The sequence below is a fragment of the Cuculus canorus genome, chromosome 7 (assembly GCF_017976375.1).
Source record: "Cuculus canorus isolate bCucCan1 chromosome 7, bCucCan1.pri, whole genome shotgun sequence".
In the NCBI taxonomy this organism is placed as follows: domain Eukaryota; kingdom Metazoa; phylum Chordata; class Aves; order Cuculiformes; family Cuculidae; genus Cuculus; species Cuculus canorus.
The window spans coordinates 29,690,246-29,834,424 of record NC_071407.1 but is presented as its reverse complement, the minus strand read 5'-3'; the positions used below and the strand labels follow the sequence as shown (position 1 = coordinate 29,834,424).

General features: G+C 39.9%; 1 protein-coding gene across 8 annotated transcripts; it reads left to right on the top strand.

Moving 5' to 3' along the window:
- The first annotated feature begins 52,072 nt into the window (after window positions 1-52,072).
- Window positions 52,073-120,207, top strand: CCSER2 (coiled-coil serine rich protein 2). 8 transcript variants are annotated; one of them, XM_054071413.1, is made up of 13 exons: window positions 52,073-52,152; window positions 53,291-53,340; window positions 65,408-66,884; window positions 67,637-67,836; window positions 85,986-86,076; window positions 89,251-89,413; window positions 90,105-90,300; window positions 95,018-95,101; window positions 96,857-96,943; window positions 98,605-98,703; window positions 106,488-106,572; window positions 111,293-111,332; window positions 115,000-115,203. In XM_054071413.1, the coding sequence occupies exons 3-13, from the start codon at window positions 65,447-65,449 to the stop codon at window positions 115,061-115,063; spliced, it is 2,547 nt and encodes an 848-aa protein (XP_053927388.1). In that variant the 5' UTR covers window positions 52,073-52,152; window positions 53,291-53,340; window positions 65,408-65,446; the 3' UTR covers window positions 115,064-115,203. The 8 variants fall into 8 exon arrangements, with proteins under 8 accessions (XP_053927388.1, XP_053927386.1, XP_053927387.1 ...); XM_054071411.1 differs by having other exon boundaries at window positions 67,634-67,836; XM_054071412.1 differs by lacking the exon at window positions 111,293-111,332 and having other exon boundaries at window positions 115,000-115,245.
- Window positions 120,208-144,179: the final 23,972 nt, after the last annotated feature.

Here is a 144,179-nt window from a genome sequence, read left to right as displayed (position 1 = left end):
ATGCAAACTCCTGGCTGTCATTTCTATGCCTGTAAAAAAAGCAGCAGAGCACATACTGGGATGGAGCCCGGCTTCATGATTTATCTCATTTTGAAAGCACACACAAGGCTGTCCTACAAGGTGAAATATGCCTAATAATACACAACCATCTTGCCAAAGACAGCAAGACATCTTTAAACCAACAGCAGAGTGCTTGTGCTGCTGCCCACCTGTGTATGACAGTGTTCAGGCGCCAAGGGCTGGGCAGAAAAAAGGCAGGGGAGATGATGCCAGTGATATTATGGTAAAAACAGTGTGATGCTCTCTTAGTGCTCGGCATCGCCTGTTCCACGTCAGGGAATTGCCACATCATGGCCTCGCTCCGCAAACCTGCCTGTTGCCAGCATGAACTTAAAATCATAGTAGGGTTGTGCGCAGCCAGAAGAGATCCAGGTGGGATGACCATGCTTGGAAGCAGGAGGTGAGACATGATTAGCAGAACAGCACACACAGGAGATGTTAATCCCATGTAATAAGCATTACAGCACAGCTGGGCCCCTGCTCCTGCCCGGCACAGAAAAGGTTGATGGCCAAGTCCACAGCAGACTGGTCAGAACCACTCTCACACCTGCACAGGGACAGAGGTGGAAGGCTCCATTGCTCTGTGTTCCATGCTGGAAAAGGGGACATTTTTTTTCCTTTTAGTCTGTTAAACTTACTATCACACATGCCCCCAACACGTCACATGCATCCAGGTTAAACACTTGGGAAGAACTAGTCTGATGCAAGACAACTGCTGCTGCAAGCAGTGCTCCCTCCCTCCCTTATTACACAGGACCAGCAAGGATTGGTTTGGGGGGGGGTTGTGCAGAAAACAAACTTGAGAACAGCTGCTGATTGCCTCTGCCAGCCTCACGGTGGATGAAGGCTCCAAAAGCCTCTGTCACCAGGAAGGTATCCCACCATGTCCCTCCTGGCACTTCCCAGGATTAGGAAGAAACTAGCTAAAACTGAAGCTAGAAACACATCACATAGAAGGCCAGGGGATTTTCAGGGCTTGCCTGGCTCACAGCATAGGATCAGGGTTCCCAGGTTAAAGAGGAAAACCTCTGTCTTTTCAACTCCTGCATGCCGGATGGATGTCGGCACCGCGAGGCTCTAGCCAACAGCCCCGCTCTGTCACTCATGCTGAAAGCAGGAGAAAATCTGTGTATATACCCCAGTGCCAGTAGTCCATTGGCTCATCCTTGAGGAGCAGCAGAGCAAGGATGGGAATATTGCTCTGGGGAGATCTGGGGGACTTTGTTACTCAGAGCAGTGTCTGTCTCCTGCAAAAATAGCAGGCGCCCTCCCGTTCTCTGCAAGCATCACACACACACAAAAATCGAAAAGCCCACAAGTTTTGGAGCAGATACAAGTCAGACTGTGCAGGGCTGGGAAAGATTGTCTATGAGTGACAGTTTTCAGAAGAAAGCTAAAAGGAAAGCCCTTCTTGCTGTCACTAAAAGCTCAGGCTGTTACCATCAGGTGCCAAACATTTCAATTCATGAGTGAGGTGCTTTGGCACCAGCATCCTCCCAAGCTCCTGCTTGGTCCTCCTCAGTGAGGAATAAAGCTGCCTCTTTACATCCCTGGAGGCTTGGCTGCTGCTCCAACAGCCACTTTATAAAAGAGCATATGCCTACAAAAAAGCATAGACTTAGAGCAGTGTGATAGAGGTGGACCTAACAGCACCAAAAAGTATCACTTTGCAAGCAGAAGTTCTGCTCTGAATTACACATGACATATTTCTGTCCCTCTGGAGATGCCACTGGGTTTTGTTACCTGAAATTTAAAATTAAATTGTGGAGGTATTTCAAGTGAAAAGGGAATGAAGACTCATGTTTTTGCAGGTGATACAGAAAAGCAGGTTGTGAAACTCTGAGATTTGCTGCTTTCTAAAAGGAAATGAAGGTATTAACAAGTTCTAAAAGACTCACTCGTGCTCTCTCAAACAAATAAGGACTAAAGCCTACGACAAAAAAAAAATAAACAAATAGGTTTGAATTTAACGCAGCATTAATAAAGCTTTAGAAAGATTAGGTTAGGCTTGAAAAAAAAGATTTAATTTGATTTAGCAGCTTGCTTGGGTTTTCCTTTGAACCGCGCCGAGGTGGTAAGAGATCTCTGCAGTGCCAACAAGCTGGTCCAGTGGCCACAGGCAGGGTGAGAGCTGGTGGCTCAGGAAAAGCAGCCGGTGAAGAGGCACGATGTGGCTGCAGGTGGGATGGGCACTGCCTAGTACAGAGCAGAGGGAGCTCTGCTCCCATGTGCTTCGGGTTGTGTGAATAACTGCGATGAACATACATTAACCTGAAATCAAAAGCAGTTCTCAGTCTTGAAGGATGTTGCACTTGGTTGTTGTTCAAGTGCAACTGTTACAGCCTCATTTGCGTTTACTTAATTAAAACAGCCTCAGAGTGCTGTCGCTCTGCTTCTCCACAGCCACTACACTCTGCTGGGGATAAAACCTTACCCATTTCCATGGCCTCATGTTACAACCAAGAGAAGCCCTCATCCTCACTGCCACAATGTCATTGCATCTTGCATAAACACTGAAAATGAAAGCCTAACATTTATTATATACGTTCCAACAAAGAGTAAGGGGCCGCCCGATTCAAGGTCCCATAAAGACAGACAGATTGTAAGCTCTTCAAACTGAGGGCAATCCAAACAAATCAAGAGAGACAGTCTCGGGCACATAGAGCAGGACAGGAGTAGAGGAAGGAAGAGAGTGCATCCTGCAAACACATTCAGCATCCCGTCCCCCTAACTTCATAGTGTCATCAAATCAAACCCAATGATGCAACAGGAAAAAAAAAAAATCAAAATAGTTTTACTAAAGGAGAAAGACATAAACAATAAAACAGAAAATAACATTCAAGCCGAGTGTAAAAAACCCTATGCTGTGAAATCATGGTTACAAGGGACTCAATAATGACCCATTTCTCTTGCTGAGGAGGGACTTCTCAGATGTGCTCCCAAGAGTAAAGGATGAAACACACTATAGCGGGGTTTCTAGGACAAGTATATTAAGGAAATCACTCAGCTTTCCATTTCTGCAGGAGTATTATGAACATGGATTTCTGCTGATACAGGCTATGACCTATACCAGTCTAAGCTGTCAAATCAAAGCAATCCTACTGCTATGCCCCCACTGCCGTGGCTGCTCTGGTGTTACAAAGGAACTTGTTGCACAGCTGGATCTGGCAAAAGGAGCTCCTGGTGTCTGGAAACCACTGACGTGAAGGAGGCAAGCGAGTCAAAAGCCTGGGGCTTAATTCAACACCTGGTGCTTTTCAAATGACCCCTCTCAAAACACTGAAAGCAAAGTCCATTTTTCAAATCCTGCCAAATTCAGTTGCCTTCCTTGGGCACATAAGCACAGAAGTAGTGACGAGATGAGTCTCATCCGCTGTCCCCATCAACTGTACACGAAGCGTCTACAGACACTGTAGAAATGATCTCTGGCTGCTCAATATTTTTTTAGTGCTTCACCTGCTTTGAATGGCAAGCACTTTGATAAATGAACTGAGAAGTTCCCCGGCTCCTCTCCTGCACAGGTAAGTAGCTCAGTATGAACTACCAATATTACATAGAGATTTTTCACCTTCACTGAGCAGCTAAGGGATTGACCAGGAGTAGGAGTCTGTGTCAAACCTGCTGCTAAAATAACAGCCTTAATCCCACCGAAGCGCTTGGATTAGGCATTTATAAGGATAACCAGCACATCCCTATCTCTGTTCTACCAGTGCTCCTCCGTCACAATGAGGAGTGTGAGGGTTATGCGGGTGGGCATCTTGTCGGAGCTCATTCCCCCAGTCCTTCTGGTTGTGCTGTCTACTAATTTTCTCTTCAGGGATTTATTATATAGTGCTTTGAAGCTTGAGGCAGGATCTAGGACTAAGAGGGCCAGATATCTTCCTTGTTGAAGTCAGTTGGAGTAGTATTCTCCAACCTCTCTCTGGATTCTGCTAATCCTGTTTGCATAGAGGAGACAGTTCTCATTTTGCAGCTGATACACAGTACTGGTATGTCCTCTACTTCTATACTATCTTCTATGTTAAAATAGCTCCGCATGGTTTCCCTGGGCTCTTTGTGTTACCCAGCTGTCCTCAGCAGCAGGGATACTGCATTTCTCACGCTTTCTGAGAGTGTGTGAGGTCCATCATGTGTGTGAGGTCCATCATATATGTGAGGTGCAACTGAGCATTTCCAGTATTAGAGGAAAATGAGTGACCTGCACAGTGGCACTTACTGAAAAAAACGCTTGAGGAGCCCAGTGTTACGAAGAAACCCAGGACAAATTTCTTAAATTGAGGCAACAGTTACAGTTCTTATCTGAAAGAGAGGTACAAGTGCTTTGTTTGAGGGGCGTGGGCATGTTCATGACAATCCATCTGCATAGGGGTTGGCAAGAGACAGTTGCCAACTCCCGCACCTTGGTGATAATACGGATTCTCTGTGGGTGTCCGAACTCCCTCAGTGCTTATATGCTGTTTGAGACCCTCGGGTGGAAGGGCAATATTGGAAATGATGCCCCCAGTGCGTTAGGAAGTACAATGCAAGAGGCAGACTGTGAGGAGAGGTGGTGGGAGGACTTACCCAGCGTTCAACGAGCAGCTCAGGAATCAAGACTCCCACCTTTGGTTCCATGGCTGATGCAAATCAGTACTCATTGAAAGCTCAGCTTTCCATTCTTTCAAGTGATCAGGCTGTGTTAAATTTAACATCACTATGTTAAGATTAGCAGGTGACAGCTAGTTTAATATACTCAAAGTCAGCAAAGCATCAATCTTTCTGCACACCAAAGCCTTATTATTTCACTAGCAAGACAGTCAGAAAATGAATGGTCCAGACCTGCAAGGGCTTAGAGAAACTAAAGGGTAAAAGGTTTGATTACCATCTGGAATCTGAAGCTTATGTCAGTCTACTACTGGTCAAAGTTGGGGGGGTCACAGTCCTGCTCAGAGTCCTGTTCCTGGATGGTCAACAAGCATTGATGGGTTCCCAACTTACATCTCCTCTCCTTTGAGGTTTCACATACCATTCCTGTTCTTTACATTTCCACTTCCAGGGAAGACAACACTATGATGCAGCTGCCAAAACCAGCGTAACGGCTGCCCGGGCCCTCCAGTAGCTCATACCTGCTTTCCAGACGCCAGCTGCCAACACGTGTTTGATTAACCAGAGAGTTCTACAGGGACACAGAACTGATGAACAATGTGACAATTAGCTTCTACAGACTTTTTATAAGAAAGACACATATAACCAAACCCAAACAAGGATCACAGCAAAACTTTAAAAAACTTCACACAAATCAGCACATACACTTTATCCCCTCTCCATCTTCACAACTCCCAGGAACTTTTGGAGCCCAGCTGGTGCTCAAAGCAAACCAGGATCCTTTTTCCTCTACACTGGCATAGTCCTACCTCCTTGCTTTGGCACCCTTTTCAAACAGATAGTGAGGAAAAGATATATATATATATATATATATATATATTTATATATATATATATATAAAGAAAAAATATATATATATATATATATTTCCTAATCTGGCCTTCCAGCCTGCTCCAGGGAGATCTCTCTCACAGGTGAGGAAAGATCTCATTATCATCCACTGCTTCCTTAATCCACAACACACTTAGGGAAAGAGATTTGTGCTGGAGGCTTTCTGAGCAAAAGCAGTCAATTTGATCATCAAAGTTGAATAATGTTATATTCTCAGCAGGAGTCTTGCCTTTTGGTTGAGTAGCTATATAGCATCCAAGGGACAAGACAACAACACATGCAGGTTCACAGTGATGCTGGTTGCTCACAAAGCAATATTACAACACGTCATTACATAAATGACAGTAGTAACTGGTCTGTCAAAATCCCATAGCAAATGAGACAAACAGGTCAAATCAGCAGCAGATACCTGTTTCCCAGTTCTTGGTCAGCACTGAGGCAAAGCTGTGCTTGGGAAGTTACCTGTCACCATAGCTTGAGGCGTCATAGGCGGATGTGTTCTTTTGGCTTTCACTGGTAATAGAACAGTCTGACAAACACCGCTCTGCTGTCAGTTTGACTGGGACCAGGAGAAATGCCACCTCTGCCCAGGGGCAAGTCCAACACCAACATCACCAATCCCTGTGCTTTCACCAGCCATTTACACAAGCTTGTAATGAAACAAAAACCCTAAAAACCCTAAACCCAACTTTAGCTAGCATCAAACATCAGATTTACTCTCAGATCTTACAGATCTGTGAAGCAATTTCTTCAGACATAAATGCACACTTTCTCCAAGTAGGTGTTTGAGCTTCACATTAAGGGAGTATGAGGTGTCCAGTTAACTTCACAGTGGTACCATATGTTGGAGGAGTAAATTCTACCTTCTCTGAAGGCTTATTTAAAACAAAAACTACCTGACCTCTTGCTGCTCGGGTTAGAAAGTTAGAGCCACAGCACTGGAGTGACATAGTTCTGTTTAATGAACTTTCCTATCAGTTTTGAATAAAACCATTTTACTTAAGAAGGCTCCATCTATGGCTAAAATCTGCTATTCCTTATTAGTACTACAGGCGATCAATGATCTCTCTCCCAGCTACGAGATAGCAGCTACAGCAGCCTGTCACTGTTGAAAACGCGTAAGGAATGACAAACTGGCACAAGAATTTGTTGGAACAATCCCCATAGTGGAAATAAATCTTCTAAACAGAAAACCTTTAGCAGTCCTATTTCCTCTCATGCAGAAAAAAAATGCCAAGGAGGAAAATAACTATGGTAAAAGTATTTTTTTTTGTTGTTGGTTTTCTTTAATTGCTTATAGTGGAAGACTCTCAGAATAGGTGGATGTTTATTCTCTTACTGACTTGTCTTGAGGATTTTCAGATTTTTCCTTCCTAACACCTTCTCCAGTGAAGCCAGAAGAAATAAATATGCAAGTCAGACAAATCCACGTGAGGGAAATGACCCACTATTCTCTCTGGTGCCAAAGGAATACTGAGAGCTCTGGTGCTGGCAGAGCCACCCAGCACGTCTCTTGTACCACAGGGCCTCAGGAGAGCTGGGGATGATTAACTCCAAACCCTGCAGTGACCTGCGAGTGCAGCAGAAGCAGCAGCTTTCCTGGCCTTGAGCTCCCTCTCAGAGCTCAGTGAGCATCCTTTCCCTAATAAGCCTAGAAAAGGTGTTTTCTTCTCATTGGACAGTGTCTAAGGAAAAGGCAAGGAGCTGCAAGTTAACTTCTCGTATAAAGGACATAAGAGGAAAGACATACCTGCTGCGATTTCCACTGGCACACAGCCTACTGCAGGATTTAATCCTAATCCACCTGAATCTGGTCGTAGGTGTCAAGAGATGCTGATGTGATTGAGATTACAGTCCCCTCTTCCATGAAGACAAATGAAGCTTCCAGGAAGCTCTTAGTAATTCAGCTGACCTGCTTTATATCCATCTTCATTTACCAGACTTGCCCTGGGAAGCTGAACCTGCAAAGCTCTCAAAACAAGGAGGTGGTTGAGCTCCTAATGTGCACTGTCTGGAGGCTAAAGCAGCTGCAAAGCAAGCTTCCTCCCCCAGGCCTCTGCTGTCTCTGCCTCGCAAGCCAGCGGAGTGCAGGATTTGCTCCCTTTGTTGGTAACGCAGCAGGATTACCCCCAGGACTGCACAAACCATTGATCTGCCTTCAGGGTCTTTTGCTCTCCCAGGGGATTCATAGGCACGTCTGGTCATTCAGGAAATCCAATCTGTGTTCAGAAGGACTCAGAGGCTTCAGATAAAATTAAGGAAAAATTACCATCAGATTTTATGGGAAAGTGTAGAAATTTAGCTTTGAGAAAAAGCCCAGAAAGTTATTTCATCTGAAACTAAAAATAAGAGCAGCAAAAGAGCCTGCAAGCTTGGCAAGGCAACTGTATACCCCTCTGCTATGGTACACCTGAAGTATGAAGATCAGCAGCCGCTCCCAGTACAAAGCTGCAAGGAGCATCCTTTAGTTGTTCTAGATGTAAGTACAAAACAAAGGTCTTTGTCGAGGGTCTGTGAAAAAGTCACCTTAGAGCACTGGCCTGAACTGGCAGACCTTAGACATGTGCTACACACCCAAGCAGGCTGCTGGGCAGGGCAAAAGACACGGACCAACCGCTAGTTTATCATAGAAAGAGGAGTAGAAGAAATGTGGCTCTGAAGAAGGAGCTGCCAGGTCTCCAGGGCTGAGCCATTGTCTCCACCAGACTCTTGGATGCCATTCTCAGTTCAGCAACATCTGAGCATTGCAGTCGGGTTTCCTAATAACACTGAGATTTTTCACCTCTCTGAGCCTCTCTGTCCCTCATGAATAGCAATCAGTCCCTCCTTCCCCAATTTTGTTTGAAGGTGGTAAGCGCAAGAGACAGCGCTCTCCGGTTCCTCCAGCAGGAATGGTTGGACTCAATGATCCGGTGGGTCCTTTCCAACCTGGTGATTCTATGATTCTATAAGAACCAGCCAAGTAGACATAACCATCTGCAGGTTCACCTGCAAATAAAAATTCCACAACCATATACTTCTATGTCTAGAAGATCTCTCTCCCACAGTAATTATAAGCAGGGAATGGTGGATGACAAGATGCTGCAGTCAATTTGATCCGAATATTGATCTCTTTAGATGCTCTCTTCAACTATAATCAAAGATATTATGTCTAAAGAAAAAGAACTAAAGAACAGAATATGAAGTGTACTGATCTGATACTAGCTACCTTAAGCACGGTCTGAAGCATCTTTCCACTTAATCATTCCAATTCAGTTTTCACTTGCTTACCTTCTTTTGCCACTAAATGAAACAGCAAAAACTTCACTTTAAATTTTATCTCAGAACAGGTTAGAGCTAGTGAAAAGTCTCTGAGCAGTCAGGAGATGCTAGACAAGAACTCAAAACCTGCGTAGTCACGAATGTGCCAAAATTCAAGATGCTCACACTTCTTTCTGCCAACATACACCATTCCATAATCAAACAGAAGACTTGGAGAATCCCACAGTGTCAATCCTAGCTAGTCTCAGAAATACTTGGTGATGCTTTCCTTCCTAAGCATATGTGATAGTTCTAACTTATTGAGACTTTCCATATGGCACGTTTCTGTTCTTCTAGCTGTAACCAATCGTGGGCGTCAAAGTCAATTTGGAAAAAAGGAAAAAGGCAATTCTAGGTTTCTCACAACAACAAAACCAAAGAAATGTAATGGAAACCACAAAATCTGTTCATAGGTATTTTTAACAGAATATTATCTGAATTAAAAACAAAAACCAACTACCCTCTGTTCTTATGAGTAAGCAGTTACAGTAAATTAAAGTACCTGCAGATACGCACTGGCTAGAGGACACAATCACATCCCTGTTCCACCTCTAGTCATAGAATGGCTTGGGTTGGAAAAGACCTTAAAGATCTTCAAGTTCCACACCTCCTGCCAAGGGCAGGGACACCTTCCACTGGATCAGGTTGCTCAAAGCCTCATCTAATTTGGCCCTCAACACCTCCAGGGATGGGGCAGCCACAACTTCTCTGGGCAACCTGTGCCTGTGCCTCACCACACTGTAAAGAGTTTCTTCCTAACATCTAATGTAAATCTCTTCTCTTTTGGCTTAAAACCATTCCTCCTCATCCTGTCCCTGCACTCCCTGATAAAGAGCCCCTCCCCAGCTTTCCTGTAGCCCCTTTAAGTACCGGAAGGCTGCTATGAGATCTCCTCTGAGCCGCCTTCTCTTCTCCAGGCTGAAGAACTCCAACTCTCTCAGCCTGTCCTCCTACGGGAGTTACTCCAGCCCTCTGATCATCTTTGTGGCCTCCTCTGGATTCATTCCAACAGACCCATGTTGCAGGATCAGATAAGATCTTATTGTCCCATTAACTGCTTTGCCAGAGATGTATATTTTGCAGGTTTCTGTGTAGAATAAAAATAAAAAACAGTAGTTACCATCTTGTCAATTCTGATTTCAACATACATACAGCTACACCACCTGACCCACAGGTGCCTGCGGAGAGCCGCCAGTAACACCAATAACACACTGTTCAACAGATCGCAACACTTGAAGACAAAAACGCATCAAGTTAAGGCTAATCAAAATAACGTGAAATAGTTAAAACAGACCACTAGATAGTCAAAAGGCGGAAAGACTTGATAGAAGGGTGGCTATTTTAACATCTCTTTTTTCTCCAAAGTAATTTGGCTAAATTTAGTACAGGTAAGGACAGGCTAATGAACAACCTTTTGCCTACACAAAACAATACATACTGAAATTTTAGTCTTCTGAAAAGTTTAAATATATCAGATTTCAAGTGATTGCTTTGCTCTTCTGGGTATAAACCAAAGAAGTGTTTACTGACACCTCAAACCAATAAATTCTTAAGATGAGGTTATCTTAAAATGTGTATTTTTTCATTTGCAGATCAGGGATAAAGTCCAATAATACAAAATTAGTGGCACAATTTCACATATTTTGGGCGACATGAGCATACAAGCATTATTTAAATAAAAATAAGTGCATCTAAACATGACATTCTCTAAATATACCATACTTTATTTGTCCCAAATGGCAATTTTCTGATAAGAGCAGCAATTCAGATTAAAATAATCATTGACACATTTCACCCAGAGGTAATAAGCCCATGGGACTCCCCAAACAATCTCCTCCTACCCCATCCCCTATTTATTACATAAAATAACTCATCTAAAAGCGTGAATCTAATATTCAGATGCAAATAAAATGCAAGAAGCAGTTTCTGATGTTTGTAATTTGCAGACTCCAAAGTCCAATCATGATGGAGTTTACTACTTCTGTCAGTCATTTACTCCTGTATGTGCACTACATATTTACGCTAAAATAAAAAAATGGGACAATAAATGAGGCTAGTGTGGCATAAAGTCATTGTAAGCTCAATGAAACCAGAATAATTACAGGTATGACATTAATTTAGATGATTTACCAGTCATCTCACCCCACAAACTTCACAGAAAAAAGGCAACCACCATTTTAAGTGATACATACATTCTGCTAATAAAAAAAAAGTTGAAACAAACCCCTTCTCTGTTAAAAGAGCATGCCGATAGAAGAAGACAGACCACATCTGTTCCAGTTGGGCTTCTTGGAATTATCAGAACTTCTTTACTTGCAAAGGATAATTCTGTTTACCACAGAAAGCTGTTTTCAAGGCAACTGATACAGTTTTCCCTTTAAAAAATTAAAATTCATGGTATTATACTGCAAGAGATAAGTTATGATTTGAGAACATTAGTTGTAGGCTATGCTTAGTTCCCACATCCTAATTTATTGTCTTGAAGAAAATACAGCAACAAAAGCTACAAGACCTCTAAAAATTTCATTTTGCCTAAATTTACCAGTACATTCATGAACCTCATCAGTATTATTACAACTTGATTATCCTAATGATTCTATTACAAAACTTAGAAACGCATCACAAGGTGAACAAATCACCTAGTGCAGGTCCTCCACATTTTGTGTGCATGGTAATCCCGTGCAGTTCATTTCTGCTAGGTTAAATTCTCCAAATCTCTCTGTAACAATTATGAAAAAAACAGTGCCATGTGGATTCTCTCTCACCCTCATCAAATCTGAGAAGTTTGAGCATTCCTGGAATCACCATCAGGATGTGCTGAAGGTCATAAATCCCTTATCTGTGAGTATTCACTGTCAGATGACTCCGTAGGTTCAAGCAAATTTTCACTATCACTGTCTTCTGATACGTCGACATGGTCACCAACGACTTTTTTGGGAAGATAGCATGGATGCTCCATTACCAGAATATTTCACTCCTGCATTTGTGGAAACATAACTGGAAGAACCTACTGCTTGAGGTCAAGGCATAAAAACACTGCTTTCTAGGAGACCGTGACTAACAGTACTTTCTTAATTGGTTGCACTGAAACAGGATATGGAGGGGGAGGATCAGAGACATCCAAATCGCCAAGTGTGCAGCCTTCCACAGCAAATCCAGTGTAGGACATCCGTGGAACAACCATAAGTTTCAAGTTATCTGTTGGCATTTGCCTGCTTAATATTACTTGCTGTGTTCCTACAAAAACAAAGAACATTGCTGTACTTAATGCTTAATCTGCAATATACTTTGTGTTACGTTATCTAGCTTAACACACCGCACCCACCCAGACCTTAGCTCCTCTCTCTTCTTTCCTTCTAGGTGTTATTATTGAATGTTCATTCCTGGCACTGCTTTTCAACCTCCAGCACTAAACCTTTTTCTCTCAGTCCCCTCTATTCACCTTTGGCAATTTTTTTATGGTTTGAATCGATCACTACAGAAGACGCTATCCCATCATGTCCAACCTTGCTTATTACTACACCCTACACTTTGAGCTTGACAAATAATACCTCCCTAAGTATAGCAGTACATCCATGAAACTCATCAGTACCAGCACAACTTGATTATCTAAATGATCCTATTTCAAAAACACAACGTGTCAGAAAGCAAACAAACTAAGTGCAGGTGTATACATTTTTACATGCAGTTATCCCATATAGTTAATTCCCTCTGGTTTAAGTGCCCTAAAAAGACAGCTACAGGAAGTTTCTGTAACCTGTTGCTCTTTTCACCTCATTTTCTCTCTATTTCTCTGTTTCTTCTCACACCAAAAGGCAGCTATGCTAGCACTCATTGTGCCTACTCCTCTCCACCTATGTCTTATTCAACTGAAACCTTGACTTAATTTTGATCATACAGTATCAGCTTCTACTGTTGATATTACAACTTAAAATCACATCTCTACTTTCTCTTACAATCCTCCTTGTACAAAGGGACAATGTCACGAACCCAGAAAAGAAGTTGTCTTCTGTCTTCTTCCCTCAAATTATTATCTTAAGAACTTTCCCTCCTGAAGTCTGTAATAAGCTTGGTGGGCTGCTGAGACCACTGCTTATCATGTTCACCTTCTGCTACCTAAAACATCTGTACTCTTGTGGTATCTCCAGAAGGACCTCCGGGTAATGGTTGACAGCCAACTGACCATGAGCCAGCAGTGTGCCCAGGTGGCCAAGAAGGCCAATGGCATCTTGGCTTGTGTCAGAAACGGTGTGACCAGCAGGTCCAGGGAGGTGATTCTCCCTCTGTACTCGGCACTGGTGAGACTGCACCTCGAATCCTGTGTTCAGTTCTGGGCCCCTCACCACAAGAAGGATGTTGAGACTCTGGAGGGTGTCCAGAGAAGAGCAACAAAAGCTGGTGAAGGGGCTGGAGAACAAGTCTTATGAGGAGCGGCTGAGAGAGCTGGGGGTGTTTAGCCTGGAGAAGAGGAGGCTGAGGGGAGACCTTATTGCTCTCTACAACTGCCTGAAAGGAGGTTGTGGAGAGGAGGGAGCTGGGCTCTTCTCCCAAGTGACAGAGGAGAGGACAAGGGGGAATGGCCTGAAGCTCCGTCAGGGGAGGTTCAGACTGGATATCAGAAAAAAGTTCTTCACAGAAAGAATCATCGGGCACTGGCAGAGGCTGCCCAGGGAGGTGGTTGAGTCACCTTCCCTGGAGGTGTTTAAGGAACGGGTGGATGAAGTGCTGAGGGACATGGTGGTTTAAGGGAGTGTTAGGAATGGTTGGACTCTATGATCCGGTGGGTCCTTTCCAACCTGGTGATTCTATGATCTCATATTTAGATTGCTAACGGGATAGCTGAGCAAGAATCATCTTTTGAACCTGTGTTTCTAGATCCCTCACAGTCGAGCTCTAGTGTAACACTGATATGTTCCTCACCATCCCTGGAGAAGCTGAATACAATCACCAAAATCTGTTCCCTATGAAAAGCTACACATAATGGGTAAAACCACCACCTCTATGTTTTGACTTCTATTTAAGTAAATATACAGTTAGACAGTTGCTATAAATAAACACATCCACTAAGGACAGGGCCTCTTTCCAATGCACGAGGTTTTAACAATCGAAGCAAGAACAACAGCCACAGATATGTCTTGCCTTTACGAATTTCACAGCATCTCCATGTTTCATGACAGATAGGCAGTAATGTAAGTACTGTCTGGATTGAAAAAATAGCCGAAGAACCGGTTAAAGAGCAACTACAGCAGTAAAGAGTCACACCGGCGAGATGCGTCACAATGAATCTCCAACAGCTCTGCGCCAGAACTATACTTGCATTAACATCCTAAATGATGGAATTCAATCAGCACAGGCTTATTAAGATTACAGATGGTACAATGCTAGTAATAGCTGCAAGTGTAAGGGTATCGTAACAGGAATTTGAAAGTTATCTTAAATGAAAAGATCTGGAAAATAAGTTAAAACGAGATATGCACAGGAATAACAAACTGCACAAACTGCAAAATGAGGAACGGTTACATCCTCCTGCAGAAAAGAAACACAGCTTTACTGTTGATTTATGTAAATATAAATACCCACATTCATTAAATGTGCTCAGCTGCTGAGAAACAGGTAAGTATTATTTCAGTATGTACTGTAATGGTTAAGTGGAATAACTGGTACAACTGGAATACCTCGTCTAGTTTTGAAGACCCCAGTTTATGAAATAGGGAAGAACCAGAGAAATTCTACAAAAGAAAAGGACTATTTAGAGATCTAGATATCGTGACCTAAGAGAAAAAGATGGCAATAACAGGGATTGCTAAAGAAGACTGAGGAAACTATTTCAGTCTTAAAACATAGATAAGAGGCTGCTGTGGAGAGGTAAGCAGAAGGCAGCTGAAATTTGAGCAGACATGATGAAAAACTTCATTGCAGGAAGGTTTGTTAAGCACCAGGAGAGACTTCAGTTTTCAACTCATTTGTAACTGCTTTGGCTATTAACCTTCAAACAGCTGTCAGAATTGATACCGGTACACATAAAGCTGCCTCGCAGCTGGGTGACACACAAAGTGCTGTCAGTTCTACTTTCTGTAACACTATACTTTTGGAAAAAGCAGAAGTCAAGGCTGAAGTGTTCCTTTAATCAAGTCAATTAGATATCTGTTTAGTAATAAAAAGAATATATTCCCCTCAAGTGGCTACATAACAGCACTCCGTTTTCAGCCCACAATATGAGGGCTGTGGTGGGAGAATTCCTGGCATCTGGCGCTCCCTACTACCTTAGAACATGCTACTACTTGTATGAAAACATTGCAGTGGTCTGGCAAGTAAAGTTGCACCTGATTTTCATCCTGTAGTGTTAAAGACATAACCTGTTAACCAAAAACTTGTAAGAACGAAAAGTTTTCACACAACACGACTGCAGGGATTCAAATCAAATGCTCCCTTGACTTCCAGCCCAAAAAAAAAAGATCAACTGGAACATTTAACTCACTAAATTCTCCTAAGAAAATTCCCGCAATATTGAGAAAGCGAGAGAACAGAAGGCCAGCTTCAGTATTTAGCTACTCACATCTAAAAAATATTACAGAGAAACAAGCTGCATGTTTTCTTATTGCAGCCCTCTCCCATGATTAACTGCTCTGGCATAAATTTTCAGTCCAGCATTTGCATCTCACTGGTAGTATCTAGCGGCTAGCACCAACTCCTCTTCCTCCTCCTCCCCTATCTTTTGCCATATGGGCTGGGATCAGCTCCAGTCACACTAAATACCCATCTCTAATTCTCTCTAGATCGCATAGTAGCAGTTCCCCGGCTGTTTCATCTACAGCCAAGCAGGAACCACACCAGTGGCTCATGCTTCTTCCATCGATCAAATGGTCAGCAGCTGATGGTGGCTCTTTACCTTATCTTTGAGGCTTAGAGAAGGAAGAACCATAGAGAAATGGGCTGACAGAACAAGCTTTGCTCAAAAACGCTCATGTGATAAATGGTATCTCGCTGCCTGGGGAAAACAAAAATATGCAGTCACAGCAGCACAGGTGCCTACTGCACAGTTTAGGGAATCAAACCATCCAAACGACCCTTTAGTCTCAGACAGAGCTTCAGATAACAAGATAGACAAATAAGAAAAAAACTTGTTGCAAAAATGACAATATTTCATTATTTTCTTATCATTTCAAAACATGGAAAAAATGAGGTAGCGTTTGCTGAACTATGTAATTTGCTCATGAATTATTATCTTCTAATACTCCTCCCCATTTGCCTGTTCTCTGCTCTTACTCTCTACCTTCAGTCTTTCCTTGCACTCAGAGATTACATTATCAGCAATGTCTCCTTGGAAATGTCCAGGCTCTTCACAAAACCTATCTACTGCTAAGCAAAAGTCTCCTAAAGCCACATTCAATTGTTAGGAAGGAGACACTGTGGCATCCAGCCAAGTAACCTCACTCAATAGTTTTCACTGCTTCAGCAAATTATGGAGCAGCACAAAAAAAAGATGACCATACACCTATTATCAGCTTTCCCTACCAGTCCTAAACACATCCTATGAGAATTTGTACTCTTAACACAGAATGCAAACTGACTAATAAAAATACGGATTTTTAATGGGACTTATTTGCAGCAACTAATCAACTCAATAGTAATAGAGGTCTTCAAAACACAGCAGATGTAGAGGTGCTGTACTCAGAACTTCACTAGAGAGAGAAGACTGTTACACTTGTATTGCCTCAAATAAGACAGAAATAACTAATTCAGCATCCTCCAAAACTGATTCCCCCACCACACTGTGAGGACAATATTTCAGTAGCTTCACGCATGTAAAGCTAATACAATTTGTAATACATATTTCAAGACAGATGAATTCCATCAATATTCTGCATTTAAATAGTTTCTTTCACTTTCCAGCAGGCACTCCTGAAGACAGGAATGACTTCAAAATGGACTTTCAGGAACACGTAGTTCAACATTGAAAAGTGGTAGGTATTTCAATGCTAATCACATTCACCACTAAGTCAGGAAATTATGAAAAATTAGGATTCGGTAACTATGAAGTGGGAGAGGAGGATAAAATATGGATGGTCTCCTTTTCTAGAGAAAGACAAATTACCTGTGTGGCAAAATTGCATTTTTTTTCTCCTCTTTGCCCATCTTACAGAGTGGTTGGTTTCTCTCTGTGATCTCCTTGCTCTTGCATCTTCCATTTCCTATCTTTTTGTACTGTCCACCTCATTTCTGGTGATTGTCATCAGATTAGTATAAATATAAATATCTTTTCTGCAGGAGGATGCAACTGTTCCTCATTTTGCAGTTTGAGCAGTTCATTATTCCTGTGCACGTCTTGCTTAACTTATCAGTGAGAATGACATATCAGGAATACAACTCAAAATAATTCCACAAAGCCTTTTGTCTTTACAAAATCTGCTTCTGAAAGAAAAAAATAAAAGACAACTTACTTCTTGTTCCTTTTCATTTTCGTTTTGGTGTGATTTGCCTTTTTAACTTGTTTACATCAGCTTGAAAAGATACAACCAGTTCACTTTTTTCTACATATATACATACTGCCTAGGAGAAAAAGACAAGTTAGATTAAGATTTTGCTAAAATACAGTAAAGACTTCCATGACGACATTAATAAAGTTACTACCTGACACGAAGCCATTAAAACCACACAACTAAGAGCAGAATTTAACTGTATCAGAGCATAATATTCAACCTAAAGATCCTTTTGTTTCCAGTTCTCAACTGCTGCATGACAGAAAAATTATTTCCAAATAATTCATCATTGTAGGAACATTTGTAAAAAGATCCAAAGTCAGTTCTTCCAGTTGGTGAAAAAGATTTGACCTTTTTTTTTTTTGTTTCCTTTTTTCCTTAAAATGTTAAACACACTGTTGTCACCACAATAATGATGCTACAGCAGCATGATTTGAAAATGTAGTATAAAGTACATACATCTGTACTAGACCAAATTCAAATTGGGGCATGAAACAGTTGACTCAAGAGACAACCATCCCCAGCTGATCTCCTAACTGACACCTCTATCCAATAACAAGACCCAGGGATTTTTCAGCAAGATTTCCCTATACAGGTTAGGAAATGAAGGTGACATTTTCAGAGAAGGATCTAAGTTTTAAAATGATTCTGGATAATATTAATTTCTTTTTAAATCTAAACATGTGAAGGTTGATATTGTTTACTTCTTCAGACATTAAGTACTGGTCATTATCATCAAACATGATCAGTTTTGAAGACTACACAACTCTGAAAGCACTGCAGAGTCTTAAATAGCACTTAAATGTCAGTAGCCAGTTACTGGCTTCTTCTCCAAAAGGTTCCTATTAGAGATCTTGCCGACAGAGTTGAAAGCATTAACTATGCTTGCAGTTCTGTATCCAATATTTATACTTTTACAAAGTATAAGCTCTCCCCTCCCACTAATTGGTGAATAATGCAAATACACATCTCAGCTGCTTTACCAGAAAACCTATTTCCAATCCTGTAACATTCTCAGTGAAACGGTCACTTTAAAGATAGAAGTTTCTCAAGTTATCTAACACCTAGGTTACTTTTAAGCTTTGTAGACAACGTACAGCAGCATGATGTACATGGTGAAAACCAACAGAATCGTCCTTTTAACAGGTAGGAAGACAATTCCCTGATAACGTTACATTTACCCTTTTCCAGACACTAAATCAAACAAAGCAGGAGCACCAAAGGCTACATGCACTCCTGACAAAAACAGCATTGCAGAATAATACCATTAACTAGTGGGATAGACCTCTGAAAATGAATTTTCCTGCCTCCTGACACCAGCATGAAGGCTGTCTGCCTACTCAACGCGAGTTATCCATCCTACAAGGCAGGTTAGGGAGTAGCAGCTCCCGCAGCAAAATAGTTCTCCTGTGCAAGCAAAGTCAGGGAATGGTCAGAGTGATTACTGCCTTGCTCTCCACTATACGTGATAAGCAGCAAAGCAAAGCTGGAGCAGAGACACAACTCTCTCCAGGGCAGGTGCGAGGGGAAAGCCTGGCAATAAGCTGTGAGTACAGCGCAATCAGCAGAAGTGTGCACTCCCGAGGCAGCACGGCCACGCCACCCTTCTCATAGGACAAGCTGCCAATTGACAAGCTTCCATTTGGCAGATTGGACACAGAAGGTGCTTTCAAATACTTTGCCACATTTGGAGCAGAACTCACTCATGCTCTGCAGAAAACATTCAAAACTTTTAACTAACAGATGGAGCTCTAACATCTCCGCATTGGCTCCTCGGGAGGATTCTATCCATTTATTTGTAAGGTGGAGTGAAAACTGGTTCCTAAACTACATCGTACAGGTAATACCTGAACAGGACTGTGTGATTTATACCGCTATCCTTGGAAATGCTGTCTTGAGACCAACTGCTAACTGTTGACCGCAAGAGATGTGCACTTCGCCAAGTGTGACGCAAGCGGAAATACACTGATAGTCTTGACATACAGAAACTTTTGAACACTCTTATTCCTTAATTATTTAATGGTTACTACATGTGTCAAAAAGCTGCGCAATGTTTTAAGATAAGTATCTTGAAAACACTGAACAAATGCCTCAGTTCTGCAGGAAGCAGTATTTTAGATGTATGCTACAAAATCATTGTGTTGCCCCTCTTCCCCTTCTGTCCCCCAAACAAGAAGGAAGCGTTCAGTCTCTGGGCACTTCGTACACCCATGCTGTCTGCCTCTCAGATGTAAACCATGGAATAAAATTGAAAACAGCAACTTAAACATGCATTTTGTTGTAAATACTATCCAGACTTTTTAAAGAGGAAAACATAGGGTAACAGTTAAAGAGGTTTCTATGCAATTCTTACAAGGACAACCATCACCAGAAATGAGGTGGACCATACAAAAATACAGAAAATGTAAGATGTGAAACCAACCACTCTATTAAACGGGCCAAAGAGGAGAAAAAATGCAATTTCACAACACAGGAAATTTGCCTCTCTCTAGAAAAGAAGCTCTCAAGAAAACATGGGAAGAAAGACCAGGTAGGCCTCACTCATTAACAAAACTCAGAAATAACTGTGCTCTCATTGATCATAGTGTTTTGCTTTGAGGGCGCTTCCTCTCCCCCACCCAAAGCACAGGAAGCCTCACAATAGCTCACTTCCACCACCAGCAAGGTCACGACCTGTGCCAAGACTGCCCATTAAGGAGAAAACTCCACCTCCTCAAGACCACCACACACACACAGTCCTACAGCAAAGTCGCTTCTTAAGCAGAAACATCGACAAAAGCACAAAGCAGCAGTTTGTGTATTCTAACAGTATTTGCCTCTATCTCCTTGCAAACAAAGTTCCATGTCACCGGCTGCAGACAATAGCACAGTTACATAAGGTTGCTATTCAGCCTAGGCAAGGGCCACACTAACTCACCTCGGTAAGCAAAATTGCTAGCATGTCTTGTCTCTGAAAGCGTATCGCCAGATGTACGAGTGTGTACCCAACATCAAAAGCAGAAGGGCGATTCAGCAGGCGGACTTCATCTGCAGTAAGCTGGCGGGCAATATCTCCTCCTGATGACTTGTAAGCTTCAACAGTAGCTACATCACCTTCTACAACTTCTGTACTGTGCTTCATATCAAGACCATTCACGCTGAATGCATTCTTTAGCTACAGTTATCAGAATACAGCATCAACAATGTGTGGCGATGTTATCTTTAACAGTATGACTTCCAATATAAGACTTCCTAAGTTTAGAAATGCCTTCAGTTATACAGATCCCACTTCACACAGATGCTTCATACGAGAACTGTGTAATACTAAGTCAAGGAAACAGAAAAGTCATTTTAAAGCTGCCATTAATATGAAAACAACTAAGAACAGAAGAGTAAGAGCACAGATCACAGTAAAAAGAAAACCCTCTCCCATTTTCTGTAGCTAAATCTTACCAAATCCTGAGTCAGCAGTTGAGCAGGGGCAGAGGCCATGGAAACTGTGCTCCTGCTTCCTACTGAGACAAAGAACATGCCACAGGAGGGCACAAGGAAAGTGAGTCATTCCTGTGATCATTAATTAATTAGTGCCCTGCTACTACTCCACGCAGAAAATCCTCATGCTTTCATAAACAACTTCTTCGCAGCTCCACAACGTTCCCCTGATAGCACTGCATCTTAGTCCCTCTATACTCTCCAGCTCACCATAAAGACTATTCATCCTGCAGAAGCATCTGCCTTCCTGCTTCACCAGTTATTAACACGATGTTAGTGAAAAGGAATAGTTTTTTCTCTGACTTAATCCCAGAAGCATCACCCGTCACAGAAGTATCCTCTTCAGAAAAGGTCTGTTTGGATTTCGTTTGCTCAAGAAAGCTTGCAGCTAACTGCTGGCCTGCACACGCGCCCGCTGTATGTGTGCTTCATTCATTAACAAGAAGAATATTTTCTTCATATTCTAAGTTAAACTTTCTTTTGCACAGGTTCAGCTGGTGAAGGACATTTCATCCTAGCACTGTTGTCTTGATCTACCGTTCACTAAATGCAATACCATCCATCACACGTGAAGCAGAAGCTGTGAACACACTAGCCAGGGCTGTCAGCTAAATGAACAGTGATTAGCAAAGGCAAGTCACAAAGAAAGCTACGTACCTGATTGCTGTTGGCATGGAAGGCATGGTCACATCACTTTTCCCTCTCCCTGGGTAGAGGTCAGGATCCTGCAGGTGCTCAGATACTTCTGTCAGCTTCTCTCTGCTACTAGAACTAAGGCAACATGTTGTTACAGCAAACCACTCCAAGTAACTGTGCTTTAACCATCCCACCATCACCAGTGAGATCCCAACACCTGGTGAATTCTAAGGTATATCACACTGGTCTGACCTTACCATGGCCCCAGGATAGCTCCTCTAGTTTTCTCTGGTACTTTGAGGCTGTAGAAGGGAAGGGGAATGACTGAGTTTTTGAAACTGAGGCTTTTCTTGAGGAGGAAGACCTACTATAGTTTATTCATTTATTTATGAATAATAATAATGATATTATTTATATACATTATATATGAATAAATAGTTTATTATTTATTTTTATGCTGCAGCCTTTGAAAGGTCACACTTGCATTTTCTGACCTCAAGCTCATCACCATATGATATTTTAGTGATTAAGCTAATGGAAGAAATTTTAGCTGCCATTCTTTCTTAGTTTATGATTGCCTGATGACCTCCTGATGGACAAGCACTTCACCTTTGAGGGGCCTTGAGGTGCCAGTTAAGGCTTGTCAGGGATCTAACAACCTTCTGAGGAACCACATTGGCCTGTGCACATTCTGCTGGGCCACCACCTTCATCGGGGCTTTCACTTCAGAAGAGGGACAAACATCAGCTCATGAATATAATCATTAGGTTGGAAAAGATCTTAGAGATCATCAGCTCCAACTGTACCTGTCTAATACTAAATCAGGTCCCCATCTACCCACCATTTAAGCACCTCCAGGGATGGTGACTCAACCACCTCCCTGGGCAGCCTCTGAAAACACTTTCTGTGAAGAAATTTTTCCTAATGTCCAATCTAAACTTTCCCTGATTCAGCTTGAGGCCATTCCCTCTTGTCCTATCACCCGTCACTTGGGAGAAGAGACCAACACCCACCTCTCTAGAACCTCCTTTTAGGCAACTGTAGAGAGCAATAAGGTGTCCCCTCAGCCTCCTCTTCTCAAGGCTAAACAACCCCAGTTCCCGCAGCTGATCCTCATAAGACTTGTTCTCCAGCCCCTTCACCAGTTTTGTTGCCCTTCTCTGGGCATGGTCCATGACCTCAACGTCTTTTTTATAGCAAGAAGCCCCAAACTGAACACAGTACTCAAGGTGTGGTCTCACCAGTGCAGAGTACGGGGGTACAACCACTCCCCTGGTCCTGCTGCCCACACCAGTCTATATACATACATACACACATGGAGGAATGCTAAAGTGAAACCACACGAGGCCCTACTAGACAGCAATAAACAAAGAGGGTGCCACAAAAGCCAGACTGAAGCCTTACCATTTTGCCAGTGAAAAGCAGTTCAAGTTTGTTCTCTCTCTCTGACCATGTCATCTTACTTGTTACTCCTCATTATGTGACAGAAGACTAAATAATGCCAGGCTTTGAAAAAGCAGGGCTGTTCCGTGACACCTTTGCCAGATTTTCTGCAGCAGGGACGTTCTCCAGATGGGGTTTTTGATCTGTGGGGAAAGAAAGTCTTTCACTACATGTACTATGTCTGGAAGTTTTAATAATACCTCAGGATGTCATTCCAATGTTAACAATGTCATCTGTCAAGTTACTGAAGACAATCAGAGTTTAAATATGAAAACAAAACAAATAAACTCCCTTTACGTGATGAATGATGCAGTTAATGACATGACTACTCAATTGGCACAGAAGACAGGCCCAAAACTAGGATCGCACCAAGCCTTCACCCAAAGAGAAACAATCAAGGAGCAGGAAGCAACGTACCAAACCAGGGGTCTGATCGTGTACATCATCATTGCTGAAAGCTGCAAAGCGTATAGAATAGATGGACATCAAAGGAATGGTGAGATGGTGGGTCATCTGCTTGGACCGCTACAGTCCTTTAGACAACAAACATTGGCTGCCCGTTATACCAAACCCCAATACTGGTGTCAGATAAACCATTTTCCCCTTCCCTCTCCTCCTCTGCCTGGTTTCTAGAAACAGACCCTGGGACAGCCTTTGGTACACTTTCCTGTCTTGTAATTCACAGCCTTTGGACAGAATGCCCTACAATCAATGTAGTCTTTTATTCTACTGCTGACTAGCAAAGCTAAGGAAGTTTTACTATCATTGACATTTGCAGGCTCAAAACTATTAAAAAATCAAGTTTTGAAGGTTTTCTTTGTACCCATAGGTGCTAGGAAAGTATTTTTTAAAAAGAAGTAAAAGACAAAGCTTTTCAAGACAGCAACTGATTTGCCCTTCCATCCCTCGCCACGCACAGCACCGAAGAGCTCTTACCCTTATCAGGGCCGGATGCTGAAGCTGACTCCAGGGCATTGCAAAGCGCAGTCTTTCTCCCTTGGAAGGGCTACAAACAAGAGCTGATGACACAAGCATTCTCTTCCACAGAGCAAACTGGTTTTCAAAGCAGGAAGAGAGCTCTGTGGAATATTGTTACCAGGCAAAAAGTAGGAAGAAGAGCAGCATAAAGCCCTTACTCCATTCCAGGAGACCACCCTGAGGCTGACCAGGCTATAAACAAGCCAAGCACTATGACCACATCAAAAACAATCCATGCAGTTTATCAGTGGAGCACTGACAGCAGGAGTCGTTCCTGTGCCGACAGGTGATGTGACACTCAACAGAACAGGATTAAAGCCAGGAACAAAGTTATAAACCCTTAAACTGTAACAAAACCTTTTTGCAAAGGTGTTTTCAGGTTTTCGTGATGCGTCGCACAGCTGCAAGGCAAAGCCCACGGGTCTGTGTTAGAAAACACACCCTAAGGAGATCACCTGAAATTTGCTTTTGTCAGTCCAACCAACTCTAAAGCAGTGGATTCTTAATCCACACACCTAAACCATCTGTCCAGGCAGGACCACACACAGTTCAACTCAGATGGTATGATCCATAAATAAAAAAATGTTCAAGGGTAAATTAAGGCAGTATTTAGGAGGTATCACTGCTGGTTACAGTTGCTGGCTCTCCCTCCTGAAGAGGGCTGCACCAAGAAACCTTCAGTCCCACAACACAGAACAGCGATAGTTAAGGGGAAGAATGACATTAGAGAAGCGTCAGCTCCATGACTGTGAAGATATCAGGGCAGGACCCAAAGAGGGCAAATAGAAGAATCTGAACCCAAACACTGTAACCAAGCTCAAGACACAGCTGGAATCAGATGGTTTCCCTTGTTCACAACAGGGCTTCCGTCACACCATCTGCTTTTAAGTGAAACGTGCCACCCGCATTCTCCCCTCACTCTCCCCAGTCAGTCACCCAGTCGGAGCACTGGGCACCGCATTTCACAACCACCTGTGTCCACTGCTACGCTGCTGCCATTTCCAGCTTCTACCTGTGTCAAGTCCTTAGTCTTTCCTAGTGCCAGCAGCTCACCACCAATGGACCCTCACTGTGCTCTAGAGGGTCCATTTTAGTCAGACGAACTCACAGCATCGCTTTTCAAACCTCTATGTGTCCTCTGAGTCCTATGTAGCATAGGGTTCGCTGGAAAGCAGCTGTTAACCAAAAGGCAGCTCACGTCCCCACCCACTGACTCAGCCAGGGACTGAGCTCCCACCGCTTAGGAAAGTTATGGTCCTTTCCCACTCCGATACACCCTCTGCAGTGCCTCTGCCATTGGAACAGGCTTGGCTAAGTACAGCCCGAAGCCTGCTGTCTGCTCCAGTCACGCATTTTAAACCACCCCATTGTGATTATGAACCACCTTTCCCACAGCCTTTTCTTTAAAGACAGGAGGCACCACTCTTTCTCTCCACCGTGGCACTCTTCCACGAGAAATGAGGTGCGGAAGTGTGTCCTCATTAAGAGGGACGTTACCTAATTGCAGCCACTATGCACGTTTACACCATGGTAACAGGCACACTGTAATCCTATGTAACAGAAGAATTACTTTCCATTACCTTCTGTGTCGACGTGAGTGTTTGCAGAGTTTAGCAGCGAGCCAGCCGGGAAACCTCATCCCATTTCTGCAGGATCAGCTTCCAACTGGTTTGTAAAGGGATGCTCACACACCAATGCTGCAAGAAATCAGGATGATCTGGCCCTCTCACCTCCCAAAACAGCACAAATTTCTCCAAGAGAAGTGAATGCCTAGCTAAAACCTTAATTCTCTTTTTAGTCTTGCTCCCCTCACCGACCTAAATGTGCCACACGGCCTCAGCCCCGCGGGGTTTCCCTACAGAGCAGCACAGCCGGTGCTCCACAAAGAGAAACAGACCGTGGGGTTTCTCTGCACATCGGGTTTCTTCGGAGTAACCACACTTGGGTGCGTTACAGAAGAGTGCTTTGGCCTTAGTTTTGTTACTTAGCTTTGGAAAAGTATTCAGCTAAATTGGAACAAGCATTCCAAAATAAGACATCTCCAAGAGATATTTTGGAATAGCTTCACACCTCGCTCCAACCCAAACCAACTTCAAAATACTGACACGATTCCATTGCAGGTGTACTCAGCATCTTTATCTCGACGTAGGTGTCCATTTCTTGCCAAAAAACCGAGGACAGACAAGACTGGAGAGGAGCAGCTCCAACAAGACCTCCAATACAGTAGGCAATACAGTAACAGCACCCAATGACTGAGACAAAGGACCCTTCCAGCCATCCGGACCCTTGTGTCGCAGAGAGGAAGCAGAGTTCCACTGCAAGAAGTTAGAGGTCAGAAGAAGAGAGAGTACAGAAGCTTAGGTTTAGAGGAGCAGCAAGCAACGGTCAGAAAGAACGCGCAGAGAAGATCTGCTCTTTATTGCCACCTTGCAATGTAATTAGATAAGATAATTCACCTGGAGACAACTGCTTATCACAATGCACCACAGGTGCTTCACAAACTGCAGACGTTACTTACTCGAAACCCTAACAGGATTAGAAAGCAGAAAAAAATAGTGCCAGATACACAAAAAGGTTATTCTTAGTTAGACCAGCAGATAAATCTGAAGCCATTTGATCCATATGCCTCCAAACCCAAGATGCACAATCAGGAATAGGAGAAACTTCCCCAAGGCTGAGGATGCTGCACGGTGATTTGCTGCAGGACTTCCAGTGCCTTCTGCTGGGCATCGAACGCTGACTGCCGTGCAAACATGGGACACTGTGCGAAGCAGGCGAGTTGTTTGATTTGGCCTGGCAGCTTCTTGATTCTCCCACAATCCAAAGCTTCCCATCCCATTCAGAGGGACGATAATCCTGACAAAGTTTCCAGATGCTTTTCACGGCCTACAAAAGGCTGGAAATTGCCTCTTTATAGGGACAGTCCTGTCACCACAGCCTTGTAGGTCAGCACTCGGCTCACGGAGCAGTGTGACAGGTCACAATGTGGGGCGCAGCTTCTGCATCCGCTATGTGGGGCTGTCCTGTGGTTCCCTTGAAGAAGAGGAGTGAGCGGGACCACAGAGGTGCTCTTCAGGACAGAGGTGGAGAAAGGAGTGCTGGGGCAGAAAGAGAAAAAAGAAAGGCAGGAAGAAGGAGAAAGAATGAAAGTGAGGTGTTGGGAGCCCTGCAGGGAGATGGAGGATGAAAAAACCTCATCCGGGAGCAGCACAAAGGGTCACAGAGAGTAAGAGATGAACTTAGAGAGGAAGAGATGAAGGGAAGGGGGATGGAGACAGCGAGGTGCAGAATGCAAAAACACAATGACAGTGAGCAAGACAAAGGAACAGAGGGGGAGAGAGGGAGGAAGGGAGGAAGAGAGGAAGGGAGGAAGGGAGGAAGGAAGGAAGGAAGGAAGGAAGGAAGGAAGGAAGGAAGGAAGGAAGGAAGGAAGGAAGGAAGGAAGGAAGGAAGGAAGGAAGGAAGGAAGGAAGGAAGGGGCACAGAGCAACATGTACAGGTGCAGAAAGGAAAAGCCCACAAGGGAAGAGGCCAGAGAAATTGTAGGGGAAAAGAGGGGTCTGCAGATTAGGACAAAGTGATGGAGAAGGAAAAAACAGCGATGAGTGCACACAGAGGATGATAAAAAAAGCAGGAGAGGGAGCAGGTGAAAAGAATAGAAGAGGAGAGAGACAGGGAGGCAAAACCTATCCCAGCAGTGTGGGAAAGAGAGGGGCCCAGGGTGGGCCTGGTTTGCACAAGAGGGGCAACAGGGATGGACAAGAGAGGCGACGGGTCCCTGACAGCCCAGGACTCACCACAGCTCTCGCTCTCATCGCAGCTCTCGCTCTTGGTGCTGCCAGGAGAATTTTCCAGTTCAGATGCTTCTTTCTCCTTCGGTCTTCCCTTCTGCCTGTGAATCTCCGGGCGCTTGGCTGTCCTCTACCTAAGAGAATATGAAATGCCTCAGAGCTCTTAGGAGACGAGGCTTCCGAGACACGTAGCCCTGCTCCCTCACGCCCTGCGTGGCCGTACCACGCTGTCCGTGACGCAAACAGCCCCTGCGCTGCACGCTGGTGCCCTGGGCTGCTGCCCCGCACCGCGTCCTCACAATCGCTTTATCTTCTAATTTATACACGCACGAGTTGGGTTTGTATTTAAAACCCCCATATATCTCTTTGCAGTGTTTTTTTTTTTCTATTTTAAACCCTTATATAATAAAATAGCGGTTTTTGAACTCCTTTTATGTGGACAAATATTAATGTTATATATTAAAATATATGTATTTATTTATATTTCTGTTCTTGTATATAAATATCTATATTTTATATAGTTTTATAATATAATAAGATATAATATAGTTTTAAATATAATTATATATAATTATATGATGATATAATTGTATAATTATAATTATTATTCATAAATTATCACATGTTATAGAACTATAATAATACACCACTTATATAACTTAAACACACATTTATCTCTATATAATTATATATTAAAATACGTATATATAGATATACTATACTATATATGTATACATATATATATAAGGATATATAGATAGTATGTAGCATATCTATATTATATTACATATGTAGAGATAATAGATATGTTATACACACAATATATTTTTTATATGTATATTATATTCTTATATAGCTATTATATATACCATACAGATAATATACCTTATGTGTGTATTATATTCTCATATAGAGGTATTTATATTTATCTCTATACATTGACCTACAGATATTCAAGTATAGATATATTATGTATATTTTCCTATACTTTATATTATATATATATGCTCTATAATATATTACATAATGTACAATGTATAGTATATAATATATGTTATATATTACGTATAATATATTATAGAATCATAGGATCACCAGGTTGGAAAAGACCTCTTGGATCATTGAGTTCAACCATTCCTATCTATCTGCCACTAAACCATAATATGTAATATATATGGAATATAGAATATAGAAGGATATAGAATACAGAATATAGAATATAGAATATACAAGAATAGAGAATATAGAATAATACAGAATATAGAAGAATATAGAATATAGAATGTAGATATAGAATATAGACTGTAATATGTAATATAGAGAGAACATACATTTTATCTTTATATATTTATCTATCTATATTTACTTTTATCTACATATAAATGAGATTTCTCTCTCTCTCAGTGCCTCACACCCACATTTACAGCTCCCCACATTTTTCACCCTCCCATAAACTCTCGGGCAGTTCGGGGTTGGGACCTCCCCCGTTTTGGGGTTCTCCCGCATCTCCCGCGGTGCCCCAAAGGCTGTCACCACCCCAGTCGCCCCCTCCTTTTCTCTTTTTCCAACGCCAAAACCGCACAAAACGAGGGTAACGCGTACTTGCCTCCCCGAATTCCGCGTCCCGCCGCGGTGCACTGTCCTCCCGCAGACGGGGGGTCGGCAGAGGGCACCCCGCACCCCGCGTTCCCCCCCGACCGGCGATGCTGGGGGCGCTGCCCGCCTCGGTGGAGGCGGGGCCGGGATGCAGTACCGCACTCTGACCGCGTGGCGGCAGCACCGGGGGAGGCGCAGGGCTGCCGTGGCCCTGCCGGGTTGCAGTACCGCGCTCCGGCCACTGGGTGGCAGCAGCACCGGGCTGGAGGGGGAGCATCCGCGGTGGAGTTCACACAGTCACGGGTTTGGAGGGGACCCACAGGGGTCATTGATTCCAGGTCCTCTCCCTGCATAGGACAACCCCAGCGTTCACACCGTGTCTCTGACGGCCTTGTCCAAAAGCTTCTTTGATACTGTCAGGCTTGGCGCTGTGACTGCTGCCCTGGGGAGCTGCTCCAGTGCTCCAACACCCTCCGGATGAAGAAACTCCTCCTGATGTCCAACCTAACCCTCCCCTGAAAGATCTTCCTGCCATTCCGTCGGGATTTGCCTACATCCCTCTCTACTTTGTCCGAAGAAAACACATTTTCAGTGCAAACTGGGAGGGGGGGATTGCACACGGGGACTGTCTCACATGGTGTAGGTGGAAAGCATTGGGGGAGAGACAGCCAGACGAGGGATGTGTGGGGAGATGTCCCACACCATCTGCGACAATCCACAGTGGATAGCTCCCTTGGAATGGCCCGCAAGACATAACCCACTCTGGAGAACTGACCCACTCCGGATAATCCACACCAGATAACACCCAGCGATGCCCCTCAAATCACCAGACTCCTCCACGCCGACTCTTGAACACTTTGACTCTTCAACAGTGGTTGAACTGCATCATTTTTGGAGAACAAGTCTTACGAGGAGCGGCTGAGAGAGCTGGGGTTGTTTAGCCTGGAGAAGAGGAGGCTGAGGGGAGACCTTATTGCTCCCTACAACTGCCTGAAAGGAGGTTGTGGAGAGGAGGGAGCTGGGCTCTTCTCCCAAGTGACAGGGGACAGGACAAGAGGGAATGGCCTCAGGCTGTGCCAGGGGAGGGTCAGGCTGGATATCAGGAAAAAATTCTTCACAGAAAGAGTCATCGGGCACTGGCAGAGGCTGCCCAGGGAGGTGGTGGAGTCACCTTCCCTGGAGGTGTTTAAGGAACGGGTGGATGAAGTGCTTAGGGACATGGTTTAAGGGAGTGTTAGGAATGGTTGGACTCGATGATCCAGTGGGTCCTTTCCAACCTGGTGATTCTATGATTTTTACTTCATAATTTCATATCTTCTTGCTTTCAGCACAGCTTTGGATTTCTGGGTATCATGTTTGCATTGCAATTGTGTGGTGGTGGCTTATGCAAATTATAAGCATTGTACTGCAAATGAAATTAAAAGTTCTAGTTATCTCTCCCCTAAATTAATTTAAAGAGAGGTAAATGTTACCCATGTCCCAGCCATGTTGGAATGGAAAACAAAACCTCAAATAAGGAAGACTTTGTCATAAAGTCTAAACGTGGAAAAGAATTTCTCAGGCAATGCATCATAAGACTTATCAGAATATTAAATATTACTAATAGTCTTAGTAATAGTATATTACTAATTAGACTTTATATGTTGGCAAAATAATGTATTTGTATTTGTTAAATATGAATTAATAATTTTTGCTTTTTTGTAGTTCATGAAACCTAATAGAACTACAAACAAGTAAAAATACAATCAGTGCTCCGCTAAAGAAGTGACAAGCCACAAAATGCAAACTGAGCAATATTTGCTTATTCTATGCAAGAGAAACCTCCCACTGGTATAGGACTTGCGTGGTGTTGATTTCAAAAATAGACCAATAACTTTGGAATAATCTTTCCATAGTAAAGCAGCTTTCTTTATTTGCTAGACATTAGCAAAAAGTCTTATGACAACCACAGTTTTAATAATATATAACAATGCAGAATGGATCGAACTTGAAAGTACATTTTAACAATATTTTTGAAAGACAGAGGCTTCCCTTTCCTTGTTTGGTTTTTTTTTTCTTATTTAATTCTATACTGTGCAACAATTTACTGCAAAAGGATTAGCTTAAAGGGTTATTTTAGATTCCTTACTACTTAGTTTAGTTCTTTCAATGTAGGCATTGCTGATGCTTACCTCTTTTTCTAGAGAGGTCTCTCTTCCTCAGCCAATTGCATACCTTTGGACCCTGCCCAGCCCAGGCAGCTGTACAGAAACTCTTTCAAGAATCTACAAACAGTTGCTGAATTTGGATCTGGATCTCTTCCAGCAAGGAGAAAATATTAAACGGAACTGGTTCTGTTCACTACAGCTGTAGGATGCCCAAGAGAAGGAATGTTTCATTCAGCCACGGTTTGGAAAAAAAGGTTAGAAATAAATCATAAAATCATAGTATCATAGAATAGTTTGGGTTGGAAGGGACCTTAAAGCCCAACAAGTTCCAACCCTCTCTGCCATGGGCAGGGACATCCCACTGGCTCAGGCTGCCCAATGCCCCATCCAACGTGGCCTTGAACACCTCCAGGGATGGGGCAGCCACAGCTTCCCTGGGCAACCTGGGACAGGGCCTCACCACTCTGAGTGAAGAAATTCCTCCTTATGTCTATTCAAAGTAATACAACTTTATGTTTGTTTACTGTTTAAATTCCATTGGCTTATAATGCCACAGAGGACTGAAAATTTGATGGGACAGTAGAAGGTTTCCCTTTGACTTCTTTACTTCACTCCCTCACCTCTAACTTCCAACATGTTTCGTGTTTTAATGGAATAAAATTAACAAGTCATTTCCTGCGATGGGCTTCAAACGCTAAAATAAAAATATCACCGTTCTGTATCATTTTGCCTTGTCTGCAAAGCAACTCAGACGACGCAGTGTTGGTATATGTCTAATATTTAGTAGCAAGACAGGAGCCAGGATTTTGTTAAAGGTTTTACATCGTATTTTACTTTTTATTCAATGACACTTCAGTATTACTAACAGGGCCTAAACATTAGGGAATTAATGAATCAACCACAAAACCTCTGTGAAATGGAACACGAGACCCACTTTAATGCTAAATGCTTCCATTGGTGGGTGAGCGGTGTGGTCGTCCTCAGTCTGAGGCTCCTTTAGTGCAAAACACTTTCACGTTCCAGTTGCTTCTGTTATTGCTATGGGAGTAACAGGCACTTCTGCAAGAAAAACCTGGTGTCTAAAACTGATCGTTCAGGAATGTGGAATGCTTTTGAAGATTTGGCTCTGTGGCTCACACAAGTTCCTACAACATTTTTACAGCAGAAACAAGATACAAAATTCCGGACCCCCAATTCTGTAGCTTTAATTCCAATGCACCACAGAAGTGTGGGCCGCTAATTTTAATATGAAAAGATTTTTTTTTTCAGACTGCGAAGAAATGCAACTAAACAGCAGTATTTTGTGTACTGCTTGACCATATCTTGTTAATGGCATTGACGTGACACGTTTTATCCAGGAAAGAAATCACCCCATTGTGTAACTGGTGCTGTGAACTAAGCAGTGCGGTGAGTTTAATTCTGAATTCTTCTGTCTCTGCTCTGAGCTGAAGAATCAACTGTTAGCCTTATTTTTAGCCTTTCTTGAACTCCTTGGATTAGGGGCTTGACAGGAGCCTGTGGCCTTTCTGTTCTGCTCTCAGGAGCATTAAAGTCACACGTGAACGGGAACCACAGATTAATTAATGAGGGTAATCATTAGTGTACTCTTTTCTGCTAGTCCTCCTTAAAGGCTATTGTGAGAGCACAGTAGCATTGATTTACAAAGTTTACAATCCTTTTTCACAGAGCCTCTTGTTGTGGTTGCTTTTTGATCATAAATTCTATCCTGGTATCTCGGGTGGATTTGAACACATTGGGAATAGCTTTATTGGCAGTTCGACATGTGCTCATGCAATTTCTACATATTAAAATTGGAAGAGAGGGCAGGAGCAAGGAAGAGAGAAAATTTCTGTTGTTGTAAAACCACAAGAGTGATTTAATAGCTCGTTGGATGCAGAGAACAATGGAAGAGCTCTGCATTGGAGGTTTTCTGAACAGATTAAAGGTTTCCGTGGGGGCAGGAAAATTTACAAATAGAATTGAATATCAGAAACTCTGTGGAAGATGAATTCACTTAGAGGGAATATCTGTTAAATTACAAGGAATTAATCAAATGGGTCTCCAACAGCAGATGTCACTGAAGCCTTAAAATTTAAGAGAGGATTTCAGAAGGCAGGAGTACTGAACCAAGTGAGCTTTGGCATTACTTTAACCTTGAACATACTTAGAATGCACATCACTTGTATTGCTCTGAGAGTGCCATCTCTAGAAGATGCAACAAATTAATATTCTTTATTGCACTCGTTATTGTTGTTACTGTTATATTTGACTCCAGCTTCACTAATTTAGGCCTATGTTTATTTTTTTTCCTTAAAATTGCCGTTCATATTGATGGTTCGGCTATATCAGCAGTAATAAGTGTAGAAGGTATTAGGATGAAGATTATTTCTATTAGCCTTCAATCTTCAGCCCCTGATTAGGCTTAGCCTATTCTATACAACCCTCTGAAAAGAATCTGTTGTAGTAGCCTTTTAAATATCTTCACTTACTTACTAGTAGCGGTGTTTTCCTATTCAGATATCCAAGTGAGAAATGATGCTTAAAATGCCTCCAGCTCTCAGAGAGACGGAGGACCAGGGAGAAGTTCTGTTTGTCTGCGGGCCTTGGGGCATCCGTATTGATGTCTGTCTCAGCTGCGAGTCTGTCTGGGTCTGCTCTCTCGCTCAATGTGGGTCAGCCAGCGGCTGTGACTTTGTCAGCTACGGTAGGCTCAAACGCTTGTGGTTTGCAGTCTTGTGATTATATCACTGGGGCTGCCCCAGTGACCTCAATCACTCCAGGACCTATTTCTTCCCTTATTAAGACAGGGCCGAGGGAAAGGGTGTTGGCAGAGAACCCAGAGAAAGAACGTCCTTAATAAAGATATTAGAGATTAGCGTCCATATTGCGGTAGAGTGATATTAAGCCGCTAAGTTGTCCCACTTTTCAGGTCTTTTTAATGAAGCTGCTTAAAACGGAAGGAAGCTTACTAGCTGTATTTGCATCAGCCCTGATCGGTACAGTCCGAGACAAGGGAGGCATGCGCAAGCACTCAAACTGATTTTTCTATGCCACGTTTTAACCTTGCCTTATGTTCAGTGTATTTCTTTCATCCTGTATTAACATAATACAAATGCAATCCAGTTTTCTAATGAGAAATTGATGCAAGCTCTCTGGCTGCTCTAAAATAAAGTGAGTGGACAGTCACAATAAATTAGTGTCAGTATGGATAAGCCCCAAAAATCCACGCAGATGCAGTTATAAAACATCTATACCTGGTTATGTATCTTACAGGCTTGCATTTTTAACCACCTTTTGATCAGAGTGTCAGACACATAGTTATTCAGATGAAACTTTCATGGAGTAAGATTACGCGAATGAATCTACAGCTTTTCACTTCATACCCAGTTGAGATGATTTGCGCAAGAGAAATTAGATGATGGTACCAATGGCACAAACTTTCCTGTTAAAATGTGTAATGTGAAAAAGGGTAATTTTTTTCCATTGGATTCATCTACTTGCATTAAGCTGCTGAAAAGAAATCAGTAATGCTTCTGCATAGTTTCCTAATCCAAAATGTCTGAAAGCATCATTAGTCATAATAGTAATGCATTCCTAACATCTAAAAATAATCTGGAGCAAGGTCAGATAAATAACTTAAAGTCCTAACCTTAAAGTGTAAGAACTGCAATCTGTCCAATGAGATAGCAATTATAGTCTGAACTGAGAGGTAAATATGCTGGATTAAGGTAGAGTGGAGAGGAAAGAGTGAAAACCAAGGGTGTTATACACCTCTCCTTCTCCCACGTGAGCCAGGTTGGATGTGGCACAACATCTCCCATGTCCTGTGACGTTTTTGCCATCGTGTGGTTGAGCAGATCTCCTCTCTCCCTCTTCTCATCATCTCACACAGCAGGGATGGCTCTGCCTTTGCTGATAATCACAGACACATCACTTGCCTGCCCAGTGCAACATAGGGAAGGCTGAGCTACGCTTGATTAACACAGATGAATAATGAATACTGTGCGGCAGATGTTCGGGCTCAATCCCTGTACACTTTGTAAATCATTGAAAGAGTTAGCAATTCTCCTACTTCATAAAAAAAAAATCACAAAAAGATATCTTCGTAATTCACCTCAGAAATTTCAGAGCTGCTGTGCTTTGAGAGAGAAAATCTCACTGCATTGAGCTGACAAGATTTCCTGGCACATACAGTGGCATTTTTTCATACCGTTGGCTCGGGCTAAATGATTCCAAATAATGAAATCTGTAACTAAGGTTGCCTATTGCTTATGAACAGCCACAGGTTGAGAAGACTTCTCCTAATTCTTACCTGTGCTCTCCAGAGACCACTGAGAACACTCCTGGATTGACTCCATATAAACAAACAAGAAAAAAAAAATAGATTTATGCTGTACTATTAAGTCACAGGTCCCATAAGACAGCGTTGCAGAGTCTCACCATCTCAGTTGGTAGCTGCTGGCTTATTTGCTTCAACTCTAACCTGCTCCAAAGGAATGAGTACTCTCAGGCACAGAAATAAATGGGGTGGTATACAGATGCTGACAAACTACTTAAATACATCTGTGAAGTAAAATACAACTTATGTAAAGAAGTCAGAGTCAATAAAGAGGCAGTAGGTCATAGCTACAGTAGAATTACTGAGGGGAATAAAGACACAACACAGGCTATACTGTAGTCATTGTATAGAACAGCAGTAAAAAAAAAGTCTTGATACTATTTGAGCAAGTAAGTAAAGATTGGAGCACAATGTATATACCCAGAGAAAGGCATGTGCAATTGTATGTTTGGAGTTTCCTGAATAATGAATGCTCAGCCTTTTAAACCAGACAATTTCTCAAAACCATTTTCATGTGCAATGTAGATTAACTGGTGACAACGACAGCAGCTACTGAGGGAGGAGCATCCAAATCTATCCTTTTTCCTTGCAGCCGTTACTGTGCATCTGTTTCAGGCCAAAGGCAATTTCAATAAATTGTTGATGTGTTCCAAATCAACAAAACAGAATAGAGTATAAAATAAAACACATACATTGAAATACGCATTGATTACTGACAAAGTACATTTCAGAACCGATCTGAGTGGTGTTATGTCCAGCTGCGACAGCTGTGCCATAAAGAAGGATTGTACCAAACTGCTAATTGGCCAAGAAGGCCCTGTTGCACAGCCAAAAGGGGTTTTTATGTGTGTTTTGAGACTCACCACAGTTCCCAGCACTGCCAAACACTTCTCCAAAGCAGGGATGCCTCGCCTGTCCTAAATTTAATCTAGTGGAAAAAATCTTTTAGATTATTGCTGTGTCCTTTACTGACCCTCAGCTCTTACCAGTAGGTCTTAGCGCCAATATCTTAATTTTTCATTTTATGCTGCTAGCTTTAACAATGTGTTCTTTGGCAGTCAGCCATGTCTACAGAACTCCACTATTAAAATGTCTGCTCTCTACTGCAGCTGCCCATTTACTTTATGAACTGACCAGTCAGTAGAACGTAATTTAAGAGAATCGGAGTAAGTCATGGTTGAGGGCACAAAGTATCAGCCGATTTGCTGTATGCAGGTCTGTCCTTCAGAGATTTTTGAACCTAACTTGTCATACTATGTGTTTATTTCTGAATTAGTGCATAATGTGAAAAGAATGACTTGACATGCTGCACATAGTGGATGAAGAAAACCAAGACAGCTCTTGTGGACATACTCTCGGTACCAGGAGCACTCAGGAGTGACACAGTTGTTGAAGTGAACACACAGCATAATACTTTTACTACTTAAATGTTATTACGGGTCTAGAGGGCAGGATAATTTGAATTTGTAATGGCATTAGCTTTAACATTTAAATAGAGCAAAGATGATCAATTCTTAAGAGACAGTCTCATACTAGATATTCTCTTGTAATTGTTGAGGTCTTATCCGGCCAAACCAAACTGTAAGCTGGATTTTTAAGTGAGAGACAGTTCATAAAGTGTCCTATTTGCCTATAACAATGGGTTTTGAGGGAGAGGTGGTGGAGAGAGTGGCTTACTGAATTAATGAAAACAAAAACATCTAGTGGTACAATCCAAGGACTGGGTTGACATCACGTCTAATAAACAAGGGAGGAATGGAACCAGAAATTAATGGATCATAATTGATGCACTGGCAATTAGAACTAACTAGCAGGCAGGGTAGTGGGGGCATGACTCTGTTCTTTATGGTTATTGAAGTCATTAAAAAGTGTGGGAAGTGGCTGTAGAGAAAGGCTGGGAGGATGGAAGGAATTTTACTGTTATCCTTGCCATCCCTAGTATCTGTGGGATTTAGAGAAGCCCACTTTCTCCTCGACTGTCCTGAAAAAACGCATCACTACTAGGCCTGATCCAGAGATAAGGAATATCGGCATTGCGGTCTCATCTCCACCAAACAAAACCTGGGAAGACGTTTTTTTCCTTCTCTACCTTATTTTTCTTCTCTCGTGGTTTTTTTTTGTTGTTGTTTTTTCTTAAAAATCAGCATTAGGAAGACATGACTTACTCTTTCTCAATATTTCCACAATTGACTATAAAGCAGTTAAAAGCAACGACTGAAGTAGCTCCATGATGGTGTATATCTGCCAGGTTTCTGAGTAGCCAATGGGACTGACTGCTTGAATTCATTCATCTAAGAACAACCTAGCAAGGCATATTTATAAATATATATGGTATTTATATTTATATATAAAAAAATTGCACCAGGGGAATGAATGATAAAAATGAGCATAAAACCAAAAACATGGATCTAGCTTATATTCTTAAAGTTAAGTACAAACAAGAAAGCACCAGACCTGTAGTAATGTGAATTTTTTTCTCCTCAGTAAGAAAAAGAGCACCTTGGTAGACAGAAGATCTCCAGTATATTCCTTCCTTCTCATTCTTCCCCCTAGTTTCTTTGTAAGCTGACTAATACAGAATTTACTATGCTAAGCAAAATATAGTCTCCTGCTGTTGACTGCATTTTGATATGGAAATGTATTCTGACTTGTATGTATTATTTTAGAGAACTCAGTGTTGCAGAGCAAATGTAAAACCCATTCTCAGCAATCTGTTTTTATTCTTTGTTTATTATATGCATCGATGAACTTTTAATGTTAGCTTCATTCCCTCCAGGCAATGATTGAAGACCATCTTATACAGACCCTTAAACATATTATTAGCTTTAGAATGACCAAATTTCATAAGAAATTACATGCTTTACAAAGACAGAGGTAATAGATAATAGGATCTTTATCTCAAAGGAGTAGTAAAGGGAATATAGTGAGATTCAATTTGCAGTCACCAACTGGGTCACAACTCACTGAAGACGATGTATTATTTCTGACAGACAGTATGGTCTGCCGGCTATTAAAAAAGCAACAGAGCAAGCTTTAGTCCCAGTCTAGTCCTCACTGATCAAACTTGCTGTGAAAACTGGTATTCTCAGTGGTTATCAGTATTTCTGTCTTGTGAACAGAACTTCTTTATAGAAGAAAGCCAAATATTAAGTTAGTAGTTTTGGCAGAAAGATGTGGATCTTGAAATGCCTTTTCCCCTAAAGAGTATTTCTTAGGTTAGTTTTGGCAGTGCAATAGATTCCTTAAAGCTGTTTCTAAGTTGTGTATAAATACAGAATTTCAGTTTTCAGGTTTCTTCATCTGGTACCTTTATCATCATAGCTTTCTAAATTTGTAAGAGGCCCAAATCATCCTCTGCTGAATTATTAATCATGGAAAGATCTCAAATGATCCATTGATATAGCAATAGATCTGCAGGCTTGTTTCTTTTCCAAATTACCTTTTATTGTTAGAGTTGATGTTTGCCATTAGGCGTGGACCCCTTTAGTAAATCTTGGTGCGCGAAAGCTGGTATCAACATACTATTGGGCAACAACTTGGTGAAGAAAGAAGGCAGCTGAGTGATTTTTTTTTTTTATCTTTAACAGTACTAAGAGATTTGGTGCATGTTTATTTATGTTTATTTAAATAAAGACCTATTGAGAATGCAGGAATAATGATAATGTATTCCAATATGCCCTTAACCAAACCCCTAATGTTTAAAATTTATTTATGGGACCACATTAATTTAAGCAATAATCCTGCAGGTTCATTGAGCTTAAGCCAAAAGCTTATGAAGATGGTAAACATTTTCATGTTCATCATGGACCTACAGAAAATACGTGTGCAGAACAAATTCATTGAAATTATATTTGAAATAAAATACTACTAAGGTGATATTGAATCTACAATGTGTACCTGGAGGAGCAGGACAGAACTAAAAGTCACAGGACTGTAGATCCTTGCTTAAGGTTTTTTTAAAAAGCCGGTAACCTTGGGTACTAAAGAACTAAAATTGCAAGGCAAGCTTTTCTGCATTTAAAATGACAACGGGCACCTATTGATTCTGTGACAAACAAACTGAATGAGATTCACATATAGATATAAACAGCGATTTAGAAAACTGATCTAAGGACCGTTATGTTTCTATCTGATGCATACATTTAAATTAATTCACTGATTATGCAAACTATATACTTAGCTAAGAACTTAAAATTGGCCTCAGGTGTAATATTTTACAGATGGGAATTGTGTCTCCCCAGGGATACCCTTGTGTATCTATCCCTCTCAGAGATTCCTCCCTGTATAAGCATCAGGAATTAAAGGCAGCATGAAGCGAGTGCAAAGCAGGGGGAAAATGGCAGGCCTGGGGGTTTTTACTTCTCTCTTGGATATATCATGAGACCAAATCTTCTCTTACTAACAGAGTTGCCTTCTCCTTCTGATCTGGAAAACCTATTTCTGTGTCCTTTTGTATCATTCTGTTTCCCCTTCTTTCTCTTCTCTTATTCCCCTCTGTTTTCTCCCATCCTTGGACCACTTCAGGTCATATGCATCAAGAGAAATAATGCTTAATGTGCTTATCTGCAGCTGCTTCTTTGCTTTCCACAAGGGAAAGACTTCCAGAACGCTGGGGCTATAAGAGAAGCAAAACTCCAGGGAAAACTAAGGCTTGTTTCTCTTAGCTAGAGCCTGCAATACTGTTCACCATTCAGATGCATCAGCAGCACATGCTACTGTTTTCTTAGTACTGAAATATGTCACTTTAAATGCACACTATCTCACTGCCTCTGCCAGGATTAAGGGTACAGTTATTTATTCAGGGGATTATTCCTGTAAAGAATTCTATCCTAAAGAAAATTAACATAAAAACTTCTTTCCCATCTAATTTTTCTCTTGCAAAGTATTTTGGAATTAGTAAGAGCATTTCAATTGCTAAATTTGCACATTAATGAGGATTGTCATCTTTGGACATCTTCATAGGATTAATAAGGTATCACTTTTATAATTAAACAGCCTCCAAACACCTTTTATCTCTGGATACTACAGTGTGTCTTGAGCTAATTATGGTTAGAAATTCTGACTCCAAAAGGAGAACTTTTTTCCCTTTAAGTGCTTTCTAATGTACCTGAAGAAAATACTATTCCATGCAAAAATGTGTGACATTGTTTGCCACATACAACAATGCATGTCAGTGCATGCATTGGAAAAGCCATAGTTCAGGTAGTGCCATTCTCAGTTTACTTAAAGTGAATTATTCAGATGAACATTCCTCTTTCACCAAGATCCTCCTTTACCCACACAAAACCCATATTCAAACTCAGCAGCTGTCATTATATTACTGATTGAATTCTCTCACATATTTGTCCTCACTTTTTCTTGCAGCTTAGAGAGTCATGTGGCCACAGTATCGTTCTGTTCTTGATAAAGGATTGCAATGGATTAGGAAAACGCACCATAAAAAAAAAAAAAACACCAATAGCCATCTAAAAAATACACATTTTAAAATTATATTAAAGGATGGAAGAAAGCCAGGCATTCCCTAAATGCTTCTCCACCTATCTGTACATTCTTTATAGGTTTGTCATCTTCTAAGTGCTTATCTAATACAGTTATGTCCATCATTGCAGTTTGAGTTAGTTCTGCTTTTTAACTGTATTCTCAGTAAAGAGATACCCTTCAGCTTGTTTGTGCCATCCTCTTTTTTTGCACCTGTGAATCTGTTTTTAACCACTGACCACTAATATTTCTTCATTTACTTGCAGCTGTAACTGTTAAAGCTTTTTTACACTCAGTGTGTTGGATTTTACGTTCTCTCTCTATACCAGCTTGGTATTAGACAGAGTTTCATCCAGGATATTGCATGGTTCAGTCCTAAACACACTGATCTGACAGTGAGGAATAGTGGATTCCAGCTTTGTCTTTGCCACTAGCTTCCCAGTTTGATCCTAGGTACCTTTGTGTACCTCAGTTTGTTTAAAATTAATTAAAAGTAGCCTTAAAACATTAATGTTTGGAGGATACATTAATGTTTGGAAAGCACTGGAAGTTCCCTGATTTCAAAGGATCTAGAGCGCAAAGTATTTTTCACAGCTATCTTTAAAGTGAGACTGAAAGGGCAGAAGTTTTATCCACTTATAATTTTGCATGCAATTTTTTTGTCTGCTAGCATTTACTATTTCACAATATAGATTGAAGACATATTTTTAGCCATTAAAATGCCAGTGATGCTATTTAGAATTGTCCTTGAGCCTTGTGACAACCATTTAAAACACATCCATCATTATTTATTGCATGCATTTCTAAAATAGTTCAATCTCTTTCAAACTCGCTGCTATCTCCAGTTAGTAATTATTAACTCAGAGAAAAACATCATGAACATCTCCTGGTTTAAAAGTACAGAATCTTGGTAAATGCCTTACTAGATAGAGCAGTGATTGAATCTCTGGTGCCAGTACTTCAGGAAACTGTCAGAATCTCTCGGGATAATGTCTTCAGAAGTCCATGAATCAGAGGCAGGTGCCAGTTTATAAGAATACAATTTCTATTTTGTCTTTGTGAGAATTCAGCTTTCTTACTTGACAGGAAAGCAAATACTTAACGCTCAATATAACGGGACTCTGACTTTGAAAACAGTTTCCAGCAAAACTCAGCATTGAGGAAGGACCTTGGAAACAGTGACAGCTTATCCTCCAGCTGGTGCTGAGATGAGCTAACCGACCCCACTCAGAGGAGCAATCACTACTGACCTGTACAAATTAGATCTCTGACAGCCCGGAGATGCTAGTTAGGAATCATCTAATTATCCACTTACATTCTCTAGATGATTTCCAATGCCTAGAACAACTTTGTTTATATACATACCATAACCACAAGTTTATCAGGGTATATGTAAATGTTACATTTTATATAAATATGGTTTTATTTATACATATATACATGTATAAGCATAGCTTTTCCCAAGTAACTAGAGCTAATGAAAGAAAAGGGGGGAAGGAGTAAGTAGAAAAAAAAAAAAAGTCCTTATATGACAAAGAACATTTCCTCATGTAATACTTTATGATTTTTCCAAGTGACTGTGATTTTGACCATGCAGTGTTACATGGTGTTGTTCTTCTGGAGCCCCGAAATATTCCATTAATTATTGAGCTATACTGGTTAGAATGGTCATGTACACAATTTTGGATAACGACAACTCTTTTCTCAGTGCACATGTTATTGCCACGTGCACAAAAACAGGAAAAGCAATTGCATCTTTTAATCTTCATCTTTGAGCTCTTTTTCACTGTCATTTAATATTGAAAATGTAATCTAATCCCCAAAAAATAGAATTTCAGCTTTCATTTTTTTTATCTTCTGCTGCTTTCACATGTTCAGACAAGAGAGATTAGGGTGAAATATATACATAGAATAAAACTGGTTTTGAAGTCCTGAACAATACTTTGAATGTGCTGTTTGCTACTGGAGTAGTTTACTTGTATTTGTCTTTAAGACTCTAAGTTAATTGAAACTTGGGATATGAAAAATTTAATATGATTGAAGTAGTGCTGATGGAAACAATATCACTTTATTTGAGTTAATTATCTCTGCAGACTGCTTCAGCTAAGAATCAAGACTTAGAAAATGTACAACTCCTCTTAAAAGCATCCTCTCTGGGATGAGAGAGATGAGAATGAATTAACATTTAATCTGAGCAAGTGGGAAGCATTCCCTGTACCGGCTTCTGGTAAGCTGGAATCCTGCACAATATACAGCTGCTCTGTAAACTGCTCAGCCAAGGACTGCTCTGGGGTGCACAGCCAGCACTGTCATGAGATGGGGCTAGAGAGAAACCAAGCTCAGGCAGGTGTAATAGGGTTTGCATCTATCCGGTGAAAGTCCAAGCTGTTCTTTCACTTCTCCAGGAGCATTTGTAGCCTCCTCATTTCAGGCTGCTGTGGCCAAAATCTCTGTGAAGTTCAGCTATAACATAGAATGTCTTTGGTCTTTTTATTTTATTTTATTTTGTTTTGTTTTGGTTTGGTTTGTATTGTTTTGTTTTGTTTTGTTTTTTTCCGGTGACCTCTGTTATCTACCCGCACTGCTAAGCAGATTAACTAAATAGATCAGAGGACATATTTTAATCATTAAAGCCTCCTTATAGTATGCATAAGGATCTCATTTAATACTTGCACTTACTGTATATTTTTCATGTGATTTCCTAGTCAATGGGAATTTTCCCTAAGAAAGGAAGGTGAGGTTAATCTATAATTCTGTCTGTCTTATGTTTCTTATATAGTCTCTCACCATATTACAGAATGTCTGTGATTGGTAAAAATAGTATTGAAAGAAAGAAAATTATTAGCTCATAAGGTTTTTTACAGTCCTTAAACCTTCTAAAGCAAGACAACAAGAGCTACAATCAAACAGATGAGGAGGCAATGCAGGAATTTCATTTTAAAAGAATTTTGATGGAACATCGTATAATCAAACCATTGCTAGGACAGGTAAAATTATTTGCAGTCCTAGCAGAGTGGGTAGCACTGAGTTTGCCTAGAATTGAACCAGCGTGCCTCCGCTGTCTTGTCAGTCCAAGACAGAGACCCATCAGGGGGGATATGAGTGGGCAGCTGCACTCTATCTATTGCTTTTACTGGAACGCTAACAGCATGCTCCGGTCACCACGCAGGTGTCACATAATTTCTAAATATTTTTTGAACAAGGCTCAAAGAGATCATGTTTAGTTCTTTGCTTCTGGCTTTTGGGTGATTCTGTCCATCTTCGCTGTGGATGATGGATAATATGAATGCTGTATTTTAAGCAGTCAAATGAAAAAAACCACATAAATGCGATGCTCTTATTGTACATATTCTTTTCCTATATGTTTTCTTCCCTTTTACATTTTATTTCTTCATATGTATAGCTCTGTTGCTACATTATCCACTGCAATGTGTGCTGATCATGAGTAGATTACTACTTCTGCAGATCTCGGGATATTGTAAAATGGAGGACACTAACTGTACAAACAAAATAGATTCCATTTCATTGTTGTTAAACATTTTAGGAGTTTTAGTACTTGAAATGTCATTAAATAACAAAATTAGCAAAAATACAAATTATCCACATCCATCAGTTTAAGATTAGCATTAATTTAAAACACAATCCTTTGTAACAACGTTTACATGAAGATGAGCCATTTGACACTATTATGGTTTGGGCTAAAGCAGAGCATATTCTCTGACTTTTCAGCTAAGCCTCACTCAAGCCTTCAGCTCCTCAAGCTCACCAACACAGTTTTTCAGCCAGTGGCTGCCTCTAGAAGTGGTAAGCATGATAGTTCTCACCAACGTCATAGGCCACTGGAGCACAGAGAAGCCACTGCTCACACCTCTTCCTATGGAAATCAAGACCATCTGGGAGTTGGTGGTTGCACCTGCAGCGAGGAGCAGACAGGACAGGTGACCCAAACCTGACCAGTGAAGTAGTAATCCATGCCATATATGTCATGCTCAGAATAAAAGCTGATGGACCACGAGGGTCAACCCCTCTTCTTTGATGGACAATGCTCAGGGAGGACCTTGTCTCCCTGTCTGCTCCTGGACCCATCCATGCGTTCCTGAGAATGGTTCCTGGATCCAGTTCCTGACTCCGGTTCCCGCCTGCTGCCGAGTTCGGTGCAGGACTTTCCCAGCACTGACGTATTGTCACCAGGGAGTTTAAATTGGTTTTGTATACTTGTATATATATTCTGTTATTTTCTTATTAGTATTATTATCTTCCTTTTATTATTTTTATTTCACTGAAGCTGGTTTAGTGTTAGTTTCCAACCCACAAGCCTCTTTCTCTCATTTCCTTTTTTCTTTCCCATGGCAGGGATGGGGACTAAAAGCTGCCCGGTTTGGCTACTGACATGGTCAGGGTGGGGCCCCTAAACTGGGAAAGATGCTAAATATATTCTAATGTTTTTACTGAATTCTACTAATATCATTGAATTCCACTCAATTTTTTTGTGCTCTGTTAAACTTGGAGACCTTTGTAAGAAACATAAGGTTTTTTTTCCCCCATAGCTGGAGGGGATGTTAATTTCACAAATAAGATTAAAAAAAAATCCAAACACACTGGATAAATTTCCATAAGTGTCCCTAGTAGAAGGCTATTTTTTTATTTCTGAGATTATCAATTTTTCAGTTAAAAAAGACAGTAAAAGTGTTTATCTGGCCTGATTTAGAATATTTTTTAATTATGCAAAAGGAAATTATTTCCATACCTGTAAATCAAGCTGAAATGAAGAGATTCTCTTTATATTTCAGAATCCTCAGAAATCCCACTGCCTTAATAGAAATGTTTATATTTGTTTGGGCATTCAGCCTATGTGAACACAAATTAAGTTGCAATAAAAAAATAAAGAAGAAACAGTGTTGGGCTTAAATGACATATAGTATACACTAATTGGTTTTAACAGTTAGAATCTGAGGAGCACGCATTTAAAAAGAAATGAAATAAAGCCTATTTGGATTTTAGAAATGTGCAGTATGATTTTAACCACTGTCTAGAAATGTTTCTGTGTGTTTGTTAAGGTGATGGTAGGAATATGGTCACCGAAGATGTGCAAAAAAAAATTGGCTGTATTTTACAAAGCAGCTTTAACTAGACTGCTTAAGTAGTTTAACTAGTCTGTTTAAATAATTTAGGATGAAGTAGGTCTAAATTATTTAGACTAACACAGTGTTTGGAAGCATGAGGCGCAGCCAGTCCTTAAAAGAAAGGGCAACAGCAGCAGCAAGGTGTAAAGAAAGGTTGCCTGAGGTAGGTTTTAATGGCAGATTTTGCTGAACTGCCCAGGCTGCTTCCACCACAGCGCTGCCAGAGTGAAAAAAGGATAATGTCAAGCTCTTATCTTCACCTGCCTGAGTTTACCTTGCATTTTGTACAGCTGCCTTGAGATAGAGGGACAGAGACGGAAGCTTTCCACCCACTTGTTCATTTACTTGAGAAATACTAGAAATGAGAGTATCATAGAATTATAGAATGGTTTGGGTTGGAAGGGACCTTAAAGATCATCCAGTTCCAAGTGGGCAGGGGCACTTTCCACTAGGTCAGGTCACTCAAAGCCTCATCCAACCTGGTCTTGAACAACTCCAGGGATAGGGCATCGCTGGCTTCTTTGGGCAGCATGTGCCAGTGCCTCAGCACACTCACAGGAAAACATTTCTTCCTAATATCTAATACAAATCTCCCCTCTTTCAGCTTAAAATCATTACCCCTCATCCTATCACTACACTCCCCAGCTTTCTTGTAGGCCCTCTTTAAGTACTGGAAGGCTGCTATAAGATCTCCCTGGAGCCTTCTCTTCTCTAGGCTGAACAACCACAGCTGCCTCAGCCTGTCCTCATGTGAGAGGTGCTCCAGCCATCTGATCATCTTCCTGGCCTTCTCCGGACTTGCTCCAACAGATCCATGTCCTTCCTGTGTTGAAGACTCCAGAACTGAACGCAGTACTCCAGGTGAGGTCTCACAAGAGCAGAGTAGAGGGGCAGAATCACATCTCTCAATCTGCCAGTTACACTTCTGATGCAGCCCGGGCTATGGTTGGATTTCTGGGCTGCACGTGCAGTTTCGATTTTAGACCTGTGTAACTTCACTGTTTTTAACAGCATGAATAGATAACGTAATGCATTCTGAGTACTTCTGAACGCCAGCAGTGCAAGCCACAGAGTAACATATTGTGGAGTTTTAAAAACAGACATCTTGGACTGATATTTAAGTATTCTTTAAGTACTATTCAGAAGAAGTGTTTGACTTAAACCAGATCAAAAATACCTTTTTTTGAATGGAGAAGGGTAAAAGGGATCAGTTCATTGTTCCCTCATCAAACTCCTAAATACAAAAACAGTGTCTTTGCACATCCCAGGTAGATGTCTGTGCCAATTAAATAATGAAGCAGCTGCCAACTGATATGAATAGTCCTTCATTTAAATAGTATTCCCTTCAAATATTATCTAAATATTATTTAGAAAGAGGTCAACATCATTAATACTTGAAAAGACATCAAATGCTCAAGTATTTAATTTAGATTCTGTTTTCAAGTGATTAAGAAAAATACAGGACTTAGTCTCAAAAGTGACTTGGTTAACATATTATTTCAGGAGAATGAACTTAAGCTCATCTCTGTGTTTTCCCACATGTACACAAAAGAAGACGCAGTGATGGTGTACCGTCACAATGACCTCAGCTTCCATCAAGCAGAATATCCTATTAATTATTTTATTCTTATACAATAATTTATTGCAGAATGGTACAAAGCTTATTTACCTGTGGACAACATGCATGGAAGTGATAAATATACACACATGAGCACAGTCATGTAAGTATTTTTGTATGCGAAGTTACCCCATTATTTTCATTTTCTCTTATCTCAGCAAACAAGTTCAGCAACTTGTAATACTAATATTAGTATGCATTTTTAAGGTAGTACAAAAAAATGAAGTTACTTGTATAGTTTAAAAAGTATTGATACAAGAAATTGAAAATTAAATAGGTGATTCCAAAGACAGTGACTCTCAAGTGTCCAATTAAAACCTGGAAAATACAAAGGATATATTCATCAATGAAAGAGCTGTTTGTAGAGACACTATCAAGGAAACGGATGACAGTTCATTTTTTGATACCTGTCAACAAATAAATTTTACAGAAAAAAATGGTGGCACCTTGCTGCTTAGCCCTTTTGAACTAGAAATGATGCAAATAGATGAAATATGGTTCATGTATCAGATATAAAATCAGAGTATAAGCAGAAAGTAATTGAATATATAAAAAAAGAAATTTCACGCACAAGGTATAAATGCAATTATTGTGAACAGATTAGTTAGCAGCAGTCACAGCATATGAGCTACCTAGAAAGGATCTTTCTTTTGTGGACATCATGGCACAGATAAGAGAGATTGTCCTTGCTTTGAGGATGTCTTTAACTCAAGCAGATAAACTTTATTGTAATGCAGGAGAGGGGGAATATGAAGGTCAGATTGTGTAAAGTATGTAGAACTTGGTTACACAGACAAATTTGAACAAACCTTCTTTCATTTTCCACTAGAGTTAGGGAAAGAGATGCACTTCCAGTTTGCAGAAATACATAGAAGGAAACCAATCCAGTGTTAGAAGAATGAACCGGGTTTCCCTTCAAGCCAGTTTATGATATGGATACTGGAAAATATTGTCATTTGTGGATTATTCCCAATAATCATAGTGTATGGCCGGTTGTTTACACCTATCTCATTATCATTAGCTATCAGCAAGGCAGCTGAAACTAAAGAAGCCAGCAAGGCTGTGCCTGGGTACTCTCAAAATGTGATATTTATCAGTGCCTGCAGAAAGGCAGCTGGAAATGTAAGACTCTCCCAGTGAGTCTGCAATATAATTTCTTTTACTTTTGGGAAGGAGATTGGGAAGAAAATTCATTGAAGGAAATTTCAGTGGAAACGGTGATGTTGTTATGATGAACAAAGTAGGGAAACATCAAGTCTATACTAATGTAGTTGATGTTGACACCAACGCCCAGAAGCTGAGAATGACTGGAAGAAAGGATGACTGTGGTTGAAGCAATGACTCAGGAAATCTGAGGTCATTTCCTGGCTTTGGTATCTCTTCAGCTTTGCGCAGAAGATTTAATGTCTCTCTGCTTTCAGCTTGCCTTTTCTTTTTGTCCTTCCTGTACCACAGGGGAGTAATTATGCTTCAAATTGTTCTAAGAATAAACACATTAATGTAGTCGGTAGATTTAAGTTTAGGCAGAAGGACATACAAAAGCTTCGGTTGTTGTTCCTTATATTTTAAAAAAGGCCTTTCTACTATCTATAGAGTGAATGTACTGCAGTCTTCATGCCCGCATCTACAAAGGCAAGGAGGCACTGGCAATGCCTGGGCTGACATCTATAAGCAGGTCTTACATCCTGGCAGCGCGCCCAGCTTCTCATGAAGAGCCTGCGGCAAATGATGCTTATCAATTGCAGGGCGTTTTTTATCTGACCTGAACATAGCCTGAAGCTCCTGAACAGTTTTGTTCCTCGGCGAGGCCTGGGGAAGCAGGCAGGTGAAATTTAGAAACAGTGGCAGTCAAAACTTTTGAGTAGAATAAAACTTTGAAAATCTGAAGAGGAAGCACAGCAATACAGATGCTGAGAGGCTAAGACAGGTGAAGATCCCAAACCATGGGAGTTGCAGAAACCCAAGTCCCAAACAAGTGTGCAGCTGGCTAGGAAAAGCATTTGGGTACAGATACTGACTCAGGGATGTGATCCTGTACCACCTTAAGGAACTACAGACAAATGACTTCCTGCACCTTGGTGTTCTGTCAGTGCCTTCTGACCACTGGCACAGGCAGAAAATTCATAGAATCAAAGAGTCGTGGAATAGTTTGGGTTGGAAGGAATCTTAAAACCCATCCAGTTCCAACTCCCCTGCTGTAGGCAGGGGCACCTTCCACTGGATCATGTTGCAACCTACTAACACCTGAAGGGGCTACAAGAAAGCTGGAGAGGGATTGTTTGCAGAGGCTTGTAGGGATAGGACGAGGGGCAATGGGTATAAACTGGAGAGGGGCAGATTTAGACTAGACATAAGGAGGAATTTCTTCAGCATGAGAGTGGTGAGGCAGTGGCACAGGTTGCCCAGGGAAGTTGTGGCTACCCCATCCCCGGAGGTGTTCAAGGCCAGGTTGGATGGGCCTTGGGCAGCCTGATCTACTGGGATGTCCCTGCCCATGGCAGGGGGTTGGAACTTCCAACTCAAGCTATGATTCTACGTTGCTCAAAGACCCATCCAACCTGGACTTGAACACCTCCAGGGATGGGGCATCCATGACTTCTCTGGGCACCCTGTGCCAGTGCCTTGCCACAAAAAAACATTTCTTCTTAATATCTAATCTTTAACTCAATTTAACTCAATTGAGGAAAATTTAACTCAAAAGTCCTTTGCAAGCACCAGCACAGAGAATGCCTGGTCTCCTGTTGATTTGCATCTCATTGTAGGCTGCACAAGTCCTTCCAGGCTTTTCACACAGCTCGGACACATGAGGATGCTTTTTCTTGTGCGCAGCATCCAGCAGCCTCTGTCCCAGAGCAAATACACTCACAGGCGTATCCCTATGAGACTTTTAACAACTAAATTGCCATTTGCATCTGCCAATGGGCTCAATAATTATCAGGGTAGTGATACAAGAAGTAGTTAATATTACAAAAAGAGGAATATTTTGATTTAAGCTAAAGCAGAGTTAAGTTTCATCTAAGTAATTGTGGTTTTTGAAAGTTACAGAATGTCCCTCTGGTAGCACGCTTTCTTTCTGGTAACACGTTTTCTTTTAGACAGTGTTTTTCCAGACCGTGATCATTCTTTGAAGATAGTAATGTTTTGTGTGCAGTACAATCTGTGCTGAGCACGTGTCGTCTTCTGTGATCACCTCCGTTTGGAGTCTGTCTCTATCTCAAAGGCAAGGTCAAGCAGAGAGCTGGAGCCAGCACCAAATCAGCACGAGTTTGGACGATTGTAAAGTTCATAATAACATTAAAATTAGACCTTGGTAGGTAGTAGAATATTCATGAGATTTCTGGGAAAATGTATGGGGAACATATGAAGTTCAACAAGGCCAAGTGCGAGTTCCTACACTTGGGTTGGGGTAATCCCCGGTTTCCATACAGGACTGGGGATGATGTGCTTCAGAACAGCCCTGCAGAGAAGGACTTGGCGGGTGCTGGTCCATGAGAAGCTTGATACGAGCCGGCAATGTGTGCTCACAGCCCAGAAGGCCAAATGTGTGCTGGGCTGCATCAAAGGCAGCGTGGCCAGAAGGGCGAGGGAGGGGATTCTGCATCTCTATTCCTCTCTTGCGAGACCTCATCTGGAATACTGTGTCCAGTTCTGGAATCCTCAATGTAAGAAGGATATGGAGCTGTTGGAACAGGTCCAGAGGAGGGCTACAAAGAGGATCGGAGAGCTGGAGCACCTTCCCTACGAGCACAGGCTGAGAGAGTTGGGCTTGTTCAGCCTGGAGAAGGCTCAGAAGAGACATTTTAGTGAGCTTCCAGTAACTGAAGAAGCAACAGGAAAGCTGGAGAGTGGCTGTTTATAAAGGCTTGTGGTTATAGGACGAGAGGGAATGGCTGTTCACTGGAGAAGGGCAGCTTTAGACTGGATATAAGGAAGAATTTCTTCACGATGAGAGTGGCGAGGCCCTGTCCCAGGCTGCCCAGGGAAGCTGCGACTGCCCCATCCCCGAAGGTGCTCAAGGCCAGGCTGGATGGCCCGTGGGCAGCCTGGCCCAGCGGGACGACACTACCCGTGGCGGGGGTTGCAGCTCACCGGCTTTAAGGCGGGTGCCGGGGCGGCGGCCGCGCTGACGTCAGGGCGCGGCGCGGGGCATGCGCGGGGCTGGCCGGGGCGCGGCGCGGCGCTGCCCGGCGAGGGTCGAACCCGACCCCGGCCCGGCGGTGAGTACGCGGGGCCCCGGCCCGGGGGGCGGCCCTGGCCACGGGGAAGGGGGCTCCGGCATCACCGGCTGAGCGGGAGGGGCTGGGGGCTGGCAGGGCCCTTGCGGCGGGGCTCGAGGGCGCCGGTGGTTGCGGTGCCCGGTGGGGCCCGAGGCGGGAGGGGCCCGGTGACCCCGGTTACTGCGGTGCACAGTGGTTGACCGGTGCCTCCGGTGGTTGCGGTGCTCGAGGCCGCTGGTGCTCGCCGTGCCTGGTGCCTCCGGTGGGCGCGGTGCCCGAGGCTTCAGTGCCAGGTGCCTGCGGTGCCCGAGGCTGGCTGTGCCCGGCGGCTGCGGTGCTTCTGCTGCCCGCAGTGCTCGGTGCCTGCGAGGCCCGTTGGGGCTGGCGCTGCCCGGTGACCCCAGTGACTCTGGCCGTGCCCGGTGACCCCGGCGGGCAGGGCCCCTGGGGCGGGGCTGGTGCTGCCTAGTGCCCCCGGTGCCCGGTGATGGCGTTACCCAAGGCTGGCAGTGCCCCGGTACCCGGTGACCACGGTGCACGGGGGCCGCTGATGCCCAGTGCCTGCGATGCTCGGTGTCCTCGGTGATTGTGGTGCTCGGAGTCTGGTGCCCTTAGCGCCCCAAACCCGTGGTGCCTGGGGCAGTGGTGCCCGGTGACTGCAGCGCCCAAGGCTGGCGGTGCCCCTGGTGCCCGGTGACCCCCGTGATTTTGGTGCTTGGGGCGTGGTGCCCTTGGCGCCACAAAGCTGCGGTGCCAGGGGCCAGCGATGCCCAGTGACTGCAGACCCGAGGCTGGTTGGTGCCCAGGGGGTATGGGCAGCACAGCAGGCCTGGGGCTGCATCCCTCCATCCCCTGCCAGCCGGTCATGTATCTTCCCGTTCTCTGTTTGTTGGGATGCATCAGCGGGATGTTGGAAAACAGCTGCTGGAGGCCCTAGTGGCAAAAAATCTCTCTGTAGCTCTAAAGAAGAGAAGTGGCAGAAGTACCAAATATGTTCAAAGACAACAGTTAACAAAAATATAATGATGGGATATTTAATGTAGCTGTTCAGATTTTTTTTATAACAACAAGGGAATGCTATGCATGTGATGATGATTTCACTTTAATGACACTGAGACATTGCTTTCGTCACCCACAGCCCGCTGTAACGTTGTGTTCTGTCCTGTGTACTTTGACACGCAGTGAAAGGTAGGCAACTTCAGTCTTTCGTTTTGGGCTGGAGCAAGTCAAGCTGTTTATCTTCAGTTAAAGGAATGAAATTAGGTGGGAGCTTTTTGCTGTAGCAGCACATTAGAGTCCAGGACAGACAACAAATTAAGGTAAGTATGGTACCACTTACCACTTCTTTATACCACTCCCATCTGGTACGTGGTATAAAGAAGTTTACCACCTTTCAAGGGAGTTGGTTTCGCATGTAGGATTGGTGCTTTGTACTTGTAGCAGATCTGTTCCTGGTGTTTGTGGGCTCTGAGCCTTGGTTTGATGCAGGATACGAGATTTTGTTAAGGTATTAAAAGTGAAATGAAGTTGGATCTAAGGTCTCGTTTTGTTATGTTCTTATCACTGAGAACCACTTTTAATTATTCTCTGAAAATTTAAAAGTATTTCTTTGTAGTAGTCAAAAAAATGGATCTTCATCGTGTTAGTGTGAGGCAGTAAATATTTACATTTTTGGTGATGCTTGATGAAATCTGGCAGATATTTCCATGTGGATATAATGATCGCATAACTCTCAGCTCTCTGAGCCCGTTTTAAATTTCATGCCTCCAAGCTGAAGAGGTGAGTAGAACATTAGTAATAACCAGCTACTTAAATGTTAACCAAGGAGCTACATGAATATACGTCTTGCAGTTGAGACAACATTTTTAAGTTGAAGTTTAATAATTGCTTACAGTTTGTACTTTTCAGTATAGAAATCTCAATATTTGGGTTCCAAAAACTGCTGAGTATTGTCTACTGATGGTAAAGCTGTTCAGAGTAGAAATGTTTCAAGTTTAGAAAATTTCTGTGTATGGTATTTTTAAGAGCTTGTGTTTTTCAAATGAAGTAATAATATATATGAATACAGAAAAAACAAATGTGATGATCTCAATACTATGATCTCATTTAATATATTGTTATACTAATATGTAATCCTGTTTAATGGAACTGTTCGTGTAAAAGCTCACTGGAGTAAAACCTATTAGTTTTGGACCTGATCATCCTCTAAGAGGGATTGGTTATTTGGAATAAACCAGTTACAAAGAAGTGTTGGCACCAGCTAACTAGATACAAAGCAGTCAGACCTCAGTCTTCAGCTGAACGCTATTTGACTAAAATTGTTAGAAAGTGCAGATCTCTGAAAATGGGGGAGTATAAATGGTAGCCAGTTGCAGCAATAATTTGATGTCCTCTTTTAGCCACAGTTTGGAAGTGTAAACAGCAGCACCATCACCTTAATTAGAAGCTTTCCAGCAGGGTTAAATTCCTTGCCAAAAGGGATGCTAAGAAGATCAAAATACTAATGGTACTTTCAATAATTAGGTTTAAAATCCTGTATTGTTTCAATTGGAGCAATAAAAAAAAGCTTATGTAAATCTCTGGATACCTGAACACATGTATGTTAAAATAAAATTCCCACGGCATTAAAATAATTGTTCCAAAGATGAAGTTTAACTAGCCAGTGTAGTTCATATTTCTTCATACTTCTGGGATGCATACTCCATCTCACTCTTAAACTTTTATCAGATAGATGCGTTTTGGAAGACATTCCTAGAATATTGTTTACTGCATGACCAAAAGCAGCTTGATTTGCAGAGAGCTGGACTTCTCGTTAGCTGTTCTCTTTCTGTTTTAAAGGGAGGATTCAGATGGAGCAGTTCTGATGATAATACCCCATAGTAAGTGAAGGAAGAAAGTCTCCTTAGGGTGGAGGATGCTTATCCCTGCTTGCATGGGGAACTGGTGTCACGTGTTTTCAGTGAAATGCTTTTTTTACTGCAGGTCATAGGGATTTTCATGAGCACTTAGTCTGTGATGAGTTGAGGTAGTTTTCTGCAGAGTGCATTTTAATGGCTTTGATTGAAGCAGAATTATGGTTAATGTTGGCCAGGTTCTTGCTGCAAGGAGTCTTGGCTTCTTAGTCAGAGGGAAATAGCTGATACTTTCATGTGGTGCATGAACAAATGATAGATCTAGAATAACCCTTAAATTGCAAACAATTTCTGAATGTATTTGCTGATGCAAAAGAACTCCTGTGCTTTTAGCCTAATTAGCCCAGATGGCTTGTGACACAGACAGCACAAGCTGAGCAATGTGCCATGGGAGAACTGAATGCCCTGGGTTCTTGACTCAGTATTATGAGCTGGAGGTTCAGGAGTCTCTTCTAGATAGATACAGAGATTCTCACTACAATGTGAATTTGTATGGTACTTCACCTTGAAATCATATTAAAGATAGGTTTTATTTAAATGCTTTTTTTCTGGTCTTATAAATTATTACATAATCTTTATTGATCAGCATTTTTGATGATTTGGGGGAAACCGTGTCTTTTAACTAACCTTCATCTAGTAAGGCACACTTGGAAATGCGGTAAGGCCAAAGCTGCTGCTGTCAGTATCAGGAGACTTGAGGAAAGGAGCACGATTTTTCATCCTGCACAGTATTGTCCATCTGTAAATGGAATTAAAAAAAATAAAATCCTAATCCCTTTCTGTATAAATATTTCAGTCATTAAATATTTATAAAAATGACACTTTACCATGACTAAATTTGAGCTTTTGATCAAACAAAATAAGTTATATGTCTGAGCTTTCCTTAAAATTGTGTGAAATGGGAGTATAGATAGCTGTCTCTGTAATTCTGCATGCTAATGTGGGAGAAACTAGTCCTGTGGGCAAACTGTCCCTAGTAAATGAAGTTACAGCTTGGTTACTTTGAGAATCCTTTTTTTTTAATTGCAAATATATGAGGCTATAACAAGTGCCTGTCTCTGCTGTTGTGGAAAACTGACCTTGGTAGGTACATTCAGATATAACTGTTTATGTTAGTGTTAGGAAATCATTAAGTAAATATAAAACACTTGAAATTGCTTAGAGAAGGCTCCCAGTCCCTGGTTAAAAACACATGGATATTTGTTGTGTTGTGGCAAACTTGCAAAGTTGTTTGCTACTGGGGTATTTTTAGAGCGTTTTGCTACTGATTTATGTCCGTCAAATCACAGACAGAAGCTGTTAGTATCCAGCACCAGTGAAATTTGTCTTCCATGAGAGAAGTTTCTAAGATTTTGTCATTCCTCTAATTTTTTTTTTTTTGCAGTTCCAGCAGTGGCTGCCTGAACAATAGCATTTTTTAAGACCTGTAGCAATAGTTTGTCATGTGTTTGTCTCAAGGTTGTGGTCTTCTTAAAACAATCTAAACTATGTTGCAATAGCAGTGGGAATATGTGGAAAAGAAATTCCCGGAACTGTTTTTTTCTTTCTTCCACCTCATTCTGTCTAGTCTTGCTCAGTTATCACCTGTGAAGGTCTTCTGTGTTACTGAAGATGCCTCTGTACCAGCAAGTCTGTGAATTACATGCAGTCTCCTTCAATTATCTTTGCTTGTCATTCAGTTTAACCTATAACCAGCATTCTTATTTAGGCAGCAGTAGAAGGAATGAGCGTGTGTGGCTGGAGAGAAAGAAAAGATCTTATGTCTTGGTAGTAAGCACAGCCTCATTGCAGATTTAAAATAATGGCAATTCTTAAGATGTCTCCATAGATAAACTGTTCAGCAGTGGTTCAGATAGGTAGTTTTATTTCTGCCTTCAGTCATTGTAGAGTCAATGCAAAAATATATTGACAGTATCTTTAAATTGGAAGGAGGAGGATTTAGATTAGACATTAGGAGGAACTTCTTCAGCATGAGAGTGGTGAGGCAGTGGCACAGGTTGCCCAGGGAAGGTGTGGCTACCCCATCCCCAGAGGTGTTCAAGGCCAGGTTGGATGGGGCCTTGGGCAGCCTGTTCTTGAGGGAGGTGCCCCTGCCCATGGCAGGGCGGTAGGGACTAGATGATGTTTAAGGTCCCTTCCGACCCACACCATTCAATGTTTCTGTGATCTATTAGTACCCTGCGAGAGTAGCTCAAGACAGCTCAGTGTTCTTATGTGGAAAAGGTGAATTAAATGCATAAACAAACCAGAGGAGTAGGATGGTCAAGGTGGCAGTCTAAAAAGGGATTTTTCCATTTAAAATCAGTTGTAGTCAGTTTCTTTTGGCTGCCTGCCTGCCTGTTCTTATTGGCATGCTCCAGGTAGCATGCATTACTATGTAAGTAGCAGAAAACAGTAGCTGGAATCTGACCCTTCAGTTTGTTACTGAATTAATGGTGAAGTAAGTCTTTCCTAGTAGAGGTGGAAATGATGTGTTTGAATCATTTGGTGATGGTGAGTGGTCCCGAGGGAAGAGGAAGGCTCTGTTTTTAAGTGACGTATTTGCCAGACTATAGTAGGTGATCCCTGCTTGTTTGCAGAATGACATTGGTTTTATGCCTGAACTCAGAGACAGATTAATCTGTTTTGGAAGAAGAAATTTAGGAAGGTTGAAATTCCAACATGAAATGATGTTACTGAAGGAATAATACAATCAGCAAAACCAGGAGTGTCTTTCTGCTGTCAGTTGCTTTAGTGCTGACATCATGACAACATTTTTGAAAGGAAGAATTGAGATCCACCATTTCACTTCTAGAAGGTGTGAATGCTGGACTGCTGTGGATGTTAGGGATTATTCAGTCAGTCTTAATTACAGCACAAAATGTGATTTGCCTTTATGATATAAACAGTGATGTCAACTTCAAAACTTTTCTGAAAGGCAGCTATCTACATCAAATGGGTAAAATTAGTCTGTTGAATATGAACGTCAGTGCACGCATACAGGTACACAATTCTGGATTATCTTCCAGGACAGAAATCTTGCCAAATACAAGCAAATGCTAAGAGAGCATAGGAAAGTAATTTAGATAAAGATGTGCTTTATAATTGCAGTACGTGTGTGTGTGTGTGTGTGTGTGTGTGTGAGAATAATGCGTAAGTAATAGGAAAGTTTAGTTCTTTCTCTGTAGCCTTACAACTTTGTCTTTAGGTTGCAGAGCATTAGATCTGTAAGGCAGACAGATAGGTTATGTCTCTTAGTTTGGTTTTTCGCTTTCTATTTATTCTCTCAAATTTGGTAATAATTTTAACTAAACATCATCGGAGAATTGAGGCAAATAAAAGGGCCCTGTATCTCTTCACCAACAAAGATTTTGAGAACAATACATCTTTGCAGTTTGAGCTGTTAAGCTATCCTTCTGAAGCAGCTCAGTCTACATGACTTGCCTAAGTCGCGTCTGTTGAATTGATTCTGTTCACAGAAGGCTGTTCTTTCTGTAACATAACAAATGAAGTAATCCACATAATTTAATTCCTTCTAGCAGAAGTGTTTCTGCATCAGAGCTAGATATATCAGTCATGATTATGTCAATTGTTTCTGCTTCTCATTTATTACAGTGTATCTCATCTGCGTCTTAAAACACTTTGAAAGCCATTCTTGGCATCTGCACACTTTACGTAGTGGTTTTGTCAGCTGTGCCTGGTGTCCTCTGAATTTCTAGTTAAAGCCTTGCTATGTTCTGGACCTGGTGTTTTGAAGAGTTGATTGTGCAGCAAGCTCGTGGTGTTTATATCTGCAGGTACAGAGTCGGCATTGCTAGTTCAGATTTAACAAGGCGTGCCTCTGCTGTGTTTGGATGAGTGGCTGGAAGAGTGCACAAATGCAGACTTAAGGAAAACCCAACGTCTGTCAGCATCTGAACTGCCTTTAATTCTTAGCAAAGGCATTTTCCAGAATTTTGGCAAAGTCGTAATAGACCTATGTTTAATCTCTGCTGTGGCAAGAAGAGTAGATCTTTTGAATAAGGAAATGGATGACTTCTTCCAAGAGATGAGTGGCAGCTTCAGAGAGGAGTTGTGCTTTTGTAGTGCTTTATTTCATTTTCTAGCTGACCTCCGTCCCTGAGAACGGTTAGACTGTCAGCACTAATGCAGAAAAGAGTAAGTGTCATTGAATTTTGCATGTCATTTATGAATGACCTATAATAACCTGTATTAACATTTAAAAGTAATGTGAAAGTGCGCTATTTCAAGTGCATTTCTTCATTTTAGTAGGCCCTTATATTCTGTTTTGTTGGGAGTAATTTATACCTACCCCTAAATAGCTTCTTCCATTGTCTTTTCTTTGTCCTGAAGCTGCTCCCTTGCTGCATCTGGACCTTGACTGCCTTCTGCCTTATTAGTCATATAAGAATTCAAAAAATCAGGGCAATTTTACCTATAGGAAGTGTTAGCAAAGATCTTACTTGTACTTAAAATTTGTGTGCCATTTTTTTCGATAAAATATTAAGGATTTTGTGATAAATCAGATCCTATTTTATTTCAACCTCTTGGTAAGATTTGATGTAAAAATGTGGGCTTTGAAATGGATAGTCGCTATTTTACTAATACGCAGAGCACAAGTGGGCAAATTATTAAAAAACATACATTTCTGGGCAAATAGCATTTAGCCCTTTTTCTAATTCCTTGAGGTGCCTCATGCTCAGTGTAAATAGCATTAATGGCAGAGTGAATTGAGAGTGTGACCCTAGGGGATGTGAATGGAGTTTTTGATTCTGGCTCTCTTCTACAAAATGGAGCTACATTTCCCTATTTCTTTTTGTCCAGTAAGTACTTGTGTCTTCTAGCCTTACAAAGCACTAAGAAATCATATTCCTATGAGTAACAACAATCCTTTTAAAGATTGCAAACAATGTCCTATCTCTCTGCTGCATTAACTGAAGATACTGTTCAACGTTAGAAATCCAAAAGGTCCAATCTCTTCATGATATCTTTCTTGTTCTCTCCTCCCTTTATCTCTATTCATTATGCTGCTCGGCTTATATTCCTTGACCTAATGCATACTGACTGACAGTAAATAAAATTCAGCACAACGGTAGCTTGGAGTACTGGTATGCTTGGTGTTTGATAGATCAGTCTTTGCAAGTGGGTAGAATATTGGCATAGGAGAGTAAGGGAAGAGGACTACGAAAGGGCTTGGCTTTGAGGTCTCTGAGATCTCTGAATGGAGTTGCACAACTTTGAACATGGAAGAAAAAATTGGTTTCCGAGAAACGGAAAAAAAAAACATTAAATGGCTTGGAATTTCTTGCCCTATTTGTGACTGTAGTACCTTCAAAAGGCAAATGGTCACGGATGCTAGTATTGTTAGTATTCACTATGCAGTTTGGATGTAGAAAAGTGAGAGACGCTAAAATACATGGGTGCCTTAAGGAAGCATTGGGAATTGATTCAGAAACAGATGTTTCAGACATACTGAATACAGGAGAAGGAAGGAAGGCTTGGAAGGCTATCAGCTCTTTACTGCAGAGGTGATAAATCTTGCTGGATCTTGGAGCTGAGAGAAGGTCGCTTTTTTGACTGAACTGGAGACAGTCTGTGCAGGATAAATAGCACAAAAGAATATATGACAGCTGTAAATGCTCAGAAGTTCAGTCTTGGAGCCACCAGAATTTCTGGTTGTATTCTGATTCAATTTTATTCATACAATATGCATAACTTCCTCAGAATTCTTCAGCTTTAAATCCTCAGGGCTCGTCCTGCTCAGAGCAGGTATTTGCTAGCTAGGTCTCCTGCCAGTTTCTTTCATTCTGCTAAGCTCCCACGGTCTTCTTAAAACTGATAATTGACTTACAGCCGTGCTACCCATCTTGCAGTGTTCCTAAGTACTTGCTAAAGCAGTCTTTTGCTACATCTGTTGGAGAGACCTCCCTGATTTTTCCCTCATGTCATTCAGTACCTCCCTGCATTGGTGGAAATAAGATATTTTCACATAACTCCTCTAATGCATTTTAATTACACTTTTAAGAAAAATAGTTCTTAAGGTACGCTTAAGCCTCACCATGGATTATTGCTGAAAAGATCTGCATTCTGTGTCCTGAATAGAAAAATAAATAAATATAAGTAGTAGTGTTAAAACCCAGAGGTTTACAGAGACTGTTTTTATGAGCCATGCACAGTGGACAGAGTTCAGAAAAGTGTACTTAAGTTCACAAAGGCCGGGTAGTATATCTAGATTCAGCAGATGACAATTAGAAGTAAATTACAGGGGGATTTTGGATTGTCAAATTCATATTTTTTTTTTCTGTGTGTGTGGACGGTGTCTTCGTTCTTATGAAAACCAGTGGGAAGTTAGAAGCAGTTATCTCGAAGCTTTTTCATAGCATCTTGAAGAGCTGGTTATGTCTCAGATTCCAGCAGGACTCTCCCGTTAAAAGAGTAGTGTGGAAAACTGGATGCTATCGTTACTTAAGGTAGTAGATTGTGCCTCCCTCAAGCCATCCACTCATTGCCTGCCACTTGCTCTTCAGTTGCCAAGGTTAGGCTTCACTTGGTGTCTGCATTGTTTGGGCAGCAGTTAGCAGTTCTTTTTTCTTTCCTAGCATAATGCTGTGGCTGAGAAAGCTTTTCACTAGAGGAAATAATTTAGGTTACTATTGGAGGAATGTTCTCACCTTCCTGTCCATGCTGTTTGTGTGTTAGAATTGTGATTTTGTTTTGTAGGAAAAAGGATGAAGGTCTCTAGAAATTCTAGCGCTGTAGAGTTTGCAAGATAAATGTGCGTGAATATTTGTAAACTGCTGCTTCAGATCACCTGTCACTAAGCCAACAAGTAGAATTAAATAGTATCTTAATTCTTAGGCCTTCTGTGGAAGGCAAATAATAGAAATATAAGGTCTGGCTTGGAAAACAGTCATTAAATGTCATTGGCTTCAGTAACATCCAGCACACAATGACAGAATTACAAATGATTCATTTGTTCACAGAGCTTCATAGCAGTTGTTCTATCAGTCTGCTCAAACCAAATACCAAGACGCTTGACTGATTAGTAATTGGCGTTTTCCGATATGTGGACACTGATGGACATATTTCTGGGTCGGTAAGGAAGCTTGAGTACTGCTGTGGCCGCCATCTTCTTACAGACCTGTGGGAAAGTACTATTTTTCTTACCCAGGAGCAAGAATGAGGTGTTGACGATCTTGCTTTTCCAGCACCATCCTGTCACACAAACTTATGTTTGTCTCTGCTTCAAGAAAAAAAATATTCACACTGGGAAGGAAGTTACTCCAAGGAAAGCATTTTAAGTTAGCTATTCAGTGTTTCTGTTTAGGTGGTTTAGGAATGAAACATACTTCAGAAACTGTTGGCATAGCAATAGTTCAGCAGAACTGCTCTGTCTGTCACCAGTCTGTCAGGTATGTTTCATCCAGCAGCTGTGTATTCCATGCTGCTATGACAATAGGAGGGAATTTGGTCCCACTCATAGTAATCTGTTTGGAACTTCTGAGTGCTGTTTGCAATCCCTATGATCCATGGCATCGGAGAGCTATGTTTTAAGGTGCCCTAACATTGAAATGTATGAACTTTAAGCTGTTTTCTGCTGTGGTAATCATTCCACAAGACTTAGGAGTCTCAGCTAGACACCCAAACTTTGCTGAAAAGCTATTATAGATGAAACTGCCTTCCTAATGTTAAAAAAGACTGTGAAAGAAGTTAAAGTGAGTGTTGTTTGCTAGTTGAAAGTAACATTGGAGGATCTTGAGGTGTAAATAATCCTATACAGAAAGCACAAAGGAGAGTAAGAATAAATATCCTTTTTGCTTATCACCAGGTTCTCAAATATCCTTGAAGAGAAGGATGTAGCAGCTTTTCAGTTAATTCAGATTATACTCGGAGGGGGTCTGTAAGTTTTAATTCCTTTTCCCTGGATCATTGTGTAAGACTAGGCTCTTTATAATTAGTTTAATTCTGATTAGGCTTGTGTGCGCTAGGTAGTGTATTTCCCAAGGGAAAGCATATAAGGCTTGTTTGCCCAAATGTCGGTTTTAAAAAGTCCATGGATTGCTGAAGTCTAAAAATACTTTGAATTTCTTTATGATGCAACAGAATATAACTTGAATTGTATAGAACCTGAGTTTTCTGGGATGCAGAAGTCATACTATGACTTGCAGGGACTGTGGTTCTTGATAAGGGTAGCGTAATTTCTGGTAGTAAATATATGTCAATACTGAGGATGTTAAAGAGAGCTTAAAAAAAAAAATCCCATTTTTGGGGAAAAGTAACATCTGCCAGACATGATATGGTTATGTTTAGGGATTATTTGATGGCATTGTATTTCAACAAAACAAATGCAACCTAAAATTGAAAAATTGACACAATAGTTACAGTTATGTAGCTAATAAAACACAGACAGGTATTGCTTGTCATTTGGTTTAATTATCTGATGCGTTTTAAGCAATCAGTACAGTTTTCTTGAAGATGATGTTTTGTCTTTCTGTAGTTAAGGATAAATGAGCAAGCACCTTTCCTGGAGGACTGAAAGGTCGTCTTTTCGAGTTTAATTTGTGGCACTTGGTGGAGGATTAAAGTAATCTAATTAGACAGCCTCATTTAATTTTTTTACTCACCCAAGATGTAGTAGACAGATGTGAAAAGGGAATTATCCGTAAAGTAGGATAGTTAAATTAGCAGCTTTCTAATTTAACTTTTTTTAATTTGGGAAACTTCTCTACAAGACCTGAGCCTTTTTGTTAGAGCTGGGATATCTTTTGACAGATCTGCAGTATGATGATTGTTGTAAATGAATTCATCGTGGTGTTAAAGACCATTTGTTGTGCATGGAGTTAGTTTAGGATAAAAGGTGAACTTCATTGACTTTACTGTATGTGATGAAGTAAATATCTTTGACATTTTATATTAAAGCATAATTATTTTTTCATTTGCAAGGTTTACAGGTATGCTGTAGGCAAGTTTCTTTCTTATGGTTGTAGGTACGCAAGTGAGATGCTGTGAATGCTTTTTTTAGTAGCTGATGTTGGACATAGTGTTTTTGAGTCAAGTCTGACATTAAATACCTAAATCCACATACAGGCATGTATTATACATAAAGAGTTAAATGGTTTGCTGTTGCTGGGGGTTGAGGGGAAATACTTGTGTGCTTCTTCGTAGCATAGGTGAGGGTTATGTCTTTGGTGTGCAAGAATTCACTTAGTATTTGAAAAGTCCGGGTATGTGTGTTTCTAAATGGAAGTGTGCTCTACCAGTTGTAGGATGTGGATTCTGATATTTTTCACTACTAGTTAGAAGCCCCCAAAAGCCATGCCTCCAGTATATTTCTCTTTGTATCTTTTTTAAGTAGATATGCGTCCGGAAGTTCAGCTTTGGGGCATCCTCTTCATTTACGAAATCCTAAGAGTACCTCATTTTGCATGGATTTAATACCACTTTGATTTTTATCTTAAGTGTTTCTCAGTGAGGTCTTCCAGGCTGGGAAATGACTCGCTTGAAGGTAATGCTTGCTGTGGTTTTGCAAGGTATTTTCTGTACCTTGAATAATTTGTAATGTTACTCACCGTGTGTGGTTCTTATCATAATTGCCATGGTTTAAAAACTTCCATAGGGTTGTATGTTCGTGTAGCACTGCAGTAAATCTTATGGATTCAGTTACAAAAAATGACATTATGCAGCTGTGGCCCTGAACCTCAAATCTTCTACGTGAATAAGATGATGACCAAAATAGACCACAGTTTACCTACAAATAGGAAAAAATGGATAGGAATGATCATCTTGCATTGGAGATGTCAGTAAGACTGGAAAAAAAATGCTCTGGTGAAGGTGGTTGATGAGGGAGTATTTTGTATTTCATAATCTAGATATTGTTGGAGCTGAAAAAGATATTTTTCATAGAATTAGCATTCAATCGGATATTATGTTATAGTTTTTGGAGTTCTACATTGCTTGCTACAGGTTTGTGTTATGTGCTATTTTTTTGATTTTTCAGCTATAGAATCTTAAGTATGTAATTTAGTAAGTGTAGCATGGTGGAAAAATTCTGTTTGCTCAAAACAGGCAAATAGAAAAACCTCCTAGCCATTTTAAAGCTTATTTTATAGATTTCAAAAGGAAGAAAAGAAGCAATTTATCTAGACAGAGGAAGCTTGGGAAGGGAGGCGTAATCTGTATGACACGTTACTGCCAAATAGTGCTGGTGACAGATATTTCTCTGGTGTTCACAAAATTTGTATGAGTTACTGTATATCATCATGGCACAAGAATGTAGTGAACATACAGATGCACATCTGTATAAAGCAGTGCTGTTTAATGTGTAGTAGATTCAAGTCTAATACATTTTCTTTTCTTTTCCCTAGATTCAAGCACCATTTAAGGACCAATGTACCCAATAGCTCATGGAAGAAAAAAATCACATCAGGACATCCTTGGTTTCCAGGCTGCCAAAATATGGAACGAAAACTGTAGGAAATGTATTGCAGCCTATGCCAAATGGGACGGCTGTTAGTTTAGGAGGGAACAATGGTGGCAGAAATTTTGGCAAGCACAATGGCACCGTTCGCATGTCTTCCTTTTCTTTCAACTGGAAAAAATCAAATAAATATCCACTTCATGATCAAAATGGGAGTGACATCAACCCTAAACATAACTGTAATGAAAAATTAATTGATTCTGAGAAGTATTCTCAGTCTCAAGGAGCATTGGATAATGACGTGCTCAGGGTGGGTTTGAACAGTACTGCTTTGGTTGCGTCAAAAGCAGCAAAGCAAGCCAGTATGTTTGTATCTTCTACTGAGGAATTAAACCCAAAGTCTTCACCTGGACTCACTAGTTCAGCAAAATTCACCAAAGGTACTCTGTCGGGAAGGACCTCATATTCCGGACTCAGTGCTCCAAAATCACATTTAAATGGATTTTATGGAAATAGACCGGTGGTAGGTTTGCAGAGACCTAGAGCTAATTCCAGTGCTACAAGGACAAGTTCAGGAGAAAGCCTGGCACAACCTGCAGACAATAGCAAGGCTTTTTCCTGTGAAAAAATGGTAAGATCACAAAGTTTTTCACATTCCGTTCAGAATTCTTTCCTTCCCACTGCATCTTTAACCAGGTCGCATTCCTTTAATAAAGCTGTGGATCTTACAAGGCCTTATCATTGTCAAAATCTAGCTGCCAGGACATCTCAGAGGTCTACTTTGTTGTCAAGAAATGCACGTCAGTTGGATGTACCCAATGGAAATGAACCTATGAAGTATGGATTTGCCAGGCCCTACTCTGGTATGTCATCATCTTGTTCAAAGAAGCCCCCACTGTCAAATGGATCTGGGTCAACACCTTCTTTTGGATACAGATTAAGCCGGCCTTCTCTGCTGAAGCCTGCCAGGCAGCAATTTGCTGGAAATACCATTGTGGATAGCAGCAAAAGTACAACTCCTGACACGTACATTGTGGAAAACTCTGAAATTTCAACGAATATTAATAGAGCAATTGAAAAAAGCAGTATTATAGAGAGCAGCGCTCAAAGAACAGAATCTGATGAGGGCCTGCATGAAAGTATGGGAAAACATGGGTCAAAAGTCATGTGTATGAGTGATGATGGAGATGAAATATCTATATCTTCTTTGTCATCCTCTGAAAAAAATGATTTGAGCGAAGACTTCAGTGATGATTTCATAGATATAGAAGACCCAAAGAGAACTCTACAAATTCCGCAGAAGGAGAGCTGCCTGCAAGAGTTAGAGCATAGAAGCATAACGTCCATTGAGCCGTTCACTTCTCTCAAGGAAAGTGGAGGATCTTGCTGTAATACTGATGACTGGCTTGATATAAACATGTCTGGTAAATACTTTGTTATATTGTTTGAAGTTTCAGGCACTAAATCAGGATTCTAATTAAGTTTTTTATATCTGTGATTACCCATTGCTTGTGAATTGTTTCCGAATCGCATTTGGCTCTGTGCTGGCCCATTTATTTTCTTACCATGCTTTTTCTGCATGATAATTCTCTTTCTCGGGCATGAATTTGAAGAACTCTTTTTCTTCAGGGTACGAATGAATGATTTAAATATGCTTGTGGCAGTGTTATGGGATTTTTCATATCCTTGCTTTGCCATTCACTTCTCCAGATTGGTGATCTCTTAAGAAAGGCTGAGAACAGCTGTAACTGCTCTTGAGTAGTGGGAACAAGTATAAGGTGTCTGATTAAATCAGTTAAATTGTAAATACAAATGTCCCCTTTTTTTGTTTTTAGAGGCCTGCTATTTTAATTCTTAAAAAAATAGCAGAGGAGACCTTCTAATATGTTAAACGGATACAGCATTCTAGAAAGTAGCATTCGCAATTAATGAATTAATGCGATGTAAAAGGCTAGCAAGGACGTGGAATGGAAGGATATTTAGTTGTGGCTGTCAAACCAGCTTGAGCTTTTTTCCCCTCTAGGATGAATGAACGATGCTGTAGAATGCTTTCGGGTATTTCTGTTACAGTACAGTTTCAGAAAAGTTAAGACGTGCATTATTGGTGCGTTAATTTTCTTGTTTAGTGTATTCGATTGTTCTTGGAATTTTGACTATTCCTGTTTTCTTTAAGCAGTGGATGACAACAGTGAAAGCACAAAGCGTACTGCTGAGAGTGTGATCTCACCAGAGATGAATTACAGAGCTGGGTCCTCGTTTGAGCTGTCTCCATCTGACAGCTCTGATGGCACATACATGTGGGATGAAGAAGGGTTGGAACCTATCGGAAGTGTTCATCCATGTGGAAGTTATGAATCTTCAGAAATGAACAGCATAGTATGTATTTATATGCATAACTTGCATAGTTGTAATGTGAGTTATTGCTTATTTAGTATGTTTTCAAAACAGAATTAATGTTGTTTTTTAATCTCTATAATTGTTTCCTCTTCCTTCTGTAGTGGAAACTTACTGTTCAGGAGCTCTTCTTTCTGGACAGGTGACCTTGTGATTAGACTGTTCACATACATTTTTTTCCGTGTTCTCATTAGGAAAGAAAGGTCCTTCCTTATGCAGTCTCATGCATATTCACAAAGAATGAAGGAACTAATTTCCGCAAGCGATGGGTTAAATATGTCCTACCACTCTCTAAACCTAGGAGTGAAAAAGCAAGAAAATAGCCATTGCTTCTCTGACTTCTTCAGTCATCTCAATTCTGTAATGTATACGTATAAGACCCTGTTGGACTGAAGCTTATTTTTATTTCTCATTGTGTTCAAGCGTTGAATCTTTAAGATGGATACCCGACTGTAGCTGGACTCCTTCAGTGTCTCATATGCGATGCACAAATGCATAACAACCTCTTATTGCTAAGCTTTTGACTGCAATAAACGTTCTTCAGTCTGAAGAATGGATGGAGAGTTGTTGCAGTGCAGTGCACTTCCAGCTGAGGTCAGGGAGCCAACCTTGGGATTTCAGTGAGTGTGGGGAAAATACTGTCTATCCTTTGTCACTTGTTTTCCTTTGTTGATTGTATTCCTTTATAGTATCACAGAACGCTTTGGGTTGGAAGTGACCTTTATGGCTCATCTAGACTGACCACCCTGCAGAAGAAGGACATCTTTAGTAGAATCAGGTTGCTCAGAACTCCATCCAACCTGACCTTGAATGTTTCTGGGGATGAGGCCTCCACTGCCTCCCTGGGCAACCTATGCCAGTGTTTCACCTCCCTCATTGCAGAAAATTTCTTCCTTATATCCCACCTAAATCTACCCTCCCTTACTGTAAAACCATTACTCCTTGTCCTGTCCCCATCTTTTCTGTAGGCCTTAAAGAAGAGTCTTGAAGTAAGCAAGTAGGATTTATTTTATTAACGTGATACTAACAATCACAAATTCTAACAGAAAGAATTAGGTGTAATCATGTCATACTTCATCTATTTCAGATGTGGCAGATACTGTCAACAATTTGGCAACGTAGATATCAGTTTCAGACTTGGACAGGGTTTGTAGTACCTACTCAGGCTTTGCTTTGTCATTTTGGTAGGGTTGTTTGCTGTAGCTCAAGAGCAGAGCAACAGAGATTTTCCCTGAAAATTTGGCATAGCTATGTAATTATTTTTGTATCTGTAACTACATAAATTCCTGGCATATTTTTAGCTGCTGGTGGTATTGTTTGCTTTCTGTCTTAAATTATGATGTTGGGATGTAACACTTAAGAGTTTAGAAATGGTTATTAACTTTTTGTGGTAATTGTGGCCAGCTTGGAAAAGCAGTTTGGAACTTTCCCAGCATGCACTTCATAGCTTTATTGATGTTTATATGGGACAGAAAGTTTGATGCAAGCCACTGCAAAAACCTGCGCCCTTTACCTAGACGCATGCACATGCCAGGAAAAGAACTTTTAAACTTTGCCCTTGATAAATTTTAAATATGAGTATTTTTGATACATACAGGGTAGTTTATCAAACAAATTAAAGACTTGACTTTCCCATGCTTTTTGACTGTGTATCTGGATTTTTGATATGTGATCTCTGTGCCTTAATTAGTGCCTGTGTATGAATGGATGATCACTCCATATTCTGACTGACAGAAGCTGTTGTGAGCCCTGTGGAGCAGAGGCGTATTAGAAGCTTTTGGTATTTTTGTTCACTGTTTTGGCTTATTGCTTCTTCATTGAAAGTAAATAGCTTTTAGAGAGGGCTTAAAAATGGAAGAATGAACTTACTAGATTTTGAGGAGTTGGAGAAAGGAGAAGGTTGTAAATGCGATTTACTGTTGAATCTAAAAGTCATGTGGTTTTTGTACACATTTTGATTTTTATCCTGTTAGTGCTATTACAGTGCTTACTGTACTGTGAATTTTTATCTTAAGTGAGAGAAACTTCAATAATACATCTTTCATTTTTACAAGGCATGTGTTATCATGTAGCTTGCTTTTTGAGGGGGATTTTTAACTCTGGAATGTTTAATTGCCTTCGTGGTGTGTTTTGTATTCTTGTCCTTGTGCTTATTGTGGTTTTGGTAGAAAGCATGATATACAGCTTCTTTAGCCTAAAGATTAAACACTGAAAATTTTTAAGCCATTCGTGGGTAGGTTAACATGAAGCTTTGTTCCACGTTTTCACATGAGTATAAAGACAGATTAAAAATAGAGCTGAGGGTGTTGAGAATAATTATTGTGATTAGTCAGCACATCATACATTTTGATTGCAGGGAGATGTGATCAGATTATGCAGTTTCTGTACGCTAGCTTGGTGAGGGTAAAAGCAGTTTAATATCTGAGTGCTAAAATCCAGTTGATGAGAGTCAGATTTAAGAATGTGGAGTGTTTGAGCTAATGTCAGCCTGACTGTCCCTTGGAATTAGTATTTCCAGGGAAGTCTCCAGAGCAGATAGTAGATGTTTCTGGAGTTTCTGTGGCATCAGGCTGGGGTGAGTAGAAGCAATGTAGCTGAATTCAGGTAGTTGGATGGTGAGTAATTGGCAGTGTTTAGTGCAAAAATCACCTTTTTTTTTTTTTTCCATCCTGCCGTTGTATTGTTCATCTTTTAAGTTGTATCAAAAATATTAAATGCCTTTCTATAGAAGGCAGCGTAGCTTTCATTGGGTTATCTTAGATTAGAAATGGTTTGACCATCTTTGAAAAGGCAGCTTTTGCCAGAGGGGTTTTTAACTAGGCTTCTGGAATGGGAACCAGAATAGGAAGACAGTGGAAGGAGCTTGCTGACTACTCAATCGTTTTGTTCCATTTTTGGGAGAAGAAAAGCAGTTATCTTTGCTGGTCTTAGTAGAGCTTGGTTTTAAGATCGAGGTGGGAGAAAAAAAAAAAATTACCTCTTTAGTGTCAGCCCTTCTGTTCTTCACTGAGCCAACAGCTGTGGAGAAAAGTGCAGTCTAATGTGGGAAGTTTAAAGGTTATACAAAACTAAGTAATCTCTCATGAGACGATGCCATGGACTTAGATATGAGGTAGGACATACCGTGTTTTTTGAGACCTTGTCGTGTTGAAAATGTTTCTGTTCTTTAACTGTGTATCAGAAGACTATTTATTTATTCAGCTACCCCTACTTTTGTTTCATTTCCTGCTTTGAAGGCAAAGAATTGATTGATTGATATTCTAAGAACTGAACTCCCTCCCAGTTTTTAAGCTTCGATTTCATTAGTATTTCTTACATTTCTTTCAACAATTGGGCTTTGCTGCTAAGCACCAAATTGCTGATGCTAATTATGCTCAGTTCTGTGTGAGAAGGCTGATGCTTCGCAGAGCAGTTGTGATGGCTCTGTAAATTAGCCACACAGAGAATATTTTTTCTATATGTATTCTCACCTAATGTTTAGCTGTACTGTTTATGTCCTGTGTTTCAGCTCCCTGCTTTAACACTTAGCTCCTTTACTGCCTCATGGCAGGAAGTCACTTGACAATGGGAGGTACAGCTTCTGATGTGTTTTGTTTGTGGTTTTAGTTGCTTGTTTGCTTTGCCTTTTTTTGTTATGGGCTTTTGTCAGTTCTGTTGCTATCTCTAGGTCAGGGGACAAGGTAAAGGTTAGAATTAAAACGTGTCTTCATTTCACTGCCACTTAGAGAGTTGTTATAAATGAAGCTTGCATTACAATTATTTATAAACAAAAAAGCCTTGCAAACAAAACGAGGAGTAAGGGGATTAAAATCGCACCAAACAACAAACCTTAATGCAGATCTGCATGTTGGCTGTGTATCTTGGTTTGAATTGTGCTTGTAATTGTAATGTAACTGTCTTCATTAAACAAAAAAGCTTTACAGACGCAAGCTGAAATCAAGATTTTTAAGGATTTTTTTTTTCTTAGTTCCTATAGATGAATTCTGTTTCCCTGGGGGTGAGGTTGTATCGGCATTCTGATTGCTTGTCCTTGTTCATTTAGCAGGTGAGAGGGCTGGAGTTTGCTCAGTAGACATCTGGTAGCTGCACATCTGAAGGACTGGATGTCTAATTTCCACAATGATCTTGGAAACAGCTTCTTAGGACTGAAGCCCTTTCACTGCAAGGTGCAGGAGATAAACATTTTTTTCCTCTGTTTCTTGGTATGAGAACTTCGACTATAGTCTAGTATCTCAACCTTGCCACACTTTGGCTTTCATTAATTTTTGTCTGCAAATACTGATCAATGTACACATAAACAGCGTAGCCTAAAACATGAATTGCTTGTTTGCTTAGCCAGTAATGACAATTTCCATTGTAGCAAGATTTGAGCTCTTTTGTTTTCTCCTGTCCATTTTATTCAGTAAGCACATGGGAAATGCGCTTTAATATGCGTTTGTTCAATGTGAAGCTTAGAATATTTTAGTAAAGTCAAAGATCTTACTTACATTTAGAATAGGAGAGATAATACAGTTGTGCATATTGTTCTGAGATACGTGCTTTTTCTAAAGGCACTATGATATTTTGTTGTGTAATAGTCTTCCAGAAGTAAAAATTCAAACCAAAAGTATTACGCTGGCTTTGACTTCTTTGATGCTTTATAGAGAACAAGTTATTGTGGAGTAGGTATTTGTTTTCTCTTTTAAGGCAATTTCATTTGGGCAAATAGGTTCAGACAGGAAACTTTTATGAGTGTTCTCTGTATTATGTAAGACAGGTATTTTATGACCTGTCTTAGATAAAGACAGAAGTGAGTCCTTTGACCTGTCTTTACTGTAGGCTCCAGTAACTACGAATGTTTGCGCTATGTTGATTTTTTACTGAAGTGGTCAAAGCCAATATTTTGGGTATATGCAGAATGAACATGAATGTAATTATAAGGAAGTAGGATTATAAAAATAATAATTGAAATCTGGCTTGAAGAGACAGATGGCTTTTAGCTGCTTTTCTGAGAATTTAATTGCTTTGGGGATGAAATCTGTATCATATTGGAATTTATTGACATGTAGCAGGAATTTTAGCCAGAGTGTGATATAGTTACTTTGGCTAATGCCAAAGCCAGAGTTCTTGTCTGTGAGAAGGTAGGCTTTTGAAATTTTGGCCTTTTTTGTAGCAACTGTAATAAGTGCAAGTAAGCTTAAGATAGTGTAAAAGTGTGGAAAACATCAGCTATCCAGATATATAAGGGTTGGGTTATGAAGCAGGGTTTGGGACACTTATCAAGCGTGAATCCCTTAGAGGTTTCCATTTGAGATCAATATCTCATGCCCAGTGTGTGGGGGTTTTGATGGAAATGTGTAATATTATGACAGAAGTGCTGAAATTATTATGGAAGCAGTATGATGCTAATTCCAGACAGGTAAATAGTGTCTCTACTGTGCTAGCAGTGCTGTGTGGTAGCCATTGGAAGCATTTTCAGCCAAAAAGCAGTATTTTGCAGACTTGAAGGCAATCTGAGTAGTACCTTGCAAACAAGTTGTATCCTTAGGAAGCTTTTCATAGGAAGCAATAGTTGATTTATTGAGGCATTCATTACAAAGTATTCTTGTGCTTAATTTTTGTCTATTTAGCAGGGTGCAGTGAAACCAAGTATGTATCTTTTCTCCATGTAGACATTTCTTTCTTTTCTATAACTTTATAAAAAGAGCAGTCTTGAAAGGAGCCCTTCAGGTGCAAAGTACAAGAAGCACATATAAAGAGCGTTTTCCATCTGTAAGCTAGTTGAAATTTGATTCTTATTTCTGCTTTTCTTGATACAAGTGAAGTACTGTAAGATTTTAAGATGTTGAAGGTAAATGTGAAAGAAAAGTTAAAACCAGTTTTGATGTAAAATCTGTGTTTTCATATAAAACTATATATGCACTTTACTATTGAAATGAAGATGTTTATATTTATTTAGATTTTTATGGCATCTTTATGTAAGCCATTACCAAAATTCCTAAATTTCCAAGACCTAAAGCTTTTTTTCTTTCCATTCTTGCATTTGCTTTCCCTCCCTTAGCGGAGTGGTTCCAGTCAGGAGAGACTTGCACACTATTCGACTCACTCTCTTTCCCAGTAAGAGACGGCATCAACGGAATGTTTTTGTTCACTGATAAATTGAGTGTACTTGCTATGAGTATAGGAAACAGTTCAATGATCTATGGGTAAAGAGATCCCAGCTGCTATCTGCTATGCTTTGTGACCTTCCAGAGTCTTATGGTGTCTGTCTTATTTGTCTATTTTTAGAGTAGTGGATGAATTAGAAATGAATAGTAATACTTGGTGTTATCATCAGGAGGTATTACATTATTGATATATTTGTACCTTCTGCTTCAATTTAGATTCTTCAAGAGGAAAGGTTTCATGTGACTTATTCCCAGTGTATTACAGCTCTGATGCAAACAGTGCAGAAATGTGCTGATATGGCCTCTTCCCAGATCCTGTTCTGTCTACTTCGCACAAATGTGGAGTCAGAAAGCTTCCATATCCTCAGATTCTTAAAAAGCTTTGTCATGCCTGAAGATCTGTGTTTGGAAAACCGTAAGACTGTGGTTTTGATTTCAAAGCCTCAAAAGTCAGAGTCACCTCTTTTTCATTTAATCTCCATTATGAACAGTGTGGGCATCTTAAATTAGTGGGAGAACATCCTTGATAAGCATGTTCACAGTTAAGCTTTCAGTAGAAAACTGTGCAAGTACTGTATAAAACTTGGTTCATGTTATTACTTAATATGGAACTGAGAGAACGATGTTCTGTTAGCAGGGTTCCTCAGCCATCCTTTCAGCAGAGTCTGGCACAGTGTTTTTGCTCATGGCAGGGAAAGAAAATGTCATGAAAATAGGGATGATGCTTTCAGAGGCTCTGTCTTCATAGTGAAAATAGCCACCTGCCCTCCCACTGCTGCTCTGGTCTTCAGCTTCAGAGCTGAACTATTCCAGCAGTGGGAGGTAGCGAGCAACAGAATTACTTAATGACATGGCATTTCTGTCTGACTTGTGCGATGTACATGTCCCTGCTGTTAAATATTATTAAGAGGTTATAGGACTGTATTACAGTGCAGAAACCTCTTGTGATGTTGGTTTGAGAGTTGTGACATTTTGTGAACAGGCTTCTATGGTAAATTACCTTTTTTCCTTTGGGATGAGAAAGCATATAAGCCCTTGACAGCTGCTTGATTCTGAACTGACACAGCAAATCTTCTCATGCTGTTTTGGCTGTTAAGGTCAAGTTAAGGGAAACTTCACTTGTACTCCTCTGTTTCATTTGTGGTAGCCATTAACAACAACTTTGAATTTGTGTGGTGAAGAGAGGGAGAGAGAAAAGCAGCTGATGTGCAAAATAGGAGAAAAAGTACTGGTCGAAGTTAGCACTTTCATTTCATAAGCTTGTAACTGACATTTCCTGCATGAGTTAGTAACTATATACCTAGTGTTATGTTTTGATGTGACTTTATAGCTGTTACTTGTCAATTTTTTTTTATTCTACCAACTTTTTATAACAGAAAGACTTCAGAATTACTCTAGTGTGCTTCATCTATGCAATATTGCTGAATTTTTAAGTCTCAAATGTTTTCCTTACTCCTAGGATATCTTCAAGCAATAGTGAGCAGATAAATGTGTACCCAAAGAAAATAGTCTTAAAGTTGGGGTGTTTTTTGAAACTATCAGTGTGAACAAGAAAAGCAATTTTAAAAAAACATGTGGAGGAAAAAAAGAAAGACCTACATCTAACCCATCTAACTGAGTATACTGGGCATTCTACAGATAGCTTGATGCTTACTTCAGTGCACGGTTCCCCTTTACTTTCCCTTTTTGCCTAAAATCGTGTTCTAAGAAGTTATAGGAACATTGATGTTGAATCTTCTTTAAAATTATTTTCTGTTAACAAACAGCAGAAATTTAGGGAAGGGGCAGTGTCTTATACATTTTGGGGTCAGTTTTGTCACAGTTTTGTTGCCTCTGGATGAAATGCGTATGCCCTGTTTCAGTCTTACTGGCCCCACAGTTTTAAATCTGGTGTGCTTTTTATCTGCTTTTCTTTTCAGGAACACTTAACATTTGGTACCAACGTGGCCTGTACACACTGCAATCTGATAGCATCTTATAACTCTGCTGTCTTCCTTGAAACTGGGATTTTAATGAAATACCATTGTTCCACATATGAGGGAGTTCTGAGTAACCAGCATTTCAGTGTTTTTGTGTTCATAGTTCACGCTGTTGAAATGTGTCAGGATAATGTCATGAGAATATACAGCAACAGCGCAAAGACGTGGCAGGGCATGATTTACTGTGCTGGTAGCAGCTCAATTAGAGGCTGGTCAAAATGGAATTACTCAATAATTAGGAGGTATTTGAGGATGGTTTTCTATTTAATTAAAAACAAGTATATTAAGCCAACTCCTAAGAATAGAATGTGTTAATGCTGTGTAAGAAGTTGTATTCAAATTATGCCAAAAGTTGAGCTAGGGTATAACTAAAACAAACTTACACAGAGGAAATGCAATTGATCTCCTGGTAGCCACTCTGCCCATGGTGTTCCTTGGAATTCATAGAAGCATAGAATGGTTTGGGTTGGAGAGGACCTCAAAGGTCATCCAGTTCCATCTCCCCTGCCATGGGCAGGGACACCTTCCACTGGATCAAGTTGCTCAAAGCCCCATCCAACCTGACCTTGAACACCTCCAGGGATGGGACGGCCACAGCTTCTCTGGGCAACCTGTGCCAGTGCCTCACTACCCTTGAAGGAAGGAATTTCCTTTCGCAGATGAGAGTGATTAGATGCCTTCTTGTTTTCCTGAAAGTTGAATCTCACACTATTAATACAAGTGCAAGTCAGTGGAGTGGGAATCGTTCAGTTATTTTTCCCAGTTATGAGTATCTGTAGCAATTACTTATTGCTTCGTAGTGTAAAATGCTCCATTATGTGGAAGCAAACTGTAAAAGTGATGCTGAACTTCAGATATTAGTAGATTTTTCTGAAAACAGGCTGGAAGTAGTGAGTAGAAAGGACTGCTTTTCCTCAGTCTCCTCTAATTCTGTGTTACTACTTCTGCTTACTGCTGGTGGCTTTGTACTGTTCTGTGCTCTAGTAAAAAGAAACAAAAGAAAACCCAAAACAGTTATAAAATCTTGTTAAATTCTGCAGGAATCGTGCAGGAAGATGGGCAGAATGCTTTCCCCTACCCATTCAGTTCCTTGTTTGTGGGTTAGTTGCCGGAGGCTAGATGGCAGTCAAGGATTGCTGTCTGTGGCTGAGGGATGCTGCCCGCTTAGGAAGCACTGCTTTTGAATTGGTAAAGTCTGAACAGGGTAGTTAGCATTTCTGCTTTTCTTCTTCCTCTTGCTTCGTCATGGCATTGAATTTCAGATTGCTTACACACACTGACATATGATTTCTTTAAAAGAAAAAGAACAGAAATAAAGCAGTGAGCATAGCTCATAGGGACCTACAAGGAAGGTCAGGAGAGTCTATCAGGGAGTGCAGAGATAGGGCAAGGGGAAATGGTTTTAAGCGGAAAGAGGAGAGATTCAGATTAGGTATTAGGAAGAAATTTTTTACTGTGAGGGTGTGAGTCGCTGGCACAGGTTACGCAGAGAAGTGGTGGGTGCCCCATCCTTTGATCTGATCAGGACCAAGTTGGATGAGGCTTTGAGCAGCCCGGTCTGTTGGGAGGTGTCCCTGCCCATCTCGGAGGGGTTAGAACTTCTAACCCAAACCATTCTATGAATCTGTTCTGTAATTCTTGAGATACAGCAGGTGATAACTTAATCTACTAATGATTTCCTATCTACTTTCAGTACACCTTGGTAAAAGATGCTGTGACTCTCTAAAAATGTTTTTAAGAATAATAAATATTTAAGACCATTGGCTAATAGTTAAATATAAACTGTCTTGGATGTTCAGAACAAAGTCATTGTTGCATTTGTTGTCACAGCAGCCCTCCTCTACAGAGCACAAACAGAATGATGAAACTTCTTTGGATGTTAGGCTTAATTATCTTTAATGTGAATAGTAGCGTACAGTGTAGAGAATTACTCCCTTCCTATCCTGTTTTTGGTATCCTGCAGAATTCTAATCTTTCTCTTTGCTGTGTGGTTTCCTCTGTTTTTATACAGCTGTTTATGCTGGGGTTTTATTCTTCAGCCCTGTATAGTATGATATGTGCCTTGGTGGATGCCCACAGTCTTGGAGTAGAAGCAGCCTTGATCTTCTGTCTCAGTTTTCTGCCTTCCTCATAACAGTTCTGTTCAGTTCTTTTACTTCTTTTAGAGCCTTGTATCAAATTCCTATTTCTTTATTTATTTCTTCCTTATGTGGGGTGTTATCAAATTCTGAAATAGTATTGGAAAAGAACCAGAAAGCGTTTTCTCTTCTCTGCTCTCAGCCTTGGATCATATTGGACTGACTTTTGCAGTTGTCCTTTAGCTGCCTTCCGGATGCCCCATTTAGCTAGTCCGTTCAGTGTTTGTTTTCAAAAGCTGCTTCCTTTTTTTTTTTTTCATTCTTAAACTACCTGAAATGGTACTTTCTTCATTTCTCTACTACCCTCAGACTCCTCACTCCACTAGGGTTTTTCTGGGACAGATTCTGCCTCAGATCTCTCCCTTTACTTGTACTTCTGCTCATTGAGCTTTTTTCTGATGTCTGTTTTTCTTCCATTTTTTTTCCACTCAATACCTTTTTAATGGAAGATTCAAAATCGTTAAATTTTAGCACCTTGCCAGAAGAGATGCAGCATACGCAACTGTATAGGAGTGTGAAAACGTCTATGGCATTTCATGCACCTGAAGTTGCTGACTTCTCTGAGCATAAAGCACATCTAGATCTTACTTGAGGAAGAATGTTTGAAATAAGAACCAGTGTGCCTTTTTAGTCTAGCATGAGACTTGTAACACACTTTGACACTACAGAGACATAAGTCAGTTCCAGGTGCAAAATAGTATAATTTCTTCTTACTTCATATATTAACACATAGAAAATCATATATCATGGTGTATTTTTGTTGTTCTAAAATCATGCCAAATCTCCACAATCCCTGCTTTCAGTCAGGCAAGTGAACTCTTGTAGGCAATAAAAACCGTTCTGTTTTGGAAGTACAACTGCACATGGACAAGAGTGTTTAAACCTCACCCCAGAAGCATTGACCTGGGAGATCTTAACAACTACAGAGACATGAGTAGTAATAAGAAAATAGTAGTACATTTCATCTGGCGTATTCTGAAGCCTTAATGCTTTTTTTTTTTGTTGTTAGCTGCAGTAATGCAAATAGAGTCAATATGGATAACTAATATAAGGGTGTGAAATAGCGTTCTTTACTGTAAGATTTCTCTGTGGGTGTTTTTGCAATATTGGCAGGATTGTTGATGGATTTTTAAAAAAAAATAATAATACTTTGGGCACACTGTATGTAATAAAAAATGTAAGCTGAGGAAAACTGTTTTATTGTAACTGAAAGAAATCTGGTTTATGCTTTTATGTGTGAGGAGAAGAGAACTTTTCATATTTCCCAGGATGATTTCCGTCAACAAGAATTCAAATCACAGATGAAAGACTGCAAAGGATTTAGTTCTCTGTCTCCATTAGGGTTTTGGAGTATTTGCCCTTCTGTTGCATCACAGATGCACCTTTCAGTTTCGACAAAGCAAAAGCATATAGGCCATGTTGAGTTTGAAAGTAGGTGTTTTTGATGTTCTAAGGAGACACAGGCAAGTTTCTCTTCGCAGAACTATTTTGAAAGCTCTCTGCTATTTCGTGGTGGGTTTCTGTTGTTCAGAGCTAGCATCCTGTGAATAAACTTACATTTAATGTTTTTGTAATCTTCATGCTCTTTTACATGCTTCGTCCCAGTAAATCTTGGAAGCTATGCCTGCTCGTCAGTTCCATCTTTGTTGCCTCTTATAGCAATAGAGTTTTGCTATGGAGTTGAGTTGCTGAGATATCAGGGCTGTATCGCGTTTTTCTTAACTTCAGAAATTAAGTAGTAGAAGAAGCTTTGCTTGCTCTGTAATTCTTAAGCCTGTTGTGCTTGAGGAAGCTTTTGACAAAAGGTACAGTGTCTGTTCAGCTATCTTAACATTTTTGTGAATAACGTGATTTGAAAAAGAGCTTTGTGTTTTTGTTGCTAAGTGATAGGATGGCAAAAATCTGAATTTTTTTTTTTGCAATAAGAAAACAACTGTTGGTACAACAGACTAGCATAGTCCTGCTTTAAATGGTCTTTGTGCAAGAAGGGTGTGCTGGATCATCCCTTGGTACAAGGATTGTTCTGTCCTTTAGATGCTGCAAGCATGAAAACTCCCACTACTGGGCTAATTAACTGAATAACTGGCTTGAAACTATCAGGTACTTCTCAGAGCCATAACTGTTTTACTAGAAACTGAGCTTTCTATCCCAGTGAACCTCTACATCCTCTCTGGTTTCAGGAGGATTTCCCCCGCCCAAAAAAAAGGGACTTGCTTTGATCAGTCTTTTCTCTTGTGTGGTAATAAACAAAATCAGTATTGCTTGAATTTGTAGTAGTATATTCATTGCCATAGCATCATAGTCAACTTAAAAACAGTATTGTGGTTTCATTGTTGTGCTATCATTGACACCAAATATTTTATTTAAATATGATCTCTTTAGTGGTAGAAAAAGAATGAAGGTGACGTTGAACCAGAATGTTTGACTCCCATTTTTTTGGTGTAATGTCATGAAGACACGTCTGCTTTAAATGATTTAGTGACTTTGACAACTGATTTTTCAAAGTTTACAGAGAAATATGTTGTAATAAAGAGATACTAATTGTTCTAAGGCTTGGGATATTATTTTTTTCATTTAAAATTGTATTTTTAAAATGTCTTTCTCATTATAGTAATCATACCAAATAACTATAAAAGTAAAGTATTTTGGAGATGCTGATAGAATTCAGTTTAGAGGGCTTTATGTTTATGCTCACATATTTATATCTTATTTTTAGGATTATTTAAATGTCAGTCTTTAAGCCACTTCTTAAATTGTTCTGCTATGTTAGTTAGATTTTCAGTAGCTTCTCAGTTTGTTATTCATGCCCAAGTTTGGCCCAAGCTGGGTTATCAATTTCAAAGAACTGTCAGAGAAATTTAAATGTCATGCTTTCTTCTAGTATGTGTCTGGGATCTTTTTAACATGAAAAATTAAGAAGGAAGCTTATGCAGACAAATGACTTTGCTTCATCTTTCAGCGTTTTCTGAGAAACCCTTGCTGAAAACCTGAAATTAGGTTGAGGTGGGTGTAGAAAAATTGACCCTAAAATCTGGCCATGAATACTAACAAGCTCCAAGAGTAAGTAAAGAACCTGCCACTAATGGAAGTGGTAAAATAACCTTGATTTCATAGTGGTCATTACTGATACTTGCTGTAACATGTTTTCCTCAAACAGAATACAGTGTGGTACTCTTAAGAGTAATCTACCTGCAGGTCTGAAACCTGATTCTAACCTACTGATGATTTGTTTGTTCAAAGAGATTAAAGTATAAATAAATAAATGGAATGTGCTATAATGTGCTGTCATTCAGCACAATGAGCTGTAATTACTGTTGTGTTGTTTTAAGTAAACAACTTTGCAAAGCATATGTTGGGAATAGCCCACTGTGATTACCTTTCATAATACCAACCAGATTTAACTGTAAAGTTTTTACTAAATTAGGTTACCTTAATGTCAGGTGAAGTTTCTATAAATGCATAGGTGAATACTAACATCAAAACTAGGCATCGCAGAAAGGCATTTATCTACTGATGCTGTAAATGACCGAATCTTAGGCTGATGAATTTTGAGCTTGTAAATGTGCTTTTTATGGTTTCCTTTTCCTCCCCGAAGCAATAGCCATCCTTTAATATTTTTGTTGTTTAAAGCTTTTAAGAAGTTGTAATCTTCTTTATTAAATTATCCATGTGCATTGCCTGTATGCTTTTTCTTGAGCAAGAAAGTAGAAGAGCAAAGAAATTGTGCATGTAGGCTTAAAAAACCAGGATGAAGAGCAAATCGAACTGGAAAAAAAAGTATGTGCATTCAATTTAAGTAATCACTATGGAATAACTTCAAGTGCATGTGGGCTTTTACTTCCATTTTCTCCTGACTTCAGAAAAGCACGATTATTATAGGAAGCAAGACATAAGTGACTAAATCAGTAACAAAAATAGCTATTTTCCTTCAACAGCATCCTTTGTAAAGGTAGAACAAATGAGTGAGGTCTGAGATCTTGAATTGTGGAGAAAGGTAAAACATTGTTCTTAATATTCACCAGCAGCTGTGCCTACCTCAATGCAATTGCTTTCCAAGCAAGATATCTTATCACGGGTGAAAAAAAGGGTACTGAGTCGATAGTTTGAGCTCAGACTCTTCAAAATTCTGTGAACGCTTTTCAGAATGATTTGATTGAAGACTGCTTATCTGGAATTGCTTCTATTTCTGCATGAAGACCAGTGCCTGACTTCTTCCTTGTTTCTGGTGTTATGTGTTTTTCTTAATTCCAGCATAAGCTTTTACTGGTCCACATCTTTTGTGTTTAATAGAGGGGAAACAGACATCTGTTCTAATTTGGGTATATTTGTACTTCATTTTGCGTTGCACTATGTACTTTGCTCCAGACATGGAAAAGCTGAGTGAGGCCTATTACGTAGGTGTAACTATTAAACTAAATTGAATTTAAGTTGGTGGACTGAAAAATCCTGCTTTTCAGTGGGAGAGTGAGCCTGTGATGTATGTATAGCATGAGGAATTTTTAAAAACTGAACTTTTTAAAAAGAACATTTTGCTATTCCAGCTCATTATGATGGACATGAACTTATATTGAACTTTAAACTTGCTTAGTTTCAGCAAAGGCAGCTGCTCTGCAGTAGCTCAGTCTTCAAAGCATTGGTCTTAAGAACTTAATAATTATACCTCTTGACAAAGGGATTCTGAACCTGAGGCAATCACTGCAGAAAGACTTTGCATAGCATTGAATTAAACTTGCTCTATGTGGTGTAATCATTTACGAGCCTTAGCCTTGCCTCTATTTAGTCCTTCTTTATGCGTTATGAGTGTTCCCTGCTGTGTTGGGGTTCTCAGCTTACTCTGTTCTTACACCAGTAGGCATAGATCATCTGTACCTCACCTAATGTTTTTCCTTTTTTATTGCAGTAAGAGAACAGAGTGCTACTGCTTGTGTTCAGCTGAAAATCTTTCCGGAGGGAGAGGTTGTGGACAGCATTGTAGTTTGACTAGGAGTTTCACGTTTCCAAGCCTAATCTCTTTACTAGGTTGTACGACTGAAAATCTAGTGCCGAATCAGCCTTGTGAAGTTATGTGCACTTTTCAATATGCATTATTCTTTTCTACTCTACAATAGGATAGGAAATAGGATTTTTCTTTTACTTTTTTAATAAGCACCGAAGCAGGTAATATTCTGTAGGATTGGAGCTGATGCACTGTTGAAGAACTTTATTTCCTGTTCTATTTGAGCTGGTTGCCTGAAATCACTTAATGATGATGTTTACTGTTAAGCACACACTAGTAGCAATGTCACTGCCAGGTAGTTAACTTCAGTTCATTATGCAGTAGTAAGAGAAACAGTGGAAGTCTGTAAATATACGTTTTATATGTGCTAATGTGTTGTTGAAACTGTACTAATGTGTTGGTGAAGCTGTGCTAATTTGTTGATGAAACCTGGGTTTTGTCTTACAGTTGTTTCCATATGGCATTACTGACATCTACTTTTATACTGTAGATAGCAATGGGAAATACTCGAAGTGAATTCACCCCTGGCCCAGCTGTTACAAAGACTTCATATTTGCAGTGGTATTTTCCAGCTTGGGATTGCCTCAGCATGGTGCAGGAATGTGTAATTAGGGAAGCATAATGAAATGTGCTGTTGACAGGAAAGTATGTTTGGCATCTCAAATGCTGACCTTCTCTGACATTGTTAGACTTCTGAAGTTGTAATAGAAGGATTATAAAGTGGCTTGTCAAGGTTTATTTGTTAACACTCTGATATACTGTGTTTCTCTGTTGTCCTTTTTTTAATGCTTTTGCAGAGCGATGCCAAATATTTTCAATTTTCTTATATGTTCGGGGCCGCTGTTTTTGTAATTTATTTGTCATGCTCATTAAAATTCCCGCAGTAGAAGAAAATAGGGCTTATTCATACTAATTTGGAAGATCAAAGCATGGCATAAAAACAATTTATCAAGTAACAAACCAAAGCTGCCTCCCAGACACACCTACAGTTTGCAGAATTGTTTTAAAAATTACGTGTTTGTTGAAAATATTCTGGTTCCTGAAAAAAAATGTATGTTAATGGAAACAAATGGAAGAAAATATATACAGGTAGCTTGTTCTCCCAAATGCTAATTCCATATTTCCTTTAAATGGCTTCCATTTCTCTGTGAAGCTTTCTATAGTTGGTTTTATTATTATTCACAATGTCCTGATGTGTAGGCTTTCCCATTTTTTCCTTTGAATACTTGGAATACTATATGTAATCAAAATAATTCAGGTAGGACTTTGATATTCAACAAAACCAAGTGGTTGTCTCAAATATTCTGTCTTTCCTTAATGTTGCTCATGTTTTATAAAGTACATGTTAACTGTTTTCTTCTCCTACTCTCCCTCTTAAATCAATAAGTCATCTTTAGCTCTTTCACCATTTCTGGTAAAATACAGTATTCCTTTGTGAACGCCATAGGGAGATAGCTGAAGAATCATTGGAACAACAGTTTAGACGAATTCTTGTTGACATTCTTCCTTTACCCTTCCCAGCTGTGGCAGGTGAATCTAGCAAATGGTAGCCAGCAAAGGAATAGTTTTCCCAGTGAATATTGGTTTTCAGTGCATTGAGAGTCTGTATGCAAGCATTCAATTAAGTATTTACTGACTATTATTTATTATTATTTACTTTTTATCCTGTGAGAAATAATTAGTAAAACACTTAATTTACTTAGTATTTGCTGATTTCTTTTTTTATTTTTTTTAGTAGTGGTCACCTGAACCTTCTTTAGTTGTAGCTCTTAAATGTAAGAAAAATCTTCCTTTCTGCTCTTAGGAAAGAGGCACGTATCAAGTGCCTGAATCTGATCTTGGGCCTTAAAGCTATGGCTTTCATTCGTGGGATATGAGAAAATAGAGCTCAAGAATTAGAGCTGTATAATCATTAACAGTTTCCTTAGACCTACTTTATCTTATTAATCATTTAACAATAATGTTTAGCTTTCTTTGAATAATGCAGTAAAGCGGAGCCTGGGTCCTCTGATCAAGTGCTGCACTTCGTAGCTTGGCGTGGCTTTTTAATAGTGCAGTGCTTGCAGCATCTGACTACTCCATAGGCTGAATATTCTACAGCCTTAGCCTCTTGAATTTTTCCTACAGTTGGTATTCTTAAAAGAAGAGAGGGCAGTTAGTCTCCTTACAACTGACTTGACTTGCCCAGTCCAGAGTTGTTCTTTAACACACCTGATAGACTATGTATAATATATATAATTCTATTTAATACTATTACTTTGTTGCATTTGTCTTGTACTATTAGCATACTTGTGCAACATGAAAGTTTGTTAGTTGCTTTACAAACAGTTTTATGTAAAACATAGTCTTGAAGACAAAAGGCAACAGAGCTCAGTGCTGATAATAGTGTATTTTAAGGTTTTTTTGTCCCCAAAAGCCAAAATAACATAGATTCTCTGCTCTTCAATAATGTTTTGAGCTTTTGAACAGTATGATATGAGAGCTAAATAAGGAGATTTAACATCTTCTCTTCATAAAGTTGTTTTTTAATCCAAAGTGAGCAAAAGAATTTAGTTCTAAAATGTTTCTAATTGAGGAGCAGGCAGAATATTAATGAACAGAAAAATATTTCATCTGTTGCATAAGCATCAGGCAGGAAAATGCTCTGCTCTGTCTTTGTTTCAACTAGCATTGTTATCACATCTCGTTAGTAGAGGTGTGGTGATTGATCGTGTAGATGACCATAGGTAAGGTTGATCTTGGCCTTTAAAGAGAAGGGGGCTGCTGAGAACATCGAGTATGTACGCAGTACAAATGGAACAAGGCTTTGAGATGCACTTTGTGTGGTAGCAGGTAAATGTAGCAGTTATATTTCACGTTTTCTTTCTCGCAGGACATCTTGAATAATCTTGATTCGTGTGATCTTGAGGATGATGATCTCATGCTTGATGTGGACCTGCCCGAGGACCCACCTCATGACAAAGGTTAGGTAATCGGCCAAGCAATCTTATTGTGAAACTGCATTATGGACCTAGGAGGTTTTTGGGGTGTGTTATTCTGATGTCTGCTTTAATAAGCTGGTGCACTCTTCAAGTTGTTTTTTTCTTTAAGTAACAACTCTTCCTATTCTGAAATGTAGGAAGTGTGATATTTCTGTTCCCCCAAACACAACTCTTGCGTTTGAGGAATTCTAAAGTTGGACATTTACTGCCTTTTACAAAAATGCAATGTTGTTGCATACTATTTCTTTAAATTATCTTAATAGAATATTTTTCAAACTTACGTTAGTACTTCAGCCTTATGCTTCAGCTATATGTGAAAATGTTGGGACAACATTTTTTTCGGCTTTGATGAATGATAGTGTAATTATTTTTTAATAATGGCAATATCTTCTAATAAATTGTCTACAGTTCAGGGTAACAGGAACCTTAATATTTAAGATGTGATTTTTCAAAAAGCCTTTTTGCACTGTTGTTGCGAGAATGCTGCCAAACATTTCACAGGGAAGATACTGGTATGTAGATATCACTAAAATAAAACAATTCCAGACTAAAAGGGACTGTGTAAGGCAAACTATTTCCACAGTTGAGCAAATTCCTCATCTAGAAGAGTTTGAGGCATTTACTTGTGGCCATTCTTGACCTACTCATAAGAATTGTCTCTGTCATGTGAATATGGGGATTAGCTTTACCTTTAAATTCAGTGGAGGATAATACATCTTCCAATTAATAGAAACACTGGAAGTTCCCTACCCTGTACAAATAGGCACTGAAAGAAAAAAGACTTTGGTGTATTGTTTAGCTGCCTGCTGAATACTGAGGAAATTCAGTTTCTTTGAGAGTCTTAAGTTCCTTGGGTGAAGACTCCTGCGTGTATGGTTGGTAAGAAGCAAAATTAGCATAAGTAAATATGTAGTATTCCATCTACCACAACAGTGGCACATCATGTTTTAACAAGGTGAACATCTGAAGTACGGTGCTTAATGTTTTAAATCTCAGAATAAGTTTTCCAGAGCACTTGTGTGAAAGGCCTTTAACGTAGTGCTGGGATTTAATGTTTCAGCCCAGAGAGGTGTACTGTTTTTTAAATTCCAGACTGGAACACAATCCAAGTGTAGGTGATACGTCACAGTACTAGTGGTTATACACCTAAATATTCTTGCAATACTGGTAATTCTAATCCTGTTGGGAAAAATTAAATGCTTCTAAGGGGCAGATCAATTTCTCATAAGTTTCCTTGTTTGTAAAACGTGGGCTGCATCTGCATCGGCAATTCCATTTCAAATAGTTAATTTAAAAACTGTTAAATAAATGCATTTTAAAGGTGAATGTTTGCCACAAAAATACCAAGTTATTTGCCATTTAATCTAGACACAAATGAAATATTATTTTTACTTCACTGCTTTCTTAATTTCATCAATACAATAAAGTGGAAGCTACTCGCACTTCTACAACTCAGTATCAGCACTGTTTGTGTAGCCGGAATATATTTTGTGGCTGTGACAGCTGCCTTTGTAAGCTACTGGTTCAGGATGAGAGACATGCTGTTTGAGATCAATAATAGCTGATTACTGTTATTTTTGGCCTTTTTTAAAAAAGTTATTATAAAAATCGATGTGGCAAAAGCTGGGTATCACTGCTATAATCGCTTCTTATCTTGAAATCACCAAACTTTTAGCAAAGAGGATCTGAAAAGAAGCATTAAAAAGTCACCTCCAGGCTTTCACTTAAGTAAGCGTGACTGCCTGAGAAAGCAAAATTTCTTTGTTAATATTCATGTCTCTTCACCGAGTGTCCCAATTTCCTTTTTCAAAACTGAAAATCGTTATGATAAAACTACTTATAAACTCATTGAGTCCTTATTTTGAATACACCAACTTGAGTTTTCATGTCTTATGAGCTTTAGAAGGGAGCTCCTTAAGAGATAGGAATCTTCTGTTACTTCAGGTAAACAAGTGTTTCTTATACATTTTTTTGGTTACTGAAATAGGTGACAAAACCTGAAATGTAGATGAGTCTTTGTCCTAAACGATATTTAACAGTACTTTTTTTGCCAATGCTCTTTTTCTCGCAATTGTGCGTGACCTCAGTGACGTCAGCCTCTTAAGACTTTCCAGGTTTACAGAAACTCTCCTTGTTCCATTCTGGAGTCTGGGATGCCGCTTGGACACTATTTATAGAAGCAGTTCTAGCTCAACAAGCACGCAGTGAGTGAGGATGGCAGTTTTAAATCACAGGGTAAAACTGGGCTCACTTCCCAACAACACGCAGGCTGGGAACTAAGCAGGAAGGAAGGCCTGTTTATGAGTGTCTTATGCGCAGCTATGTCTGAGTAGGCAGCGGAGTAAAACAGTGTTCTCTTGTGTAGTTATTCTCCTTGCAAAGGACTGACAATGTGAGGAAAAGCTCTTTGGGTAAGTGAAGGAGAAAGCCTGATGGCAGAATAGCAGTTTAAGACTTTTTTCTGTGTCTGACTGCAGGGACAGCAGTTATTTTGGCTTTGTTTTCAGTAGTTTACAAGCTGTTGCCAAATATAGCTTTTGTTCCCTTAAGAAGTTCGTGGAATCTGCTTTGCTTTGCTGAAGTTGTTGTTTTAAAGAGGTTGTTTTGTTTGCTTGTTTGAAATCATGCTTGTTGTCCTGGCAAAGGAAGGTTAAATGTCTCTGAAGTTGAAAAACAAACAAGATAAACAGGATGAGAGCTGTATGTATTTTAACTAATGAAACTGTTCAGTTTTGGAATGAAGTGCTGGCCTTTTCCTAAAACGTCCTCTTTCTATGTTGGGGTTTGAGCTTTTAGATACCTGCATATGCTGTCAGTAAGACAGACAGAAAAATGTTACTTCTGGATTTTTTTTTTCTCACCCATAGTTCTCCCTCCTCGGAATGACTTTCTACTTTAAACTGGAAATATCCTGTAGCTTCTGCTATAAGTTACTCTTACTCTTGTATCAAGTTTATATGCTAGTAAAAGTATAACATCATTACAGAAGTTTGCTTCACAGTTCTAAAATGCATCCTTTTTTAGATCAGTTTAAAAAAAAAAAATAACCCTACAGATTTCACACTACATCTATAACCAGCAAACAGGAAATATTTTATTTACAAGATCTTAGAATAAATTTTACTTTTTTTTTTTTTTTTTTTCTGCTTTCTGTAGAGGAATGTGAAAATATGAGCCGTTATGATAGACCAGACAGAAGTGCTAGGCAACATCAGGAAGGGTTCTGGAAAAGAGCACCACAACAGCGATGGAATACACAGGATCACTGTCATCTTGCCCATACTGATCACTACATCCATGGTAAAAATGATTTGAACAGGTAAAGGATTTGTCTCTTTCTCTCAAATAATTAAAATAATGTGATGAGAAATCTTGGTGCTAAGGGGTTTCAAGTGATGCTGAGTACAAGATATTTTCAGAATAGTTGTATGGCTATAAATAGCATGTGTCAGTGTGAGCATCGCTGAGATACCAGTTTCTTTTTGTAACTTTTGTTTCTGTACCAGTTTTTAATACAAATATTTGTTACTTGGGTTTATGTGTATATTATAAATGCTTGACCAAATTACCATATGTATTCCATGGAAAAATATTGCACCATCCTATTACTTGCATTTTATATTGGACAGCTTTTCACTTATTAATTCGTTTTTAAATTTAAAGTAATCCTATGATTTTTCTAGGCTGGCTTGAATGAGTGTTTAGAAATCCTGTTGAGCAGGCTGGTTTTAGGATACTGTAGTTAGTCTGTGAGAGATTTATGGAAGTGGGAAGGAAAGTCTAGCATTTAAGTGAAATAGCATTAAAGTTTTCCAATTGATTTATTTCCTGTCGTATGCCACTGTATGTGATTACAGCCCATGCTACACAACACTGTCTTGTTTACTAAATGTTTTATAGCTCCGGTTTCATTGCTGTGGTTAATTTTTTATAATTATTTTTATTATTATGTTCATATTAAGTGTTAATATTAAAATTATTATTATTATATTTTTGTTTGCTTGCTTTAGGGGATCAAACTACCTGGAATCTCCTGTTGGTCACTTTGAAAGCTATGGAGCACCAAACTATTACCAAGCTCCTAGGCAGCTGGTGGGCTTACCGGAGAATACTGTGATGCTTGATGAAATCACACTTAGGCACATGGTCCAAGACTGCACAGCTGTAAAAACTCAGTTATTGAAACTGAAGAGATTATTGCACCAGGTGAGCTGTTTAAATGGGACCAAAGCAGTTAAGTATATTGGAGACTGAGCCCAGGTGGGCTGGTGTTCTGTTTGGCCTCGCTAGGCTATTGTCGTTTACTTTTATACATTGAATTACAGTGGGCAGTTTTATTATTTAAAATAATCTTTTCCTGCTTTTTCGGTGCTTTACTGAATGCAAAAAATATCAATTATTGGTATTCTGCTTTTCAGAGGAAATAATGCTGAATTAAAAAAAATCAGTGGATGTGAAGACAAGCTTTTCAAGATCCTGAAAAGCTGGGATTAAAAAAAATACTAAAATATATTAAAATTGGTCCTATTGATCAAACTTGCATTCAGCAAGTCCATGGTAACAGCTTTTTCTTCAGCTTTGTTTTCTTCTTTCTTTTCTGTGTATTTTGACAAGAAGCTTAGCAAATCCTACTGGGTCATAAACGTTTAAGGAGCTTTTTTATTTCACCTCAAAACCTGGCAACTTGTGGGAGCTGGGATACTGCTGGGTGACTTAGAAGGCATTTCAGCTACAAAAATGCCTTTGCTACCTTAAGAAGTCCATGAGACTTTTGTTGGAGGCATATGCAGATTAGCATTGAAAAGTATCTGTATGATGATATTCTTTAATACCAGATTTACTGCTGTTCTTTTCTAGCAGGATAATGTAATAGAAGTTCGTGACCAAAAAGTAAGACACTAAAACAAAACATAGCAGAAGAAAAAAGCAGGCCAGCCTTGAGGCTAATTTAAGGGTGTGACTATGCCTGTTAGAAATGTGAACATTTGCTTCCTATGGTAACTGAGAATACTGGAGATGTTTTTCCACTGACAAAATGAGAAACACAATTGGAGCAAAAATAACGTAGTGTTAGAGTGGGAAGGTGTGTTGTTAGAGTCTTATGTCTGAGTTGTGGACTGCATGAACTGTGCCTCCCAACAGCCTCAAGCTCACGATCAGTACAGGAGACAATGGGAAACTTGTTCTTAACCAGAACTTTAAGTGACTTTAACACAAGGACAATTAAACGACTAGATAAATGATCTCTGTGTGTGTAGTTCATTGTGCCAAGGCCTGCATGTTAGAGCCAGATAGTATGTGGCCCTGCAAAGTACTGTATAAACTGGATCAGGATTTAAAATAATGGACTTTTAGAAAAGGTTACAGACCACAAACCTGCCTGAAGTAACTCACATAAGAGACAGCTACACCTAATAATTTACGTTCTTCAAAATTTGCTGCTTCTTTTGCCAAAAGCTTGATCTTCTCTGCCACTCTCCCTGTAGTAGTGAGTTTTGTTATAACCATTATTATTTCTTCCTTCCAACCTTGTCAGACTTATTGCTCTGTGTTTTCCTGGCATAACCACCCTGTTCCAACTCGCTGCTTCCCAAACTCATCACTGGACTTGTGAATGTTCATTCTGCTCTCCTGTGTGTTATCCAGCCTTTTAATCTAACATTGTGAATGGTAAATGTGAAGTGAATTAATTTGGGAAAACTTTAGACCTTTACTACCTTTATTTACTAGATAATTAGAGTGAAACTTGTATGAATTTTTTTCATTATTAAGTGTTAAACCGTTGCTGAAAATACTGAGTTTTACACTAACAAAAATGAGTGATAAGATTGCGGTTCTTGTTTTCGTACTGTAAAGAACAGAGAGAATTTTTACAGCAATGACATGAACTTCAGCAGTCTTAATGAGAACATGATCTCAGGCCAGGCCATACGACCATTTTCATGCAAAATGCAGAAGATACAGAGTCCTTTCAAACACTAGCTTTAGTAAAGAAGGCTGAAGTTCTTATCTTTGCTTCACCTGTAGTATACATTTAAATGTCTGTTAACCTTTTTTCCAGTTACGAGTTGTAGCAATATTATATAATTTGGATAGGAAGAAATAGAGCTGCAAGTTGTGTCTTAGGTGTGAGGTCTCACGGGAACAGTTATAGTAAGATATAGTAATTGAATTCAATTTTATACAATTATCTCATCAGCTCTAACATGGATTATGTTCATTGCGTGCTGTGCTCTATGGTATACCTAGCAGATTCCCAGGGACACTTGATGTGCTATACTGGATTCATTGCTGTGATAGTAGCTCCTGTAACTATATAAATTATCTTGAATATCACTAGCAACATAGCTGCAGCAGCATGAGTTTGGTATTGTTTCCAGTTCTGCTGTGTAAAATAAGTAGCTGAGAAGTCTGCCCTTTTCTGACCTCTGGGTGACCAGGACAACAATGCCAGGTGTAGACCTGCTTTCTACTTCTCACGTGCTGCCATTGTCCTGTATCTTCATACAGTGAAATTGGGACTAGCAGTCTCGTGCAGAGCTTCTTAAAATGTTCAATAGCCTTCTCTGATTTTGCAGTAGTGTTATATGGCGCAATAAGCGTATGTTCTTCATGCATTAAATGGAGTCATAATCACTTACACGGAGTTGTTGAACTGCTGGTGAATCTTCTCACTGAAATGCTTAACAAGAGCACTAACTCAGTATTGTAAGACGGAAATGCTTTGAAAGTCTAATTCGTTATAATTGTCATTTAAATGTTAATGCTTCTTAAACATTGACTGAAGTACTTCATTTTTATGATTAATAGATAAGTTTTCTTCTCATCTTAAGATTTATTGCTTCTTCTCAATTAATTTCTTAAACTTGCTGGTGGAGATTGAGGCTACATAACTAAGGAAGTGTTAACATTGCATGTGTATATGTATATCAATGAATATCAGGTTAAAATAATCAGCCTGTAACTGAAGACTGTCCCTACATAACTAATGAAACACGAATGTCTGCAACATCAGTCCTCTGTCAGTTTTCATGCAGCAGGTTATTTTCATGTCTGAACTACCAGTAACGTTTAAAAATAGCTGTACCAGGATTGCCAGAATGTATGAGATTGGAGTTGTTTGTTGCAATGTTTTAAATTTAGGAAATAGTTACAAATATTAGCAACTGTTTTTTCCTTCTGATGCCACTTTTCAAAAGCATCTTCTGGTAAGGAAATTAGATTAACATGTTTTGTTGGTGTTTATAAGTAGAACTTATTTTTCAATGCATTTGATAAGCCTTTCTATTTGATATGGCCAAGAAATTATCCTGGTGTTTGGTTTTCCAAGCATCTTTTATGCTTGGCAGAAATGAGGCTAGTGCCACTGCTCTGAAGACATGCTTATAGATATCATAAATAATCTGTTCTGTTACTGTAAAAATGTTAGTCCCATAAAAACTAAGAGGTGACAGCTTTTAATATAGCCTCTTGCAATGTGATAATACCTTTATAGTTTATCGTAATTTTACCTAAAAGTAAAATAAAGTTAAAGTATATATTCTCTCCACACTTCCAAAATTCTATGATATTCTTAGCATATAATTTCTAGGCTACCAAAGATAGTATGTGCATATAACCACTTACATTTGTTTCGCTAATTCTGTTGTCTTTTTGCTAATTCTAATCTCTTCTGTGTACGTGGACAGCCTTACTCTGCTGATTTCCCATTCTGCAATCTCATTTTAGCTATATGATGAACACGAAAGTGAAGTAAGAAGTTCCATAGATTAATCCTAGCCTGTGTTCACCACAGGATAATTAATTTCCCATTGATAGTGTTAGAACTGATTTTTTTCCTTTTAGTTGCCCTGTGTTCATTATGTGTATTAGGATAATCAAAGTGGTGAGGGAATTGATGCAAATGAACTTAGTTCTTACTTTGTTAATGAATATTAGTCAGATGTAGCACAAGCTGGAGTACTTGACTTAAATCACTGGATAATATGTGACATAGTAACTTTCTTTGCAATTAGATCTTAATCTGCTGTTGTAGAATGTTTTATTGCTCCACTTACCTGCATTATAATGGGAATAAAAATATGCCAGAGGTATAGGTGATGGAGCTTCTAAAAGCCACTCAAGGTACTTATGCTTGAAGTAGTTTGTCTTGGTTTGTATTTTTTCCATTACTATGATGACTCCTTCACAACTATAACTGTGACTGACACACCTTTTTCTTCTGAATGTGTGTACTTGTTTTAATTGTTTAAAATAACAAGTGATGATGGAATCTGTTAATTGTAGAACATAAGCTAAATGTAAAATTAGTGCATAAAATATTATCTCTTAATCTTTAAAAGATTCTATGATTCAAATCGCTGCTCACTTCCTCTACCACTTTGGAAAGAATACTTTTGTGTGGATCCAGCTTTTATAATTGATATTTAGTTCCAATGGCTGTGAACTAATTTTTTTTTTTAGTCTTCTGAGTAGCAAATGTTGCTTTTTTAGTTAAAAATTCCTAACTGAAATATTTTGGCTGTAAATTTTTTTGTTCAGAGGTATTATTTTAATGGATATTGAAGGAAATGAAGCTTTTAAAGTAGTGTAACATCGCTGTTCCTTCCTGATAAAACACAGTGGCTGTCTTTACCAGATGTTGGTGCAAAATGACCACACTTTGACATAGCTGCAGCTGTTCCCTCAGCTTTGTGAGAAGAGGGTTGCTGTTCATGGCCCTTGCTTGGGCACAGTAAACATGCTGCTGCAAGGGAGGCTTTCCTGTAATGGGGAAAAAAAGGAAAATTAACATTGAGAGAGGCTGGACATTGTAACAGGTTCTGCAAAGATGTGAGGTGTCCATTCTTGTAAGCAAGTTTACAAGGGAGTTGTTTCAGCAAGTAGTTTTGAATATTTGTTCTTTTTTTTGTTCTCCCGATAGAATGATGAAAATGTGTCACTCCAGGACATTGCACTATCAATTCCATCAAGTCCAGAACCACAAGAACCTGAGTCAACTTTTAAGGTAGATGATGCTGGTTTATGCTACAGATTAAGAGATACAAGTCTGTTTAAAAAAACACAAAGACTTCTGTGTCACTGAAGTAGTGCTTCTTGCTTCTTTCATCTGTTTAAAAGCAAACCTAGCAAGTGTTTACATACTTCTTTTCAGTTTATTTGAAGGGTTTGTTTGACCTTTAAAAATACACTTACAAATTCTAGCACAGTTCAAATAATTGAAGTAACATTGCCTTTTGCCACTTACAGCAGTTGTGGTAATTAACAACTGTAGAACAACTTACAAAACTTTGCTGCCTCCTTGATAAGCGTTAGTATCGGAAAAGACTATTTTTGCTTTGAAGTGTAATGAATCATACCACACTTATTCAACTGCTTACTCTTTCGTTATATTTATTTGTGACTGCAGTTTAAAATTCTTCCATCTTAAATAAATTTTCCCATAGATAATGCAGATGTAACTTAAAGTCAGTGTGAACCCCACAAAGTCAGAGATGTTTATTGTTTTAGCATGGGTATTAAGGGAAGGAGCAGTTACTGTGGATATTCCAAAAAGAATCATCATCTACACTCACAGACTTGTAACATTGTGCTTTCTGCAGCACTAAGCTTTTATAGCATTGCTTGAGGCTTTTATTGTAAAATCAATACAGAAAGATCCCTAAGCTTGCACTTACATTAGGGGTACAGTACTTGCTGAGGGTACAATGAAATTAGAAATGCTTCTTGAAAGGGAAGAACACTTAACAATCTTATTCCTGTTGAAGGGTCATCTGTCCAAACCCTGCTTTCAGGGTTTACGAGGTTGGCCAAAGCTGTAGATCCATAGGCATTGTTCTTTAGCAACCCTGGTTTCTACATTGTTAATATTTAAGCAGCCTTTATTCTTTAATTGCTGTCTGATATATTTGTTCTTCTACAAATGCCTCCTTTAAAATGTTAGTCTTAATTCTTAGAGGAAGAAGTATTGCTTTTTAACTTCATAACAAAACAAAGTGCTAGGTTTAGCTGTCATTTTGAAGTGTCACTGTTTTACCTGATACATGTAGTTTGAAAAAATGTGCAACAGATTAGTCTGTGTATTTTCCTGAAGCAGTAACTAATAACATCTTCAGTGAAACCGAAACAGTAGATGTAAGCATACTACATAGCAGTTATGCCCCTTAATTTACATGCTAGCTGTAATGGCACAGGTATAAAATATCGTAAAGTTGCCTTGTGCTGAAAAACTAACTTTAAAAAATTCATTCTTGCATATTTACCAAATTTCAGTCTCTGAACTTTGTGTAATTATTGCAAGTCTTAAGTTTTTAGCAGAATGTATTCAAATCCGTTTTGCTCTTTACCTTCAATAAACAGTTATGCTTCTGTTTCTAAATGACTTTTTTCCGTCATTTTATGTTAATAATTCACTTAACCTTTAAGCTTCACTATTTTTTTGCTGTTGTATTGAGAGGAGTACAGGTAGTATTTGATGGCTAAGGATATCCATCCATGAATTATTGCATTAAAATTGCAACTGATTTGCTTATATAGCCTGAAAATTTAGTGCGTCAGCTCAACCCTGTCTTTTAAAGAGACTTCTAGTCAAGTCTCACAGCTGTCTCACCATGGAAATAAGAGGAGGAAAGCACATGCTTGTTACTGCCAGTAATGTTAACTGCCCTCCATGAACAGCCGATCTAATATATCCTATAGAGGCACTGATTTAGGTTGTATAGCCCTTACAGAAAACCTTGTATTGCCCACTCCTTTGTTGCAGATGGAGGATCTGCTGAATGAGATCAGGCAGCTTAAAGATGAACTGAAGAAAAAGGATGAAACAATCAACCAATTAGAGCATCAACTTGTAAGTATAATGCTAAATGTTTAACAATATCTCGGGTGTGCACCCGAGTGTACCTTCAGTAGGTAATTCTTATGAAAGCTTTAAGAGGCCTAGACATCTAATTTTTTACCTACACTTACATTATAACAAAAGTAGATTTAGGTTCTGTTTGGATTCACCTGACTCGTGGGTCTGTAACGTTTCTATTAGCAGATGGGTTCTACGTGTATGTGCATCGTACACCTGGCCTCTTCAGTTCTGTAAACGAGTCACTATTCATATATGTGGCACTAAGCAAGGATGTTTATACAATTGTAAAATATATTTTGCTTCCAAGATAAACACTTGAAACATGAAATTCTGGAAGCTGTACAGAAATAATATGAGCTAAGATAAGACACTTTATGCTTAAAGTATTTTAAAAATTAACAAATATCAGGCCTGTCATTCTGCATGAAGCTTTTCTGTTGTTTTTCTCCCTCCCTTTTCCCCTATTGTGCATCAGTTTAATAAAGAATTCCATTATAGAATTTAAAGCTAAGCAAGGTTGCATTTGAAGTTGATTCTTGTTTAAACCAGGCCATGTTAGTAAGATGAAATTGGCCAAATAAATAAAAGTTATGGGTTAGTTCTACTATATATCAGGTTCAGATGGGTGTGTAAGTCCTCAAGCAAAAGTAATGTATGCCTTTTCACTTCTTGCTCTTGTTCTGAGCTAACTTAGTGTTTTGCTGCGCATATCTCTGCACTTGGTTGTGGTAAACACACCTGCTGTGACAGTTCATGTGAAATAGCCCTATTTTTTCAAGCCATTTCAAGCCACAGCAAGATCTTAAAAGTAGGGTAGGTGAGATGCCAAGAGGTGGACTCCATATTTATTTACCGTGGCTGGAGATTAGTCTTGTGTGACTATAATGAAATGTTTAATGTGTGCTTTTAGATGTACATACACTGAAATCTGACCTGTCATCATCCTCTCCCTGTCTAGCATGCAATTGTTCCCTCTAAAACAGAAATGAAAGCTTAAGGTTTAGCTTTCTGCTCTGCTTAATGAGAGTTCTGGAGCATAGGATACCAAAACAAATTATCTTGTCTGTTAGTATTTTGCGTTGAGTGTTAATTTTTCAGCATGCTGAGTCTTACTGTTACCATCAGCCTTCAAAGGTTTCAAGGAAATCTCTCCTTCCTGATAGGCCATATACATAATTTCTGTTGTAACTGTGGTGCAGCTAAGGAACTCTGCTATGAAGATGGGCAGAACTTACATTTGTAATTAGAATTTTAGATAATTATTTTGATCAAAGAATCATATCTTATCATAGAATGTTTTGGGTTGGAAGGGACCTTAAAGATCATCCAATGCCAACCCTCCTGCCATGGGGAGGGCCACCTCCCACTAGACCGGGCTATTATGTATTAGAAAGTGATAATTTAGAAATTTAAATGAATCAAAAACCCTTTACGTAAGTCAAAATTTATTCTAAATAATTTCTAAATATGCTTTGGGAAAAGCAGCAGTTGTGCAGCGCTTTAAATACTGTTTTGTACTGTTTAATCTTATTGTGCTATGCTGGCGAGTAATGCATGATGTTTGAATGCTGGACCTTGACTGTGCTTTTCAAGCACCTTAGTTATTTTCTAATGAGCTTGCCTTTCTCTTTCTCTTACTGGGGGTAATTAAGGCCACTAGGTGTAACTGCCAGAAAGACAGTGAAAAACCTGCGGGGGCAACATGTATGTCTGCTGATAAATTTACGCAAACCTCCTGGAGGAGGAGTTCTGTGAGTAAAACGTGCCATTCCTTCTTGGGTGTGACTTCCTGCATTTCATTCCCCAAGTCCTATGACATTTGCTGTCATGTGCGTTGGTGTTTGAGAGATTCTGTGTTGTATATGAGTGGTGTCCTTCCTGCTCTATATCCTTTGTGTTCTGTTGCAACCCTTTTGTTAAAACACTTGTTACATACATTTCTTTTAGAATAAGTAATTAAATGTTTGCAGTCTCTTCTTAAAATAATCATGCTCTGCAGGGTTTAAATTGGTCAGCCCAAGCTCTATATCTGATCATACGTAAGATATTCTCCTATATCCCAACTTTAAAGGCATGGGTATTTGTGTTTGGGTGTTTCACCTAGCTGAAGTTTCATCGTTGTTTTGTTCACATTTGCTTGTATTCTAAGTTTCAGTTAATAAGTGGAAAACCGGAAGTTAACCACTTTTTATTTTTAATGACTCGTTCAAAAAAAAATGGGTTGAAAATCACTTCAACAAAAAGCATCTTCATTCCCGTGTATTATTGCATGGATGATACTTGCTTCCATTATATAAAACTTACGTTCTTAATGGAACACAAGTGGAGTAGTTCACATGGAAGAGGGCCGACACATTTGACATTGCACAACAATGAGGAATTATCTACAAATGGTGAGCGAAGCTTTTGTTGGTCATCAGCAAGTAGTCATTGACCTTAAAGCTACTGCTCTAGCTACAGAATCCTAAGATTTCTTTAAAAGATTAAATATGGGTTAGATACTTTGTTTCTTCTTTATCCTGCCTTGAGTTACTTGATGCAAGATTCTACCAAAGATAAATCCCCCCTATTCTCTTAAAACTACCCTTTCAAATATCCGTTGTTAGGATAGAAATACCAGTATGCTGTATGTTCACCACTTGGTAGCAAACACCTTTATCCTGTTGAGACCCTGCTTTCCAGCCATCCTCTGCCTGATAAGAACCCTATGTCAGGAGATCAGCACCTTAAGTAGCTGAAGTTTGCTCTGACATCTCTGTTACACAAACTTTCTGTGATGTCCTTGATGTTTATCCCATTTGTTTCTATTTTCCTGTTACTTTTTAGCTTTTGAGCTCTTGTATTGTTTGTTTCCCAAGTCTTGATTTCGTATCTGTGATGTTCATCTGATGTTTATGTGCCAATACCATTACTGTTTAGCGCCAATGGTTTCCGTGTTCCGTTTTTTCCTATAATTTCCCCCATAAATTCAGAAACGGAGTAGTAACTACTTGAGACTCAGTTGCTAACTACAGAAGCCTTAGTTTCAGCAACCGTATTAACTGATAAGACAAAGATATTGGAGAAGATGGGAAACGGGAGTTGACATTTCCGGTAACAATAATCATTTAACCCAATGTTGCTCAGGTTAAAGTATATTTATTCTAAATTTTTCAGTAGTTTTGTTCAAAAAGGCACTTTTTTTTTTGGTCATGAGGAAATTGGAACTGAGGGAGAGTGTAATAGAAAAGAAAAGAACCTCTGTACTTTTTATTTCTCTTTTTTCTGTTCATGCTTAGGTGTGTGTCTGTAGACATACACATAGATGTGTGTAGGCATGTGCTTTCTAAATGCGCGTTATAAATACCTGAGTTTTTATCTTTACGTGTGAAGTTTCTCATGAAAATTGGTAAAGGAATTCAGAAAACTCTTAAGTATTGAGAAATTTTCAAAATACTCAAAATACTCTTCCTGAAAATACTTTTCAGGAACTTTATTTGTGAATTTGAACAGAATGCTTTTTTGGATGTTTTCTTCATTGCTTATTTGTAAGTTATATGGAGGCTTTCTGCAAGCAAATAGAAATGGATATGAGCTCCTTAATGTGCGATTTGTTAAAGGGAATGATGATCTGGCTGTTGTAGGTGAATTCCAGTTCTAATTATCAGACCTAATCTTTCTGGTTTAATAGTTCCTGTGCTAATGTGCATTTGTGTGCTTCCTTGCATGGCTTATTAAAAGTATAAATTTAGAAGAACCCTTGGGATGAAATTGTTAATCTGGAACCCAACAACAGAAATGGTCGCTTGCAATAGAAAGGGGAGATAATTGGCTCTGTTCCCTTTAGCAGGAGTGCAGTAAATGGAAATAGCAGGAGACACCTGAGTAAAATCCGTGTCTTAAAGTCTTACACAAAACATTTTTTTTGTTTTATTAATGTTCCTTTTTGACTTAATAAACTGGTTTTGAACTGAAAGTGCTGTCTGGGAGAACTCAGACTTATTGGTCCTCAGCATGGTATGAATTATGAAATATGATTGATGTTATAAAATGATATAGACTACTTCTTTTATTTATATAGACTACATTTCTTAAAAACAAATTATAATTGAGATCTTGGCAATGAGAGTGCAATTCCTTTGAGGCATAAAAGTGTTTTGCTTTCTAAGCTTGGTACTAGTTATCATAGTTGATAAATATTGGACTGTTTCATTTTTTTCCTGTAAGTGTTGACCTGCCAGTCACTTTGAATGATGGTCAATGATCAGGAAGTTACTTTAGATTATCATAACTGTCAAGATTATTCTGACAGTTTACAAATTCTAGCAGAACTGATACTGTGTGTTGATTCCTGAAATGCAAATAACAGTGTAGGAAGACACAGTCGTTTACTAAATTATTCGAGAAATACATTAAGTGCTTCCAGAGATGTGCTTAACAAACGTTGTTAATGTAGTGTTCCATAAAGAACAGAAGCTAGAATAAACTACGAAGTAGTAGGAGTAGAACATGGCTATTAAAACACTTCATTTAGAAATTTAAGACCAGATGAATCGCAGTGATTTGTTGCAGTTTTACTGTCCGTTTGAAATAGCAAGTATTTCTGATCACTCCATGTTTTTCCAAGTGAATAGATAAGTGCATATCGTTAAACATATTGTTTTTAGAAAGTCAGTTTCTTATTTTTTCTTTATTTCTAGAAAATGTCCCGTCCTGGTGTGACTATAAACTCGTCTGGGGTTATTCTCTTTGGGGAGAATAGTTTCTGAAAGTACTTCTGGGGGGGGGTTCTTCTGTTTATAGTTAAATATGTACGTAAATGGAAACTCTGTAACTATGGGTTAATCCTTGGAACATGGTATTCCATGTAATAAAACCTAGGGCCTGAAAATAAATGTTTTGAAAATCGGGGATATTAGGAATTAACTGTTGTTAAGCCATTGTCTGCTACATGGTGCTTCTTGTGCACAGTGTCCTGATGGTTCACACAGCATTATGTAGTTTCTTGCTGTTTGTACGGATAATGATAACTTAGAAGGGAAGAATTTCTCATACATCTCTTATACCGAATCCCCTTCTAATTAATTTAACCCTATCATTTACTTATCATGGAAAAGAAACCCAACAAACACAACAAAACTAAAACCTGGAAGAAGGTATTGAATGTAAAATTACCTGAAGAAATCAGTATTGATGGACAGAGCTTACAGAGCAGAAAAATGCAAGCATCTGTTGCCACAATTGTCTCTCAGGCTTTGCAGCATTGTTTCTATAATACTAAATACTGATTATTTAAAGATTTTAGGGTAAAGGGGTTGGATATCAAATGTATATTGACATTTGGCTTCTCAAAACAGAAACGTTGTTTGCAGATGCTGAAAAGTAAAAAAACAAGCAAGCAAACTATGAAGCCTGAATGTGGATGAGGATGTCGTAAAGGATTCTGGCCCCTGACGACCAGTTCCTTAATGTAACAAAACTCCCAGTTTATAGGCGCTCTTCTGTGCGCTGCAGCAGTAGATAGTGTACAGTAGAGGCTGTTTTTTCTGCTTGCTTTTGGAATAGTACAGTGATGAGAATAAGTTGGGCTTCCTAAAGGTGTGTACAAATGCATTATTGTCTCCAGTAGAATGTCAGCAAACAGCTCAGTTTGCCTGGGAGCATGGAGATTCTTATTCTTTGCTACATCTTTTCTCTGTGCTTCTGTTCGACTGTAATGTACGTTTGTGGTGACAATTTACCATGGCTGGAATATATAATGGTGTTGTGCTTGTTACTGGAGCTGTTACAGCAGCAGTGGGTAATGCACAGGCGTGTGCACCAGAAAGAGGGTCTTTAAACCTTTCAGGAGCAATTCTTGTTGGTTTAGTGCAAACCAGTGCCTAAGAGTTGTTGTGGTTTGGGTTTTTTTTCTTGACCTGAATAGCTTAAAAAAAAGACTGCTGCATGTCAGAACTACTCATTCATCGTCTCTTTCAGTGCTAGGTGTTAGGCTAGCGAGAGGAGACTATTGCAAAAACATTTTGTTTGCATCGACATTTGAAGTATGTCATTCTAGGTTTGTTCGTGATGTGGAGCTGAGTTTGTGTGAGACAACTGGTGCGGCTAAGTGAGACACAGCAAAACCCATCTCTTCTTGGAAGTGCTCAAAGGCTCCAGCTGTATGGATAAAAGAAAAAAATATTTCTTTCCTGTGTTTGTGCTTTTGCAGCAGAAAAGAATTTTTAAAGCAGTAGCAGGTTTGGGTATGGGTGTATCCTTGTGAGAAGAGCCAGAATATTTGACTGTTGGCCTAAAATTACTCTGCAGCAATAGCTTAGAAATACTTCTTGTCCTTTTCTGGCAGAAGCTTTTGTTCATGTAATTGCTTATTCTAAGGTTGAGGTCTCTTCATAGCAGTGGAAAACTCTGGCCTTTATCCTCATAGTAGCCTTTATCTAAGCAGAAAAACAGCTTTACCGGTGCAGTTGGGGTCAGAACTTCATAAAGCGTTTAGGAGCAGTTGTACAATCCATCAGGACATCTGAAGAACATTCAACTCTTCTGGTTTGTAAGCTGTTTTATTTCAGCTGATCTTATTTTTCCTCAAGTTTTGCCTGATCTTTCAAATTTTGAATCACGTCTCCTTTGGGATGCTTTTGCTATTTCACGGTTCCAGTGTCTGGGAAATGAGAGGAGTAGGGTTTAAGTTTAGTGGATGGATGTCCATAACAGCTGAAGGAAGGAACTGTTCTGACTGTTGTCTCGCATTAAAGTGCGAGTGAAAAGACTTTAAGCAGACTGGGCTTCAAAATCTAGAGGGATCCAATCAAATGTTTGCTTGGGGTTTTTTTTAATAGCTAAGGTGAGTCATGTTCTCATCTTTAAATTCTAGCATCTCTTGATAATAGTTTTACAGACTTCTAATAATCAAGCATAAAATAATGATTGCTTGGGAACCTCAGTTTACATGTGACCAGTAGAAGATAGATGTGAGTTGTTTAAAGCAGAAAGCTTTGAGATTTGCTGGATTTTTGTAAAATGCTGTAAAGGAAAAGTCATCTTTTCATAAGAGAGACTTATGTGCAGATATTTCTCTCTTAATGTGCCGTACCTACAATCTTTTTATAATTCGTAAAATCCATGTAATTCAAAATACCTATCTTAATAAGTTCTCAGTGCTGTATTTCCTAGTCCTTACTTGATTCAGTTGATGCTAATTTTAATTACCTTATTTGATGTACAATTAAACAATGTTTGTGGTGGTTTTTGATAAACAAGAAATTGGACATTATTTGAGATTTTGTTGTGTGGAGCAGTGTAAACTGTCAAGACTGCCAGAGAAAAAGCTAGTTCTTCTGCTCTTTCGATTATGGGATATTCCCAGCATTTGTGAGAACGGGGCTGAGCCATGCCTAGAAAGCAGTTCAGTTGAGCAGGCAAAACAGTGAATAAAGTTACATGCACTTGTTTAACTTACTTTCCCCCATCAGAGTAGTGATTAAATACCATGAAGAATTATTGAGAAGGCTATACTTAGTGCTGTGCTTTGAACTACTAATGTGGGTGCTTAAAAACAACTGGAATATACCTGATATCTAAATATTTCTTTGCTTTTACAATCGTATGATAACTGTTACATAGCTCAGCTGGCTTGTACTTGCCTTAGTTTCTCGTTTTGAAGAGAGTTAAGATTTTCACCTCCTTTCATAATTTAATGTGTTAAAATCTGGAAAAAGTCCATTGCTAACTCAAGGATCTATGAGATGAGATCCATGTCTGAAGAGACTGTGCTTCTTACTGCCTGAAGATTGTTTTGTTTAGAAAATGGAAAGAATTTGTTGTTACAGCCTTGACACAATTGAGGATGAAATGTGAACATACTTTGAAATATGAAGTGGTGGTTTTTACAGCACTGTGAAAATCCAAAGCTTTTGTTAATGCAAGTTTCTTAAATCATTGATTAATCTGTATTTAATACCAATTTGACTGATGCCACATATTATGGTATTTCTTCACGTTGTTTGACTGAAGCTAGGTACTGTTGTCCTTTCATTCAGCAGACTACAAGGGTTTTGATGTAAATGGCTACTGATAGATGACTGTGAACATGTTAGGTAATCAATATCTCTATCTAGAGATGATGAGATAAAAGTGCTTCTTTCATTGATTTCTTGGATTTTGCGCCAATAAGTATTTTATCTCAGATTCTGAAGAAGAATAAAAATGTCTTGACAGATTTTTTTTCCTTTATTTCCTGTTCTAATTTAAAAATGTTCTGGCTAGCAAATTCTAAGACTTAATAACTAAATGTGTTGTGTGTCATGAAGTTACACCTTAACAGTACTGAAATCTGGAATAGTGGTGGATGATAGCTAACTGGATGAGGATAACTGGAAGATCAGGGAAGGTTTTAAAATTCTGCTAGGATAAGTATAAGCAGACTATTTCTTTATAGAAATAATGTGATGCTTAACAGTCTTTTGAAAGAAGCATGGAAATAAAATACTGCCAGGGCTGGACTAAGCAGTATGATCTGCAGCAGATACGCCAGGTATAAAACTATAGAGGAGGGAGGGGCTCCTGTTTACCTTGATACCGGTGTTTGTTCAGGTATCTTATGCCTGCTGTCTGAAAGAGTAGCCACAACTGGTTGCTGTTGGTATCTGCTGGCTACTGGTAGCCAGGAGGCAATGACAGTTGGTACTGTTACCGCTAATGTTCCAGAACTCAATAGAAAGCATAAGTTTTCAGCAGCTAAATGGCAAAGGGGTTGCAGAGATTTAAATCTGTCTTGCTGAAATAGGAAATGAAGATTCCATGATTTAAGAGGGCAGTTCCAGCTTGGATAGATTCCTTTTAACGGTAAGGGTATGGAGAAAATGACAGACTCCATAAAATTACTTTCTTGTTTTGAGAATGCAGCAGCCATAATGTATCGCTTCTGTGGTGATCTGAAACTTCTGACAGGCAAACCCTGTGTGGCACTGATGTGCACAGTTCCCCGATCCTGTAATGGAAGGCTTAAGCTCCAAGAGCAAGGCGCAAGGAAAATATTTATATGTTGCCTCTCCTCTTTCACATTCAATAATACTATGAAAATATGAGTGAAGTGTACTCTAGAGCACCAGGATTTGCTGTAATATCTATTTCTATGCATTAGACATTTTTGTTGTAAACTAAAGCTGACTGCTTTTCCAGTAGATTAGTGTTAAGCAACTTATTGCTTCGTGAGGCCTTTTAAAAACACTTGTTAAAGCTGTAAAAATACAATTTTTAGCATGTATTTCTAACACAAAAAGCTCAGCTGCTATAGTTTTCCCTTAACAGAAATGTGTGCATCTATATTGAATAAAAATGGAGATAAATTTGTAAGATATCTGATTAGTTTAAGGCATCGTGTAACCTTTTCTCTGGGCCTTAGCAGCATGTAGCATTTGCTTTGACAAAGCAGAACAACTGGGAAATATCATTATACCTTTCTTGGGGAAATGAAGAATGGTGTGGCTTTTTGGTGTCTTGTTTTTCCCTGTTCTCTTTTTTTATTATACTTCTCCCCCTCTTTCTTTCTGCACAGGGTGGGTATTCTGCTCCCTCCTTCTCTCCCTGGCAGGGCTCATTCCAGGGCATCCCTCGGACTGTTCCACCGCACCGCAGACAGAGTGAGTCTGTACCTCTCACTCATCTCCCTCACCGTGTTCCAGTAGAAGCTTTCCCTTTGCACGCACTGTTCATCTCGTAGTATCCTCCTTTCTCAGGCAGATTTGCAGGCATACACAGTAGTCTGTGGCTAACCAAAACGCTTCCTTCAGCCATCGTATAAGCAACTACAACTTAGAGCTTTATAACAGTTATTAAGCGCTGATTTACTTCAGCAGTTCATCAGGCAAACCCGAGTAGGCCCTTGTTTCCAGTCTTGTCTTAACATAAATTTGCTTGCTGCATTTTCCCTTTCTTTCATGGCTGTAATATTCTCTCCCATTTGTGTATGTGTTCTGTTTGCTCATAAGTCTGCACGCATGCATATGCGATGTATTCCTGTAAATACATTGTGGATGAACACAGAAACGTTGGTGAGAAAGCGTTGTTTTCATTGCCTCTCAAGAGAAGTTTTCTTAACTTTTCAGAATGGCTTCCCTGAAACTAATTTCACCCCCCCCCCTCAGTATTTGCTCTGAAAAGGCTTCTAATCATTGAAGCGGCTGTTGCAAAACTTGCATGATTTATTAACGTTCTTTATGTGTTAGCTACAATGTGGGCTGATATAAGATGCATTTGTTCTCTTGGCTTGGATCTGCAAAACAAAAGACAATTGCTGAATTTAAAACTGTATGCTTTCATAGACATAGCGGAATGGTAAGTCTTATTTTGTGCTTTGGTATTGCATTATAAACAGATGATTGTTCAAAGAAATATAACTAGTCCGTAAAGCTAAAGTTATATTTTAAAATGTGCTGTAATTGGAGAATTACAGTGTGTTGGCCTAGCAAAGCCCAAGAGTGTATTTGGACAGGAAATAAAGAAAAAAGTAAGATTATGGAAACAAAGCAAAATTCCCAGGGCCAATGGAGATCTGAAGAGTAAAAAAAAATGGAAAACTAAGCTTACATTTATTTTGGACTGCAACAATCCTAATTATATTTCAATTACAAGAAAAAAAAATCTTGTTTTTTTAAGTGGTATTTCAAATACTCTCTTGGTGTTTCTGTGACACTGTTCGTTTAAACAACTCATCAGGAATGCACAGCCTGTTCCATAGGCTTTTCTCTGTGCAGTGGAGGGACGTGCTTCATTTTCCTGTGGTGTTTGATGTGGAACTCTGTGTGTATGAATGTAGAACCCCTCAGCGGATCATTGCATCCTCTGTTTCTGGGTAGAGGGCCAGCCCGTAGCGCAACCTGTCAGCAGAGAACTGGAGTTTTAGAAGATTGATTTCGGACTTTTCGAACATATAATTGTCACATTTTTGGGGCTTACTGGTCAGTCAGAATGGGGGACTGGTGTCTGAGCTGTGACACTTGCACCTCTGGTGTCGCATCACTCACGGTGTCTGCTTAACTGAGGAAGAAAACTTTGCTACTCTCTGACCCTTTTTCTACGCCCTCACCTTATTCCTGCACTGATGGCAGTAGCTTCTTATTCAGGGATTCTGAAGCAAACTTCCATTATTAAAGCAGATTTAATATGTATGATATATACTAAAAAATTCAATTATATTAATTCCTAGTAAAGGAAATAAAGTAGATGAAAACTGGGCATTGACTAATTAACGTAGATTATAATGAACCTGTTGCTCAGGAAAGTAAAGGCTTCCTATAATTGAGTGTTCCTAGCCTTTTTACAAATCTTAAGTTTGATCAAAAGAAATCCTGAGAATAAAAATACAGTATAAATAAGGAAGTTTCTTGGACATTTTCACTGTCACTTGCGAAGTCAATGATTTATTGCTGTGTGAAGAGTCCCATAAAGTAGAAGATTACTCAATTATCACTAGCATCCTTCTTTCCCCACATTACCTTTGCCCTTGGTTCAGTGGTTTTCTGGGATTTTTTAGCTAGTACAGAATGCCAGAGGTGGGGGTTTTAGGCAAGTGGTGAGCTGAGTATCGGAACCAAGAAAGGAAAGCAGCCTTAGAGTCAACGTTAGTGTTTTTGCAATAATAGAGATGAGGCGATGGGAACATAAAATCCTAGAATGCTTTGGGTTGGAAGGGACCTTTACAGGTCATCTAGTCCAACCCCCTTTGCAGAAGCAGGAACATCTTTAAGTAGATCAGGTGGCTCAAAGCCCCATCCAACCTGACCTTGAATGTTTCCAGAGATTAATTAGTCTATTTTGTTTGGCTGTGTTTTCTGTGTGGATGTCTCAGAATTCAACCATTTCTTCTCGAACTTCTGGATCCTGAGCCTAAAATGTCATCTGCGCTTGTTAACATTGCAGGTTTCTTCCCAAAGCTGTTGCTGGCTGATGGATACATAAAGTACTTACAACCAGTATAGATTATGAGGGCATAAATCTGTAAACTGTTTGTATTTGGTTGTTTATATACTGTAATGTGATTTTACTGCTGCTGTACAGGACAGGTGATATATCCCTGCTAGGTAATATTACAATACGATCATATGCTTACATTTCTTCTCTATAGCACCAGTTAAGATTTCATACATCTACTCTTAACTTGCCCTGAGGATTTACTGTAACACTGCACTTCATTAACATGCTTTAGAATTGTGTATGTTTTGCACTTTTAATGAGAACTAATTTTTAATACATTCACGTTTATTAACTTTGTGTTGCTTCAACAACCTTGGAAACAATTCTGTATTTCATAAACTCTTTCCCAATAGCACATTGTTTTGTCATTTCATGAACAAAACTGTATTTTTCTTATTCCTATAACTCAAATGTGTTGTGAACTAAATTCTTACGTAATGCTCCGTTATTTTTTCTCTTGGTAGCAGGATATAATTTGATGACATAGCAAACTTTCTTGAACACAATTTAAAACATTTTCATTTGTATTTTGGAGCTTGAACATTTGTATTGTGGAGCTTTAATGATGCAGCTCTAGAAACACAGCATTTAGAATACACATTGTCAATGAACCAGTTATTAACTCTTGTTGTAATACAAGAATTTTATACCACTTTTCCCAGGCCCCAGCCCCAAGTGCCTCTCCACACAGAAATGGCAATAAAAATTGACTTGTTACTCGAGTGCTGCAGTTTTTCACATCTTTTCTTACTGTGCACTTCATAGTGAAAGTGTTGAGACTTTTTTGTATGTAAGCATTACAAATAAAGGTAATGTGAGCAGTTGTAGCAGGTGACACATCACCAGCTACAACTTTATCACCAGCAGGAAAGCTGCTGTGTGCACATTGAATTAAACAGGTCCAGGCTTTGATTTTTTCATGTGTTTTTAATTTTTTTTCAGTGAGGATACATTGCTTAACACTAGGAAATGCTGCCAAACCTTTATGGACTGATTCTGGTTTTTTGTAGGGTGTACAAAGTGGTGTTAACAGACAAAGTTGCTTCAGAATGTTAGCTTGGAAGTTCTACAATTTATGCTAAGAGAGTGACAAATTATTAGTAGTGTCCTGGAACCATTACTTTACTGTCCTTTTATACAGATTTGTATTTGCTCTGAGAGATTCGTCTTCAGCTATATAAGGAAATATCTTAAGAAAAACTCCCATCTTCTGAGTTGGGTAGTTACACATTGGGCTACAGGAGAAACTGTCTCTTGTACCTGACTATATATTTGCAAAAAAATCCTTAATTTACATGTAATTATATTTGTATGTTTACACATATATCTCTATTTGTAGGTGAAATACCTGCCTTGATGTAGCTATATATTAGTTTTAGTATTTTTTTTCTTTGAGAAAGACAGCATTTTTCTTTAAGGAAGTTGAGGTTTTAATACAGATTATGCAGAAAAGAAATAATGCTGTGCCATTTTACCAATTATTTTACTACCCTCATGCTGTGGTGAATAGTATTGTTTAAAAAACAAAATAGAGTTTTTTGGTATCATTATTTAAATTCATAGTCCATACTGTAGAATGTTGCTTTTCAATGATGAAATATGGGTATAATATAGCTAGCTGAAAGGGAGAAGGGAAGAAAAATCAAACTGAAACTATTGGCAAATGCTACAGATTTAAGGTGTGAAATCTTGATGTTTTCTAGAGGTGGAAAATGAGGGCTTTCTTGGGGGCCTTTCAGCAAGGTTGTACCTTCAAATGAAGGCCTGTGAAATGACAGCTGATCCTGTGCCAAGGCAATGAGATAAAGGGTGTCAGAACTGATCAGAAAATGAAACACTTACCTAGCAGGGTTTGTCTGCTTTCCCTCCCCACCTACCCTCCAAAAAGAAACCACTGTAGTCTGTAGCCTCTTTAAGCTCTGAATGAATTGTTAGAAGATGGGTTATTAAACAATATGGGCAACATGGTCAAAATATGTAATGTATTGGAATGTATCTTACCACATTGTTGTTCACTGTAAGATACCAAACATGTATGTGCGTGGATGCCAATATTTTAGATATTTGTAAGCATACACAGAAATAGTCACAGCTCTGGATGGTGTTTGAGTTGTAAGAGATTACCTGTGTTAAAAGACTTCAAGTTAAAAGAGCAAAGGTATTCCATGCAGGTCTTGCTGTAAGTAATACTTGTACTGCGTTACTTAAACACTATTGCTACCCTTGTGGAAGGTGGATTAAAATGAGTGGGGGATGTTGTAATTGCAATTTAATTGGTGAAAAATTGCAGTTCTGTCATGGCAATTGCTCAGTGTTTTGTCTTGGTGCTCTGACATCATTGTCCTTGTCTTTTTCTTGTCTCTGCTTTCCCATTATGCCATTGGCAAGGAGTTGAGAAGTTAGTCCATTACTTCTGTGATAAAGCGTGGTACAGTACAACTTCAGATTTCTTCCCATCTCCTCCTCATGCGTTTTCACTGTTGGTTTTTTTGCCCTATGCATGATGCATGTCTATTGGAGATGTGCATGCAGTTCTTGGATTTCCCACTGCTTCACTTCCCTCATCCCTCAAAATACTGCAGGGACAAACTGTATTTATTTCAGATAAATAGAGATATTATATAGGGAATCAAGATGGAGTTTGAGGTTAGAGATACAGAGCGACCAAAGCCAAACTGAAGGGAATTCTAAAGTAGTGATATTGCAATGGTTGTGGTGTAACCATGTCAGTTTAGCTTCTGTATCAGTATAACATACTGATCTCCGTTTTCCAACACAAAGCTAATGCAATCTCAGTGGTTCAGTAACTGTGTAGTAATGTAATCCTCTTTGTGGGTATGTTGTCATTTTTCTCTGGGTGATCTAACAGCCAGATTTACTTGAAAGAAACAAGAGAAGATCTCTTAAGCCATTGTGGCAGAGACTGTAATTCAGTAACTTTGAGTGGTGCACCAGTACACGAAAGCCTGTGAAGCTCTTGCCGGTAAGGAAGTCTGTTACTTTGTTCTGCAAAAAGGAATATATGCACAAAGCTTTTTATCTCATGTACTTTCATTTTGGAGAGGACTCTACTGTTATCCAGTGCTAGAGATGTTTTAGAGTCCAGCTTTAGAGTTTTAGGAAGAGCCCAAAGGAATGCAAGTGTTTGTCCACCCGCATATTTTGTTAATGGGACAGACATAAAAGTCTGGTTAGCAAGATAGTCTGCAGCAAGTCCCACACTGAAATATTATCAAAAGTACACTCAAAGCAATGCAGGTGGCGACCTTTAAGATTTCCATGAAATGAATTGCTGTTCCTAGAAGGAGGACTGTTTCTTTATCTTTCTTTTCCCCCTCCTTGTGGTAGAATTCACTAAGTACTAGTTTTTCTGCTGGCTTTTTTTTTTTTTATTAATAACACAGTCATAATTTATTAGGAATTCTCTAGTAAAAAGAAAACGTGTGTAAGGCAAAATGTAAGCTGTTTTCAGTGTTAGATACCTTGTGAACTGTTACTTGGGTATTTTGGAAATGGACACTTCTCTCCTTTAAGTGTCATTTTGAATGTTAACACATGTAGCAGTTTCAAGAAATTAAAATCTGTAATCATGGTAATTGGACAGACTTTGTCTAAGTAGAAATACAAAATTAGCAAACAGTACAGTATTTAAAACAACTTGGTAAAGATGATACTGTAGCTTTAGTGTCCTCCTAATTCTGAGTGCATAGCTGTGTTTACATTTGAATTGCTAACTTGCTGGATATTAAGCTGCTAAGATGTTTTTAGGTTAGGAAGGATGATGAGGAAAATGTGCCTTTATATGTAAGAATGCAAAATGGTCCAAATGGAAAAGCTCAAGTATTACCTAGTTTTTGTCAAAAGAACTTGAAATAGCATTGTCAAAAGCTTGCTGCTTTGCTGTATTTCCGATGATTTTGTGTTTAACTTAACTTTCCATACAATTTAGCTGCTTCTGAAATGTAAGAAATTTTTTATTTTGCAGGATTATTTCATATAAGGTTAGGATTTGTAATTCTCAGAATAGATATTTCTATGCATTTGTGAAGACTGGCATTTAGAAACCCTTTCTATGTGAAGGGAATTTTTTTTCAGACAATTATTTTCACATATTAGAATTTGACATGTTTGCTGTAAACATACTAAATTTCAATTTCAGGTAGGGTTAGAAAATTTGAATTATTTGTTGAAGTGTTGGTGTGGTAATCGGGTATATTTCGCTTTGATTTCTATGCTCATTTTTAGCACTTTTTTTTTTTAATAGGTGAGGTCTCAAATCAATAATACATTTTGGCTGACATCTGCCTGTCAGCTCCTAAGCTGGATGGATAGTGGCTCTGTAATCCATTATATAAACACTGCAAAATGACAAAAATATCCGGAAGATTAATGGGCTTTAAGCATTAACGCTTGAAATATATTGAATTATTAATTGCCTTTAGTACTTACTTCCTCTGGGATTGCTTGTTTAAGAAGCATTTGCAAAGTTAAGCTAGTTTTGGTCATGTAAGGAAAAAATGTTCTGTTACTTATTTGACACATTTAGAAGGCTTTTTTGTTTTGGTTTTCTTTTTTCTTCTCCTCTTTCCTCTTTGCAAAACAATTGTGTTCAGACATATTTGCACTGACCTGTCTATCACCTGCTGATGTCGCTGGTCACCTTTGCTTACAGGTAGTACCCATATATTCGAAAGGGAAAATCAAAATTAGATTGAGAAATCTTAATGTTACTGTTACTACTGTTATTTTTTTTTCTTGATGAGAAATTGAGGATTCAGTTTTCCGTAGTTATCCTGCCAGAGAAAAGGTTAAAAGCTTAAAGAATCCTGAGATGCGCTGTAGTCCTAGAAATGTAACAGGACTTTGGCACGTACAGCTATCGTTATGTTCTTCCTGCTCATTCTAAGAACAGCTAAAAAGACCAGACAAATAATTGGCTTTCTCTTTTAGAAGTTGTGAATAATTGGAAAGAGTGACTGAAGTGACATTTTTAGTCAAATCCCTTAAAGACAAACAATGCTGTCTCTCACCAATAGGCAAATCTTCTATGCTTGTTCACTATATACATGCAATCTTATCAGTTGGTAAGAATTCACGTACTTTGGGGATAATCTAGCTTGTAGTAATCCAGTTCCCCTCCTTTATAAAGAAAATGAGAAATCATCCAGACTTGAGTCTTGCTAAAACTATCGCTTGAGGTTTAGGTTTCGGGTTTTGCAGAATTTTTAATTCTTCCAAGATCTGTATAGTAGTTGCAGTTCAAGGATGCATCTGTGAAGCTAGAACATAATTAATCTTTGAAGTCTTTTTACAGGGAAAAGCAAAGAGAAATGACCCAGAAGAGGTACTGGCAGTTCTTTTCTGATAACTTGTCTGATCAGATTCTGTCTTCTGATAAAATGTAAAATCTTCGTTACTTTACCTTTATCCCTTGGTTACCAGTGTAGGAGTGTATGAGCTACACATGTGCTCTGTACTGCTTTCTTGAAGATGGTTTCTTTGTCAGCCCATTTGAATTCCCTTCAAGATAAAACAATTACTAAGTCTAGTCACTATCCTAGTTACAACATACCTCTATCAATTTTTTTGACCTCAGTAAGGCAAGGACAATGCACTGTAAATTCCTGTGGTCCAGTAAATAACTTTCCCGCCTGTACAGCATATAGCATTGATAAAAGGTTTGTGATAGTGAGTGTGCAGTGAATAGAAATTAAAAGATAGATGCAGTCTGATAAGCTGTTGAATTTGTTAGTTAATCACTTGAATCGGAATTGATCAGCGCTTGTGAACCATTCCTTGCGCTGTCCCGCGGATTTGGGTGAGACCATCAACCATGCCTTTTTCATGTTTCTTCTGTAAGATAATCAATTTCTTTTTTGTCTTTATGTTGTTGTGTATTTCAGTGCTGGTATAGTTTTTTCCACTTAAGTTACAAGTTACCTTTGTACATGTCCCATGAACCATACTGTTTTGTCAAAGTCAGTTTTGATTTTAAAAACAACAGATATAAAGCCCTTATCAAGCACCCACGTTGGATTCAGAACGTTTTCTGCTGTTTTCTTTGCCTTATATATTGTGGTTTTTTTCTTCAACAGCCTCAAGTACTACAGCCTTCCAGCAGCCTTCCCAGTTCCACAGACCTCGCCCAGGGAAAACTAATAAAAATGCTACATATCGAGGCCCACAGCGAATATCCTAAACATGATCTGCATGAAAATAGCAATCATCAGAATCAAAATGCTGCAAATATCTCTCTCATAAATAGCCTGAATGATGTAAACTCTGTAATGAACATACAGTTAAACATAAAAGATGAGAATGCGTCATATTTGGAAACTTTGAAAAATGAAAACACTGAAGAACCTGGAGAGGTGGCTGGTAATAAAGAAGGTACGCTACCATCTCGTCCCTGTTTTCAGACCTCTGCACAAGCTGATGCTAGAGAGGTGCAGACTGAATTAGCTGCGAAATGTCAACCCTCATTCACAAACAAGACTTCTTGGCCAAAGACTTCAAGAATTGCAAAGCCCCCAAATGCTTTAGTGCCTCCAACGATGGCCATTCTCACACGATCTGCAAATCATTCCGCTGCTTCCAAGGAACGTGAGCTTCTACCACCGAGTAGTTTGACTCGGCTACAGCCAACATCTGGTCAAGATAACCTAAAGGGTAAACAGAGTCAGAAAGCATCTAAACTTCGCCCACCAACTATGTCCTTTGTTAAATCTAAGCAAATGAGCAGTCAGAAGTCCACGTCGGTATCTGCACAGCCTCAAAACACCAATTTGAAGACTAACATCCCAAAGCCACCGGTACAGAGAAAGGAAAACGGGCAAACACAGAATACTAGTTTGCATTCTGGGGATAGTTTGCCCTCTGATCGGCGTTCCCGCCTCCCTAAACCAAAGACACATAGAGAACATAGCTACATCTCCTTGAATGATGCCATGCATTGAACCGCTTCCCATGTATTGACTGCCTATCTACAGCCTGCAAGTCCTGAGTGAATATTAAGGATAGCATCTTTCTTGAGTGCTTGCGTACTCCATCCTGTTATGCTCTGAGGCTCATCTTGTGAGCTGTGCAGCTTCTCTTGAGTGTGTTTTATTATATTGTAGGTCTGTATTAAAGATTGTATTGACCAGTGATATTAGTAATTAGGCGAATACTGAAGTCTGTGGTGACCACAAATACCAGAATGCTGCACTATATATTTCAGGATGTCAGAAATTCTTACCTCTGTTTGAGTTATTAGACAATGGAATTACTATTCAGTTTAACTTCTTGGTTCTGAGTACTCATTAGGTTAGAGCAGTGGAAAGTTAGACTTGCTAGCAGATGTTTTATTGGCCATAATTCTGACTCTGTATTCCAGAGGCCTATGCAAAAATCCTTGTATTTATAATTATCTCAAGACTGACATATTTAATGTTATTTAATCTGGTGGGTTGGGTGGGTTGTGTTGTTTTGTTTTACTGTAATCTGAAGTTGCTCTGTTCTTTATTTATCCCATTTTCACTGTTCACAGAAAATAAGCAACTTTCATAGGGTGAAATGAATCTTCTCTCTTAATCATTTGTTAAAAGACTGTGGTATGTTTTTATTGTGTTAAATAGACACATAACTGGGTAGATTCTTGAAATGCCGTACTAAGGATACTTGTGCAAAACCTTACGATACGGGCTCCTGTGAATTGGTGAGTAGGGAGCCTCCGGGAATAAGGGGTCCATAACACCGATATTGACATCGCACAACATGCATTTAAATTAATAGTTTTAACTTTTATTGTACTACTTGTATTTATTGATTTCTGCTTTATATTGAAAGACTCTGAAGTACCTGACTTGAAATTTTGCACAAACTTTGCCATATGTGTAAGGATTTGAAACTGTTTTACAGAATAAAACTTGTATTTAAAAAGCAACTATTTAAAAAAGAAAGAATGAATTAACTGCAGTTATTTGCTTTGAGCAATCCTAGTCGGTCCTAATCCAGAGCTGGTACTCTTAAGAGCTTTTCAGAGATGTGTATTTTGGGTTTGGGTTTTTCGTAAAATATTTTTTTGTGTAATTTCTAAAGAAGTGCATGATAACTGGGAAGGAGCTTTCTGGGGAAATAAAACGAAAAAAAAAAAAATCTCCTGCTCTCTAGGACAAGTATTTTTTCTGAAAGTGGTCTGGAAACACATGGTGCAACTATGGGACCATGACACGTGCTGTGGGTTAAATATATGCATATCCAGTGCAGCTTTCCAGAAACTTAGTACACCATCTCTAATTCTTCCTTTTTTTCCCGTCAGTGTCTCTTGGATGATGCTATTTTCGGGGGTTTTTCTGATCAAATTGTTTTTAAAATCAGCAGTAGATGGCAATTACAATTACTTTGCTCAAAATCTGTTCCTGAACAGTATATAATGTCATTAAAATGAACCACAGGAGTAGTATGTTTTAGGCTTTGGCTGTAGGACATATTTTCTTTGAGATAATTAAAAGTGAATAGTATAGACATTTCATAAACAAGCTCTGTAATCAGGTTTATAACATAAGCCCTGTAATTAGGGGTATCTTGATGGATACTTTGGTTGGATGGGAGGAAGAAAAAATACAATCATCTCACCTGAATTTTTCAATACAAAGTTCAAGTCCAAAAAAGCTTTTGGATTTGTTACGCTGTAAGTTCTTTTAACTGACAGTGAAACAGAAAAATTAAAAGCTTGGAGGAGGAAATGGGTAGGGGGGGGACGTTGTCTTAGAACTATCTGTATGAGTCCAAAACCTGCAGGACTCCTGTTAACTGGGGAGAAGGCAACATAAGCAAGATGTAACAGGGGTGACATCTTTACAGTTGATACAGGATCAAAATAACTGCAATTTAAGATTGCTGTAACAGTTATTCTCCAGGAAAAAAATCTTTATTTCCTTGAAAAGTATTGATTTAAATGGCCTTCAGTGTGTAAGCATTTTCTTTCAAGAAGGTAAAAGTGACTTTTTATATTCCCCAAAACGAGCTCCTGGCAGCTAACTGTGTTTCTCAGGAGTTTAAAAGCTACTGAGGAAATGATCTGATTCCTAGTTCATTTTCTGGTCCATATAGATTTCTATGGAAAGTGAGGTTTTTTAAGTTTGCTTTCCTTGAACAGAAGCAGATTTTATTTTCAGTTGTATGTGATATTGTGTAAAAAGGTGATTTTTCACTTGATGCTATTGACAAAGATAATTCACCGTGAGTTCTTTCGCTTCTTATTCTGGAGGTATCACAGCCTGATTTAGTGATGTTAAAATGTTAATGTTTACATTTAAAAGTATAGATATCTATCTGTCTGCACCTTTACTGAAAATAAAGGAACGAAGTGAAGAGATAATCAGGGTTTTTATGAAAAAGAAGATAGTTATTAATTTTTTTTATATAAGAACAAAAATATATTTATTCTGTGGAGGTTTTCTCCTGTGTTAAAGGAGCTTAAGTAGATTATATTCTTTGTTATAGCATTTCCCCATTTTGTTCTGACAGATTAGTGAGACATTGAGCTGGAGACAGCAGGATTTGATCACGGATGAGACAGATGCTAGCCTGAATTTTGTGTGTATTCAGCTGCTAACCTCACATCCCTCTAAAGGCAGCTGCATCTTTTGGCTCTTCAGACTTTACCAGGGAAGGCTCTGTTGCATGTATAGTACGTTCAGAGTATGAGCAAAGCCCATCAGTAGATGGGCAACTGGAAGAGACGTAGTGAGGTGAAGTTGGAAGCTTCACTTCAGTGAAGGATGGGGACTTGGGGGAGATGGGTACGAGGGCACTGCGTAGAACTGCAAATGGGATTCAGTCAGTATTTTCACGTGGCGTATCTACCTTATGGAAGGTGCAGCTATATCATCAGTACTGGTGCAGATTATCCTAAATGCATAAATTAAAGGATTTGATATCTTCAGAGGGTATTTTGTTTATTGCCATTTTTTATTTTGATTTCTAATTCTTTTGTGCAATATTCACAAAAGTATTAAACTACTGTTCAGTGTGTGTGTACAGAGGCAATTACGTGTTTTAACAAGTGAATAAACACAAGAGAAAAAAACAGAATTGCACTTTAAATGAGCTTAATTGCTTGGAGTTGTGCCTAAAATGATCTAGATGCCTCCTGCTGTGTGTGGCTTTTGTTTGAAACTAATTTCCCTGCTAGTGTTGCTGTTTCCAAGGTATCTTCACATCACTTTCACAGAATCGGTATGCACTCTAGAATGTTTAAAAATATTCATATAGTGTGCTTATAGTTTTGTTGTGCAATGACTTTGATTTAACCATGAATTCTCACGCGGATGATGCAGCCAGGTTGTGACCTTCCCCTTCCTTGTAGCTTGCACTTCTACTGCTTATCAAGGCCAGTGGCAAAACTTCCCTACAACTAGCATAGCCCTTAAAAGAATAACGTTCCCAATGTATGTTTTTGTTTGAGAAAAGTGCAATATTATCTCTTAGACTTTCTGAAATAATCACAAAAGCACTGTAAGTCCAAAATGGCCCAGAATTTTTCATACGGTCCCCAAAAAAAGTGGGTTCCTCAACTTTACACCTCATAGCAGTGAGACTAAACATAGCCACTAGACTGCATCATAGATAAGTAAAATTAATTTCATTCTGGATCTAAATGCTGATTTATTGTAGCGATGCTAGAGAACTGAATACTATTTGCGTGATTTACTTTGTTTGCATGTGACAACCACATGCACCTTCTAAAGTGTCATACACGGGCAGGCTGCATGTTGTGGGGGAAGTATTTCTGCTTTTACATAGCACATAATCCTCTTAATATGATCATTTTCTCTCCATACAAATGGAAATCCGTTCTTGAATTGAGGTTGCTTAGCTATTCCTTATCTCGTTATAGTGGCTTTTTCTGAGCAGAGGGGACATAATCCCGGTGGTAGGTCTCAGTACAGTGATCTTACAGTTACGCTCTCAAGGAAACTCAGTCGCCGCTGTGGTAAAGCTGCTCACTGCCTACATAATTGTAGAAGCACCACAATAAAACCAATATAGTTCCAGTGTCAGTGAAACCTTAAATTCAATACTAGTTAAAACAAGAGGTACCCTTACTATCTGCTTCGTTGTTTTTGGTTTTTAACCCAGGCCAGAGTAAATACTGTATATTGGAATTTGCTTGTAAAGTTGATTTAAGAACATGTATGTAAAAATTCTTTCCTCAATGTTGCTCTAGTGAATAAAAATAAAAATCATAATTCTAATAAGTACCTATTTCTCCTGACTGTTCACTTTGTGTGTGCTTTAAGTCATTGACTCTGCAGAATTAACTAACTGTAGACAGCAAATTTGGGGGGACGTTATGCTGTTTACAGTGGTTTTTCTTGGAATTGTCTTTCTCCAAGAAGCTTATAGACTTCTAGCATGAGACTTTTTTATTAAAGGAAAAGAAAAGGGGGGAGGAGGGAGGGAAAGAGATGGAAAAGCTAAGCAGTTTAATGTATTGCTTCCAGATGAATAGGGACTGATGTGGCAGGTTTTTAAAGACATGTTATTTCACCTCTAACGCACAGTTGAGAAGAGTATTTCATAGAGTTTTCTTATGTAATTAACTAGTTGAAGTTATTAGCATAAGAGATTACTCTGAAGATCAGCCTGTGTGTATTTCCCTAATTTCCTGGTGATCACTGGTACAGAACAACATTTGTGCACTCCCAGTGGTGGTGGGTCCAGGGGTGGTAAATGCCATTAATTTAGCTGTATCGCAAGTGTATGCTTATAAACCCAATGAGCCTTCAAAGACTTGCATCCAGTGGGTATACTTCAGTGCATAGCAATGTGAAAGTCTAGTGATTCCTACAATTCTTTACTCCACTTTAATTGCTACTCAGTTTGACAAACCATCCTGATTATCCTGGGCTACCTTTAATCTCTCTAAGTTTCCTGATACATAAGGTGAGAGTATTAATCCTGTTAGTAAAGTCAAAACTTGCAAGATTCTATGTTGACAGCATGATAAAAATTCCCTCAGGAAATTCCTCCTCCTTTATATTCTTGAATGATATATTAATCTCCCTGTGTTTTCCTGCTTAGGAATCCTCAAAAGCCTGAGTTTTAAAATTAAGTAAATTAAATAAAATAAAAGGTAAACTAATTCCTTGCAAGGTAACTTTGGTGGACCTTATTGAACTATTTTATTACTACCTGATCCAGAGACTTCCCGTCTTACTCGAGTCCCACAGAAGTTATGTGCGTGTAAACAAGAAGGAATACTTTATCCATGTGAGTTACATGCAACACATTCTCCGAAGCCCTGTAAGGAAGTTCTCATGGGAATATGTATCCCAGACAGTACACTGGCAGTGTCATGGAAGCTGTGTACCCATCTTCCATCCCAAAGGGACACATTATGTTAACACAAGAAATTGTCAATGCGTGGGATGCTTTTGTTTTTAATTCCACTCAAATCACTTCCACCTCTGGCGAAATGATTTGAGCAACCAGCTCCTGCATTGCTCGGGCTTCTAAAGGCAGCTCTGAGTTCAATCCTGGTTTATAAACCCTCTGAAGTTGCGCTCTGTAGTTTCTGTGGGTTGTTGCTGTGCTATTGCTCTGTACCCCAGCAGCCCCAGGTGAGAGCTCTCGGTGTGGGTTGTATCAAAAGAGCAGGAGCAAAGCAGTTCTCACCGCAAGATACACAGCAGAAGGCTGTCAAGCTGCGTTGATCCTGCAGGGATATGAACTTCTGTTTCTAGAAAGTCGCCAATGTTCAAACCATATGCTTATAAGCTCTTGCGGATTTGGTATTACCACGCAGGGAATCTTAATTATATATAAACTCTCTGCTAATAATACTCCTGTGCATTTTATGCTGCCGTTCAGTTTCTTACTTCAAAAGAGTTATTTAAGGTCTATGTGTGTCCATAATGTTGAAAGCTCTGTGTATGGTGTTTCTGGGACATGGAGGGTGCTGGAAAATGTGATCAGTTTGTATTCTGTGTTTACATATGCAAAATGTGTATTTCCTTTCAAATATACTTCTGATGAAACTTCTTTTCGAGCTGCTTTGAGGGTGTTAATTTTCTCCGGGGATTATTTTTGACAGTTATTCTATTATGTAATATTGTCTGATTTCATACAAATGTATTTCTTTTAAAGGAGAAAAAGGATTTCTGTGGTTATTTCACACTCCAGAATTACGTATCTTACACCACTGGCACAGAACACCGCATCGCTTGCATTTTGTGTGTTTTCTGTGGTGTGACTACTCTAGGTACAAACTAAGGAATTTGAGGAGAGGCATTAGAAATACACTAATGGTCAGAGGGTAAATGTTACAGAAAAGCTTTTCAGCTGTTTCTGTAAGAGCGTGAGTTTCCATGTGATGCTGACTGCTCTGAACTCTGTCCCAGTCGCAGAAGCCTCAGCAAACTCGTGTCAGTCAGCGTCTGCAGAGGAAATAACGAGGTGTAATGGTGTGTGCTTTCTTGGTGAAACACTTGCATTCTGGTTTGAGATCAAGTAGGATCAGTTTTCTAACTTCAGCTATGTCTCGTCTAAGTAACTTTGTTTTCTGAAAGCTATCTGCATGTTTTTTAGACTGCGTTCCTCTCTCTAGAAGCGATAGCACAGGGCACTGGTGTTTAGAGAGACCACTGCTTGTACCCATTGCTATAGAAGCCGAAGCCATGCTCGAGCTGGTGGAAAGCCATAAACGAAAGATGTGTAAAAGGGTCACACCTGCAGGGAGGAGCAGACAGGACAGGTGACCCCAAACTGACCAACAGAGTATTCCATCGCACATATGTCATACTTAGGATAAAACTGAGGCATCACGAGGGTCACTCTCTCTTCTTCCGTGGCTGATATTCATTGATGACCTCATCAGTCTGTTTGCCCCTGATCCTGGATCCGTGCGTTCCTGAATCCAGTTCCTGAGTCCAGCTCTCTCCTGCCACTGATCTTTTCCCCATGTCCCAAGCTCTGCAGCATCTGTGGTGATGTAGCCATCAGGGAGGGGGACGTGTTCCTGTATTTGTATGTATTTTATTATTATTAGTAGTATTTTCTTTGTTACTATGATTATTTCATTAAAGCTGTTTTAGTTTCCAACCCATAAGTCTATTTCATCTCATTACCCTTTCCCTGGAGGGGAAGGGAGGGAACTGGGAGCCCAATTGCTTGCGTTTGCCCTGCCAGTCAGGCTGGACTGGACCTTAAACCGTGATAACTTGGAGCTCTACTGACAGAAAAAGGCAAGAATTACATGTTATTGTAACTGTAAATGCATAGAAAGAAGGTGAATAAGAGCAAGCAAGATGATGCGCTGCATCTGGGATAAATCCCATGGGAAAACTCCTTCTATCTATCCCCTTTCCTTTTTCAGGTTGAAAAAGAATTCTCCTTTTCATCCCTTTCGATGCTGCCCTCCTGCCTATAGAAGTCAGAGCCCGGCAGGTGCTTCCTGAGCCCACTGTCACCTTCAGAGCCCTCTTCTGCCCGCCCTGGGCTGTGTCTTCTCGAATATCACCCCTCTCCTGTCCCCATCCTCTTGGTGCCGTGGGGCCCCTCACCCAGCAGCACCAGTTTGGACTTTTCTGTGCGCAGGAGCAATCGGAAGCAGGAGTCGTGAGTTTGAAGGGGCAGGACTGCAGTGCGGTGACAGGGATGTCCAATGCTGTGCTGTGATCGCAGATCTTAAACGGCTCCTGGAAATGGTGTTTCTAAAAGCTGTGAGGGGTCTGAAATCAAACCCAGAAAGTAAAACACAATATAAAGCATTCAGAGGGTCTGGAGAGCAGGTGGTGTTGGGTGGGGCTGAGGGAATAGAGTCGGGAGAAAAAGAGGCTGAGGAGAGACCTCATGACGCTCTACAACTACCTGAAAGGAGGTTGTAGTGAGGTGGGCACTGGTCTCTTTTCCCAAGAAACAAGAGATAGGATGAGAGGGAATGGCCTCAGGTTGCACCAGGGGAGGATTATATTGGATATCAGGAAAAATTTCTTTACTGGAAGAGCAGTGAAGCATTGGAACAGGCTCCTCAGGGAAGTGGTGGAGTCGCCATTCTTGGAGGTGTTCAAAAACCGTGTAGATGTGGCACTTCATGGTGTGTTTTAGAGGGCATGGTGCTGTTGGGCTGACAACTGGACTCGATCTTAGAGGTCTTTTCCAACCTTAATGATCCTATGATTCTCTGACACTGATAACCTCAACAGAAGCCTCAGTATAATTTGAATAAGTTATGTAGCCCCCACCTTGAGAACTATGTGCAGTTTTGGATGCCACAGTATAAAAAGGATATAAAGCTACTAGAGTGTGTCCGAAAGAGCAACACTAAGTTGGCATGGGGTTTAGAGGGGAAGACATATGAGGAGTAGCTAAAATCACTCAGTATGTTCAGCTTGGAGAAGAGAAAACTGAGGGGAGACCTCACCGCAGCTTCCTGCTTCCTCGTGAGAGAAGGAGGAGAAGCAGGCGCTGACCTCTTCTCTCTGGTGACCAATGATAGATGATAGGACTGAAGGGAATGGCAGGAAGATGCACCAGGGCAGAGTTGGGTTGGATATTAGGAAAAGGTTCTTCACCCAGAGGGTGTTGGAGCACTGGAGCATCTCCCCAGGGAAGCAGTCACAGTGCCAAGCCTCACGATATCGAAGAAGCATTTGGACAATGCTGTCAGACACACGGTGTGAATATTGGGGTTGTCCTGTGCAGGGACAGGAGTTGGAGTCAATGATGTGGGTCCCTTCCAACTCAGGGCATTCTACTATTCTAATTCAGTTGTTTTCCTGCTCAGTCTCTGTGACAGACCGGTCTTGTCTCAGCCAGCCGTGCTTGCCATTCCGCTCACTGCCCGCTCAGGCTGGAAATCCACAAGGGATATGGGAGAGAAAGACTAAACGTGCAAATGTGTTGCCAACTCTAAGCCCTTGTAGAAATCTTTAACTGCACAAACAGACAGAGAAAATCCCTCCTGCCGGGGAAGAGGTGGTCTCTTCTCCGTACTGCAACAATTTGCTGTGCCAGTGGCGACTTCGGAAAAATAATACAGGGAGAGTGTATATGTGCTCTTCCCTGCCTCGTTGTGCATCAGCTTTATAGTATATAGTGCTGATAAATAATCAGAAATCACTATTGGGGCCTCAGTTTACCACGTACTTTCAATGAGCCTCACATAACTTGTGTTATATCTTTTAAAAAGAAAATAATTGTTCACTCCTAAGGTTCCTTGTATTTCGTATCCGGCAGGCAACAGTTCCTCCTCGGACCTTCATCAATGGAAGTTATCACTTGGTTTGTATGCTTTTGTCACCATATTTAATTTCCCAGCACTCTCGGTGTCTGCTGGTTCATTGGGATCTGCACAAGGGGTGGAGTTTCTAGCTGTGAGCTGCTCTGCTACGCGCCTTCCGTTCTGCCGAGGATGATGCTTTTACATCGAACGTTGGAGAACTTGGGTTTAATTTGCTTACCACCGAGAACGCACTGCAATCCTGGGAGAGTATTTAACGGGGAACAAACCTGGGGACAAAACTTAATTATGTGGATTTTATTCTTATGAAACATGAGGCCTGTTGTGATTGTATTAATGCATAAACGTATTAAAGTTAGAAGAATTTGTGAATTGCATGTTGCTGCCCTGAATTAGAATAGATGCAATCAAGCAGTTTTTTCAGGGAATTAAATGAGTAATGTGTTAGACCTGGGGCTTTTCTTTGTAACTTGTTTGTCTGTTTGATTTGTAGCTCAAGGAAACCTCGGATTAAACCATTTTTCCTTGCAGTTCTGATCTTGTACAAAAGGAAAAGATTCTTAGTGACTCCTAAAACGCAACTGCTTGAAAATTTACCTTTGAATCCTCAAGTAAACTGAGCCCATGAGAGCCTGTGGCCACATTTTCACACAGCTGTTGCTTTTTAGTGCTTTTTCAGATTATTTTTTTTTCCTGGCTCCTCTTCTCTGGTATTCTTATTTTGCCTGATAGGAAACAAACAGCTCTTAAATAGCATTGTACATGAATTTTAACAGTATGCTTCATGTGTTGGGTATAAGCTCTGTAAAAATGCAACATGGTACCTGGCAAACATGATTTCAATTGCTAGATCCGTGATGCCTTCTCAGGACAGTAGTGCTTTGCACCATTACTGAAGAATTCATTTTTTCAGACTGAATCCAGCAGAGGGAGTGCTTTAGTCTTTTTTTTTAACGTAATGATGGCTTTTTCTCCTATGTTCCATGGGTGATATAATACGAGTTATTATTGGTACATACAATTTAAGGTCAAAGAACAGGAAGGCAGTTCTGACTTATCCCATGATAACAGGGCTGCAAGTAGCTGTTGCAGGCCAGAAGGAATCTGCATTGTGAAACTGTATGAGAAAGATGTAACATCAAATCTCTTGGAGGAAGGGCTGGCCATGCAATCAGCATCTTTTCACATTCAGCAGAATGCATGAGACTGCAGTAACTTCAAGACCAGAAGCAGAATAACTATGTTAGTAACTAAGCCTGTCCCATCTAACTGAAAATGCATGGTAGCTAAAAAAGTAAATGAGCTTAGGTTGGTGCCAATGTTAATCTCGTCGTTTTCCAGCATACATGTGCCTCTTATAAAGAAACAATTATCTTTCTCCCTCTTTTCTGCCCTTGCAAATGAATCACAGACAAGAGGGCAGAGCTCACAAGAGCAATTTTTTCTGAACTTCCAAAGGAACCACACAGGCGCAAAGCTGGGACATCACTGTACGGATGTGATGTCCCTGTATTTTCTAAAAAAACCAAAAATGAGGCAGTGGAACATTAATTTTAACATTTTCTGTCTTGCCAGCTGTATCTTACTATAACGATACTGGTGCAGGATCTGGAAGAAAAGATTCAGTTCTGTCCACTGAAGCAATTTGACCCCATTTCCAGAAGGTTGTTGCTGTTTCTTTGACATCTCCAGTACCATTCTGGACCCAATCTGCCCTGTCCAAGCTGGGAGAGCAGAGAGGTGAGCCGGCTGGGACTCTGCAGCTCTGCAGACATACCAGTTTTGACTTTGCCTTCTTTCCCCTCTGATGTTTTCATACCTGTCCACAAGCATTCACCTGTCGTGCATCTCCACAGTCCTCATAGCTGTTTGCGTATGTGGATTCCTTTTATTTGTAATCATATGTAAGTGCCTGAGCCCAGTAATGTATTGAAAGCTCTCTGTAGACAATTTACTTAGCCCAGCTTTTGATCTCCATGTCATTTTACCTGCTTTTCCTGTCAGTTCCAGATTACGTTTTGTCTTGGCACTTATTTATTTGATTATTGGTAACTACTTACTTGTTCCTCTCTTCCACAGTGACCCATGGGCATCAAGGAATTTCTATTCACCAAATAACTACAGAGGACACAAACCTTTTAATAGCAGAGTGCAGACTGGCAATGAATTAACCTCTTAAGTGGAACAAAGGAAATCACTTTTCAGTCCTGAATCTGTTCCTCAGAGATGTTTCCTTGCTCTCTAAAGCCAGATTGTCAGCCTCTGTGCCATCAAATATATGGGAATAATTAATTCTCCTTAGCTTTGAGGTTTGGGTTGTTTTCTGGAGAAATGAAACAAACACTGAATTCGTTTTGTCAGCTATTTATAAGGTTCTTCAAAGCTGCAGCTTTGATAAGGATTCCACCCCTCTTTTCCTCCTTTAATTTGCTCCATTAAAACATGCATGATCTCTCATCATACCTTTGGCAGTTGCCTGTGCTCTGGCTTCGTGCAGCTGAGCCTGCTGCCGTGGGGGGGAACCTGAGAGAGCTCAGCTGGAAATGCACAGTCTGAATCTAACAGCTGGCCCAGCTGTTGACAACTATGAGCAGAACTGTGGCTGCTTTTTCCTTTCCTTTTCCTGGAAGGTAACAGCGATGGGTCAAACAGACCATTTCCTAGAATGAACAGTGGATTCAGTCATGTTTTCCTTGATGGGTTTGTTGCATTCCTTGAGTTCTTTTGTTGTTTGGGGTTGTTTTATTTTTTTCCAGCATGTTCAGAAGCTCGTTTGCCGTGTCTCAAAGCTAAGGTGCCTTCCTACCACGATGGAATGTCCATCAAAATGTCCATCAATTAATCCAGGTGCGGTTCCTGCAGACTTTCTTTGTCTGTTCAGCCGTTGTTAGGCTTAGGTTGGCAGCATGCGAGAGCTTTGGCTCTCTGTTGGTTGCAGCGTCTCTCTGTCATGATTAACCTGACGAGTCTTGTGATGCCAAATGCGACCAACAGTACTGATGTGAGGGATTACCGGAAGCTTGCTCCCATGACCCAAAAATCTCTTAGTTTTATGCTTCTGTGATTTTATTATTTTTTATTGTGGTCCATGGGCTGATGCTTTGCAGAGGCTGTGGCTTTGCCTAAGGCATTCCTAAGACTTCTGTGATCCCTAGGAGCATGTTAGGCTTTGTTAGACCAGGAGGGAATTGTGCATCAGTGAGGTCAAGGCAGTACCATACTGGTGCAAATTTCCACGTCTGGATATTTCTGGAAGGGGAATTGTCGTTGGCCGGCAGCATGCTAGCAGGTGACAGTCTCCAGCCACCTCCCCCTTGGCATGGACCCAGCTATGCTCTGGACAGGCTTTTTGCCTTCTGGGCTGTCTCAGGTGGCCTGGCGGGATGGCTGGTGGGATGACCACTTTGGGGTAAGTGGAGTTGTGCTTTACCCACTGGGCCAGCCCAGGTGTCCAGGAGTGGGAAGAAGCTGCTGGTGGTCCTGGAGATTCCTGGAAGAGGTGCTGCAGGTCTTGAAGAGTATGCACTTTGTGCAGAGACTGTGAAGCTAAAACATACAGCTGAGGGACTTAGTGTTGAACTGGGCTGGGACAACCATATTCTGGGAAAGGATTAGCAGTTTGTGTCACTATAGATTCACGTGAGATTTTAAAGGTACATGAGATTTCTTGGCACTTTTAAATTGCTGTTAATCCCCTTCCCTCTAAGTAGTGGGAATAAAATAAATGTTGCTTAGTTCTGGAAAAGAAATTGTTTTTTATTTTCTTGTCCTGGTGCTTCAGATGCTCTGTGGAGACTAGTTCCGTTTCCTTTCACTAGCATCACTTATTCAGGAGACATTTGTATTTATTTCACCACCAGCTGAACAGGAAAGTGCTACGTTTCCTCTGTTTGGGAACCTGCAGTTTGAGCCATGCAGACTGCTGGCTGCCAGATTCAGCAGCAAACTTGGGAGCATTTGCTGGTGTGTCTCTGGGGATGGAGCTGGAGACAAAATTCCACCCTGACATCAGCCACCTGTGCTTCAGTGGATTTGATTATGCAAACAAGTGATTTAATGTATGCAGTATAGCTGATATTGGATGTTCTAAACCAGAAGGTCGGATGATTCCTGCCTAATGTGAGTGTTCAGTGGATTTTCACCCTGTGTTTGTGCGTAAATGCTTTTGTGTTGTGTTATTTGCTGCAATGACATGATTTTTAGCTCTTTTCCACCAAATTCTGCCCCAGGAAAACAAATGTTTTTTATTACTCAGCTACAGTAAACTTGCTCACTACCATCTGACAACTTATTACCAAGTTGTAGCTGTTAAAATTATGGATGCAATCACTTTCAGGTAGTTTCATGGGCTGTGGTACCTAATGCTTTGCTGTCAACCAAAAAGGTGTTATTTTTGACAATGCCGGTGATAATATCGAACATCGAAGATCACTAATGCATCTATTGTAAACACTATGTCCAACTAATCTCTCTGTGCTTCTGGCTGAATGGAAATTGCCCACTGAGATTCCTGCTTCAGCTGGTGCTCCTTTGGGGGCTGATAAGTGTGAGGCTGGTGCTCATTATTATTAATTAAGGAGCAGCTCTGTTCCTGACAGCTTGAGGCACAGCTTCATGAATCAAGTCCTAACTGTGCTGAGATGGTCAATGGGGAGGGATCATGTTGCTTTGTTAAAACTGTAACCACCAGTTTATAGTGACTTCTGGGTGATTTTGTTTGTAAGTTAATTGCTATATGATCAGTCATAGGTGGTCCTGGAAGATCTGTTTTCTCCTGCCAACTTTTGCCCTATGATTGTCCCTCACTTCCCATCTGGATGACTGGGAGACAGGTGTGTGATTTTTAATTATGCTCAGCTCTGGGAGGCGGTGACTGAACACATGTGCCAGTTATTTACTGATCTCTGTTCAGAGCTCTCAGTTACTCTTTTAGGAGCCTTTATTGCTGGGTTTCCTCTTGTGCAGGAGGCTGACTTCGATTTTATTTTTTTATTTTTTACAATTAATAGAAAACAGTAAGTAAAAGAGCAACTGAGAGTTTTGAGCTCGTGCTCAGCTGAGTTCTCTCTGTCTTTTCGCAAAGCCACACTAAGGAACGAGCGCAGCTTGTATGAAGAAGCCAGGGGCCAGCAAACTCTGGAGCAGACAACTGGAGGATCAGGTCGTAAGTTCAGACTGACGAGGCATTTGCTGAAGTTCCTCTTACAGAAAGTCTTAATATACTTTGTGATATACTGTAGTGGCTTCTGCACGTGCCGTTCACGATGCTGCAATTTTAGACCCATGTAGCTGCTACACAAAGCTTGTTTTGAACATTTGCAGAGCAGTATTTTCTCAGCAGAACCGCAGTTAGGCGGGATGCACTGTTCAGAGGGGCTGAGCAGTGTTGGCTCGCTTTTTCAGTCCATGTTATTCTCTGCCTTTTGAGGCCTATTACCGCTGGCTGTTCTTACTGAGGGCAAAGTGTGTAAGAGCATAGTGTAAAGCTGAAAATGAAATTATTTGCACTGTTTCGGGTTTCTGGATGTGTCGCTATGCGTAGCATGGGTTGAGTTTGTTCCACTCCTCCACTATTAAGCAGTTTTATAGGCTGTGTGCTGAGCCTGACAAGGCAGCTGGACTCATCAAGGCTATCTGTTCTTCCTCAGGGCTCTGGGTGCCATTGCCCATAGAGGTATGGCTGCTGGCCTAGAGGTGGCATGGGTTCCTGTTGTGCCACCTCCCAAGTGTAACCAGTTTCAGGGGGCTGAGCTATCGTCAGTGTCTCTTGTTCTTGCCCAGGTCCACTTCAGAAACCAGCCATGGGTGTATTTCAGGAGGGAAAAAGCATTCCATTGGAACTCAGGCTCACACACCAGTCATCCAAGAGTATTTTGAAGACAGTTCCCCACTTCTTGTAGAAGATGTAAGGAGAGAATCTGAGAAGTGGGGGAGAGAAGGTCAATATGGACACTGACCATCCTGAAGGTTGCAGAGATTTTCCTTCCCGTGACCAGCACCATGATTAGTTGTGGGGGTGACCAGCTGTGCCTACCTCTTGCTTGAACAGGCTGGGGGAAAAAGCAGAGAGAAGACTCCCCACTTCCATGGAAAACTGCTTTCCTAGGTTGAGTGCAGCAGAAAGATGTTGCTGTGTTGGAGACAGGCTGTGTTAGTAAGGGAATTTTGTGAGAGCTAGCAGCTCCCACTCTGCTAGGCCAAGCTGGGTCACTGTTGGCATGAGCTTGGTAATTAAGTCTTGGAGGAGTAGCTAAGTAGTTTCCACCCCTTGTGTGCATGTAGTAATTAAAAGACTTTGTAATTACAGGAGACCAGGGAGGGAAATCAACTGGAACCTGACAGTTTGAACTCTGTTTTGATGGTTAAGATTTTTACACAGTGAGGCAGCTAGTTGCCTCTTGCAGCTTCTGTAGGTCAGAGTTTTACATGGCCCTATAATAGCTGGAGAGGCTTTGCAACTGTGTTAGATGTAATTTCCCTGTCCAATTACTGGCTACCTCCTGGGCTTCATCTGGAGCTCATTGCCAGGGTCTCATCTTGAACATTTGGGAGCTTCAGAATCAAGTATAGAGAGGGTTGCAGAATCAATGCTACAGTTATTTTGCTATCCTTTCTGGCCAATGTTAATAGTGGCATTATCTTATCCTTCATCTTCTACCAACAGAGTCATAGAATCGTAGAATGGTTTGGGTTGGAAGGGACCTTAAAACTCATCTAATGTCAAAGGAGAGACATCAGATGCGCCTTGCCAAGTGTCTTACACATTCTGTTAATTTTTGAGTAGCCCACTGCACTGTGAAGGAAAAATATTGTCATCTGGTACCCGGGGCAGTGGTGAAGGGAATCATCCCTTACCTCTGTCAGCCTGTGCGCAGCCAGGCTCTCTGAACGAGGAACACCAGCAAATCCTCAGGCTGCCTTGTAAACTGGCTTGGTCGTGTTGCAGTATGTATGGTGCTTGTGTGAAAGTGGGGTGTCGTTTCAGTTTATTACTGTGCAAACAGGGATTTGCTTTTAGTTGCACATTTGTGTTTACCGCAAACATATATAAATGGATTCTAATCTGTGATGTCTTCACCAGCAGCATAAGGGCACATTGAGAGCTTTGTGTATTTATTGAGGCAAGACTGTTTAGGTGTTAGATGTCTAATTCTCCCCTTTCTGAATTTCCTTTATGTGTATGCTAAGCAAAGCTCTAGGACTGTACTTCCTTTGGCTTGCATAGCAGTTATGTCAACAGGTGTGAGTTTGTTTCCTGTCCTTCAGGTGAATCTTCTCTTTCACAGGGGCTGTAATTGCATTAATCAGACATGGACATCCTCCCTCTCTTTATAAAGCACAAAAATGTTTTCGTTTTGTGATAAAGGCGTTGAAGTAGAAATGCTTTTTAAGATTACTAAACAAGATCTATGCATGTCTTTGTTACAGACTTATGTTCTCTGTTGCCTGGCTGGGTTAGGGTTCCATCAGGCTTCTTTCTGTGTGTTGTTTGGATAGTCTTTCTGTTCAGTCCTCCTCAACCAGAGTGCAGTAGTTTGAACTAGTCTTTTCGAGGAGGCCGGACTTGTTGCTATTAACAGTTTGTGTTGATTGCTGTCCTACTAGAGTTCATTTAGACAGAGAAACTTGCCATTTGATTCAGAATTGCAGATGTATAATTGTTGATGCCTGGACTAAATGGCCCCTACAAGTCCCTAGCATCCCTCATACCTCAGAGCGATCATTTGTAGTTACAAACCTGCTGACAAGGTTGGCAGAAAAACTGTCTGGAGTATTTATTCCAGGACATCAGAGGTGTCGGTTTCCTTCCACTTATGGTTGAACCAGACTTTAGAAATCACTGTAAAAAATGAAGTTGGTGTTTTAGGGTGTTTTTTTTTGCTATAAAATGACTGTGATACTTGTGTCTAATTTTGCATATTTTGGTGGGTTTCTTCCCATTTTGTAATAGGGGCAAATTAATTCTCCATGTCTGTAGGATCTGTACTTTGCTGGTTCTAAATTGCTACTTTGTTCCTGGGAATCCTAACTGGCCTTCTTAGCAGGCCCTTGAACAACTGAGGGAATAACTCCCTGTCTTTGCAGAAGTGGGCACGGTGGGGTCCCAGCTGTCTGGGAACCTGCTTCTTTAACAATGAACCTGAATTTGTCCTTCAATGCAAGTTTTTAAAGTTTGTTCCCAGCATCCAGAAGTCTATATCAGTCAGGAAAATTCATCATAGAGTCACGGAGTCATAGAACAGTTTAGGTTGTGTAGATTAGGCTTTCTTTTCCATGAAAGTGCTTTAAAAAAGTAATTGTCCAGGACGTAAAAGAAACCACGTAAATCATGTCCATTTCCAGTTTGAGAATCTGAGGATTTTGGCAAATTACTTATTTTGACTTTTCAGTAAGTTTTTGCTTGTGCATGTGTCTGTCTTTCTACAAAGCAAATTCAGTGCAAAAGAACAAAGCATTAATTTTCATTACTCTTGTTTTCTTGACTCACCCCAAATATTATATTAGGATAGTGGGAAGAAAGTTTTTGCTGTGCGGGTGGTGAGGCACTGGGGTAGATTGCCTAGAGGGGTTGTGGATGTCCCATCCCTGGAGGTGCTCAAGACCAGGTTGGATGAGGGTCTGGCCTGATGTGGTGGGGGATGTCCCTGTCCCTGGCAGGGGGGTTGGGACTGGATGATCTTTGATGTCCCTTCTATCTACTAATACGTTAAGAAAATAATTGATCTGTACCAACCAGAGAAAATGAGGCTCCAGAGCAGTGCAAGGAAGAATGTAAGTGTTGCTTGGAAGTGCACAGGCACGTCTGGAGGTAACGACCTTGTTGAGATGACCTGTTAACTCTCTGGGATTTAAAGTATTGGGAGACACTCCTCCCTGCTCTTAACTGATCCTACGAAGCAAGGACTTGGAAGGGTCTTAGCCAAGACATGCATTACAGGATTTCCACCTGCTGATTTGCTGCCAGAGGTGTTTAGGGGGATGCACCCTGCTGGGGCAGCAGCTTGGGCAGCCAACCACAGCCAAATGCAGGATGCAGTGGGCAAAAGGCTGGCAAAAGACCCCCAAATCAACCTGTCTTTGGAGAACAGAGTAAACTGCAGGTCTGGGAGTTTCAATACCTTCCCTCACATATGGGAATCTTAGCAGAAGAACAAGACCCTGCATAACAGAGTCAGATCCATTTTTACAGTTCCAATCTTGCAATTGACACTGTATGAACTCATCTCCAAAAGCTACTCACTGATTTCCTTCTGGATTTTGAATACTTATGTACTTCCAATGATATGTGTGCGTTGATTTCATTATCATTCTCGTTCTGGAGTAAAAACAAGTGCTGGAAGCTTATTCAATCTTACTTGATGGTGTATTTCCACATGTACACAGCTCATTATATTAAATGACTTCACAGAACTTAGTGGAAGAAAGATATATCCTCTTAAATACGGGGACGATTAGAGAAGGAGGATACTGAAACACTTTAGTTACTATCAGATATAAAGTTAGTAGTATTTCTGGACAACAACTCAGACCTATTCAGATATATTACTAGTGGTGATTGATGTACATCGGATATTTGTTGCCATCCTGAAATCATGAGGAGAACTATAAAGAACGATAAGACAGGAGATAGCACTTTTTATTTTTTTTATACTACATCAGTCATACACATTTCTTAGCAGAAAAATTGTGTTGTTTCTGTTCTTAGGTTTCACGTAGCTTGATTGTGAGTACAAACATAATAGAGCTTAATAATGTTTCAGAGTAATATGCCTGGACAAGGATAAAGTGTCAAAACAGGAAACATTTATTTTTAGTATTCAACTAATCACCCCTTAACAACAAGCTACTGATGATGTGTTCTTCCATTTGCAAGAAGAAATTGTTATTTAGTCTCCATGGGAGACTGAGGGACTTTTAGCTGAGCATCCAACCAAACAAGACAGCAGGGCTTTACAACTCTGCTGTTATCACTGCATCACCCCATGGAACTACTGGGTATAACTGAAGTTTCTGTGAGATTCATACACATGCTTCTCATTTACCTCTGCTGTTTGGTCCTGGATGTGGTGCGAGATACTGACTGTGGCATATGTTGGCTCCTCTCCGGCTCTGAAGGTACCTGTTACTATGCTTTTATCTGCTGCTGCCACAGTTGTCATGGCGGAACAGCGCGTCTGAGCTGACGGCATGAATGGGTATGGTCAGACACGTTTCCGAAATGGCTTTGGATGCATGGGTCTATTTTCTCTTTTCCAGAGTTTATTTTACTAGTGCTCAACCAGTGCTTTTTGTTTTTCCTGAGTTTTGTTTCTGTAAATTGAACTGACTAGTTTCTACTCGGGGATCCAGGCTTGCTGTTTAGTTTTAAATGGAGAAAAGCTGCTTTAACATTTCCTTGAATTTAAATCTTAAATGTGTAGTGAGCTAATACCTGAGCTATTCTGCAGTTTTTGCCTCGTCTTCTGTGTCTCAAGATCTTCTCAAATCAGTTAAGAGAAGCCTTCAGAGAGGCAACATCAAGAACTGCCTTGTAAGTGAAAGCGTGTAGTCAAAGGCTGCCTCAATCTGTTCACTCTTCCTTCCCTTTTGGGGACAGAGAATGGAGCTGAGCAGCAGCAGTGATGGAAGTGAATAAATGCTAAATGAAGAGCAGTTATGAAGACCAGTGTTTAAAGGAAGATAGACAGTGGGACTTGGCTGACTATCTCTTATATACCACAGTTGTTCAGGTCATCCAGTATGTTTTGATCCTTGAAACCATCTTTTCTGAAGAGCATTTTGCAATGTTGCATTTAAGAATGCTACACGAAATTAAATGGTATTGTATTGTCTCAGTCTGTTTTTTGTCTCTAGCTAAGGGAAGGTCATAGTCTGACTAGGAACAAGGCAATTACATGAGAATCTAGTGCCGACTGTTCAGTATTGGTTTTTGTTATAGGTAGAATAAAAGACTCAACCCTATGCCAAATGCCCCATCTTTACCACACCCTTCTTAACTTATTCTGTTTGTATAAGATTAGTGAAGTATGGCGAATATTTAATTAAGTTTAATTGCATGACAGCTTAAAAGTGGGAAGGTAATTACTCATTTAATTATTGTGCTGCTTCGTGCTTAAAGTGTGTGTATAATTGCTCTTTTTATAAGGACGCTTAACTTTGCAAGTTTGCATGAAATTATAAAAGCCTCATACCTTTTGCTCTTGTTTAAAGTGAAACTGAGCCAGTAACGTCTGTAAAACAAGAGAAGTGCATTCTGTTACTCCAGGCACTCCGTCTTCTCTGTTCAGTTTTGATGGTGTCATCCTCCCTCTGTGACATTTCTGTACTGGGAAGGACTTTAATATTAATCATATTTAAACACAAACCCCATTGTCTTTTGCATATTTTTCATCAACAGTTGTAGGGACACATTAAGAAAATGAGTTTGCAGACATGCAAGTGTAGTATTATTTCTTACACTCTCTTCATTAATTATTCCTACAGTGGCAACCCAGCAACTCATGGAACGTAATTCCTTGAAACAGTTGAAGGTTAAGTGACTCCTCGTTACGAGTGCTGATAAGAGACTTTTCTGGTGTGCATAAGGGCCCCCAAAGTTATCCAAACAAGTGCCCTTTACAACAGTCCATTTCTCTTCTCCCCTTACTGGTGCTGGCAGTAAGGCTGAGATACTGAGCTTTTGACAGTCCAGTAACTCCTGAAGCAACCAATCATGATGTCCAGAAGATGAGTTTCCTGTAGGAGTCACCAGAGTGGAGAGAAGCGGAGCAGTGAAGGAGAAAGCCAGCTATTCAAACACAATCACTTCTGTAATTGCAAGGGGACTCCGAGTCTGGGGTGGTTGCAGGCTCTACAGGATTATTTTTTGTTTAAATAGCAAACAGCTAGATTAGGTGAAATCCCTGTGCAAAACGTCCCTCTGCAGTCATTAGGCAAGGAAAAGAATTTCCCCACCTCTCTCAAGGTTACTGTCAAATTAATTTCTGTATTGACAAGTTCTCTTACCTTTCCCAGCTGAGAGGGAACAGTGGTGTGTGTGGCAGGGAGTCCCTGTGGTGAGTTATTGCTTTTCTTTGGCAACCCTGATGCGACACATCTGAATTAAGCCCGTGCTGCTACTCTGTGTTACCTCCCTGTTGGAGAACTAAAGGGCTGCACAAGCCCAGAGGACTGCAAATGCCTGAGGTTTGATCCCTCCCCAGTCTGCACTTATCCTGGATGCTGCTTGTGTGCCCCCGGGCACTGTTCCTCCTTTTGCAGGCAAGGAGCACTGGAATGATTCCCACGCCTATCCTCTTAGGGTGGCCCACAGCCCTTTGGGATCCCTTTCCTGTACAAGGGAGACTATTCCTTGTAACTGAGAGCCTTCCCTTCCTTCAAGTATCTATATTCCTGTTACCACGTGTCCTCCTAGCCTTGAATACTCCCAGAGTTTCTCCACCTTTTCAGCATTCCTTCTGTGGTTCAGGCATTTATTTCTAAGGCGCTGCTTGAAGGAGAGGATTTGGCCTTTCAGTTAACCTTTAGGAACTGCTGCCGTTCAGAGCGTGTACTTCCCATTGTGTATCCTATGGCTGTTCTGGAGATGTCTGTCAGCAAGGTAAGGTTTAGCAATAATGCATTAAGCACATTTGTGACTAGAACACTGGAGTAAGAGAATTTCACTTAAAATGTGACTCACTCTCTTGCCTAGTCTTTTTATTGCTGTCAGTGGGGAACAGTACGTGCGGTTTCCAAGCAGGAAAACAAAGGAGAGTCAGAATTAATGTTTGGATGTTTCAGTTTTTGCTAAATACTTGAAGAGCTATGGTTACATATTGATAAGTAATTCTTACTGGTGGGTCTGCCCAGGAGGGCGCAGAGTTATGATTGGGAAGGTGGTGACCTGAGGAAAGACATTTCTTTGCATGGCCTGGAAAAGAGAGTGGGAAGTTGCTGTTAAAAATGGGGTGGGAGCAGAGGAGGGTTCCGAACTCAGCAAGGTTCCCAGTGTGCTTCTGCAGACAGGGAAACTGCTGCTTTACACAGAGCCATGCCAGGTTCTGAGATCCAGAGCACCTGGGAGAAGCATCCTTGATAAGGCAGCTCCATTTGAGCACCAACTCCTGGTGCCACAGGATACAGCCAGTCCTTTGCGGCCTGCAGGTCAGCATCTCCCAGCTCCTCATGGGGTTCTAGAGGGCTGCTTTGTGTACTGAATAAAGTACCCTGTCTTTTAGAAGGCAGCAAGCTTTAAGGCCAGCAGAGCCTGAGCATAAAGGTAGGGCCTCGCAAAGAGTCATGTTTACAGCCTACTAACAATCTTCAGTCCATGTTAGACTTCTTTTAAGAGAAACTGCGAGGAGGGATAGACTAGAGCAGGACAAAAAGACTCGGCTGTGGCAAAAATGAATTTCTTACTTCAATTTTTAATCAGTTGGTGAAAAAAAAACATAGCCAGAGGCTGTGCAGATATGTGGGAGCGAGAGCTGTGTTTAGCTGATGTTGGGGTAATGATATATGTCAGACAGAACTGACAAAATGAGTGAAATATGAATGTTTCAATGATAATGTTAAGTTAACCTTAGATGAAGACTGTTCTGTGAATAAGAGTCTTCATCTGATGGCTGTCAGGTGAGCTTGATTTTATTCTGCTATCTGCCACCTCAACTTCCTTTGCTGATTTGGTTGTTGATTTGGAAATGCAGAAATGAGGTGCTGATTTCCTTAGCTGTATTACCTGTGGATTCATTGTCCCTGGAAAGTTCTGTTGACCATCCAGAGACTATAGTTCACCAAATCTGGATGCTTTATTTGTACCGAAGTGCTCTCTGCTGCATTTCAGAAGGAGCCCCTTTCTCAGAGTACAGCCATTCCTCTAAAAAGTAGCTATAGGAAATTGATAAGGGCTGACAGAGCATTACTGCAAAGAAAAAACAAGTAGGTAAAGAACAGCAGCTCCAAATGTGTTTGGATGCTTTGTTAAGTAAGCACCTGAATCCTCAATTGGACTCAATATTTTTTTAATTGCTGTTTTGCAGATGATAATGCCACAGTGACAATAAAGCCAATAAGGGTTTAATACATCCTGAGATTCTTTTTGATCAGAAGTTCTGTTGGCAAGTGTTTGGGTTTCTTCATAAAATTTACCAAATCCTCAAATCCCTAAATCTTCAGGGCTTTTTGTCCCCATTCATTTTTTTATTTATTACAAAGAAGAAATGCTTCTCAGTCTTAAGTAGCAACAGGACAACAATGACTTTTTTTCCCCCCTAGGAAATCAAATCCTTCTTTTATACTTCATGTTGGAAGTCCTGAAAGAAGTTGATAAATACAATTCCAGTGATTTTCTTCCTTGAAAGAATCACGCATTACTAAAAATCTTGAGTTGAAATACCTATAGAAATAGGCAATAATAGATGTTTTTGTCACGATTATGTGTGGTTTCTTCAAAAAATGTAGAAATAGTGTGTTGGAAAAGGAGGTGTCAGGGCAAAATCATTCCATATAATTTTGGTCTTGGAAAGAATGAAGGATAACTGAAACTTCTAGGATCATTTTGGAGGTAGGTCCAGTTAGCTATGGGTCTGAAAGAGCAGAAGAGAGAGGGTGTGTGTAATGACAGACTTATGTTCCTGGAGGAAAGGAGTAATCTTGCACAATTAACCAAGGTTATTATATTTGAGTTATAATTTCTGTTCTTATTTTAGTTTTTGTTCTGGAAGATTTCAGGGGTTTCTTATACTCTGAAATTTTCCTGTTGAATGACTTTTATGTTTGTGTGACTGAAAACAAATGAATTTATCCGTACACTTATTGGATACATAAATTGAAAGTGAAGCGGTATTAGCCTTCTCGGCTGACATCCCAAAGGATAAAAGCTGTTATAATATACTCATCGCTATTTACCATGTGATTAAATCTATGTTTATTAGTGAAGTGGTGCTAACTTTACTTTTATGTAGGAACAAAATGGCTCTAGACCTCCTATGTGGTTCTGAGCTGGTCCACATGTTGTTTTGATCTCAACAGCAATTTGGGTACTTTAGTTTGTCTTTAATTACTGTTACATAGCTCTGCTGGGCAAATTCTTCTTGTTTTTCCAGATGTTGTGCCAACCACTAGGAATATATCAATGGCTGCTCTGGCTTCTCAGCCTTCTTACCTTTCAGGGTAAAGCTGATATCCTCAAGACGGGTGTGGGACCCCCAGGAAGGGAAAATTTCAAGGAGGGAAAACTTAGGAAGGAGAGCTCCCCAGCATTCTTTCAGGGGAATGAGTCAGGGAGAGGTTGGCAGAAACTGCTGTGGAGTATAAGCAGAGGAGGTGATTTGCGGAGAGAAAGATGAGGAAGAGCAAGATTTTCAAAGGGCAAGTACTTACAGAGATTAAATGTTACCGAGCTTGCTTTGCAGCTAGTAAACAGGGAAATGCCAGGGTGATATTTCTATGTGAATATTTCTGCAGATTAACAGTAATTAAAGTCAGGCTTCGTCTACCTGGGACTTGCTTTTCTCTGTGTCCACATGATTACCCATTAGTGTTAAGAATCAATTTTGTTAATACCATTTTTAAATGGTTTTTTTTTTTTCATCTGTAAGCTCTTTTTCATCTAGTAGATTATGGACAACGTCTGTGCTGTGTAATCTTGATTGCTCCACAGCAACTCTGTGTTCCTCTGTATGTTATATTATTTCTTTTTGACTTCATCTCTTGTTTATAATTGTGTATTTCTGATCTATAGTGTTTAGACTCCCTCACATAAACTACTCCAAAGTCACTAATATCAGTTGGAATGGTAACACAAGTCACGGATTGGCGGAGTGTTTGTTAGCGAACTCTTTTTCTGTAGAACTGTTTTGGAGCAGATATTTTTCAGTTTTTGTTTGTTGTTTATTTGGGGTTTTTCCCTTCTCCTGCTTCCTCCACTTATTTTCTTCTAAGAATATTTTCACTGGGAAACAATGCAACAGTGTCTGGAAGATGCTCTTTTTATGCAGGAGGTCTTGCACTTGGGAATATAGAATTCATACATTTGCACACTTGCTTTGTGTGTGGGTAGAACTGTGACCTGCACACTCCAAGTACCGTATGGGTCAGTTCATCTCCTCGGTTCAGGCCCTGATGTGATTCCAACTGAGTCTTTGTATGCATTTTTTTTGCTCCCAGAGTATGAGGAGATAAGACTCTGCTATCCTGTACACAGCTTCTTGGCCTATGTATGACAAACAATTGCAGCAGAAGATTAAATCTAAGGACATGTATTGTAGCCTAAACATTGCTGTATTATCATAGTATTGCATATGTGTATGTTCTAGCACCATCTAGCAGATTTTCAAGGTAATGTCTATAATAATAAAACATAAAATGTGGTTTTCATATAACAAGAGGTAAAACAATGAGTGGGAAGGAAGAAGAGGAGAAAAGAGAAATACAGAAGGAAGGAAATTGCCCTGGAATCTTGGAATGGTTTCCTGAAGTGGCAGCCATTCAGTGATTCATGAGAGCAGGGAAAAAACGAAAGTCTATAAAACAGTATCTAGTGCTTTCATTGTGCAAATGGCTGTAAGAAATGTTTTTATAATGACACCCTTGGTGACTGCTTCTTTGTCTGCAAATGCATTAGCAACTGTGACTCCATCAGTAGTTCCTTGTGTCAATCATTTCCCAGTTTACTCTTAGAGAAGCTTAAATTTAAGATTTTCATTTCCTTAATCAAAGTTCAAGTGTAGTTTAGAAAGAAAACATCACTGAGTTATCTCTTGTGCCACGCCTTATGTGCAAATGTAATCTTGCAAGACTGTGAGATCCGATTTATTTCCCATTCCTCTTAGTGCAAGTGGCATTTGGAATCAGGCAGTTAGAGTCTGTCTATTAAGTTCTACTGATAAGCAAGGTCCTACCACCAAATGATTTGTCCTTTTCAGAGTGACTCTTTGGCCACTTCGTCTTCCGTGTGCTGGCTGACACATTAAACAGAGGGAAAGGAGTGTTCTGAGCCCTAACAGTGCAAAGCTAAAGTTTCAGTGGCCAGATGCAGTGGTATCTTCCTGAAACCTTTTGTCTCTCGTAAAGCTGTTGTGAGGGATGCAGATGGATGACACACCTGGTCTAATGAATAGCTACCTACTTCTTCCTCCTTCCCTCAGGACATCCTGTCCTACGTGTGCAGTGGTGCTCAGTTCCGAGAACTAAACTGGCAGAAAATGAACCTCACAGAAACCATTTTCCCTGTGAAGAACATAAGTGCGCTCAGAGTATCGTACCCATTAGACTATAGGTTATCTGGTGGTGGGGAGGAATATCAGTGGATTGACTTTAGGCAGTTTTGAATCAAAAAATAAGAAATGCACAAATTATTGCATGTGGCATGAGGTGTGAAATGAGGCCTGTGATGAATAAAAAGACTGTGACTTTTATTTATTTTTTTTTTTAAGGAGCATATCACACCTCTGCGATCCATCCTCTTCTTGCTGCATGTAATAGTCGTGGGTAGAGAGAGAGATCGACAGCTGCTGGTGTTAAAGGTTAGGATATAAATGCTATAAATATTAAGTTGCAAGACAAGGCTCTGTGAAGTGTAATGTTTTAAAGACAAGTGATAAACACAATAAAAGGAATCAACAAACGAACAAAAAAGTTGTGTAGTAGCAGATTAAAAAAAAGCCCAAACCATTATTTTATTGTAACTAATAAAACTAAGTTCCTACTAGCTTAAACAAAACAAAAACCAAACCCAAATCCTCCCGAAGCACAATAGCGGCCACCTAGGGTCTACAATCAGCTCTCAATGTTCTGTTATTTTAGTATGAGGAAAACAAATGTAGTTTACTTGGCGCATTCTTATTCACTGTACAACTTGGTGATCTCTCGTGGAAAAGGTTTATGAGGTTAAGGAAAATAATCTGAGTTTGCTTTGTTTGTATAGTCCTGAGTTCTGTTTCCAATGACTTCCAAAAACCTAATCTCTCTTCGCGATGCATCAGTCATCTGTACTCTGCCCCTTGTGTGGGATTGCAGTGGCTTGCTCTAATTCACAGGTTTGTTGTAGGGGAAGAGGGGTTCCATGCTATGGGGCATCGACTTGGGGCCCCCAGAAATCTGGAATCAGTTTCCACATCTCTGGTGGACTCCGTGTTGCGATGGCCGTACATTGCATCACTTTGCCTGACCCTCATTGCTATAGCGAGGATAACTTCTTTTTAATTTGCGTCTTAACTATTTAATTTATCAAAAAGTTTGGAGCATGAAAGAGGTGTTGGAGTAAGTTCCCCCAACATTAAGCAATTTCATGCTTGTGAACGGCGACTGATTAAGTGGCCTGAGCAATTAAAGGTCACCAGATATTAATGACAGCCACTTTACTCCCTTGCGTAGTATATGGCATACTTTAACCTCTCTGATCAAGTGAACCATTCTTGCTGAGGGGTATCATGCTTAACTGGCATATCTTCCTAGGTGTTTTCACATTATTGAGCATAAATAGGCTTGCATTTACCCAGGGTCTGACAAGAAATAAGTTCTAAGTATTAATTAAATAGGTCACCTGAATAGAAGGCGAGGGTCAGCGGAGCATACTCTATGTTCCAGTGCTCCATTTTGCAACTCTGATGATGTGGTCACTAGAAATGGATCCAGATTTTGGAATTTTAGCCTTTTACTAATGCACTATTCACTATTTCACTATTACAGGTTATTACCCTCCAGACAGAAAACTGAATAAAAAGGGTCTGGCAAAGTGCTTGGAACTGCCCTGCTGAGGAAGAATGCTATTTATTTCTCCTCTTTGTGTGACTTCTTGTACCCACAGGAGCACAGAGAGTTTTAAGACTGTAGTGTTTGCAGATTTTCATTACAAAATTTTTCTAGTATTGTTCTTCTATCCTCTTTGTTGAGCTTTTGAGTGCAGGACAGTCCTGTGTCTATCTTCAGTGCAAGTCAAGGAATTGCTTGATTTTTATCAGGAAGAACTAGATTTCATCTACAGAGGTGCAATTCCTTGTAATCCTTTGAAAGAAAGACTCCTGAGACGGTCAAGTGGCAAACAGCCCCCAAACCACATTAAAA

Bases quoted from the DNA above. Each gene is read 5' to 3' on its own strand.
- CCSER2 (XM_054071405.1), top strand. From the start codon at position 65,447: ATGGAAGAAAAAAATCACATCAGGACATCCTTGGTTTCCAGGCTGCCA. The intron at 86,077-89,250 runs GTTAGGTAATCG...TGCTTTCTGTAG, and splicing joins GGACCCACCTCATGACAAAG to AGGAATGTGAAAATATGAGC. The intron at 98,704-114,999 runs GTGAGTAAAACG...TTTCTTCAACAG, and splicing joins CCTCCTGGAGGAGGAGTTCT to CCTCAAGTACTACAGCCTTC.